General features: G+C 38.8%; 1 protein-coding gene across 6 annotated transcripts; it reads left to right on the forward strand.

Moving 5' to 3' along the window:
- Positions 1 to 8,244: 8,244 nt before the first annotated feature.
- Positions 8,245 to 108,155, forward strand: SMARCA2 (SWI/SNF related, matrix associated, actin dependent regulator of chromatin, subfamily a, member 2). 6 transcript variants are annotated; one of them, XM_032441517.1, is made up of 36 exons: positions 9,812 to 9,955; positions 10,137 to 10,230; positions 10,372 to 10,490; positions 18,176 to 18,436; positions 24,089 to 24,212; positions 32,758 to 33,087; positions 33,788 to 33,889; positions 34,814 to 35,063; positions 39,176 to 39,302; positions 40,473 to 40,646; positions 40,891 to 41,064; positions 43,808 to 43,978; positions 47,911 to 47,964; positions 49,326 to 49,456; positions 49,649 to 49,709; positions 52,500 to 52,600; positions 52,935 to 53,082; positions 55,827 to 55,990; positions 57,718 to 57,784; positions 58,346 to 58,456; positions 58,852 to 59,094; positions 59,414 to 59,527; positions 60,818 to 60,925; positions 62,778 to 62,864; positions 63,740 to 63,786; positions 66,938 to 67,104; positions 68,920 to 69,083; positions 71,140 to 71,367; positions 74,283 to 74,360; positions 77,279 to 77,497; positions 90,956 to 91,173; positions 100,037 to 100,142; positions 101,107 to 101,208; positions 105,028 to 105,160; positions 106,382 to 106,524; positions 107,168 to 108,155. In XM_032441517.1, exons 4-36 carry the CDS (start codon positions 18,212 to 18,214, stop codon positions 107,201 to 107,203), a joined length of 4,707 nt encoding a protein of 1,568 aa, XP_032297408.1. In that variant the 5' UTR covers positions 9,812 to 9,955; positions 10,137 to 10,230; positions 10,372 to 10,490; positions 18,176 to 18,211; the 3' UTR covers positions 107,204 to 108,155. The 6 variants fall into 6 exon arrangements, with proteins under 6 accessions (XP_015704386.1, XP_015704385.1, XP_032297409.1 ...); XM_015848900.1 differs by lacking the exons at positions 10,137 to 10,230; positions 10,372 to 10,490 and adding an exon at positions 8,245 to 8,397; XM_015848899.1 differs by lacking the exons at positions 9,812 to 9,955; positions 10,137 to 10,230; positions 10,372 to 10,490 and adding an exon at positions 8,245 to 8,397.
- The last annotated feature ends 36,024 nt before the right edge of the window (positions 108,156 to 144,179 follow it).

Consider the following 144,179-nt stretch of genomic DNA (forward strand, 5'->3'; position numbering starts at 1 on the left):
TGAGCACTCTTGCTCAGGCCACTTCTATCTACCCACTCATAAACTTGTCCTCTTCCTTGCTAATTATTCATAGATCCAGTCTTAAGAGAGTTTCAGAAACTCAAAGCAAAAGATGGTGTTCTAGGATTTTTTAAATCTTTCTTACTGAGTTCACCATGAGGTGCAATACAATTATGTACCTGCTCTGCTTGGCAGTCTTCATACCACAAATTGTAGCATGTAGCATTAAATACTGCTGACTGGAACTTCAGCATACATTTAGACCTCATCCATACTTATTCATAAAATAAGAGTTGCATCTGTGAGCAGACAAACTTCAGGCTCCTTCTGCTTGATAGTTTGTTCACAGTGCTAAGCCCGGAGAATAGGCTGATGGCAGTAGAGGCAAAAGATGCACAGCCATATCCTTAATGTTATCGTTAGCGTTTATCAGAATGAATGGTGGTAATACTGTGGGGCAGGTATGCATCCCTGATATCCCCACAAAAGTCCATTTATTTTACTAAATAGGATGTAAAACAGAAGGACAGTAAGTAATGCAGATAAATATTAATGAAATCGTTGATGTTGTTGACAACATAATAATAACATATCCATGCAATTTTATACTCTTAGATACAAACAACAGGTTTATGACTAAGGAACTGATCTACAGCTCATCAGCTTCCTTAGAGCAGAATCATGAAAAACTTCTAACCAGAGATGATTTATTCAACCATTTTATATTAACTGGAATTAGCAAGTTCCCTAGATTTAGTTCTCTGTTTGACAGACATGTCTCCAGTACAACTCCACTGTTTCTTGATAGTCTATTTCCATTGATACTTTCATGTTGTAGCTTGAACAACTGCAACGTGAGATTTTATACTTAACTTTTCCTAAGAATCAGCATGTCAAGATTTTGTGGCCTCCTCCTTTGTAGTATCTTGCAGTAATAGTTTTCAAGTGTTTTCACGTCCTTTAAAAGTCTTTATGACCTTGATAACTACTCAGACAACAAACAATAACTGAATCTTTTCCCAAGTATTCCAAGTAAATGGGAATGGCCTCCCATTTACAGACTGTATGCTATTGCTCTTAGGAGATCATTCTGAGTACAATTTAGAGGAAAAAAGTCCTCATTAAAGCCATTTGACAGAGAAGTTCTAGGTATTTTTAGGAAGTGGTTGAATTATGAGAAATTCAGAAGAGCTGACTAACTGCAGTGGCTTCATACAGCCTATAGAAAGTGAAAGAAAGAAAATCCTTTATTTTATTTTGACAGTATTTGACAGAGTATTTGAAAACTACAGGTAACTATCCTGTCAGCAGAACTTAAATCCTAACTATCTTCATCAGAAATGAGTTATTTTCAAGTTACTCAATATGAGTATCCAGTTCTGTTCCTTTATTCACACATGAAAGAACAATTACATAAACAAATAAATAAAGCATTAAAAGATTGAATTTGTATCGTTTTTCTTTTTTTTTTCTCTCTTTTTTTTCTTTTTTCTTTTTTTTTTTTTCACATTAAAGTATACTTTGGATGACTCTCGTAAGAAAGCATGAAGCTATGGTTGAGATGGTTAGAAGAATGGTTAGTCAGACTAGTACAAGCTTTAAAGCCTTCTTATAAACAAAAAGTTTACGTTTTGAATGTGATAATGTTCTCCTGCATTCTACCTGGGGGTTAAAGAGTGCTTGGAAAGAGATGCAGGGTTCTGACTCATAGCCACTGCAGCACACTGCTGCAGCAGTTAAAGACATTACAAACACACAGACTGTTCTGCCTTCTGCCAGCCACTACAATGGAGCGTCCCAGCCACCACGATGTACAGTCTCTTCGTCAGATTTTATTTCCAGTTCAACAAAAGAGCAGGGTGACTTTGTGAAATGGGCAGTGACAGTATCTTTTTGCTTTTCTCAGTTTCTCTTTTTCAGGCAACACTACTCTTCAGTGTTCTCTTAAAGCAATTTTTTTTTTTTTTATTTTTTTTTTGCCATTTCCCTTTGAAACACACGTCTATTCATTTTTAAAACTTCAGTGTACACATTCAGATCCATGCTATACCTCCTCAGCTGGGAAGTTATTTAAGACCATCAGCAGGTGGCCAGGTGCCTAACCAGTCCTCAGATCAAGCTCCTCTTCCACATCTTTGCAAGACCAATGCTAAATCATGTTCCAAATCCTTACAAACCCACAGAGCCCCAAGGTAGAATTCACCACTTTACAGCTTTGGCTCAAAAGCAGTACCATATACACACCTTAGCTATAATGGTTGCCAGTAGAATAGTGGAGTCCAGCCTCTGCCAGTAGCTTATGAACACTTTAAGAACAAAGTAGACAAGCATCTTTTTTCTCCTGACTCCATCACACCAAGGATTGGTAACATGGCTGATGGGAGTGGGAAAGAAAGACTGCCAACAAGTTAGCGTAGTATTAAAACATTTTGTGTGAATCAAACAGAATTTCTGTCTGACTTTGTGCTACACAACAGCTGTCATAAGAAAAGTAGTATTTATACAATCATAAGAGCTTAGTAGTCTCTCATAGGAGGTATCTAGCAAAGTTGTAAGTACAGTCTTCACTACTGAGTCCCATCTATGGCCAGCCTTTTCAATATTCATATGTCATTTCAGGAATTAATAAATGCAGTGTTTTCCAAAGTATGAGGACAATATGTAGGCTACAGCTGTTTTGAGAACTAACTGCATAGCTTAATGTCCTTAGCTATCTCAGTTGCATAACTTAATGTTTGTTGCATAAGACAAACTGGACAGTAAATTACTTTATCTTGAAGCTTCTAAGCACATCATAATGACTTATGCAAGTAAGCAACTCAAGAAGACTGAAGCGTCTTGCAATAAAATAGTCCTCCACAAATTTGAGTCTAGCAAGCTTACAGGCCACTGAAGAGGACTGCTAAGGATGAACAGGCTCTACTTCATGGAGACAGCAAGAAAATGCAGCAACGAACACAAAACCCCAACGTGATAAGTTAGGAGAATTTACCTGCGATACACTGGGAACAAGTCTACAGATAATCAACTCATTAAGGACTCTAGAAACAGCACAGATCTTTATACCATAGAGATATCTCTGACTTTTGTAAAAAATATGGATTTAAAGGTTTAATTGATTTACTAATCACTTCTATGAATTACTATTGTGGATGGATGTCCCATTCTAGATTCAGCTATTTTCACAGAATTGTAGAATATTCTGAGCTGGGAGGGACTCACAAGGATCAACTATAATCTGCCTCTACCCAGGATCACACAAAATTCAAACCGCGTGTCTCATGGTGTTGTCCAAACACTTCCTGAGACCCGGCAGCTTGGATCACTGTTCTGGGGAGCCTGTGCCAGTGCTTGACTGCCTTCTTAGTGAATAACCTCTTCCTAATCACAGAATTACCCAACTGTAGGGGTTGGAAGGAACCTCTGGAAGTCACCTAGACCAAACACTGATAAAGCAGGCTTTCTAGAGAAGGTTGTACAGGGAAGATCTTTAATAACTTTCAGAGAGGGAGATTCTACAATCTGACCCTCCCCTCATGCAGCTCCATGCCATTCTTTCAGGCCCTGTCACTGTCAACACACAGCTGGGTTTCCTGTGAGGAGCTGCAGCTGCCATGAGGCCTCCCCTCAGCCTGCTCAGCTCTGGGCTGAGAACACCCAGGGACCTTGGTTACTCCTCATACATCCTGCCCTCCTATCTTTACATGCCCTTGTAAAGTTCCTCTCCATCTGTTTTGGGCCAACATTTGTTACTGGAAGACTGATGCTCACTGAGTGCTTCTGGAGACCAATGAGTGGATGTTAGTACAGTGAGGCAGTGGGTGGTGTGTTTCAGCAACAGTGGCAACAGTGACAGTAGGTCTCCTCTCCTGGTGCAGATTTTCGTAAGCACAGCATGCAGGCTCTTGATCATTGCTAGTGAAAATACATAGCTAATGGTGAACTATCTAAGCATCTGGATAGGGCGCTAGGAGATATGGTTTAGGGGTTTTCTGTAGGTATGGTAAAGGGAGGACAGTTGGACTAGATGATCTTATAGGTCCTTTCCAATCTTGTGATTCTTTGACTCTATCTTGAAAAATAGTGTTCCATACCTGAGAACTGCAGTATCAAATAGTGTTATTGTGTTCTTTCTGCCTTAGTTTCCATGGCAATAAATAAGTGATATTACTTTTGGAGCAATCAATGTATTTAATGGTGACTGTTCCAGAATTTATGTGCAAGTCAGCCTTTCAAGAGGCCATTGCCTAAACTCATTTATTTCTTACACATATTCATACAGTGAAGTAAAATAGAACCTGTAATAAGTGAAAACTGACATGGTCATCCATATTTTCTTTTTACCTTAATTAAATTGAATCACCAAAATACTTGTAATCACACAGTAAGTTTATTTTTTCCAGTACGATACATTCATAGCCTTTACTGTTTTCACGATAAATATTCTACAGCATTATTTTCCTTATGCGCTCCCCCATTGAACTGTGATTTGCACAATTCTAAAAGTGGGAACACTAGAATAAGCCAATCAGCGTAATTTCACTACTTTATCTAGTACTCAGAAACAAGCACCAGCCTGTCAATTCAATAAAATCAAGTACAAAGTAAAACTCTTGCAAAATCATGAACACAAAACTTGGACTATCTGGGTAGGAAGCAAAATATTAACCTCTAAAAGAGGCAATGAAATAAGCAAGATCAGCACCATGTGCCTCTGCTTTTCCTTGGAATAAGAAAGAAAACGAAACAATGGAATTGGGTAGACCATAAAACAAACACAAATGTAATACTACTCACACACAGACAAAAGAATTGAGTATATTCCAAAACAATAAGCACACTTTAGATAAAGGAAATAATTAATCCCCTCCATTTATTCCCCACTATTTAGTTTTGAGAAGATCTCAGGTGAATCTTGTCTTTTGGACATCACTTTCACATAAACACACGTTGAGCATTTAAAGCGAATGAAGATACTTTGAAAGACACTCTGTCTTTTAAGCCTGTGAAGAAAGTTAAGAAAAATTTATATCTTGAGGGCAAAATAAAATAAAATAAAATAAAATAAAATAGACTAAGGGAAACTGGACAGAAGTACCAAGCACATTCACAGAAGTTAATTTATAATTTCAATTCTGAAATAAACAACTATTACCTCTTTCACAAGAGAAATTCTAGCTGTATCTAATTCATTGCTTTGTTGCCAATTATATCAGGCCAAGATGTGACATTATAATGGAATCTGTCATACTCACCCATACTGCACACCACAGATCAGTACACAGGTAGGTAGAATATCCTTCCTTCTAAGATTCATGTGCTTTGGTAATAAAAGTACTGTCTCCAAAACCCCATGGATGGGACATGAGAAGGCTTTTGCAGAGGGCACAAGTAAAAAAGGCACTTTACAGGGTTTCTTATATCAATGATTTGCTTGATCATCACATGGTTTGTCTTGACTCCTTAGCAGAAAGGACGAGGGGAGTGGAAAGTGAAAGAAAAAAAGGGCTGCTGCTTTTTTCTGGGGTAAGCCAGACACATGAACTATCTTGATGTGTAACACGAGACATTCCCACCTTATTGCAGCAAACCTATGGAGGCCAGTCTGAGGTCCCCAGATGATGATCTAAATGACCTCACCATACAGCAAGAAATATCCCATCTTCACCCCATTTTCACCTTTCAAAACTTATAAAAGTTCAAGCATGCACATAGGTCTTTTTGCTTTTTGAGGTGAATACTCTCTACCAAAACAGCAATCAGAAATCATCAGGCATCTGTTTTCTTAAGGCAAGACTTCACCTTGCTCACTTAAGGCTTCCTTGGGTACATTTTAAAAAATAATAAGTCTTTGTTGTTGTTAATTGCATAGAAACCTGAGCACGAAGCCACCTTCATGGAATGTGGTAGCTTTAACTCATTTTCACTGTCCATCTAACCCTAGCAGCTGGACTTTGCTGAGGACTCAGGTGCCAAAACAAAGAATCAAGAAAGCAAGCCCCTATTTTCTGCCACTTCTGCTGCAATGGCTGTAACTGCTGGCAGAGAACACAAACTGTTGCAGCATGGCTTTCTTTTGAGGTAATGGTAGGTACAGCTACAACTGTAACTGCAGCCTATGACAATGATCTGCCAGTTTAGTTGAATATCTTTAATCCTGACAAAAGAAATAAATCCAACCTGTCAGTCAGTTTACACTCAGATTAATTCATACTTTACCAACGACCAAATGGAAAAAGTTTTACATTAACAATATCTGAGGTTTTGTTGTCCCAAATGGGCAAGAGAATTGGCTACCAGTGACCCCCTAAAATAAAGACAATTATTAATTAAACATAGTTACATTTATCTAAAAGCCTAATGAACAGCTTTTGCCTGTAAGACTAATTTTACTTTCCTTCCTTATTCCCTGTATCCTTTCTTGCAAACAACAAAGCAAAACCAAACAAAAAACAACTAAAAAACAGCCAACCATAAAAAAACAAAACAAAAAAACCCCCAAAAACACAACCCACAGAAACTGGCTCGAGCTGGTTTGTAATGGTTTGAATACTGCCCTGCACAGCACAGAAGCTTCCCCTCCATTGCTTGGGGTTTGCTTTCTCTTTGCAAAAAGTGCAGGGCCTACAGACTGACTCTGGGAATAGATAAAAACAAACATGCAAAGAATCCGCCCACCAAATACCTGTTTATAGTTATGGTATGACAAAAATTAAAAGAAAGAGGGAGAATCCTTTCAGCTGCGTTAGAATCAATTCCTAAAAGCCTGAACTATGTTCTTTCAGTTCAAAGAAGCTGGACTGCTACTTATAAAGTGGGGTTTAAAATTAAGTCCCACATCACTCGTGGATCACAGTTTCAAGCAGCGATAGTGGATACTTGTATACACAGAACTGAAAGCGTTTCCATTTATTTCGTCTGCACCTCGATGCTGCCCACAAAAACAGTGACGAACTGAGTACCTTCCCTAGTCGTTTTATTGGACACTCGGCGTTGCCCGGCGTTACCACTGATTGACAATTATCTATCGGTATTTTGGCAGTCACTCTGAAAAACAATCAAGACGAAGCTAATGATCGAGCGGTGACGCCTCAGAACACACAGCAACAACAGTCATTAACACTGCATCGCTAGGTTATAACCGGATGGTTACCGCTCACATTCCACCAGCAATAAAGGTCCAAAGCAACCACAGAATAACACCCGCCGGTGCTCCGGGTCCTTAAACCCAGTCACCAACTCCAGCACGTTAAACGCAGGCGGCAGAGGGGAGAGGCACGCTTTCCTTCACTTTAAACTTGATCTCTTGCAAAGCCCGCAGTAGGACGGGCACATCACCTGCACAGCGGCAGCCTCGGAGTCAGGACCGCGCGTTCAGCCGCGCTCTGCCTGCCGGCGTGCTTATGTCTGAGCAGCCCGTGACGGCCTGTTCCGAGCGCGGCCCCGCGGCGCCGTTACATAAACAGCGGTACCTTCCGCAAACAGCGCCGGCGACGCGCCGCCTCCTGTGGGTACGTGGCCGGGCACGGATAAAGCCCCTCCGGCCCGGGGAGCGAGCAGCGTGCCGACAGCGGGGGACAAGGAGCGGCACGGCGGCGCCATTTACCCGCCCGCACCGTGCCGACACCGACCCGCCGCCGCTCCTCCCGGCGGCACGGGGCTCCGGCGGGGCTCGGCACCGCAGCTGGACAGGGGGCGACCGCCCTGAACGTTCTCGGCCGCCTCCTGACCGCGCCACGGCTGCGGCCCCGAAGTTTCGGTATCGCGTTTCCGCGAGCCTTTTTGTTTGTGTGTGTGCGTCCCTTCCCGCAGGTGTCCCGCAGCGCACACCGCCAGGTGCGGGAGGCCCCGCCGCCCTCCGCCCGGCTCCTCCCCGCTCCGCCCCGCGGCGGCGGGCCGGCCCAGGCAGGCCGCGGGGCAGCGTCGCGCTTCCAGCACCTTCTCCACCTCTCCCCACGCCGCCCGCCGGCGCCTCCTCACGGAGGTGGCCCCAGCCCCGCGCTCCGCTCCGCGCGGGCGGGCCGGGAGGCGGCGTGGCGGAGCCTCGGCGGCGGCGCGGCTGTCGCGGGCAGAGCCGGGCGCATACCGCACCTCCCCGCCCTACGGCCTCCCGGCTGAGCGACGGGCGGCGGCAGCCAATAGGGGCGCCGGCTCCGCGCTGGGGGGCGGGCAGACCCCGCCGGCGGGCCAGTGGGAACGGCGCTTCCTGAGCAGCGGCGGCGTCGGCGCGGGGAGGCGGCGGAGGGGGCCGTGGGCGGGGCCGGAGTTTGGGAAGCGGAGGGAATGGCTGTCACCGGTGAAGTCATGCTCGGCGCCTAGCCGCTCTCCGTCCCCGCTCCGCTGCTCGCCCAGAGGCAGCGGCGCGACACCCGGCGCGGCGCTCCGCCCGAGCGGAAGGTAAACGCACCTCGCCCCGCGGGGCCCCGCGCCGTCAGCTCCGTACCCGCCAGCTCCGTTCCGCCGCCCCGCGCGTTCACGGAGCGCAGCCCCGGCCGCCCCCCGCCCGGTACGCCCCGGTGTGCGCACCGCCAGCGCGGCGCGGGGAGAACAAAGTTTGGCTGCGGTGTCGGGGGAATAAGCCCCGCGCGCACCGCCAGCCGGGGAATGGGACAGAGACCGCCCGCCAGCGCCGTTCGGCCGCGGGTTTTTGGCTCCGTCCGCAGCGGGGACGGAGTCGGAGTGCGGAGCAGCGGCCGGGGCCGCCCGCCCCTTCCCCACCGCGGCTGCGTGGCTCGGGGAAGTTGTGGCGTCCTGCGGCTGAGCGCGGTGCGGGGCTGTCTCCGCAGCGCTGCTGGCAGCGGGAGGCCGCGGGCTGGGCGCCTGTCACGGCGCGGGAGGGAGGAGGGAGGGCAGGCAGGGAGGGCCGCGGCCCCGCGCGGGGCTTCCGCTGCCTCCGGTCTGCTCCCCGCGGGCACCGCGCCTGCCCGGCCCCCGCCCCGCACAGCGACATACGCACACACACACACACAGACACACACAACGTGCGCTCGCGGTTTGGCGATCGCCTTAACAAGCGAAAAGCGTTTTATTTCCGGTGTGCGCGGAAATTTATTTATTTATTTATTTTTAATTCGGTCGGACCAGCCGCCGGTACGGGACGCGGCGCCGCGCAGCGCCCTGCCGTGCCGGCCGAGCTCGGCACCTGGAAAAGTTCTGTCCTCGCCGGGGCGGCGGCGGACGATCAGGAAGCGGCCCCCTCCGCGCACGGACGCGTTGGGTGGCGGTGACATGGTGGCGGGGGCGCGGGGCGGCGGGGCTCGGGGCCGGGCTCTGCCCTGAGGCGTGCCCCCGGGGGAGCCCGCCCGCCGCCGCACCCCGCCGCGGTACGGAGCCACACGGCCCGGCCGGGCGGAGGGACGGAGCGGGGCCGCGTCTCCTTGCGCTGTGCAGCCTCTGGGCCGTGCCGAAAACTTTCCGAGAAGGCCGGAGGGGCGCGCGGGGCCCGGCGGGGTGCAGCCCGCCGCCTCGCCGAGGCCTACGTTCCTCGGCCGGGCCGGAAGCCGCTTGGCGCTGCCGAGGCGCTGCCCTGCCCCGCGCGGGCGGTGCGTAGCGGTCCCGCGGACGCCGTCCGGGAGCCCGCGAGCGGGGCCGGACCGACGGCGAAGAGCGGAGCGGAGCGGACGGGCTTCGGGTTCTGACTGCTCCCCCTCCCCCCCAAATTTGTCATGGTGGAATGGCAGTCTGTGCACAGCTGGGAAAGTTACGGTCCTTCACGCTGCAGCCGAAGTTACCGTTAAATGCTTTTTTTTTTTTTTNTTTTTTTTTTTTTTTTTTTCTCCTCCCTCTCCTTTCCAATTTGCTTTCTGCGAAGCGCGCATCGTTATTAAGTAATTAGTCTCGTTCCGTGTCGGTTGTTGTGGCCGCGCGATTCGCCTCGGCATCGGCTGTTGACGACACGCAGCCTCGCCGAACTTCGGTGAACACCGCGTTTTTTGTCTTTCCGCGAATACTTTGGGTAAGTAAATAACCGGAGAAAGGGAACGGTAAAACAGCGATCGGTTTTCATCTAATTATTTATTTATTTTTTATTTTTTTTTTACCACTGGAAGTAGTGTGCGCGCTTTCTGCAAAAAAGTGACGTAGGACCTGTGACACCGCCTTGTGCCATTTGCAATCTCTTTTGTTTTTGTTTCCAGTTTGTTCGTGTCGTTTAGCGTTACCCACAGCCTCTGTGGCCCAGGCAAACACACGTTTCGGAGCCGAGTTCCCTCAGTAGTGCACCAGTCCGAGGTGGGGCCGTCGCTGCCGTGTGAGCCGGGCATTGTTATGCAAATCGAGGCACACTTTCTCTTCGGGAGCCTAATTGCCCCCTTACTGTCTTTGACTTCTTTTCTTTTGTCCTTTTGTGATTCTGTGCGAAAAATGATGTAGGAGAGTGGTAGCGGTGAAGACCGGGTTGTGTCAGCAATAGAAGGAAAGATCGAATAATGAACGTTTTAAAATACATCCAGGGTTGGGTGTATCACACAGAATGCGTGGACGTGACAGAGGTGAGGTTAAAGCTTCATTAAATCCAGCGTTTCTCTCATGAGTTGTTATGTCTCAGCTTCAGTATTGGTGTTTCTGTGGTGTTTCATAGAACATATGCGCCAGAAGAGTGTGTTCAAAGTAGTCTCAGATCTTTTCTTTTGTTCATTTCTGAAGTGGTCTGTGAGCATTTCTTGTGAAGTTTGAAAAACGCTTTGACCAACGCCTGAGGCTTGAAGTTGACAAGAGGAAAAAGTGCTCCAGCTAACACTCATATGAAATACGTTCTTGACAAAGGTGTACATGAAATTAACATTTCTAGATATATTTTCTCAGGTTTTGTTGAAGTTAAGGTCACAATACGCGTGGTCTGCACTTCTTCCATCAGTGTTCATGGCCTGAACTATCAGTGTTGCTGTGAACTAGCAATCCTAAACTGAAAAAGACTTTTATTCTTTAAATGAATTTGGACATCTTTGCAGATTGCTTGTTAAAACACCTTTTTTTTTCCTTCTTTTTTTCTTTTTTGGCGTGCGTGTGTGTTCTTTCTGTATGGAGTGTTTCTTGGACATACATCTCTTCTGTATCAGTCTTATTTTTCAGTTGTTCAGTTGATCCTCCAGCGGGATGAGAAGAACAGTGTTACAACATAAAGACCGCTTGTCGTGAAAATGGCAGCAGAGAACAGTTTATGTCTTATTTGCAAGCCATAAAATAAGGAAGGATGATTTTGGAGAAAGAAGCAAGGCTCTTCAGACACAGCTCTGGTAGTCTGCTGGTGTAGCAGGATTAGAAGACTAAGACTGAAAATTGTTTTTATTTTTTCTAACACATTTAAAGTCTACTCTTCTTGTGGATAAACGTTTTGCTCTGAGTGTGTCCCTGCACATTACTGTGGGGTTGCAGCACCTAGGTGAATCATTTAGAGCCAGGATCTCTAGGGCAAATGCTAAGAACATTTCTTGTCATGAAAATGATGCCTTTGCCTCATCTTTGTTGATATTTTATTTTAAACAACTCATAGTAAGAAACAGCTTTCTTCCTTCTTTTCTTCCCCATCTAAATAGAGACCTGTAATTAATTCCTTTCCCTCTGCCTACCTCTAATTGTGGCTTTTGTTTTTCAGAGTCTGACACGAAGATGATGTTCACTAATCATCATTAATACTTGTAGAAAAGGTCACTGTATGGAAACTTAATCTATAATCAATCAGTGCTGTCATGAGACAGTTCGCTGTGCCCTGGATGTACAATAGAACCTACGTGTGCAGCAGACATGGGCTTGATCTTGGGCATTGACAGATTTGTTAGTGGTGACCATGGCTATGGGGTTAAAAGGCAGTTCAGTAAACTTCCAACTGTCGTGCCTGCCCTCCTTTTCTCTTGAAGGCTGTTGGCTTCTGTAGCAAATCCAATGGAAAGGGTCATGGCTGTGCTTTGGCCTCTTCATTGAAGTCTGGTGACATAGCTTAACCTAACTTCTATGAACTCTGACTTAGAATGACTTCTATGGGGCTGGTTAGTATGTTCATCCCCAGCTGGTAGGTGGTCATTTCTTGGTGCTGTTTCAGTGTTCTTGGGGAATTTAGTCTGTGAGTTTAAGTAGTTTGTTTCTTCGTGGAAAACTGAAACAGCTACACAGTGGGAATAGGAATTTCTTCAACAGGATGCAGCCAGCCTCTGGTAGATGGCTAGACAATCAGCTAAGGCAGCGTCTAGGGGTTTTTATCTGACTGAAGTATCTGGATAAGCAATTACATTGCAGTATTTCTGATTCTGTGGTTTGTAGTCCAAGCTACAAGTTACCTTCTAGAAGATTTTCAAGTTACAGTGAAGTTATGTATCTGAGTATACAAAGGCAGAGTCTCTCAGCTTTTCTGTGTTTGTCTTCTCCCATGTGAACAGAATAATTCTGGTTTATTTTAGCTGAAGATGTGACTCTTCCGCTTTACTGATTTTACACTGTTTCACGTAAACGTACTGTTTACTGATTGATTCTTTGATGAAACAACAGTAGTCAAGTGCTCATAAATGTCACTGCATAGTGTCCAGGAGTGTTGTAAAACACATAATGCTGATTTGCTTCTAAAAACTATAGGCTATTTATTTTAATTGTAACAAGCTACTGCTTTTGTGAATCATGTCTTAAACTCTGAACATCTACCTTTGATTACTGTTAGTGGGTGATGCAAATACTGTGAGCCATTAGCGGTATAATTTCTGATTTTGCTTGGTAGTATTTAAGGATAACACCAAGCTGTTATACATTGTATCTCAGCTTTGCAGTGTAAGTTTTTTAAGCCAGCTTTGAAATGTGACTTGTTTTTGGAGATGTCTGAGAAGAAGTGGACTGTAATAGTTTTTCTGTGGAGTTATGGGGAGAGTGCTTTGCAGCATCTGTGTGGCTATTGCTTGGGTCCACATTCCCCTTTAGTTGGATGTAAATGGCACAGTTTTCTTGCTTTTCACTACCTGTCCAAAGCAGGGGATCTGGTTGAAAACAACAACTGAAATTCAGTTTAGGTTGAGTCAATCACAGACAGGCAGAAGTCGAATTGAATGGTAAGGGAAACAACTAGAAGAATTATAAATACTTACTGCTCCATCTGTTCCTAGATGCAGTGTAATCATTCTGTGCCAAAGCAGTCTATAACCTCTGGATCTTTCTGGTTGTCCAGCTGGTCTTGAATTCCTAAGTAGTGCTGGTGGCTTACTGCCCGCTGTGGTTTAGTTTCAGATCCGTGCCCTTGCTCACTTCAGGTTTGTGTCAGGTTTATAGCAAAGTGTGTATAATGTGCTTAGGTGCTCTGTGTTCTGAAAGACTGAGTGAATGTATGATGAAAGAACTATATTTACAGAACTTTCTAGGTGTGAAAACATACACTCTTACCTAACATTCCCTCTTAGCACACTCAAATTCTTTATAATGCAGATACTGTCCTAGATCATTTGTTCTAGAAAGAGTGGAGCAAAGGGCGTGAGTATCCCTCTTAAGTTCTTAATGTTGTGGCTCTTGTATTTCCGTTTTTCTAACACTGCCTTGACAGTGATGGATTTTTTTATCTGTCTGTTTGCTGATTAGTACAGAAAAGGTGTGAGAAATTCTCTGGGACAAGTAAGAAGTAGGATTCACAAACTGAATTAAAACCCCTCTTGTTCTCATAACAGCAGCTAAAGTAGTGAGGGGATTTTGTGTTCAGCTTATATTCTGCCTAGACTTCAGTGTGTGTGTGTGTGTTGGGGGAGAGTGAGATGTCACACTTTGCTGTGCAAATGTGGGAGAAAAGGATCTGTCCTTTTACAAGGGCTGCTCTGAGGGTCATGCCTCCTATTTTGTTATGTTGGCCTAAGACATCAGGAACTGATGTTGGTGGAATGGCAGAACCTTCCCGGCAATATTCCACTGCATTTTTTTCTGCTGCATGACAGATGGAAGTAGGGGGGCAGTCTGACAAATATAGTGTCTAATATGAAAGTGTAGATGAAGTGAAAGTGTCACTGAATTCCTCCATGCAGAAAAAGATGGCAACCATTGACATTCATTGACTCTTGGAGAGCGTTTGTGGGGACCAAACTGTGTGAGCACAGTAAGGTGGTGTGTTTCAGCTGTGGTAACAGAAAAAATTCTGTATGCAAATTTTTCTGGACCTATTGAGCCGGGATGAGGCTGAAAGTGACAGTCTCCTGGATCTCATCATTACTGATGGCAAAACATGGTATCGCCACCATGAGCTGGAGTCAAAACAGCAGGCCATGGAGTGGGGTGTGTGAATTCCTCCTCAAAGAAGAAGTTCAAGATGCAGCTCTCAGTGAGTAAAGTGATGTGCGCTGTCTTTTGGGATAGGAAAGGGATGGTCCTTCTGGATTTCCTGGAACCTAGATGAACTGTCAGCTCTGACTGCTATGTCACAACGCTACCAAAGCTGAAGGCTTGAACTTGCAGAATGAGACTAGAGAAGAGGACACCTTTCTCTTGCAGAATGATAACGCCCATCCCTATACAGGTTTGAAGACTGCGAAGCACATTGTAGTAGTGACAGTGAGTCATCTCTGCTGCTACCAATATTTGCAGGTGTGGCATGCAGGCTCTTGTTTGTCGCTGGACAAAAAATGCATAGCTAATGGTGCTGACTGTGTCAATTTTGTAGCTAATTTTGTTGCAGTTTGCTCTATAAAATACTGTCATTGTGCTATTTGTTGTGATTTCCATGCAAATAAATAGGAGGCATTACTTTCAGAGCAGCATGTGTACTTGCGATGTTCACTAAAGGTAGGATGCAAATAAATCTAAGAAGCAATATGGGATTGCAGCTCTAAAATAGCTGTGTCTTACTGGAAGTCATGTGAATTACTCTGCTTATATTGAAAATCTGAGGAAGTTTAAGGATTGGACACTTGAGAAACTATTAGTGTGTAATACACAGGAGAGTCTGAACCAACAGCTACATCATCTGGGACAGTGAGATTTTTGTTTTGTTTTTCTCTGTAACTAGCAGGAGCTACTCATTAAAAAGGCAGTCAAAACAAATGAGTTAACTCTGGCTTTGCCAGAATGTTGATTTCATTTTGCTTATTTCAGCAAAGGCACCATAATTTACCCAAAGTTATGACAAAGTTTTCTGGATAGAACTTGGCTGTCGTTGGATCTGTTTTCTCTCTCTTTTTTATTTCTTCTTTTTTTTCAAGACTTTAATGAGACTTTCGTGAGGGCCTGGACAGAATAAATATCTGCTTTCTACAGAATTTTAATGAGAATGGTGTTCCTGATTTGTGAATTTTTAATACAATATCAATTTTAATAATACAAACTAAACTATTTTTGAAACGTTTTAGTTCATAGATGTCTTTTTTAGCAGTTCTACTCTGAGTAGAATTGGGCAGGCTATGTATAATGTGTTCATGTTAATGGTAGTGACTGTTATTAAAAAAAAATTGGTTTTATACACCTTTTATTACTTGCGTTCACATTACAGTTTACATTATTGTATGTTCCCATTATACGGATTTTGTAAACAGTTACTTTTTACTTCTGCATAAATATTTGATTTATAAAAATTTCTTTGGACATATTCAAAATGATACAAAATTGAATGACTTTATCTGTTTTTAAGGGGGATGGAGACGGGACTTAATCTGGAGTAAGGAGTGTTAGGATTACCCTCTTGTAGTCATCGTTTTCCACATGTTGGGCACTTGCTATCCCATTCAGAAGTATTCAGAATTTTCCAGATTTGCTGGCTGGAAATGCTCAGTATATATGTAAGTGACCTTCTAATTAGCAGTGCTGAGATCAGGGCCAGTTACTTTTTAGGCAAATGACAAGTTTGCAATAGAGGTGAACAGAAGGGGAGATTTTGATATTTATTCTAATATATAGCTGTAAATGAAGTATTTTATGATACAGATTATTTTGGGATACTGTGAACTAATGGTAGCTTTGTATGAGTTGTAGTTCTGTACCCATTTGTTTGGATAGTGGAGTTGGTACTAGGTTCTGCTTTGTTGAATGTACTGAATTTGGTTATTACTGTACAGAAAGACTCGGCTTTGACAGGATCAGTATTATGTTTCGCAATGGAACCTGGCTTGTATAAAAGCTCTTTGTTTTGCAGAAATATCTGTTTTCCAGCCAAATTCCGGGCAATTCCAGGCATCTTACAAGAAGCTATAGCATAGTGTTTGCAGCTGTGGCTGTTTGATGATGCAATTCCTTCTGTGGCAGTGTTGAATGTGGGGGACTCTAGTGTTTTGTTGCTACATTTTGTTTGAAGAGAGAAGCTTTAGAGGTATCTTTTGCTTTACCTTGTAAGCATATAAGGTCCTAAGGCAGTTTATTTCATGTAAGGCTAGTTTATTTTAAATTAGTTAAGCAGCCATTGTTCTGATATGTTGCCTTGAATCAGAGCAGAGAAGTAGCTAATGAAACACAACAGGAGGGTATTTATAAGTAAAAGCTAGTGAGTTGTTTTGATCCTGGCAGAACATGCAGATAACTAAGGGTAAATAATTGAAAGTAGTCTAGATATGATAGTATTTTATTTTCTCTATTGGACCCAGTAAGTAAAGATTGTTGCTTGTAAAAGAAAATAATAATAATAAAAAAAAGAGTTCTGTAAACTTTGAATTCCCTAATTGCCATAATTAAACACAAATCTACTTTTCTTTCTTATGTGTCATGCAGATAGGTCTCTTTTCTGCTTTGGTAGAAATCTCAGGAGGCTACTTTGCTTGTCTTCAGTGTTTCTTAATTTGACTTCTGTGAGCCAGGGTGTTTACAGTGTTACAACGTGGGTTTATGTAAGCAATGCCATAACAGAGTTACACCACTTCTGTTAGAAAGTAATTACTGCTAACCATGGCTTGTGTATAAACCCTGATGTGGGTGTAGAACAATCTTCTGTAACAACTCCTATAAGGAGAGAATATAGGTCAGGGAGCCCCATAATGTATTATGGAAAAACTGCAAATTAAAATGCTTTTTGCAAAGGCTCATTTTTCACCATACTGGATTTATTACTTCGAGGCAGGTAACTGTGAACTGTGTCTGGAATGAACTGAGAGAGCAAGCTAAGCTTGCACAATGGTCAGCTACTGCTGAAAGTGGTGATCCTGCTTGCTTCTTTCTGCTAATGTTGGGATCCATCTGTTACTTTAGAAAGTCAGTTTGGTAACCTAAAAAATCTGTAATTTGTTTTCTTATGTGGTGCTACTTTTCTGCTGTCTTAGTTACTCAAATAATGAGATAATTCTGTGATCAAACACAAGAAAGTGAGGCTTCTGGGAAAGGGATTCCAAGAAATATGGCAGGTCTTGTTGCCATCAACTGGCTATCAATTTTGTAAAAATATAGCAGATATGTCACTGTGTTACAGTACCCTGACAATAGTAGACTAAAAGTTCTCAATGCTAGCCACTGATAAAAGTTCTCAGGAAGATAAAGGATGTTTCATGCCTGTACCCTGCATTAATTTGTTCTCTTAAGAACATAGAAATAGAAGATAGTAGTAGTTGTTTTTCCAGCTTGTAAAAGCCTGCCATTTGTTCTCTGAGCCCTTACTGTTTTATAAGCCACTTGAGCTGCATTCTCCTGACTTGTGACATCAGCAGAACCCCTTGAGTGAGTTCTAACTGTGTTCAAGCCAAAGTAATTCTCTTTTCTGTTGTGTGCTTTATTTGATACTGATATGGTATATAGCGACTATCAGAAAATTCTTCAATATCTAACTAAAAAAAGTATTCAGAAGATAACGTTAGTAATACTTCTGACACTAGTTTTGCTATATCCCCATGAATTTTATAAGAATTGCCATCACGTGTTGAATGTGGATTTCTGAACACACATATATCGCAGAGTTGCGCAGTTCTACACTGTATTCAGTAGTAGTGTACATGACTTTGTGTTGTGTAATTTGATGACAGCAAGTCTGTTGAACTACAGTTTTCTCTAGTAGTTATTTCACATAGCCTGGTAGCTTCTTTGTTCTTATACTTAGCGTCCAGAAATTGACTGAACTATCAGGAACTTCCTCCTTCTGATGGGCTTTTTGAAGGGCGATCACAGTAATGTTCCATATTAAGAATCACTTAAGCATTTTCTGCTGGTGACCCCTTACATGTGTGTATGTGATAATTGCTAGTAGATCTTCTTGATTACATTTTCTTGAATGCTCTGATGTCATATGGAAAATGTTTTGTTTTTCTGTTAATAGAGCTATTCTGCTCACTGAAAAGGAGACGGAAAATAGATGTCCACGCCCACAGACCCTGGCGCCATGCCTCATCCTGGTCCTTCCCCTGGACCAGGACCTTCACCTGGACCGATTCTAGGACCTAGCCCAGGACCAGGGCCATCTCCTGGCTCAGTTCACAGCATGATGGGGCCAAGTCCTGGTCCACCCAGTGTCCCGCATCAAATGCCAGCAATGGGGCCTACTGATTATCCACAGGAAGGCATGCATCAGATGCATAAGGTAATAATTTATTACAAGTGAACCTTGTATTCTTTGAAGTTCTCCCCAGTGAATAAAAACCCAGCTTCTTCTGCATTTAGGCCTGCATGACTGTTAGTAGAACTCATGTATCACCTGCAGAACTACAACAGCACTATTAGTTCCGTCTTTGTTGCTAAAGATGATGCATACGTGATATTACATACAGCTTCTTTGCTCTTAATATGCTACTTTGAATTATATGCTATGCTTTCCAGTACACTAGACCTTACTAAAGAAAATGTTGGAATTATAAGTATTAAAAACCTGCAGTAAGTGATTCTAATCACCTTTTACTTTTCATCCTCATCTCTTTTGGAGGATGATACTGCTGTAAAATTTTTCTGGGTTCTTCTTTAGTTTTGCACAATTCAATTTGATTTAGTTATGATTTGATTTAATTTTGATATTTGTTTTAATACTTTTAACTCTCCATGGCTTGTGCCTATAAATTTGTTTAATTTTCTGTGTTAATTAAAACTGCGTTTTGAAATACTTTTACATAGACTCCTTCGTAGTAAGGAATTTTAGACTCCATATTGTAGAGTGTGTGAATAATTGTATAGTAGCTGTTGTCGTACACTTAATGTTACACGTGTACTTGGACTGTTCTTAATGTCTTCTGCTTTGAGAAGATTTTTGCAGGAGCAGAATTTTCCGTTTGAGAACAATCTCTTTTGTACTGTCATTTTCATGTGGTTGTGAGCCACGTATTTGGAACTGCTGATCACTTAAACTTTACTGATTTTCTGCTTTCAGAAAAATGAAGTAGCAGCTTTTAGAGCCAAGATGCTGAAGGCATTTTGCTAACTTTTGTTGATGCTGTGTGTTACTTTTACAAGCTGTTGTGGATTGACCCTGGCTGACTGACAGTGCTCACCTAAGCTATTCTCTGACTTCCTCAGCAAGACTGGGCAGGAAGGTGCAGAAGATACAGTGAGAAAGTTAGCAGATTGAGAAAAGGATAGGGAAATCACTCAGCATTGGCTCTTGCAGGCAAAACAGACTAGATTAGTGGAATTGGTATCTGCAGGGCTGTTTCTCTCACATTTTCCTGTTTTTCTTTCTCACTGCTGCTGTGCAGTGTTTTAGCCTTTCTCAAAACAATTATCACAGAGGTGCAACTGGGTCATATCTCAGCTTTGGCCAGCAGTAGGTCCCTTTTGGATCCAGCTGGAAACTGGCTTTCAGCTAGTGTGGGGCAGCTGCTTAGAAGCCACTTCTTCAGCTCCCTGCAACTGAGACCTTGCCATGCAAACTTACGTATTATGTAAGCAGATCAGTAAAGAAATTCAAATCAAAGTAATAATATAATTTTAAAGTAATGTAAACATATCTTAATTTTCCTCATGAATTGACAACTTTGTGTGTCATTTTCACGTATGGATTAATTTTAATCATTAAAGTAGTTAAAATGTCTATTTAGTAGAGACATAACACTGCCAATGCGTGAAGAACTGTATCATTAGAATTTCTAATAACACTGTGACAGCTGAAGTGAAGAAGGCTATGATCCAACTCCATGTTTGTACTAAACTGCTGCAGTTGTAATCTCTGAGAAATGAATACCTTAAATAACTATAAGCTTTGCATGCGGATCTTGAAGTCAGTTAGCAATTAGCCAGGCTAGATTTACTACTTTGAGTTGGTATTTCCTTGTTTTTGAGGTTGTTGGCTACCTAAGGTGCCGTTATTCTGGTGAGTGCTCCAAACATGATAGATGGATGAAGTTTACATTCTTCAGTTTTCTCTGTTCTTTCTTTACTAAGAGATTCTGTACCTGAAGAAAATAAGGCCAACACCAGGAATTTTGTAGTTCAGCAGTTTAATATTCCGTACACTGTCTTCAACTGCTATATGCTATTCTATCTTGTATGTTCATAGAATCATAGAATAACTTGGGTTGAAGGGGACTTAAAATATCAAGATGTTCTTCAGATGTCTGATGTTATATCAGCATTAGAAGTAATCATTAAATTTCTTTCAGAGATTGTGTGTGTGACAGAGAGAGACAGAGAGAAGCTGAGACTTAGCTACAAAAAAAATATTTTGAACTGATGCAGGTGGAAAGGAAACTTTTTTTTCTTTTCAGTCTAGATCATTTTTTTAGCCTGTTTTCATGTACAACTCCAGAAACAGATATAGTGAGACAACTGAGAGAGAAGTTCTAGGAAGGGTCTGTTCAAGAAATTCTGTGAAAATGTGCCTCCAGACTGTTTTGCAAATGCTGCTTGAATGACATTCCATGTAGTTTAAAAAAAAATATCTGGTCAGCCACTTGTAATTTTCAGTTTGACAAAGTACTTTTTTTTCCTGTCTGCTTAGCTTTATTTAAAGCTGTTTGACCTTTATGTTGTGAACTAACATGGTGTTTTGGGTTGGCTTTTTTGTTTGTTTGTTTGTTTGTTTATTTATTTTAAGCTGGACAAGTAGAAGTGTAGTAAAAGTGGGAGAGTAAAAAAAAAACCTGTTCTATTTATGCGATTACATGTTGGCTGTACACTGTGCATATGCAGTGGGATTGTGGTTCTCACTTTCAAAATCCACCAAGAAGGCGGTAAAGTGCCTTGATTCTTTGTTAGATGTTTGACTAGCTTACAGACCATAATACATTAAAACAAAAATATTGCAAAAGTAGATAAGAAACTGGTTAAGTAAGTTTTGATTCCTAAAGTTTGTTTACTTGGAAGCAGTTACTATTGAAGGATGGAGACTGAATATTCACATAATAGTCCCAAAAGACTTCCACGGGAAAATTTACAGTTGATTTACATAATAACGTAGTTTTAATAGAAACAGTAAGTTAATTATCTTTCCTATTACTTGCTCAATAAATGTTTAGACTACCAGTGAAGTTGACAGGGAAATTATTACAATTCCAGTTTTTATTGATGTGCATTTTGGATGCAAGAGAACACAGATTCAAGGAGAGATACTTAGAGGTCTTCTGGGGCACTGTGACATGGATAAACTGTGACAGCCTTGGATTTTAGCATGAGCTGAAAATAATCAGAAGGTGGGAAAATATTAGGGCAAAGTATAGTTGCATGATTGCTTTGATTTTACTCTTCTATGGAATTAACTGTTTTGGGCTTGTTAAACAAGGTTTCAGTAATGGTGCTGCTTTTACATAGGTTCAAGTCATCACCTAAGTTTGTAACTACATAGTGTTTCAAAGAGGTTGTGAAAAATAACAATTTTTCAAGCAGTGTAGTCCTTATCTATTTGGATCTATATATTTTCCCATGGACGGTAGTGGTACTTTTAGATTAAGCGTATTCTTGAAAACACAAGTCTCATTGCATAACTTAGCATCATTGAAACTAATTTTGTCTTGGAAGAAATTTATGCCACCTTCATCTTTCTTTTGGCTTTTTTAGTAAAAACAGATCCATCAGTTCTGCGTTTATAAGTCTGCTTCTAATGAATTTCTCTTTTAGACTTTCACAGCATAGTTTCTACAAACACAGTGAAGCAAATGCAATTTTGGTTAAACTTAGCCTCCCCTCTGTTTGACTTGAAACATTTCAGTTTGTTTCAGGTTTTGTTTTCTTTTCAGTTTTTTTTTTTTTGGAAAAAGATCTCTCTGTTCTTTTGGTCAGCTCTTCTTCCCGCAGAACCATTCTTCCAGCTGGCATTTCTGTTTGTGGTCATGTGCCAATCCTGTTTGTTTTGCCTTAAATTCTTTTTGAAAGGAGGAGTGTGGGGATGTATTTGCTTTCTTCCTCATTGCTGCTTTTCATTAGTGCTCAAATGGTTTGTCCACATCCTCCTGTGTGTTTGTATTTCTGATACTATGGGTATGTATGTTGTGTACTGTCTCAGTCTCTTCAAAGTTTCCAGTATCAACAGAGACTGCACTGTTGCTGTCCATTAATGCAGTGACAGTCATCCCTGCTGTCACACCACAGGTGTGTACAGCCAAAGTCCTCTGTTAAAGAAATCAGGTCTGGTTTCCTGAACAATATTCTTCTCTTCTTGGAGGTCCTAAAGATTGAATTATAGATATGTGCTGTGGCAAAATAGGAATGGTTCTGGCTGTACAAGTATTTCTCTAAGATGTGAAATAAGCATTCTCATCAGGGTTGGTTGCTTTTATAAACAGGGAAAGAAGAGAGAGGAAGACGTATTTTGTGCTTCAGAAAAGGGTGTTAGCTTTACATGGTCAGCACAGTTAAACTATTTTTCATGTGTCAATCTATCTCTACATTTCTGTTCCATATCCCAAATTCATCTTCTCAAAAATAGCGTGTCAGATTTTTTTTTCTCATACAAGTTCTTTTCACAGATGTTTTTGTATTGGCATGATCAAACATTCTATTGAACCAAAACTCCTCTTTGCTTCTCTTTTTTTTTTTTTTTTTGTAACTTTTCTCCTTTTAATCCTTAGTTTCTGGTAAGGAAAAAATGATGGTGATGTGCTTCAAAAATGCTGACTTAAAAAAAAAAAACACTTTTTGTTTAAAGATACTTTAAGTTTAGTAAAAATATTTTGATGGAAAATGTAGAATTTTATGAAGGATTTACAGATAAAATATAGAATTTTATCTTCCCCTCCCCCACCCCCCATTTTCTATATGTATTTTCAATTGGAATAAGTTTTTCTAACTTTTTTTTAAAGAGAGTTAATAGGTGTATGTTTATGATAAACGGACTGCAGGGTGTCTCTGTACAATAGGGCTTGCAATAACAGTATTTAGTTTGCCTGTGTGTATGTTTTAGAGTGGGGCAGTTTCTGTGTAAAGATGAGTGATACCAGCCTTTTCTTTCCTAGTACCAATCCTTGCAAATGCTCTGAAGTTGTTAGTGAGGAAGCAGAATCTTATTTCAGTTTAGTGACCTTGTGTAATTTTTGTTCTCAGGTAGACCTTTTTAGTTTTCTTAAGGCATCTTTTTCTTCTGATAGCATTTTTGGAGTCTTACCGTTTCTATTAAAGAACGGTTTCCAGTGCCCTGCATGCCACCAGCATGTTTTTCTGACCTCAAGCTGTTTTCTCTGCACCGTCTTTGGAAGACATTTGGCCCTGTTCTGCATACCAAGTACCATGGTAAATGTAGTTCTTGAGGAGTGACTATGGTATCAGGAATGATAGGGAGTGCAAGTATTTGAGTAGAATCTTGTCTCCCATTCCTTGATTGCCTTAACCTCTTCTTTGCAGCCAAAACTGGGGAACCTCTAGCAATTACATCCTTGTGTTCAAAGAGAAAAAGTGTTTGGGGCATTCCAGTAGAGCAGAGACAGAAAGGGCAAAGTTTGGGCTAAAAATAGCTCAAGCCAAGCCACAGGCTGTACTTTAACAAGTTGGTGTATGTTACACTGCTTTGTAATGTGAGACCAGTGCCGTTCATGTGCTTGTGTGTGGGCAGTTTGCCTCCCTGGCATTGCCAGACAGGGGAAAAAAAAACCAAAGTAAAAAAAAAAAAGAAACGGAAAAGAAATGAACAAGCAGTCCAGTGGTGCTTTGTGCTTTTCAAAATGTTTGATTTCAAGGGTAAATGTTTCAGTTGAATTTGTTTGAATGACAGTTAAGAAAAGTTTCTGTGTTTTTTATTTATTTAAGTTTTGAGTTAAACTCCTTTGGATTTTTATAATGAACTTATACCTTGTTTCTGTTTAAATACTTGTTTTCACAGTCCATGGATGGTTTGCATGAGAAAGGAATGGTTGAAGATGTTCATTGTGGCTCCATGAAGACTATGCGACCTCCTCACCCTGGGATGGGCCCGCCTCAGAGTCCAATGGACCAGCATAGCCAAGGTTCATACATACTATGCATGCTATATATTTGAGGCCACATTATGCTGCAGAGAGTCAGCAGTTCCATGGAATAGTATTCTAATTATTTTCATTCATCTTTGCTTGGAAAAACTTAGCTCCTATCAGGGAGCAGCACTCCTGGTCTGGAGTGTTTATTGGTCATGTATTGGGAAAAAGGAAAATGACATTTACTTAAGGTTCAACTCTGGCTAGGGCACCTAATTGGAGTAAGTCTGTTAGAAATGTTAGCTTGTGTCTGTAGAATAGGTGTGCCAAAATGGAAGAGCAATAGAATAGTATCTGTTTTGATGAAGGAATGGCAAGAGAGAAGAGTCCAAGCAAACCTGAAGAAATCTTTCATGTCAGACTTCTTGCCAGTTATTTTTTTATGTTGGAAAATAGGAACATCTTTTACCATGTTGCTGCTAATCTCTGTGTCCTTCAGCTTGTAGCGTAAAAGGTCTTGCATTTTGTAAGCAGCTCAGTATGCTGGAGATTTAACTGGTAACACCTGGCATTACTAATTAGTTCAGTACATGAGACTTGGTATATTGTAGAGTTAACTGTGTTATTGTAACACCCGAAGAATCCCACCTGAAGTTAAGATTCTGATTTGATACACATTTGATATGTTTGTTACAGAGAATAAGAAAAATGCTGGAAGGATAAAACAGATGCAGGTTAGCAAAGTGATTTTACCTGGATTAATTTGTGGCTTTGCAGTTTACTGTGACCCTGATCCTAGTGGGTTAATCATTGGAGTCCCTGTCTTGGACCTACCTTCAACACTTTGAAGTCTTGTTTTCCAATTACACTGTTTAGTATCAGTTAACTGCAAAATATATTCTACTGGGACAAATTGTCCATTGATTAATACATTTTCACTGACTTAGTAGCATGAAAGCACGATCACTTGAGAGCAAATTTTACCTCACTTTTCTTCCACATTCATTGTTTTGCTTGTAATGAACTTGTTCCTTAAAATGAACAGAATGTTTAGTTTGAAGGTGAAAAATGTGTCCAAACATAGCCAGTTCAAATATGCAATAATAAAAATTGCAAATGCCACAAATACAGAAAACTAAGTTGTCTTCTGTGTTAGCTGAGATCAGATTTCTGGGTTGTGTTGTTCTGCAACAGTTCATAGTGTTAGTAGCTTCAGTGGCAGCTTACAGATTGCAGATTCTTGTTGTCTTCATGCTGTACTTTAGCAATGGTTGCAAGGTAAATTAAGAACACTGGATTTCTCATCTGAGTAGGCTTTTTCAAGAAACAGCTTTAAAAAAAAACAAACCTCCATAATACTAGTATTAAAAATACTCTATGTTAATGAGGAGCTTTTCAGCTTTCTTTGCCTGTTTGCCATCTTTTTTTCCTCTTACATCATTGTTTTTTCATTCATGAAGTTGGTAGCTGTAGAAGCACTTGCAGGTTATGGATCGATCTCATGTACTGACCTAGTAACTTCTCCCTTAAATGTGTATTTCTGTGATAGAAAACCACACTTCTTGATAGCCCTTCAACACATAGGATACTTTCAGTCTGATGTACCAGGCAGTTAGAGTTGTGTTTCTGCACCCTCTGAGAAAATAGGATATTTAGTAAAAGAGGCTTTAAAAAAAGAGAGAAGTAAGAGACCCTTCTCCCCATGAGTACCAACACTAGGGGGAGTAATGTAAAGTTTTCTGCAGATACAATATGGACAAAATCTGCAGTTATATTTGCTATGTTCTTAGAAACCAAGATCTATGGTATAATATACACTTGGAGATTTTGGAGTAGTAGCTTGAGTTTGCATTAGTTGTACACAGTCTTAACAAGATGCAAATCAAGTACAAATTAGGGTGGTTTTTTTGTTTTTTTGTTTTGTTTTGTTTTTCTTTGATTTTCTTTTTTTCCCATGATTTATTGCTTGTAGGCCTGAAATCAAAGTAGGTGAATACATGTAATGATTACTGATATTTTCAAAAGTTCAGTGGAAAGTATCTGAAAATGTTCAGATCATTAGGGAATGGGTGACTCTGGACTTCTGCGATTAGTTTAAAAACGTAAGCAGAATAATTACATGTAATGGTTAGCCTAGCACTGATTCAAGGTAAAATAAAGAGTTTTGTTTGTCTTTTAATTTCATATGGCTTTCTGTGATGCAGGCCATCAGAGAGCCTAATATAAGAGGTGCTTGGATTGTTACTGTCTGACAGCAATTTAAGAGAAGAATAGCACTGCATAAAATCAGTATAAGCTCTATTAAATATAATAACCTTGTTAAATGATAGATTGTAAAACTCACTAACTTAAAGTTGATCATCCTATTAGGAATATTTCTAGTTCGTTTTGTATGACTGTTTCTGGCTCAGTGCTATTGAGAATATTCAGGCTCTCAATAGTGATGCCTCTTATTTATTTGCGTGGAAACTACAGCAGATACAAGTACGTAATAATTTTATCTGATAGAGCAAACTCTTAGCTACAAAAAACTTTTTTTCAATATAGTCAGCACTATTAGCTGTGCATTTTTTGTCAGCAATGAACAAGAGGATACATGCTGTGCTCATCAAAATCCGTACCAGCAGAGGTGATTCAGTGTTTCACAGCTGCTCTGACAGTTCTGTTGTTAGAAAAATGTTGCCTGTGCACTCCATGTTTCATCAGCCTAAACAGATAGAAGTCAGAAAGCACCAAATCTGGGCTATGGTGTGGGTGTGGTAAGACAGCCTAGTGAAAACTGGTAGTGTGCTCCATGGTATTCAAACTGATATAGGGCCTGCATTACTGTGTTGCTAGAGAAAGGATGTCTTCCCTGGCCTGACTGGAAGTTAGGGCTTTCACATTAGTCAGCATCATGATGCAACCACCAGAGCTAAAGGTTTGTTCAGGTGCCATTAAGTCTGGAAGCACCATCTCTTACCTGTCCCAAAGACAGTGCACATCACTTTACCCACAGAAGACTGCATGCTGAACTTTTATATTTTCGCTAATATACACATTTCTACTCCATGGGCTGCTGTTTTGATTCTAGCTCATAGTAGTGACACTGTGTCTCATCACTGGTAATGATGTGATCCAGGAAATAGTCACCTTCAGCTTCATATTGGTTCAGTAGGTCTTGACAAACTTCCACACAGTGTTCTTTTTTTTTTCTGTCTGAGCATTTGTGGAACCCACCTGGTGCAAACTTTGTGATATTCCAATGCTGCCATCATTGTTTACTGTGCTTTGAAGCCAATATTCATCTCTGTACACAGTCCTGTTTGTAATCTCCAGATTTGCATGGGTAGATTGTTCCAGGTGCTTTTCATTCTGTGGTGTGACAGCTGTGTGTGGTCATCTGAAAAGTAGCTTGTCTTCTGCATCCATTTGGCCACAGCTGGAACATACCATCCACTGCCTCGCTCACATTCACTATTTCTCTACAAGTGTTCAGCAAGTGCTTGTGAGTGTCAGTGGATGCCTTTGCTTTTTTCTGCATGGAGGAATTCAGTGATAGGCTTTTACTTCATCCTTACTTCTGTGTTGGATGTTATTATGTCAGACTGCCCTTCTGCTGCTACCTTTTGCATGGTAACAACATGTAATGGAATACTGGGGGGAAGGTTCTATCTCTTCTGCCATTCCATCATAATCCATCTCTGGTGTTGTGGGCCAACATAATAAAATAGGAGGCATAACTTTTGGAGCACTTATATTTGTCAGCGGTTTAGAAATAAATACAAAATCAGTGCTCATAGCTGTCTTTTTTCTTTTTTTTTTTTTTTAATTAGTGTAGAATTCTGTCATAGAGAGCAACAATGAGTTCTGACTGCTCTGGCAGAATCGAGTGCATGTTACTCTATACAGCATTTGAAACCATGAGGTCGATTATAGTGCTTGCACACAGGAGCAAGAGTAAATTGGATGAAACGCTGTATCACATTACATTCTAATACTTGCAGTTGACATGATGTTGAGAAGTATTTAAGGTAGTATGAAATGTTTGGAGTGTCTGTCATATGAAGAGAGGCTAAGTGAGACCTCAAATGCTGAACAAAAGAAGCAACAATGAGAGGGCCACATTCTTTGCTGTGATGTCCAGTGACAGAACAGGAGGCATAATGCACAAACAGAAATATACAAAGTTCCACTGGAACATGAGAAAACAGTTTTTCACAGTACAGGTGGCTGAACAGCTCCAGTGTTATCTGTAGAGACTGTCTAATACCTGTTCGTGGAGATAATCTCCAAACCCTTCTGGACATGCTGCTGGGCAGTTTAATGCATCTGACCCTGCTTGAGCAGGTGGTTGGGCTACGTAATCTCTTCCGGCCTTAATGATTCCACGTAATGGTATCTTGAGTAGAAAATACATAAAAGAATGATTTTGAAACTTGGAAAAGTTATATTTTTGCTTAGAGAATGGTAAGCTGCATTTTTTCTTAATAGCCTGTGAGAGGGAATTAAAGGATGTCGTGATCAATTTCCTCATTTCCAGATGTGAGAGTGGAATGTAACGGATGTATTGTATACCTTTAAAAGTACAGGCAATTTTGATACCTGCAAATTCACATTTTATGAATTTAGACTGTATTAAAAATCTGCCTCTTACTTCAAAAAGATTATTAACTTTTGGGACAAGGGTTACCCAAATATTTGTGGTAGGTTTTGTGTCACTTGAAATGTAAGTCAGCGAATGCCTTTCTGTTAAATACTGTAACCCAAAGGGAGGGAATTACAGAAGGGCTTTAGGTCTGTTTGATTTGTGTCAGGAGGACTGCAGTAACCACAGTGGTGCCTTACTGTCAGAAATCTGTGAACCTGTAAATAGACTCTAGGATTAACTAGTAGCGCTGTGAAGCTTGAGGAGGAAACAGCGGACCACTAAAGGACCACTGAATTTAGAGCAAGTCAGGACAGAATTTTCAAAGAAATAATTATTACAGTCTTTGGAGAAACAAGAAGTGGATCCTTTTTGAGGTGATGAGGCTTGCCTTGATGAGTGAATCAAAAACATTTCTAAATTAAGTCCGTCATTCTGCTCATAAATACACATTTTCTCTTTCCATGAGGGACACTAGCCAGAAATTTTTGTGTTTATTTATTTACCTTTTGAACTAATAATAATTACTATAACACTCACCTTTGTTATTTAGACTCTGGATTTTTTACTTTCCTGATGTTCATTGGCAAGCTAGTCACGCAGAAAAAATCTCTTGCTAGTTGAGGCAGTCTGTTAGATTTTTCTTGCAATGATACTACAACACCGTTGCTTACAAATGTTGGACATAAATTTATAGGCAGTCTGTGTATCTCCTCAACAGTGCTGGTATCTTTCTTCTCCACAGTTAATGCTTTCCACTGCCAAATTTTAGAAAGGGTAACATTCCTATTTCCAGTGACCAGTTTTCTTTTCTTGTACTCAAGCACAATGATATCCTTGTTTTAGTCTTAAAACCCTTATTTTAATGCTAATAGATTAAATAGAAAGGGAAGTCCATTGCTCTGACTTCATAGTTGGCTGTTTAAATAATAATCTTACAACATTTAACTGAATTTAGGCTGTGTTAATGTTTTCAGCTTCTGTGAATGAACTGTGGCTGGAAGTGCCTGTATTGATACTAGAAGTATGACCTTTACTTTAAATTGTTAAAATGGTAAGCAGAGTTATCCAGAAAATAAAGGTATGTTTAGGTTTATTTTGCAAGGGGAATGGAGAGAAGCTGCAAAAAGAAGTCTGGTATCCATGGGATGGTGGCAATATAAATTGGATCGAAAGTGGAGATATAATAAGCTTCAGTAAGGCCAAATGCAGGGTGCTGCATTTGGGTTGGGGCAGTCACAGGTATTTATACAAACTGGGGGAAGATCTCCTTGAGAGCAGCCCTGCAGAGAAGGACTTGGGGTCTTGGTGGATGAGAAGCTGGACGTGGGCCAGCAGTTTGTGCTTGCAGCCCAGAAGGCCAACTGTGTTCTGGGCTGCGTTAAAAAAGGGCTGGCCAGCAGAGAGAGGGAGGTGATTGTCCCCCTGTACTCAGCTCTAGTGAGGCCCCATCTGGAGTACTGCATCCAGGACTGGGGCACTCAGTACAGAAAGACACAGAGCTGTTGGAATGGGTGCAGAGGAGGGCCACTAAGATGATCAGAGGCTGGAGCACCTCTGCTATGAGGAAAAGTTGAGGGAACCAGGCTTGTTTGGCTTGGAGAAGAGAAGGCTCTGGGGATACCTCATTGTGGCGTTTCAGTACTTTGAAGGGAGCACTTAAGCAGGAGAGAGTTGTGAGGTTGGACAGTGATAAAACAAGGGGGAATGGTTTTAAATCGAGACGGGGAGATTTAGGTTAGATATTAGGAGGAAGTTTTTCACACAGAGGATGGTGATGCACTGGAACAGGTTGCCCAAAGAGACTGTGGATGCCCCATCCTTGGAGGCATTCAAGGCCAGGCTGGATGTGGCTTTGGGCAGTCTAGTCCGGTGGTTGGAGCCCCTGCACATGGCAGGGGGATTGAAACTAGGTCATCTTTGAAGTCCTTTTCAAACTGCCCATTCTGTGATTCTGTGATAATTTCCTGTTTTTTCTCGGTATTGAGAACAAGTGAAATGCAGTTAGTCTGACAAGGAAGTGGCATGCAGACCAATTTTGAAAGTTTGGGTAGTTTCACTTGCTGTTAGTAAGTGCAAGCATAAGAACTGCAGGTGCTCAAGGTTCTGGGACCTAACCTATGTATACTTTAATCACCAATTAGTATTTGTTGACATTTATATTAAGATAGTTTACAGAATTCTTCCAGATTTTACAATTTCACAAACTATATTCATTATTCCTATTGTTTTTAAATTAACTGCATTTTGCTTTCTGATAAGTGTTTAAAATGAAAAAAGATGTGCTGGGTCGCCTTACCACCTGCCTGCCAGCATATGACCTCAGAACAGTTTATTTCTCCAGCCCTAGTTTTAAATAATTTTTGCACAGAGGTCCTCTTTGTCCTTTTCTTGGTTGAGAGTTTCACAAGAACTGATGTTAATACTGACCACTCTGCCAGCAAGGAAAGCTTTATTCATTTCTTAACTTTAAAAAAAAAAAAAAAAAAAAAAAGATGGACTTGATCTGACACAATCACTGCATGTCCTAAAATGTTATACATTCTTGTTATTGTGAGCTTATACTTGATTCTCTATTTAAAAAAATAAAATTAATTGATGGCTGAAATGATCATTAAGGTAATTAATAATTACCTTAATGACAATTAAGGTAAATACCATACTGAACTAAATTTCTATTATTTTTTTTTCTTCTGTATCTTAAATAAAATTCTCTTACATTTGCCTTCTTCTATAAGCATGTAAATCTCCTACTGTGTTTGGCAGAAGGATTTTACATTTATTGTCCTTTAATAATTTGTCTGCTTAATTTTTAGTGAAAGTCAAGATTTCTTTTGAATATTTAATTATTTGAAGTGATAAAAAAGTAGGGTTCAAAGTATCATTTGGTTCGGGATTTTGCTTGCTGTCTTGGAGCTTCATTAGAGTCCTGCCATTTTCAGCATCTTCTTTATAAAATCTTTTTTGTTTTCGCAGATGAGTTTCCATTTCCAAGGTAGGCATCCATAGAAAGAGGCATTTGATGTTCTTTGTCTTATAGAAAGATTTAATCTTTATCAATTAAGAAGCAATTATATATAAACTAAATACGTCCTATTTTCATGTTTGGGGATTTTTGCAAAGAAGGTCTCTGTCAGTGAATAAGTATTCTTTGATGCATGTGCATTAAAAAAACAACAGAAACCTTAAAACATCAAGCTGCAAGATTAGCAGTGAACTAAAATCTTAACTTTTTAACAGTTGGAAAGGATACTAAAAGGTAATCTAGTCTAACTCGCTTGAAACAAACAAGAATTACCACAGGAAGACTCTAGGGCTCAGAGCCCTCAACTGGCCATCCACCACCTCATTGGGCAGCCTGTTCCAGAGCCTTGCCACACTCACTGTAAAATACTTTTCCTTTATATCCAGCCTAAATCTAGTCTCTTTGAGTTTGAAATCATTTCCCCTTGTTCTGTCACTACAGACCCTGCTGAAGAGTCTGTCCTTCTTTCCTGTAACCCCTCTTTATTTACTGAAAAGTTGCTTTCAGGTCAGGTCGGAGCTTTCTGCTCCCAGGTTTCTCAGCCTGTCCTCACAGGAGAAGTGTTTCATCCCTTGGATCATTTTTTGTGGCCCTTCTCTGGATGCACTCCAACAGATTTATGTCTCTGTCTCTCCTGAGTCTAGTCTTGAATTAGTCTGCCATTCTGCTATCTCTTTGTTGTATTTAATGCTAAAATATGTCATTCAAAAAAAAAAAAAAAAAGTAAGATTGTTCTTTTTAGGAATATTTAAACCACAGAACCATAACTGCTCAGACAACAGCTCATTTAGCTAATTTCAGGTGGCACTTTGTTCTTGCTGAAAGTATTACAACCCTCCTGACTTCAAAGGGCTGTTTTTATACTCTGTGTACTGCCAAAGAAACGTGATGGAATTTGGATTTGACTAGTCAGGGTGCTAAATTTGTGATCATCTCATCTGTTTTAGGTTATATGTCTCCACACCCATCTCCACTAGGAGCACCAGAGCATGTGTCCAGCCCGATGTCTGGAGGAGGTCCAACTCCACCCCAGATGACTCCTAGCCAGCCAGGACCTATTATACCTGGGGATCCACAAGTTATGAGTCAACCCAACAGAGGTCCTTCCCCTTTCAGCCCTGTACAGCTGCACCAACTTCGGGCTCAGATTCTAGCATACAAAATGTTAGCTAGAGGTCAGCCTTTGCCAGAAAACCTCCAGCTTGCTGTTCAGGGAAAGCGGACCCTTCCAGGCATTCAACAGCAGCAGCCTCCCAGTGCCTTCAACAGACAGTCTGGTAAGTGCATCTAGGCCTTGTGTCATTGCACAAGTAATGCTCAAAGTTCTACTTGTGAGATGTTACAGGAGCATAGTGTTCACATTATAATTTGGGACAACATTCTGAACTTTTTAATACTGAGAAAGTGCATTGAACCTACCTATTACTAATAGAATATTGTACACAGAAATAGAAGTGTCCTCCTGAATTATACCTGACATTTTTTGAGTTTTAATCATAGTTTATCAATCACAGGTTTACTCTTTTTAGAGTAATTTCCAGTTTCCTGTTATGTGGAAAAAACAGAAAATTTGGAGCAGATTAAAGGAAAACAAACTATGTATAGTATGCTGCTGAGTATGTATAATGAAAAGAAAAATTTCTTTATTAGTCTTTCTCTTCCAATGATAAAAAATGTTACAGTGCAGTAAGCAGAGCACACTTTAGTCTTGAGAAAACTTTGTTAACATTGAACACCATGTACCATTTGTATTTTATTAACATTTCCATTTTTGATTATTAGAAATTGAGTGTTAAGTCTATCTTGTTTTCTTGCTAGTTATGATTTTAATAGTTCATTTCAGTGTATATCACTTAGCTAAAAAGTAGAGGCTTTTGGGTTTTTACCCAGCATCCTATAAAACAGAACAGTTGTTGAATGTTTCTTTCTTAATACAATTCTTTCTTAATACAGTTCTTTCCTCTGCCAAATTGTTAGGTATTGGGATGCATGCAATGAGTGGTGCTGCAACTGGACCAGGGCCTGCTGCAGGAATACCTGGACATACAGCTGCCATTACCCCTAAAACTTGGAATGAAGGTATAGGGAAATATAAATCTCGTATTATTTCATACATGGAGTTATGGTAAGACAGTGTAGGTAGAGAGTGAGAAAAAAATAGGGGGAAAAGAAAAGAAAAAGTTAAAAGTAATACAGACAAAACAGTGTAACCTTTACTGTGCCTAGGACTTAAATATCAAGGAGAATTTAACCATTTGTTCATCACTTGGCCAGATGAAGTTATTGCAGTTAGGCAAAGTAAACTTGAAGCACCTTTTTATAATCAAAGTGAAATACATAAGCTGCCTGAGGGACACCCATAAAATAGGTACTTAAGTTATATTCTCAGCATGCTTAATTGCAGGAAGTTTGTCTTTCAACTGTATTCTTTGTTTCTGTAAAGTCAAGTTTTCAAACCATGTTAGAATTAGGCTTTTTTTTTTTTTTTTTTTTTTAATTGCTTTGAAAGTACATTGTGGTCCTTGAGATTTAAAGAACACTGTAACATTTTTTTCACCAGTTGGTGTGATAATAATTTTTGGAATAAAAATATTTAGATTTGGATTTACAGGCTCATTTTATGATTTGAAAGAAGAAGGTGGGCAGTATTGAAATTCATTAGAAATTATTAAGAATATATTTTGAATTTGTTTTTCAAGAAAAATTTAAAGGTAAATATAGTATTACAGGCTTGTGAATAAAGTGTTTCTCATTCAGCAGAAATCTTATACATTGTTGTTGCTTGTAGGTAAATCTGAGGACAGACAGAGAACTGTGATAGTTGATGGATAGTACTTTTTTTTTTTTTTTTAAATACAGAATGAAGTGTGTGTATGTAAGTGTGTGTTTATCTGGTAATTTTGAATGTTTTTCTGAACTCACATTCTTCTGCAGAAACTGTCTTGAATTTCTTCCTGTGTTCTATATTTCATGTTATGAATAAGTATTTTTTTTATGATTCAGGCCAAACCCCAGATATGAGTGTATCCAGTGCACAGCAGAAACTTCCTGCACCATCTCCGAGTGGGAGGCCTTCTCCTGCCCCTACTGCTGCCCAGCCTGCTGCTGCTATGCCTGGGCCTTCTGTACCACAGCCACCACCTGGACAGCCTTCCCCCATTGTTCAGCTGCAGCAAAAGCAGAATCGCATCAGCCCTATTCAAAAGCCACAAGGATTAGACCCTGTTGAAATTCTTCAAGAACGCGAATATAGGTAAAAGTGAATAATATGATTCAAGTACATTTGCAGGTTGTTATTTTTCACTTTCTGAACAAGGTGTCCTTGCAACGTAATGTAGTAGTAAAAACCAAGTAAACCGAGTTTCCAGAGAAGAATCATGTTAAAGAGAAGTAGAAACATTATACTCAAAAAGGTAATCTAATTGCACCCCATATAAGGAACTAGGAAAGGGTACTGTCATTACAGACCTTCTAGGTTTAATAGGCTCAGGGACTCTGCTTGGTTGCTGTAGTATTGGATGCTTCAAAAGACAAAAGTTAGGAAATCTAAATCCCTGTAATCTAGAGAGAAACAGATTTACTGTGGGAAGTTTTCAAAATTACATACAAGTTATAAAGGGAATAATGGAAGTCAAAAGGCTGATAAAAGTTAGTGGCTAGAGCAAAAACAAGTTTTATTAGTGTGATTGTGAGGTTGTCTGAACTCCAAAGAGTACGGAGGTCATGAGGAAGATTAAAGAAGAGGTTACCAGAAAACATGGTCTTAAAAGTTGCTTCCTGAGTGCCTCAATTCAACGATGATTTATATTCATATATAAAGTATAGAGGATAACATTTCTTTCAGAATTAGATAAGGAGTTCTCATGCTTTTTCACTGTCATCAAGACCATTGAGATAGCAATAGTTAGCCTTGAGAATCTGCAGGGCAAGAAGGGTCTTGACCTGCACCTGAAGTGTTTCTAATCATTATCCATTAGTGAGAAGAGACCACACATTGTGTATTTTCTTGGTTTGAACTGATAAAAGCATCTTCCAATTACTGTAATGATGAGTTTGTAACAGAAAGGTAGCCAGAAGGAGTGATGATCTTGCCAAAAACAGGTTTAATGACTTTAAATTTGTGAAGATAAAGCACCATGGAGTTATATAGTATGTGGTGCTATGCTCAGTATATAGGTTTTGATCACAGAAAAGCTTTCACTTTCTGCATAAAATAATACTAAAGTAATTTTAGGTCATTTCATTGTGGTCTTTTTTTTTTTTCTTTTTTAAACCTTAAGCCGTTGCTGTTTCAGTGTTTTAGTGCAGTTTTCTAGTATGTTTTCTAGTAATCTAGTAGAAGACAGAATGGTGCAGTTCCACAGTTGCTCTGTGAGAGTGACTGTAGCACTGACCCGATCCAAGAATCACGTAATCAATACAGTGTAACCTTTTCTGCATCAGTTATCTCAGTTTTTTTGGTCTTTCCAGCCCTGCTTTGTTGCACTATTTATACCAAACTATTATAACTTAGTACGCATGAGCAAAGAAGTAAGAACTGGCAGAAAATAACTGTTACATTCAATATTTACAAGTGATTATAGGTATAGCATATCCATTAGGTTCTAAATACCTGTATCTTCGAGTTAGTGGAAGTGAGGTGGGAGTTTGGTAGGAATTCTGTAATGGTACAGTTTCATTTTTACCCTTTATGGTAGTTTTTAGATAATGACCCAAGCTTTTTTAATCTTGAGTGTTCTTAGAAATTAGTTTTGCTTTGCATACCAGAATAACTCATAACTTCTAGAATTATTTTCATTGTTTAAAATTGTGTAAGTAACATAAGACAAACTTGTTTTAAAAAGCAATGTAACAATTTTTATGTTTTGGATAATACATGGCTTAGCTTTGGTATAGGACAGTTCAATGCAGAAACATGAACTATTCACTCTTGACAGTATAAACACTTGTATCCTGATAACCCGTGGAGCTAGTGACAGTTTTATGAAAATAAGATCTCTCAGTAGTTAGCTTTTCTGATAAAGCATTATACTGTCCAATACCTAGAAAATGAAATGAGTTTTTAGTGAAAGGACAGAATTACAACATCGATGTTTTAGGGATCTGTATTTGAAAAGACAGACCCAAAAGGTATTCTGATTTGTTGAGGAAGTCTGAGCTTCAAGCTGACTAGGACAGGTATTCTTTACAATTACTGTGTTTTCTCTGCAACCTTGATCATATGTAGCGTGCTGCTGGGAACACAGTTCCACATTCATTTACTGCTAATTCATCAGCATCGTGATATAAGTTAATTACCATTATTTTCAAGGCACGTACTTCTTTCTTTTGGGAGAGGATATATGCAACTGTGTACACATTTCCATGTTTTTATGGATCACTTACATGGTTTATGTATTAAAGTGTGTCTTCCTTGCACACAGTATAACACTGTAAATGTGAAATACTTCAGTTTTTGCTATTATACTGAAGAAATTACACCTAATTGTTTATTTCAGTGACAGTGATTTTGTTTTCACTTCCTCATTACTGGGAAATTATGTAGTTTGACAATTCATCAAGTAGGCACTTAAAAATACAATACAGAGATCCTATCCATTAACTACGTGTTAAATAGACTAACACAGATAGAGAAGCAGTAATGGACCCAGTAACATATCGATGAGTCTGAAAAGGCTTAAAACCTGTTGTAACATCAGCATACCCCTTTTTCTCCCTGAAGACCCTTGATCTTAATTCTAACAAAACAGGTTCTGGCATAAATTAACAAATAGAAGGAAAATGGGGAATTAATGTTGTTAAATTCATGTGACTGGACCAAAAAGCTGTTTGTTGCATATGTTAAAATGGTATTATGTGGTAATTTTTGTTAATGTCTGTATGACTAATGGTGCATGAAAATAAACTTAAATATTTAAAATTCTAATTAATGAAAGAGGTTTATGGTACTGATATGTGGACAACTGTTAATCTTGTGGTCTTCTAAATCTTGCTGAAGTGATAAGCACATACTGTGCTCTTACAAAATCTTTGCCCTCTCTTTAAAATAAGTACTGCTTTTCAGTTTTAGTGAGGATATTTTTTAAATTTACTAGGCAGTGTATTGTAGAGTTATTCTATTATGTGGAAAGGCTTTTTTCCCACTTTTTCAGTGCTAATTAAAAGGGAAAAAAACACTTGCCAGTCCTGTAGACTGTCACTAGCTTCTTTCTGTTACTGGCGAAGTCCTTTTTTTGTACGTCATCTGTGCAAGACAGGCTGGAATGCAGAAAACATAACCTCTGTAGTTGACCTTAGTTAATGAGGAAGACGTGTACATCACTTAATTGCAAAGGGATCTCTATGTAGTTTTGTAAGCCACTTTCTGCATCAATGAAGATAGATTGCTGAGTTGCACAGGGTAATTAAATGTATCATTTAAGTAAAATGAGATTATATTCTTCAAACACTAGTAAAAATCATACGGAAAACTTCTTTCCTTGGTTCCATTGACTTTATAGCCATTAGTATTTTTCAATACAGACAGGAACCATCCAAGGAAATGTAATTGTTCTCTTTAAATACTTGAATGTGGCTGTAATTTTGAAATGCCTCAAGTAATTGGGACATTTGCTTGAGCAGAGGTGGCTACCATGAAATTCTTTTTAAAACCTTACTGACTTACTCAGGAAAATACTATATTGTTAAATATAAAAAAAAAAAAAAAGTGAAAAAATGTTCAGCATTTAACTGTTTTACTTACATCCACAGCTTAGAAGAGGATTTTGGAAAGATTGTGTCTTCTTTACTGATTAATTCATTGAAGTCACTGAAACCAGAATTTGGATGTAGCTGTTTTGTAGGTGAACATTTCAGAAGCATTGCAGCTGTTTGAGCAGTTACCATCCATAATTACATCCACATGCAACTTTTGTGGATAACTCCTGTCGTCACATGACGATCTTGGTTGTCAGTGTGAAAATATAATAAAACAAGCTCCTACTGACTTCTGGTCCATTATTCTCTCTTTTGAATTTGCAAATGAATGCAAAAGAAGAGTAAGGGGATTCACAAAACTGTGTCCATCAAAGAAGCCTAAAGACAATCCCATCTGATAGGAGTAAAATGCATTTTCTAAGTTTCTTTCCACACCTACCCTCCTAGACAAAATTTAAAAAAAGAGCCTAGGATTAAATCCAGTGTTCGGTAATTCTAAGTGAATAAGTTTAATGTCATCTTCATTTTTGCAAAAGCCTTGTGGTTCAGAAACACATACTAGAAGCCAAATAAGTACCTGAGATAAAGTGCCTATTTTTACTGTATTGCTTTATATATATTATAGTACCGATTTCTCTGGGTGTCTTATGCGATGTTCTGTTTACTTAGGCTTCAAGCACGAATTGCTCACAGAATCCAGGAACTGGAGAACTTGCCAGGTTCTCTGCCCCCTGATCTGCGAACTAAAGCGACGGTGGAGTTGAAGGCACTTAGGTTACTGAATTTCCAGCGCCAGGTAATGCCTTTTTCTTAATGAAAATTGTCTGAGTTTATAACCAGACACATTCATGTAATATAGGATGAATTCGCAGGAGAATCTGTAAAAGTACTAAGCCTGAACATGGGATTTTGAGTAAGAGCAAACTTGATTTATGAGCAAGTAATAGAAATGCTTAACTCAGGCTTTGTTTTCTTGTTATAAATGTGCAAATGTTCTTTTTCTCTTGCTATTTCTTATATTTTAAAATGTGACCAAAGAAGTGTACTTTTCATGAGCCAGACAGTGGCACAAAGATGAAATGATGAGAAAAAGTTGCAAGCACATTTTCAACACACATCCTAGCAGATTCTTCTTTCTGGACATTCTTTATACTTGTCATGTGTTCCTTCATTTTGGGAAGAGTTGTTTGGTGATGATGGTGTGTGGTATTTCATTGTGATCTTTTCTACTGTGGCACACAAACTTTGATCTTAATGATTTAATTTTCATACCTGTGAGAGAACTTTGATCTTGAGTGCTTGCATGAGCAAATGAATTTCAGAGAAAGAAACACTGTGCTAGGCTCTTAAAGACATCTTGGTGTTGTTTTTTTCAACTAGTTTGCAGAAGGAGGCATGTAATTTGACAGGTTTGGAAAAAATGCTTCCTGACAGAAGTCTTTGACGGTAGTTGTTTTCTGATGTCTGAGTCTTTCTTGCTGCTCCCCTGATACTCCTTTGTAATGAAGTTTTGTTAGAGGTCAAATGAAAAGCAGCAGGCTCTCCTTGCTGCGGTGCTGGGGCTGTGGCTCTGCTGTTCAGTTCCTTCTTCCTTCTGACCCCTTTGCACCTGACCATGGAAGGAGTAATCAATACTGTTCAGCTCCAGCTCTGGAAAGCATGTTATACATGTTTTATATTTGTGTTTCATGAACCTTGGTAGCCCTTATATTGAAATAGAGCAGTGATTTGTGATATCTTATTAAGAAGGAAGAAATGATGTATGATGAATTATTTTGGTCGTACTTTGGAGGGTAATGAGGGTTTATAGAGACGAATGTATCTATTGCAGCTGAAAAGATGCTGGATGTCTTTAGAACTATAATATAAAGGAAAGAGAAGGCTGGGACGTCTCCTGTTCTTTTTCCATGTATTAAACCCATTTTATTTTTTGTTTACGCGGTTTTTTTTTTCCCCTTACTGGTAGTTGAGACAAGAGGTAGTAGCCTGCATGCGTCGTGATACAACACTGGAGACAGCACTGAACTCCAAGGCCTACAAACGAAGCAAGCGCCAGACTTTGAGGGAGGCCCGTATGACAGAAAAGCTTGAGAAACAGCAGAAGATAGAACAGGAGAGGAAGCGTAGGCAGAAGCATCAGGTATTTTAACTTATTAGCTGTTTCCTTGGTGGCAGAAATTAACCTTTCTTTATTCTGTTGTCTTATTTGTTACTTACTTTATTCACCCTTGGAGTTTTCAAGGAGAAAAAAAAAAAAAAAACCAACAAAAAAACCCACCTCAAAATAGTGCAATTGGAAAATGGTGAGGTTAGACCTCCTATATTCCTGATTTCAGATCCTGTACTTTGTCCAGTTACCTACATTTACTTGTTTCTCCTTCCAGGAATACCTGAATAGCATATTGCAACATGCTAAAGACTTCAAGGAGTACCATCGGTCAGTGGCTGGCAAAATTCAGAAACTTTCTAAAGCTGTGGCAACTTGGCATGCCAACACTGAACGTGAGCAGAAGAAAGAAACTGAGAGAATTGAGAAAGAAAGAATGAGGAGACTCATGGTAAGGAGTGGAAGGAGGGGTATGATTATTTTGGTGTAAACCACTTGTTTTTAATAGGTATCCTTTTCATATCTCATAGTCTCAGACACCTATATCTTTCCTTTGCAGTCTAAAACCTCTGTGACTTAATAAGTCACAGTAAATCTGAAACTGATTTACTTTGATTATTTGTGTTTGTAATTATGGTAATGAGTGTGATGCTGTTCACTTTAACTTGTAACAGATCTTATTTGTTTGTTTATTTTGTTTTTTTCTGACAAGAATAATGATTTTCTACCAGCTTGAAAACTTAGCATAGCCACTGCATCACTTAATCTCATTAACCTAATATACATTAGGTTAATACATATCATTTTTACAGAATTACATGGTTATTGGTCCTCTATACAAATACTAAGGTGTGTTTCTAGTTTTATAGATTTCAAGATTCCATATGATTAATTTGTTTGTGGTATTGCCCACCAACTTTTATATAAAACAGATTTCACATGCAAAAATACATAACCCATAATAATAATGTATCTAGCTTGAGACTGAATAGCAGTCAGCTCTACCCATTAGTGCTCCAGGACCATACTCCCTTGTGTTCTTTCACGTTTTTTTCTTCTCCTACCTATCAGTATACTTTTTAAGACACCATGGAATGATTTTGTGTGCAGTTGTGTATTGCCAGAATGCTGTGAACTGTTGAGTGGGCTGTCTACATTTTTGGAGTTAAAATAATTCTGGAATGTAGAGTGTAGACATATTAATGTGCATGTGTGCAAGCATATTAGCAACTAGGACTGGAAAGATTTCTTCATGACATTTGTTAGCTCTTTTTTTTTAACACTATTAACACTTTGCCAGCAGAACTGAATAGGAATTGACATGTTTTTGAAACGGTGCTAGTAAAAAACAGTGGGTATCAAAAGTGGGTGCAGATGGAAACAGAATTTCTTGTATGTCTTGTCCGAAATCTATTTCTGCCATGAGTTAAGGACTGAACAGTTTGCTTTTAAAAATCACAAAACAATATGTAGAAACTATTAAATATAAACGTGTTAAAAACTTAGAAATAAAAGCATGTGCAAAATGAAAAGAAGGACTCTCTTAAGAGAAAAGAAGAATTGTTTAGACTGCAGAGTATTCTGAAGTTTATGTACTGATCTGCACTGTGGAGCAGTTTTATAATTAGGGATAGCTGTCTGCAATCTGTGTACTTAAGCTATCAAAACGTTAATTTATATAGGAAAAAAAGACTAATTGAAAAACAGAATTGTGATATTTTAAAAATAACTCAGTACATCATTGAGGTTAGGCTTAAGTCAGTATAATGTACAATGCGATAAATAAAAAAGATCTCCAATATGAGAAAAATGAAGTAGATTTGCATATCTAGAAATGACACAGGATACCAATGCTTCCAAACACCAGTTCATTGTCATAAAGCTATTTTGCCAAAGACTGCGCTTGAGCATTTAACATAGGTATAGGACTTGGTAGGTATGTTCAGTTTTGGAATTTTCCCTCACAAGTATTTGCCTCACTACTCAGTTAAGTTCTCCAATAGAAAACTGTTTTGTTAATTGGGGTGCTTTGCCTGTTTAGTTTTAGTCCCATCGTGGTATGCTGCACTTCTCTAAAAAGAACTAAATGCAAGTTCAGCCTCTGATTCCCACACTCTTTGTCTAGGCATGAGGTAAATGCGAGTCATGTCTTTGAAGACTTGCCAGATTGCTTCAGGACAGTTGCTAGTGAGATTCCTTGGGTCTACGTTTGAGGACCTGCTATCTTCAATGCTTGAAGATTCAGGACTTGAATGTATACTAAGTGCATTTGCAGATGATACTCAATTAGGATAACCTGTTAGCTCCTTCCAGGGTAGTGAGGCCTTGCAGAGAGAACTTGCGGGCTGGGCAGTCATCAAATGCATGAAGTTCAGCAAGAGCAAGTGCTGGATTCTGCATCTGGAACAGGACAGTTCTGAGTGTAGGTTCAGAATGGGTGAAGAGGGGCTTGAGAACAGACCACAGAAAAAAAATCAAGGGATTCTGGTTGACAGCAAGTTGATGTAGATTTTCCAGTGGTTACTATATGAGAATTGGATATGTTTAGAATCATACAATTCCTGGACCCCACAGTGACTCAGGAACTTGGGATATTTCTAGTGCAGCCTTCTTCACAAAATAAAGTTAGCATCGAGGTCAAAGTGGGTTGCTCAAGTCTTTTTTCAGTCATGTCTCCTAAAATTCCAATATCCAGAAATTGCACAACTTCTCTGGACCTCTGTTGCGTTACATTTCTGGGGAAAAAAAGTGCCTTCTAAAATCCAGTATCAGCTTCCACTGTTTCAAATTGAATCAATATCTTTCATGCTGAGACTGGGAGATTTCAAGTGTTGTCTACATGTGGTCTGAGAAGGAAAAGCAGGGGGGATTATCATGTGCTGTGATTTTCTGGCAAGATTCCTGCTAATACGGTCCAAAATTCTGTAGACCTCTGCTATTGCACCACATTGCCAGATCAAGGTTAATGTAAATGGACGTGTATATCCTTTATTGTGGAGCTGCTTGCCTGCCTGTGTCATTTGAACTTTACCAGGTTCCTTTCGACCCATTATTTTTCCTCTTCATGTCCTTCTGGGCCTACTCTCTGGTAGAATCTCCGTCCACCTACACAAGTCATAATGATATAACCAAAATAGCACATAATTATTAAGATAGGCATTATCAATTGGTTAATGTGTGTTTCATATTTCTAGGCTGAAGATGAAGAAGGCTACCGTAAGCTGATTGACCAAAAGAAAGATAGACGCCTGGCCTACCTATTGCAGCAGACAGATGAGTATGTTGCTAACTTGACTAATCTGGTATGGGAGCATAAACAGGCACAAGCAGCCAAAGAAAAGAAGAAGAGGAGGAGAAGAAAGAAGGCAAGTAATTACACCTGACCTTTTTCTGCAGTGTTGAATTCAAATCCCATTTTAATAGTGACAAACTTTCTATAGACAAAACTGGGACAGACACGTAAATTAAAATTAACACGCATTCTGAGATGAGATTTATGTAGTTGTTAAATACAGAATAACTTGCTTAGATGCTTGCCTCCTAAACTTTGCTCTGTCCAACTTGTAGGTACACTGAAAATAACTAGGAAGAACTTAGCTAAATTTACAAGTGTTATGTTCTGTCAGTAGCATGTCCATTGTTCATTCCTACAATTCAATCGGAGCTTTTAAAAATTATCTTTCTGTGTCTGGTTCTGGAAACTGAACAGTGTTATTTCTGAAAAAATATTTTTTTGTGTGAAAGGATAATTCAATAATGATTTGTCATTTTGTGACCCCTGAGTATCTTTAATTTCTTGCAGGGTTGTTTAGAGGATTTTTATAATCCATTTCCATGCCTGACTAACTACTAATTACTGATACAAGTATAAACATTGTATCTACATTGTTCACATGCAGCATGCTAAGCTTGCTGATAAATAACACTGACTAAAAAATAATAGTTCTGGAGATTAATTAACTCAAATGTACTCTGTGTTTTCTCTTGTCACCCTCCAGAATGTCTGTACTTTTTTTTGAGAGTAAATTTTTAACATATACACAGTCCCCTACCTCCATAGTCAAGATACAACTTATATGTAGTTCTTGACCTATACAGTGATTTAGTATATTCACAGTAAAAATTCTCCACAGAAACAGAATCGATCATAGACCCATTTCAGTTGGATGGGGCCTTTCAAGGTCATCTAGTCCAGCTTTCTCAGAATGAACAGGGATATCTGCAGCTGGATCAGATTGCTCAGAGGCCCTTTCTCTCCTGATCTTGAGTCTCCAGAGACTCCAGAGATACGGCCATCCACCACCTCTCTGGGCAGCCTGTGCCAGTGCCTCATCACCCTTATTATAAAAAACGTCTTCCTTATATCCAGTCTAAATCTCCCCTCCTTTAGTTTGAAATACTTTCCCCTTGTCCTGTCACAGCAGACCCTGCTAGAGTCTGTCCTCTTCTTTATTATAGCTCCCCTTTAGATACTTAAAGGCAGCTCTCACATCACATCAGAGCCTTCTGTTCTCCAGGCTGACAAACCCCAGCTGTCTCAGCCTGTCCTCACAGAGGAGGAATTCCATCTCTTGGCTCATTTTTTGGTGCTCCAACAGGTTCACATCTCTCCTGTACTGCTGAGACAGTGTAGTGTGTACATTTATGACTATAACAAAACATGTGAATTCCTTTGATAATGTGTTAAGATGTTTATCCCCATGATGCTCAGTTTAGCTATGTATGAGGAATAAAAGATCTTACAGCAATGTCAGTAGGGGTATATTTTTCTTTCACTGTAGTAGAATGATAGTGTGTTCCAGTGCTTGTTAATGTCCAGACCTTTCCTTGCCTAAAACCTAAAGAAGGTCAGGAGTAAAATATCTGAGCTCTGTCTTAATCGTTGTTTTTAATTATCCTCTTTCCATCAAACTTTTGCTCATCTGTTAGGAATACAGGAGAGTGCACTCAAATATTACTCTTTTATTGGCTTATAATTCCACGAATTTGTTATTGCGTGGCTGTGGCATGCGTTGTTGTTTTTCCTAGTTTTTTCATATGTGCTTTTAAGTTCTTCATCATCTTTATAATGTGAAAATTAATCTATGAGCACCCATGGTTATTTGCTTCATCCCTACAGAGAAATGAATGAAAAGAGTTCTTAGAATTTTCTCCTAGAAATCAGAATGAGGTGGTAGGTCATGAAAAAGTACTTGTTGCCTTTTCAGGCTTACATTTTATACAGTCCAAGTGAACCTCGTATTCTTATGAAAACAAATTTTAAATGAGTCAGTATTTTCTCTGGAATACGATTTGGGAAATCTTTATGTTAGATTTTCCTTTGTCTTTTTTGCATTCCTGTAATCACATCTTCCATCACCTTGTACAGCCGTTGTCCCACATCCTCACACTGTCATAGAGGAAAAAAATGCAACAGATGAAATTTTGATCTGTTGGGCCAGCTGAACTTGCATAGCAACTTCTTGCCTTTATCTCTAGGAGCTTTTCCTGTCATCTTACTGAGAAAATATAGCTTCCTACTTCTGTAAAATTGATATTTCCTTGTGCGTTAAAGAAACCTTTGCAGTGCTTAAAGCACAGCATCAAGGAGTCTGTATTTATCACTTTGTAATATATGCTTCTGCTTTCCCAAGTACTTGTTTCTAAGTGTTTACTTTCATGGCAGGATCTGGTCTTTGCACAGTGAACAACACTGATGCTTACTGCTTTTTTTTTTTTTTTTTTTTTTTTTTTTAAAGTTGTGTGCTTGAGTTGTAAGCATTGACTTTAACTAATCTGTAACAATCTTTACGTGTTAGGGACAGTCTCACATGCAAAATAATGGATATTTGTCTACCTTCTTGTTCAACCCAGGAAAAATAATGTTATCCATAAATGAAGCCTTTATAATTGAGGCCAGATATGTGCTATTATAGCTTATCCTACCACCTGGTATGAACTGTTCAGATCTGGCACAGTTTCTTTCTGTTTCAGCAGATGTTCATGCTGCTCTGAAATGCTAAAGCAAGCAGTCTATGAGCTCATGTTGATGTTGATCTTAACTAAGCAACAGCTACTGTTCTACTGAGCAGAACCAATTATATTTGTTTTGTCCAGAGAAATGTATATAAGCCTCTCCTTTCAGTTACTTTTTGTCCATTAAAAATATTATAATGAAGGCTATATAAAATGAGAATCGACTTCTTCAAAATGTAAAATTGGCCCATTTCTACTACTGTGTGTTCACCTGAAGTTTGTGCCTTGGAGATGGATTCTAAGGGCAAACAGTTCAGTTTTGATTGGGAGCAGGTATTCAGGATCATTTCAGTATTCAGAAGTGCAGTTTGAGTATGCTTCTTAAAAAAAAAAAAAAAACAAACCACAAAGCAAAGCAAAAAAAAAAAAAAAAACAAAACCAAAAACCACACCCAAAGAGAATTGTGTAAATTTATAGCATGCATTAACAATACTTGAATGTTGTTTAAAACATGGTTTGAAAGATCCGTTCTTGTTTTCAGTCTTATCTTTTTGCATTGATAGCCCAAGTAAAACTGTGCTGTAGTGTATCAAAGCCTGCACTGTTATGGCACAGAAGCTGCATCTGTCCTTTCTTAGCCATTTTTATATAGGGAAGTGCCACTTCAAAAGCTGTCTGTCTTCCATTTTTCTCATGCCATCTCAACATTTTTAAATAGGGTGAGGACAGACTTTGTTGAATAAACACCTTATTTCTCAGAGTAGTGTTTTGAAAGAAAAACATTCAACTTACTCCAGCTATTACCCTCAAACTTCTTTTTATTTGTAAATTGAGCAACTGTGGTCTGGGCTTAAGATACAGTGCAAAGAATTCCCAAAGGGCTGTGGTAGTTAGTTGTCAGACCAAAGATTAATTACGTACATACCCAAAATAAAAGTACGTGCATAAATACATTATCTGTGATGCTTGGTGACACCTCTGAAACTGAGTTTAAATCAATTTAGAAGAAACCAACAGTAAATCACATAAAAACTGTTTGCTGTTGTATAGCAAATGTGTATATTGGCACACTCTATAAACATTGAGCTCTGATCATGATGAGAAATTCAGTAGGCTAGCCATTTTTCAGATTCGTTGCAATGACTAGAGGTGTTGTATGTACCATGTGGTAAGTGGGCTGTGTGTGCAAATCTGTCTGTATCCATCTTCTCTAAACTACGTGCATTCCAGACTATGCAGACACGGATTGAGACCTATTTATGGTGCAGAATGTTTACATAATATCAAGTATTCACTATGTTCTTGTGATCTGACCATGATGCTCTTCTTCATTTTTTGTAGAAGGCTGAAGAAAACGCAGAAGGCATGGCATCTGGTCTTGGTCCTGATGGAGAGGTAATGTTTTACAATTTTACAACTTTTCTTATGATTGTTTTGTGATATGTACCATTGAGATAGCTTCACCAAAAATCATGCCCTCAAGTGCTCTAAGACCTGTTTTTTCTGAGCAGAAAAAAATGCTTTCCAGGTTAACACTTATGCTGAAGCTGTCTGTAATAAAAAAATTAAAGATTGAAACAAAATGTGTTGAATGTACCACTGGGTATAGTGACTGATCCCTCTCAGTTTTCTTTATGTGCTTAAAAGTAAACAATTTTCTTGCAGCGCATGAGTAGATATAATTTACTTTTTAAAATGTGGTTGTAGCCCCTATGTATTCTAATTAATTCTATTAAAAAGTACATTATTGCCAGTGTCAGTTACCTTTGCTAGAATCATAGAATGGCTTGGGATGGAAGAGATCTTAAAAGTCATCTAGTTGCACCCCTCCCCACCGTGGGCAGGCTTCTAGACGTAGGATAGATTGTAGTAGAATAATGACTTAATGTATTGGTATGTTTTTGCTTACTCAAGCAGATAGAAATGATTAATTTTTTCTGAGTCTTTCTTTAATATTTTTTTTTAATAACAACATAATGAAGCAGAACATATTCTGTTTCATTATAAGCTATCCTGTTAGTGTTGCTTTTCTATTCTGTTTTCACATAAATATTTCATGTTGTATGTATGTATTATTCTATTTCTCATCTTTTTAATATTCAAATTAAAACTCAAAAAAATAGACTTTTTTTCTGACATAGTTAAAGATTTATTGTAAAGTCCATTAATATAGTTCCACACTTCTTATTGCAGATGCCTTATGGACATAATTGAAGTAGTTAGTGAAAAAAACACATAAAGACAGTGAATCTTTAGAATAAGTCTCTATGGGAAAGATGCCATGTCTGGTGGCTCAACCATTGGTTTGGGCTGTAACCTGGCAATTCTACTGCAGGATTTCCTTACTTATAAAGTTTGTGAAATTGTTATGTCCTTATCTCTCTGTATAAGAGATAAAGTCATAAAGTTGATGTATATTTCTTGCTGTAGATGTTTATTGGCATAAACAACTGGAATTAAATGACCACAAGCATACTTAACTTATATTTTCATTCATAAAAGTCAACAGTTTCCTCTGCTCACTTTTTGCTCTTTTTAGTCCATTTGAAATCCTGCGATATATTTGTGTATGTCACATAAAGATGTGTTACACACAGAAATACTGTGATTCAGAGTTTGCTTGTGGGAAGCTGTGTCTACTAATAAAACTTCGCTCCTTGTTCAGATCTGTAATTCTGAAGTTGCTGTTTTTCATTGCGCATGGCAAGAATGAAATTCAGTTACCTTATGGTGAGAAGTTTTGTTTGAATTTTTAGCCCATAGATGAGAGCAGCCAGATGAGTGACCTTCCAGTCAAAGTGACTCACACTGAAACCGGCAAAGTTCTTCTTGGTCCAGAGGCACCAAAAGCAAGTCAGCTAGATGCTTGGCTGGAAATGAATCCTGGGTAAGTACTTAGCATATGCATGAACTTTTCTTTTAATTTGCTTTTAATTGGTTTATCTTAATTATTCTTTTTTCTTTTTCACTTATTCCTTCTCCTTTCAATTTACTATGTGTAAGCTGAGTTTGACATTTGTTGAACCTAATCCCTCCTTCTTTTGTTATCTATAATTCATATGCTGTCTTCTCTGTGTAGCTATGAAGTTGCTCCCAGGTCAGACAGTGAAGATGAAAGTGGTTCTGAATATGAGGAGGAGGTATGTGCCTTTAAAAAAATAATAATAACTGTAGTAATGTGACAAGTGCTGCAGTAAAAAACAAACTCTTATCCCATTTGATATTCTCGTCTTTTTAGTAAGGTAAGAAAACCAATACCAGATGTCCAGTTGTTATAAGAGTGAAAACATGGGCAGTTGTGTTGGAGATTTAGGTGCAGGCTGTTGAAACCAAGTTTATTTGATGCAGTATTTCAGCGGTGACTTAATGTCATGGTTTTGTAATTTTTGCTATTGGTATTCCACATCATAATGTCATGTAGAGCACAGAGAAGGAGAACTACACGTCCCAGAGGACCTCATGGTCAGAGGGGGAAATACGTCACGAAAGTGACGCTCACTCTCTCTCACCGGGTGGCAGCGGGTGTAGGTGTGCTTCTAAGCCGTGCACTTTCAATTACAAAGTAGGCTTCTTGGTCTTCAGAAAACTCTTTCTCTCTTATTTTACTTGATTTATTAGCCTCTGTTTTAATTAGATTGTATTATATTGTGTTATCTTGCATTCCGATATCACAGTTAGTAAAATAAGTTTTCCTCCTTACATCATCACCACTGCTCTGTTTGTTTCCTTGAGCCCAGCTCCCATCTCACTACCACTTTCCTTTTTCCCTCCCCATTTTTGGGGTCAGGGAGCTCATGAGCCTACTTGCCCCCCTGTCACAGACATGGATTGATCTAAATAACTCTGTGATACTTAAATACAGCTGTTCCGAAAGTTCGAAAAAGGAAGAATCTTAAGATTCTTAATGCACATGAATATTCTGACCCTGAAGCATCTGTCACAGTCCAGAAGGTGTGGGGAATTGTGCTAGCTTATGTGCAGTTGTGTAGTGATCAAAATAGTGATCTCATGGGATTCCATACTACAGGGACACAGAGCCTTTTTTATTAAACATTTTTGTTTTTTAAAGATTTTCTGTCAATACATGTAACTACTAGCAAGAATACTGTGATTAATAAGGTTAATAACTGTATGTTTGGAAAAAAGCTGCTATATGTATCAGACAGAAAGGTGTATACGCAGTATGGTGAGCTACTTAGAGAGAAAAGCTCTGCCTTGGATAGAAGTTATGCCATTTTTATGTTGAGACATAAGAGGGCGTAGGAATCCACTACTTAGGTGCTGTTAATTTCTGTCTTCTTCCTGAGAAAGACAAAGATGATGTTTCTAGTTTTCCTTTATTATCTCTAAACAAAAATTTATTTCTCTTGTTGATTCTCATTTTCTCAGGAGATAAGTTGTTCTGTTTCTGGTTTCTGTTTTTGTCAATGTTATTTTCAGGATGCCTCTGATGTTTGGTATTCAGCCACATTTAAAAATGCCCTTAGTTCCCAGGCAGAGTTCCTACGTTTGAAGGCCATGTTCTCAGGCTTGGTTTCTTCACATTGCTGACAGCTGTGTCACTGGTGCCTACTGGCAACAGCAGCAGGGGGTAGCAGTCTGTGAGATGTACAAGGTCTGGCAGCCTTTCTGTCATGTATATTTTGCAGGTCCCTGGCAAGCAGCAGACCTTTCTAGACAGCAGGTTAGGGTGACAAGTGGGTGCCTCTGTACCCCTCAGAAGAGAATCTCCCACTGCTGTCACCTGTCGCTTTTTCTTAGTTGCAGTAGTTGTTATGCAATGGGAAACATGTCTGGCTGCCTACCTCACTTTAGACAACTTATGTCGGTCATCTGTCACAGGAGGTCCTCCACCTGGGCACATCTTACACAGTCGAGTTTGCCACACGCCTCTTCTCCAGGAGAAAGGTCCAGACACTTCCCACAGACCACAGCATGCACAGATGCCTCTTCCTTTAAAAGCTCTGGCTGAGTGGAAGTTTCCAGATTGAGTTTCAGGCTGGCGTACATTTTTGCTCCTGTTTGTGTAGTGCAGTCATTTTATGTCAGAATTTTTCTCATTATAATCAGGTTACCTCTCTAACTGCTCCCTCAAGACCATGGTATTAGATAATGTGAATGATCAATGCCAGTAGTTCCATAGCATTTTTCAGACAAGTACTTTCTAAAGGAGGGAAAAGCTTATGAGTAGAGAAGTACTAATGTTGTTTTAGAAGACTGCAAGTATTAAGATGGGAAGTCAGGGACCAGTATATGTCAGATTTGGGCCACAAATGAGATGTGCCCACATTTCTAGTACAGGCTCTTTAGCAGCTGTTGTTCTGAGCTGGGGAGATGACTCACAAAAGTCAGAGTACTCTTTTCTCATTTCTGAGAATTCAAGTTGCTGATGATCCATTGCCACTGCAGGCAGAGAGAAATTAAATGATTTTTAAAAGAAAAAAAAAACCATGATTTTTTAAAAATAAGAAATGAAAACCCTGAAAAAACCTAAAACTTAAAAGGTAGTACTTGCAATTTTTTTAAACTACATTAAATTGCCACAGATCTGGAATACAATACAAAAGTGTTCATGATTGTGGTATCTTCTCCCTGTACTGAGTATAGTAGACATAGTAAGGCTTCTTAAAATAAGATGGGGAAATATTATTTTAAAATATTAAAAAAATATTTCCCCTTAAGAGGGGAAAATATTTCATATTTCAGAGATTTGTGACCTCGTGCTGAAGAATGTATGTCAAATATTAATACTTCTGCTTTGCTGCAGTGCAGTTCTGTATGATCATAAGTGTAGGCTGGACTTCTGGATTCAAGTTCCTGTCGTAAAACGCTGACCAGGGAAAACTACCAGTTTGTGAATGCCCACTGAAAGTATGATTTAGAAAGTAGTTGCACTTTCTAACAACCCCTTCTTCTTCTGTTTTATGTAGGATGATGAGGAAGAATCAAGCAGGTTAGAAGCAGAGGAGAAGATACTCCTGGATCCTAACAGTGAGGAAGTTTCTGAGAAAGATGCTAAGCAAATCATTGAGTGAGTGTTCTGCACGTGCTAATTTTCTTAGGTGCTGCTTTTTGTTAGCAGTTGTGGTTTCTTAATAGTGGTGTTCCCCAAGACAGGCTTGCTGTAGTTTACAGTGAGTTATAGCTGCTTCTTTGACAAGATAATCTACAGAAGGCAGCATGTAATAATTTGGTGTTTGTTATGTACTGCTAGAAGACTAGCTCCATCAAGAACACTTGCCAGAGTTTGTGGTTAGCGCTTTTTCTGTACAAACAAATGTGAGCTATGGTCAAAACATACTGTTTACTTTTTTCATTGTTAATTTGTTTGTTTCTGGAAATTTAATTATTTCTCTGCTTTGCAGGACAGCCAAACAAGATGTGGATGATGAATACAGTATGCAATATAGTGCTAGAGGGTCCCAGTCCTACTACACAGTTGCACATGCAATCACAGAAAGGGTGGAAAAGCAGTCTTCTCTTCTGATTAATGGCACACTAAAACACTATCAGGTGAGAAATAATTGAAACATAATATTTAAAATTTGTATGATGTCAGACATTTCAGTGTGGTATTTCAAGGGACAAACTCAAAGTTTTTTTTCAGGTGGCACAATAATTTAATTAGGCTAGAAATAAGGAATCATATGAGCAAACAAATCTCAGTTAACTATCACAGATAATGATTAATGCTTAGTGCTTGAATAATAATACAACTTTATCCTTGTACTTGTAACATTTTTTTCATTACAGTCCAATATTGTTTTGGTTTTACTGTCCTTCTTACTGACCCATGGTTTCAGTTTTGCTTAAAATTTTCATTTGTGGTGTTTAATAATAACCTTTTCTTCTAATATTTGAAAGTCAAGAATTTAATATTTTAATTAAAATCCCAACATTTCAGTGTACTGATGTGTTACAGTTTGGAGAGAATGGAAAAATTTACTGTGGAGGATGATGTCTCATGTTCCTTACAGGCATTCAGTGGATTTAGTAACTTAAGAATTTCTGTGTTCTGAACTGAGCAGAATACACTGACAATGTCGTTAACAGGTATTTTTGACACTTTGAACATTGTATTGTTTTCCAGAGGGCTCTGTGGACCTGCAGCCCTTTTGCAAACTGACCACCACATTTTTTAAGAGCTCAGTGTGTCAAAATTACAGTTTCTGCTTTGCATGGCTCTCAGCACTATTATCTATTACAGTAGTTTAAGTTACTTAAAATTCAACCGTTAAGCTAATTTTGTCCTTTCGAAGCATTTCATTGTTTTTTTTTTTAATTGGGCTCCTCTACATGGTGGGAGAACAAGAGAATGAACAAAAGGTGAAACAAGAGTGTTCAGACTGGTTATATTCTCAAACTTTTTATCTGCAGGAACAATGGAGCAAGGCCTCAGAGTGGTTTTACTATCTCCATCCTAGGAGGGTTTCAGTCTCTGATCAGACCAAGCCCTGAGCAATATGGCTTGATCTGTTATGATCATGGATTTGGGCTAGAGATCTCCTGAAACCTGTTTCAGAATGAATTATTGCATGGTCCTGTGTTTGTCCAAGCAAAACTCCATCTGAATTTGAATTATTTTGTCAGTTTTTTGGAAGAGTGTTTCACACAGAGCCCTCAGCAAAAAGAGAAAGTTGCTATTTATTAATTGATTTTTGAAAGTGTTAACATTTCTAGCACCACTGAGGAACTATTACTAAGATAAGATAGAATCTCACTCACTCTTCGGAGAAAAAAGTGACTGTCTTGGCTCTGAGGTCCTCCTTATTTTAGCAGCCTCATTGTCAATATGTTGTCCAGGCTGTACACCAAATGAAACATGGATTCATCAGCAGACTTGTTTACTGTGTAATGCTTATTCATTGTCTGGGAAGGTTAATTTGATGCAATAAATAAAGTCATTGTGTAACAGTATAAATTTGATGTCCATATTGGCTTAACATGCTCATGAATGGGAGTGTGACAATTCTTCTACTTCCTGAATATTAATTATTTTTTGAAGCATGCAGATATTGTTAACTCATGCCAATCTGTGTTTTGCAGTGCAATTGCCCTGTGAACTGCAGAGTAAAATGATTCAGTCTGTGGAGTTAGACAAATACTGGCAGTAATTACCTATTAGAGCAGATCCTTGAGCTATTTAATGTAATATCGAGCAAGTGAACTGGGAATTTTGTTCTTCATTATGTCTTTTCTGTGTAATGATGACTACTACAAGAAATAAGAGAGGCGTTTGGTGGAGGAGTTTATGGCAAGGGCATTAAGGCTGGTTTTCGGTTCTAGCAGAAGTGCTCTGAAGGACACTTCAGTGTTTTGCAGCTGTCCCTTTGAACCTCTGTACTTTCCTGTCCTCTGTATTTTCTATCCTTTTTCCTTCTTAACTTTTTTTTCTGCTTTTCCATATTTCTTACTGCCAAGTTTGGTCAGGATGTCTTTTCTTGACATAGTAGTACTTGTATATGTCAGGGGAGGAAGTTGAATGATGCAGAAAGGACTGGGTCCCTGTTCTCAATTCTGAAGCTACTTGTAAGTGAAACACACAGTTGCAGAATACAGAAACTTAGATTGCAGTTGTATTAGTAATGGGATACATACACACATGGAAGACCATGTGCCAAGTCAATAATCTGAATCCTAAAATGTGATTGTGCTTATGGCTGTGCTTTCTAGCAGTATTCCCTGAAGTGTAAAGGTCTCCTTTTATACAGATATTTCTTACCTACAGTACTCTGGATTCTTTCCAGTGCTGGGATTTTTATATACAAGGCGTAACTGTAGAAAGCGAGTGTTCTCTGACATGGGAGTACTGACAGCCAAGTACTGATGTATGCTACAAGAGGTTTAGAACATCAGTGACGCAGTTGAGAAGTGTGAGGGTTTACCGAACACAAGACTTACAAGTGTTGCACAGTATCAACAGGTTTGGTTTTAGAAGATTTTTGATGAGGCAGACAAATTGCATTAAAAATGTGCAAAGAACTTCTAATTTCATCAGTGCTAAAACTGATTTTTTTTTGTTGTTGTTGTTTGTTTGTGTCTGCTTATTTTTGTTTAGGTAGGTTGGGGAGTGAGTAGTGGGTGATTAGGGTTAGAGGAGGAAGACAGAGAAGGAGACAGAGATTCTCACATTCACAGTGTTATTGAGGGAAATCCAGCATTTAAGTAGGCAAGTCATGAGAACCTTCAGATTTTTACTGTTGATGTTAATTACTTGTGCATGTTTTAAATAACAGAAAATTTTACTTTCATTTCAGCTTCAGGGACTGGAATGGATGGTTTCACTCTATAATAACAATCTGAACGGCATTTTAGCTGATGAAATGGGTCTGGGAAAGACAATACAGACTATTGCACTTATCACTTACCTGATGGAGCACAAAAGGCTCAATGGCCCCTATCTCATCATTGTTCCCCTTTCGTAAGTAGAGAACCTCACTTTTATTATAATTCTAAAATCGGTTTGTTAGGAATACATGCTTGTTTTTCATGTTGCACCAAAATGTGGATGCACACTGACATACACTGAACTATTCTGTACTTTCATTCATAGTTTCTTCCCAAGTAATTGTCTGGAATTGGGCTGTTAACCACGTGTCTCATCAAAGAACTTGTTTCCACTGGTTTCATGTCTTATTCTTTTGATGAAATATGTAGTGAATTTACCATTATTTACTCCTAAGCCACAAGAGGAGAATGGTGTTTTCTTTTATATTACATGCCTGCAGATTCCCCTTCTTCTTTAGCTGTGATACTTAAAATCTACTTTTTAGTTCTTCAAACAACTGCTACCCCATCAAATAGTACATAATGATACTTTTTTGAGACAGTATAGTCTTTTAATTACTGTATAACTAGCCCTTGCCGTAGCTTTGGTGTGTGAATTCACAACTTCGTCAGTTGTGCAGTAGTATGACTGTTATAATTTGTCTTGTTGCCTCCAATTCGTTTTTCAAGATTCTAATTGTTTTATAGATTTTTTTTTTTTTTTTTTTTGCAATGAATTTTTCTTTCACCAATGGCAAGGTGTGACTTGAAATCTGTATTTAAAAGAACAGCCATTAGGTATTGTAAAACCAATGTAGTATCTTGAGGATTTGTTTTCTTATCTTTGTGTTTACATGGTAAATGTCTTGATTTATATACAGAAGTACCTCATCCTTACTGTCAGATAATTCATACACTGATTGTGTAGAGAATGCAAGTGCTGTAGGATTGGGATATATTTTATTCATGGCCATCTTTATGATTTCCTTTGAAGTATCCTGTCTTCTCACTGTGCTGCATTAGTAGTTAAGTGGCAAAAACACCACAGCTACACCTTATTCTATGAGTTCATAAGACATGCTCTAGTGTGAGCAGAAATGACAAGGATAAACCCTAGAAAGTAAAACAAAGTCAAAAATAAAGGAAGAATGTTATTAATACGTTTTCTTACAGGCACAGTAAAGTTGTCAGATTCCTTTTGAGTACTCACTGATACTTTTTTCCTATTTTCTTGTTACCAAAAGAGAAGAGCTGAAGTTTATTCCCATAGGCATAACAAAGGCTTCTTTCCCTACCTTTTTCCATACTCTAAAAGCCATTGCTTCGGCCATTGCAGGTCTAGTTAATGAAAAAGACAAAAATATAAATCTATTTTTGCTGCACTTAAAAAGCTGTTAGTTGTGACCCTGTGGTAGAAATAAAGTGCAGATGTGAACCTGCATAGTTGCACTCAATCACATTTGTGTAATTAGAGTGGAAAATAGATAAATTCTGCTGTCAACATCATGAGGCTATATTGTACAAGTTAAAAACTCAGTTTGTGGATCCTAAGTGGTGTAAAATAAGCCACAAATGTATTTTCTATTCTAGTTTATCTTTCCTGTTCATAATATGCTCCAGAATATCAATATTACCATAAGATATAATTCTGAATTGATTCTGAAGTGGTTTCTGAATGTGAGCTGAAAGGTATTTTTCCGATTTTAGTCCTGTTACCATTTCTCTGAAATGCATGCATTTTATTGCAGTATATGATTTTTATTTTCTTTAATTTACCTTTAATTATGGGGGTTGATAATTTGGAATGTGTTGAAAATTAAGCATCCACTGGGAATTAGAATTTGAACTAAAAGTAATGAAGTATTTCTTCTTCTATGTTAGAACGTTATCCAACTGGACATACGAATTTGACAAATGGGCTCCTTCTGTGGTGAAGATATCTTACAAGGTTTGATTCATTTTTTGTATGATTATAAATGTGAATGAATGAGAATAGAGATTGTTTTTCCCTTACTTCTGCTTGCAATAAATTTGTCACATCTATATCATGTACTGAGCAGTGAGAGTTAATCATCCTAAGAAGATGACTGTAATGAACTATAATTGCTTTCAGATAGTGAAATGCAGAAGAAAATTGTTACTTACCACATTGCAAAGCTTCTAATGAGAGCAATACAAATGAGCAATACTTCACATTTTGTACATAGCTGACTACTTTTTTTTGACTACTGTAGTAGTGATGAGTACAGGCAATTAGTAATAAGACTAGACTAGCGTGTCTTCATTCCCTGGTATTTAAGAAAAAAAGAAAAAAAGAAGATTGTATATTCCAGCAACAAATTAGGGGAAGGACTCTGAGTAAGTCTGGAATAACATAGATTCTTTGAAATACTATAGGATTACATACAGTTCATGTGCTTGCTCTGTGTCTACTTATTCCTAAAAAGATGGACCTAATTACTTCCTAGAAGAATGAAAAAAAAATTACTCATTTCTCTCTCTTTTTTAGGGTACACCTGCAATGCGCCGCTCACTTGTTCCTCAGCTTCGAAGTGGAAAATTTAATGTTCTTTTGACTACTTACGAATACATAATAAAAGACAAACATATCCTTGCTAAGGTAATAATGACCACTGTCTCTTTGCCACCACTAGAACAAGCTGCCCAAGGCCACATCCAACCTGTTTTTGGGCACCTCCTGGGATGGGGCAGTCACAGCTTCTTTGAGTAACCTGTTCCAATGTCTTACCACCCCGTGAGAAAAAAATTTATCCCTCACATCTAATCTAAATCTCTGCTTTTTTAGTTTAAAACCATTATTTTTTGAAGCACGCAGATATTGTTAACACATACTAATCTGTGTTTTGCAGTGCAATTTCCCATCTTTTTTAATTCCCTTGATTGATGTTTCACGCTTGAAATACTTTTGATCTACACCTCTTGGGAAGAATTTCTGTCTGGCTTAGCTTTATCAACTTTCCTTTTTTTTTTTGTTTTTCTTTTTTTTTTTTCCAGATTCGATGGAAGTACATGATAGTAGATGAAGGTCATCGAATGAAGAATCATCACTGCAAACTGACTCAGGTCTTGAACACTCACTATGTGGCCCCTAGGCGAATACTACTGACTGGGACACCATTGCAGAATAAATTGCCCGAACTGTGGGCTCTTCTCAATTTCCTTCTCCCAACCATTTTCAAGAGCTGTAGCACCTTTGAACAGTGGTTCAACGCTCCATTTGCCATGACAGGAGAAAGGGTACTGTAGCATGACTTTTGTTTTATTTATTTATTTACTGTTTGTTTGATTTTTAAGCATCAAAAACAAAACACTTCCTATGAGCTCCATTTTGTTTTCAAAAGCACAGTAGTACTTTAACTCTCTTTGGTACTTAAGGAGTTAATGTAATTAAAAGTCACCTTTAGTAATTCCAGAAAATTTCAGTGTGTCTTTTTTTTTTTTAATCTGAATCTATTAGATTAACATACAGTTAAGGCACATACTTAGATTTCATGTGAGATAAGACATGACCTAGTATACTAAGTAGTCTTGTAGTGACTTCTGTAAACTTTTGTAGGTGGACTTAAATGAAGAAGAAACTATTCTGATTATCCGCCGTCTCCACAAAGTACTCCGACCCTTCTTGCTAAGAAGACTGAAGAAAGAAGTAGAGTCTCAACTACCAGAAAAGGTTTGCAGTGAAAGATTTGTAGAAGGGGTCTAATACATTTTTTAAAGTATTATTTTATTATTTATTTTACAGTAGAGTGCTTCTCTAACAACTGCGGGGTGTTTATTTTTCATAACTCCTTGCAAAGAAAGCTGTCAGCTGAGGAATCCTGAAGATGTGAAGTTTCTGTATTCCCAGGCTTCATCCTCAGTCTTGTAGCTTTAATTCTATTTGTAGTCATCCATGATTTGTGTAAAGCCTTCAGCTTAGTTCTCTTGGAATTGATTTCAAGTGATAAATGAATTGCCCACACGTTGGGCATTAGATCCTATCCTGTCCCACCTTCCCCACACTAGACAGAACCTTTTAACCATTTCACAGAAAATCACAGTTATTATTATTGATGTTACAAAGTGGATAGAATTCAATTCTAAATTAATATTCCAGGAGTTTTGAGTTACGTGAAGTGTCAAAAGTTTATTTGTTTGTTTGGAATGTAGATTTGTAATCAGAATGTAAAATTATGTTCTGATTTGAGATATCATTGTCCTTATGCATCTCATTTGGCCCCATCCTGTCTTCCTCTGCAGTCCTGTATCACATTTCACTTCTATTCTTCTCAAAATAGTGACAGCAAAAAATATGATATAATGAAATATGAATAGGTCTAAAGGCTATGAACAGTCAAAACTTGCCTTCATAAATGCAGTTATACAAAGGGGAATAAGAACTTAAACTGATTGCAGGGTTCACATATTGCGTCATAATTTCCCTGTATTTTTAGTAGTTACTAAGAAAATGCTTGCTTTCTAGTTTAGGTATGCATAATGCTTGATTGGCAAATACTTATGCTTATTTGCTAGATATAGCACAGAGATTTTTATTGTGCTTTGCAGATGTTATAATGTCCACAGGTATGGACATGTTCGGTTGTTGTTTTTTAGTTGTTGTCTGTTTATTTGTTTTGTTTTTATTTGATTTGATTTAAGCTTCATGTTATGCATTATGTTAGACATTACTTAAATATATTTTTAAATTGTTAAAAGATGAGAAAAAAGTGTTCAGAAGTTTTGCAGTTATATTCTCAGAATCCAGCTGTTTAATGGTTATTCTGACTCATAGATAATGCTTTGAAGTACCTGTTGCTATGCTTGCATTTGGATTGCTGCTTTCTGAAATCAAAGGTGCTGTTAGGTTATGGATAAAAGAGTAAGTTCTTTGGTCTGTGTTTAAGGATGACAAGAACCTGCTGTTAGATTCTGCTAAAATTATATCATTGTGTTGTGTTTTTTGTTTTTTTTTAAACTCTAGGTGGAATATGTGATCAAATGTGATATGTCTGCTCTCCAGAAGATCCTATACCGACACATGCAAGCCAAGGGAATCCTTCTTACAGATGGTTCTGAGAAAGACAAGAAGGTACAAGGCAAAGGCTAGAACACACAGGAAACAATGCATTAAAATTACTTCTTGAACATATGGTTTCTGTTTCAGAAAGTTAGTATGTAGACTGTTCCTGCAGGTATCTTTCATAAGAAATGAAATCTCTATCAGAGATTGCTTTAAATGACTGCAACTTTTCTTCACTATTCACAAGGAAAAAAAAAAGAAAAAAAAAAAAGAAACAATAAGCATACATTTTTCAAATGGACAATATTTTGAAGAAAAAAAAAGTACAGTACTTCTCTTGGCTGACTTTAAGAAGTTATCTGAGTAATTGCACCAGCTCTGGCTGTGAGAGGCTATTCTTGTGATCTTCCATAGCTCTTGGCATAAATCTGGTTTTGGCCAGCTAGGGCTATAGGCCTGCATTCATACTTAATCTATTAATGAAAAGCTTCTTAAGAGAACAGTAGTATTCAGATTCATAGAATTGGATGTTAGACTGCATATTAATAAATGCTGATTATGGCATTGTGGGACTTAATTCAGCTAATATCGGGAAAAGAGATTTCCATTTATCAGCTTAATTATGTGTATAGTATACGTTATGATAAATGTGAAATATGTTGAATGCATTGTGAGAGTTCTTGTCTCAAGTGCTCTTCCTATAGAGCACTTGAACACTGCAGAGCAGCTTGCATACAAGTTTTGTTTGTGCCAGGCCCCTAACAGGCCTTACTGTGTGCATTTTACTCATATAATGCAAACACATACTGTCTTTCTACCATCCTTATGCAGGTTCTGGCTCAGAATATTTTGTTGATTCTCCCATAGTTGCTTCTCCAGTGAGCTTTTTTTTTTTTTTTAATTACTTCATACTGCCTTTTTTGTCTTAACACCTGTCTCTGTTTCCAGTCTCCAAGGGTCTCATTTTTTACTGTCTTCCCAACCCTCTCTTCATTCACTTTCTTTTCTGACTGCTTCATAAGGCTCTTTTATCCAGTGCTACTCATTGCCAGCAGAGGGAGGTGATGGTTGTTGAGTACGTTTAGGTTCATTCAGCAAAAAAGCTGCTGTGAAGAAAAAAGTTGTGTCTTTCTGCCAAGTCCAGCCAGTGACCAGCTCACACTAGAGAGAATGCTTTAAACAGCAAAGCTTCAGGAAACAGTGTGAATTTGAATACCTTTTAGAGAAAAATTGAGGTGATTTTGAAAAGAAAAACACAAGTTTTAGATGAATGGAATACCCACTCCAGATATAAAATTCCTATTCTTTTGTTGTGTTTTTAGTTTTAGATGTTATGAAGTTCTTAGTGCACTTTACAGTAAAGACTAGAAGATTACAAGTATATAATATGACTAAATAGCGTAGTATTTGCAGTATTACCTGGCTGTATTTTGCTTTTGTTAGTCCACTAGGTGCAATCATGCTGTAAATGTACAGCTTAGCCTAGCACCTAGGGATTCTTCAGTGTTTGCCATGTCTTAGCTGAACTGAACGTTGTCTGAATTCAGTCCTGCTTCTGAGAAGGGTTCACTACAAATTAGGTTTTGAAAATACAGTTTGTTAAATATTAGAATGTCTAGTACATTGTACTTACCTAAACTAGTGCTGTCTGTTGCCTTGTGTTTTGCTTGACCTGGAAAGAGGGAGTAGATACTGTAGAGCTTAAAGCATCCAGGTAGCACTGTTCTGAGTACAGCTTATGATCTTCTTTGTTTTCTGTATGTTTTTTTCTTCTATTGTTATTTGTTTCTTTTGTTTATTTTTTGTGTTAATGATAATTTGGTGTTTGGATTACCTGCACTTAAAAAATGTCCTTCAGAAGCTTCTTTAATTAGCTAGGAAATGAAAGTAAGCATTTGATTTGCATTGTTTATTCCCATAGGGAAAAGGTGGCGCGAAAACTCTTATGAACACCATCATGCAACTGAGAAAGATATGCAATCATCCATATATGTTTCAGCACATTGAGGTAAGGTTGCTATGTTTGATTTTGAGTTGCTTTTATTCAGAATGGCTCACATAGTAGAAAACTGCTGTCGAAGCTTGAGTGTGTGATAGAGAACAACTACACACATAATTTGTGCTGGAAAAGAAACATTCGGAAAGTGCAGTAATCCCAGTCCTTTATATTTAGAAAGAAATGGAGCACCTTTTATTGGCAGTCTAAAGTCTAGTTTTAAAGCATTTAGTCTTGTTTAGATACCATCTCTAAAAAATGTAGTGTGGGTTTTTTGGTTTTTTTTGGGGGTTTTTTTTTTTGTTTGTTTGTTTGTTTTTTAATTCAAGACATTCCAGAGTAACAACACCTGCCTAGAGCTAGTTTATAGGTCTTAGTCCAAAGTGCCAGGTGGTAGAATAAATAGCGGGCTGCTAATCTTTTACTGTATCCAGAATTTTCCTATTCTATCTACCTTGTTTGTCAGCAAAAATATACTGTTGATCTCTTGGGAAGACCCAAAGTGTATAAATAAGCTAGTACATATAGAAAGTATCATAAATATCTGAAATGAAACTATACTTGTGAATAAGCAAGTTCCTACCGTGATGCACTATTGTAGTTCTTCACTGTTCATTCTTTTGAATGTTAATTGAGTAGTTATCAAATAGTTCTTCTGGTAGTTAGTGTAATTTAATTAGACTCTACTGTATTTATAATCTGAGTTTCAAATAATAACAGCAGAGAAAAATATTAAACAGAGCACTGATGCATCAAGGTGAATACCAACAGTATAAGCGTAATATAATTCAAACTCTTAACATTCATGTATTTAATGTAGTTGAAATAAAGTTGCATAATTTTGTTTCCTGTTTGTAATAATCTCTTCATTGCTTGCAAATCTGCAGGAATCCTTTGCTGAACATTTAGGATACTCAAATGGTGTCATCAACGGGTAACTCATTTTTTTCTTACTTTTTGTATAAGCTGTGTTAGAACTACTGCATCATATCAGTTTTCTAGAAGATAAAAGCTAACAAACGTAATCAGTTTCTAAATTAAATCAGGGTAATGTTATAAAGAAGACTCCTAATAACCATAAGGCAAGGCTATCTCTGTAGTCACCCTCACATCCAAGACACTACTCTTAACTTGAAGTATTATTTCATCTCTGGATTAGCAGTTGACCATCTTTAATGTTCTTTATTGGTAATAACAAATCTTTGACTAATGTTCTATCTGTGCTCCATCACTAATTCCTGAATGAGAAGGTTGTTTCTCTGACTAATATGTTTTATATCACGAAGAGAAGCACTCACCTTAACCAGATAGTGGTTACAGGAGTCTGAAGATGGATTCTGAGGCTTTCCTTAGCATCAGACCAGCAGTTTGTTCACAGGATCCTTCTGTTCACTGAAATTTCAGTTCTCATGGTTGGAATACGTGTGATAGAAGTATTTCTCTTTCTACAGAAAGTGTATTTCCTGTTGTTTAAAGGGCGTTTAATTCTTTTTTATTTTTACTTTTTGTAATGCTAAGTTGTAATATGTAGTATCCTTTCATTTATTTATTTATTTATTTATTTAAATATTACCTTATGTATCAAAGGTGATCCATCTAAAAGTTCTTACATGCCTGATTGGATATCTCAATAGCTGACTGTACAGCTATGTTTGTGCCTTTTCTCTTCTCCTGTACAAGGCTAGGGATAACTCAAACATTGTTATTCTAATCCAAGCCAACAAAATAGAACATGATAGATGAGTGTCTTCTTGTTTACTGCGTGCCTCACAGTGAAACGGAAACCCTTCCAAAGTCTTCTTGCCACTTCTGAACTACCATGTTTCATATGCCTGCTGATGACTGCTAACTGCATGACCGAGACCTGACTTGGGCAACATGCTCTTGTGATGGATTTCACACAGACAGACTTTTATCATTTTCTCAGTCTGAAATGAGACAAAGTTTAGTCATCAAACAACATTAATTCATACAATTCCCATTATATTGTACTAAACAGGAAATTTGAAATCCAAGGTCTCAGTCTTTGAGAGATGGATGGATAGAACAGATGTTTCTTTTCCTTTTTGCTGGAGGGGACATACTCACTATGCTAGTCTTTTCCAGGATACACTCTACCAGACGCATGTAAGAATTCTAGCTCAGAAGCAATTCTGCAAAGAAAAAAGGAAAGAACAATATGACTACTGGAAACCATGTGTCAATCATTGTCCTTCTCACAGACTGAAGATTGCTGTGTTAAGATAGCTAAGTAGATGGCTGTTTCAGAGGGTTGTTTCCATCACTGTTTTATACACATCCACAGTGTTCTGTATCTACCTTGCACATTTTATTTCTGAATATCACTAGTCCCCCTGCACATGGAAATGTAGTGCATTTGAAATTTCAGAAAATGTTTTACAGTATTTCAGATGAACAGAATGATGTGCTATTTGCTCATTCTGAGGAAAACTGCAGATTTCTTAAACTGACTCCTTAGTTCATGTATTATTCTAAATTGTTCAGTACATTTGCCTTCAGCATTCCAACTCTCCAAGCTCAAGTGTTCTTAACTCTTGACCTGCACAAAAATAGGAAATTTCCTTCTGTTAATTAGATTCCCAGTTGAAATTATTTTATATCAGGAAGCTTTATATACAAGAGGATTCTCCCGTCTATTACTAGTTCTCAGTGTGATATGGTGTAATGGTCAAGGATTTATTATACTGAAGAGTGCCTATGGCTAGATGACTTACTGATCAGAGGCAAATAGTAGCCCTGTGATGTATGCATATGGCTTAGTGTTTTCTTAGCAGCATGGACTTGTGCTTGTGAAGGAACTTTGGGAGTATTCCTATCATGCTGTATTTTATGTCTGTTTTATAGAAAGGCAGAGGAGATACAGGACACATGTATTTTAGGTGAAGTAACCAGTACTAGATCTCTTATGTGAGGCTTTTGTGACTTTCCATTCGTTTCGGGGAAACAGGCAGAGAAGGTGATAAAACGATGTCTTCCCTTCCCTTTTCTACAAAAAATTTCACCTGAAATTTATTGCAATGACTCTTCAGAGATTTCATGAGGAATTTTCTTTTTGTTGCTCTCTTGTTCTTTAACTTCTCTACCATCTTTATTCCAAATTATAGTCGCACTTCTTGCACTAGTTGTTTGAGATGAAATGGAGTTGTTTTTTGGTTTTTTTTCTTGGCAGTTCTTCATCCAGCTGTCTATAAATGGATGCTTTTAAAGGAAAGATGTGTGTCTTGTACCTGACACCTGCTGCTTTCTTTAAAAAATAACTTGGTTTTTTTTAGTCACACCACTTGGCTCCTGAACAATTTAGTCTTTTGCTCAGTGCTTATGTATACATACATATACACATCAAAAGATTATGTACCCTTTTATTTAATTACATAGTCGATAAATCATATTTTAACGGTATAGTCAAGGTTAAAAATAAAGTGAAATTTATTTCTGTGATGCGCATGTTATATTGATTCAGTCATCCTTTTTGCTTTTATTCATTTTCTTAGTTATGGCTTGGATTTCAGCATTAGTAGTCTTTGCAGTTCATTGCATAGAAGGAAGAAAAGCAGTTAAGCAAAGCAATTAAACGTTGTGCAATACTGTTAAGGGTACATGTTGAAACTGTTTATCCCCTTTAAAGTCCAGTTTGAAATTCATCTCTTGCTTGAGCATAGCAATCCACTAAGAAGGGAGTTTTTTCGTGTAGTTGTATAGAAAGATTTCTAACATATAGCTGTCTAGAACAATTTGTGGCCTCAAAATCAACAGGTGAATGCCTCAATAGATAAATGTCTTATTACTTAGCTAAGAAATAATGTTTGTTTTGATACCTTATGAGACAGAATTCAATTTTGTAAAGGTGGGTGTGGCTGTAAGTCCATACTGAAGAAAAATCTGTTCTGAGTAGGAATTCACCTGGGTGTTTATTTTTTATTTTAATCAACATAAAGCAATTCAAAATGTATTGGTCTTGCTTATCTCAAACAAATCTTTATGCTTTACTGTGATGCGACAATGACTAAAAACATTTCTATTTGTAGGCTTATTACAGAATTTACTGTTTTTCTTCTCTTAAACAGAGCTGAGCTTTATCGGGCCTCAGGGAAGTTTGAGCTACTTGATCGTATTCTACCAAAGTTACGAGCTACAAACCATCGTGTGCTTCTTTTCTGTCAAATGACATCACTCATGACTATTATGGAAGACTACTTTGCCTTTCGAAATTTCCTCTACTTGCGTCTTGATGGTAAGCTGAATGAGAACAGAATAAATAAGTTAGGGACTGGCATGCTTTGCTAGTTTGGATCATGGGACACCTAAATTCTCTTCATAGTACGCCAGTGCTGTGATTTGACTCTATAAAAGTGTGAACATGTTCAACAGTTCCATGAAGGAAAAACCTGCAAGGATATTTGTTATGAAAGTATAGCTACAGACCCACAATCTGCGCTACACTGGAATTTTCCCTGTCCTTACATATGAGGCACTGAGCAGGGTGTACTACTGCTTGTTTTAGTAGAGCTGATCTGAGATATATCTGTCTCCCAGTTTCTTTACCAGTTGTTTTGCAGGTAATTCATAAATCAGTAAGATGAACTCTTCTTTCAACTTTTCCTATTCTCTGATTATGTTCCACTATGGAACATAATATATACAAATAAATTTTACCTACTGTTTGCCTTCGTACATAATGTATTTCTTACTCAAGTCATGTACTGCCATCATTTTGACTGTGTGACTGTAGTGGATCTGTCTAGAATGTAGTTAACTTTCCTAACAGCAGCCCATATAGTGCTGTGTTTTGCATTTGTAGCCAGACAGCATTGATAACACACCAGCGTTTTGGCTCTTACTGAGCAGTTCTTCGCAGTATTGAGGCTTTCTCTCCAAGCTCCGCCTCCCCCTTCTTCCCCATTCCCAAGGCCAATAGGTTGAAAGTGAACAGCAAGACCTGGGGAGCAGACGCAGCCAAGATCCAAAATGTACATAGGGATATTGCATGCCACTGTGCTCAGTTATATGTGTTGAAGGAAAGGAGGAGGATGAAGGAACATTTGTGGTTATGATGTTTGTCTTTCCAAGCAACTGCTATGCACACTGAATTCTGCTATCCTGGAAGTGGCTGGACATCTGCCTGGTGATGGGAAGTAGTGAATAACTTCTCTTTTCACTTTGCTTCTGCACATAGCTTTTGCTTTTAGTAAACTGCATTCACTTCAATGCAGAGCCGTTTCCATCTTATTTTCTTTCTTGACATGTTGAGGAAAAGGAATTGAGAGCATCTAGGTGGAATTTTGGAAACCAGCCAAGGTCACCCACTTCAGTAATAGTGGGTTATCTTCTGTGTTTTATAAATAAATATATATAAAAATAAATTTTCTTTGGCTTTCTACTATAGACAGAAATGTAAAATATATCAGGATATCAGTGGACCAGGCTGAGATTATCCATGTAGAGTTTGGATGAAGTGTGTAATAGTTAATGTGAGTGCCAGGTTGTACAATACTTGTATTTTGTTTAGAAATTTCTCTCTCTTTTTTTTTGTTTGTTTTTCTTAACCACTTCTTCCCTTGCACAGACACAGCTACAGTTAAGATAAGAGATATTAAGAATTTTCAGTCTTTCTTATTATTATGACCCCTGAGATAAATTCTGACATTTTGATAAATTGATATACGAATGATTTCTAAAAATATTTAGATACTGTTGTGGCCAGAGCACGTTAATCAAAGCTTCAGCTCTGTGCTCTTTGCATATAGTAACTTCAGTTGAAATTCATGTGAATTATAAAAAAGTATAGCAATGCTAGCTGACATTTTAAAGTCTACATTTGAAATGTCAGAAATAAACCCTTAAATATTTAACAGTCTTTCTCTCAAATGTAGTAAAAAACAGCTGACAGAAACATCCATGGGCTTTATTTTTTTTATTATTATGGAAAATACGACAAAGATCACAAAGAGCAAGTGAGCCAAAATTTCACTGCCATCTATACATTTAGGAACTGCCACTGTGTTTGGAGTATTTTGGTTCATGTCGTTGTTATACTTCTACTTTTCAGGCACAACAAAATCAGAAGACAGAGCTGCTCTCTTGAAGAAGTTCAATGAGCCTGGGTCGCAATACTTTATCTTCTTGCTGAGTACAAGGGCTGGAGGGTTAGGCTTGAATCTCCAGGCTGCTGATACTGTTATAATCTTCGATAGTGACTGGAATCCTCACCAGGTGATTATTATTTGCTAATCTGCTAGCAAATTGAAAAGAATTCATTTTTTTTTGGTGGGGTTTCTTCATTAGTTTGAGATTACATTCTGAAGTAAATGGTATTGATACAACATTCTGGTTTTAAAGCAGTTAGTAAGGCCAACTGCTGCAGTTAAGAAGTATGTTAGTTTGAATCAGTGAAGTAATTCTGAGTTTCTGTATTTATTTTGTCTGTGTCTCAGCTAGGGATTCTCAGCTAGGGGTCTTCTAGCCTTGTACCAGTACCGTAGCTATACTCATTCTTTACTCCTATTATCAAGTAGTACTCACACTAACAAGTCTTCCCCATTTTGATTCTTCAGTAGTTTGTAGTATTTTAGAGAAGGTTGTGCAGATCAGTGCTTTGTCTCAAGAAGTTAGTGGCTGTATTAGTGCAGCAGTCTATTCCTGAGGCACTGATGGTGGTATATTACTTCTGTTCAGTTTAAAATTAAACAAACATAAAAAGAGGAAGCTGATCTTTGCCACTTAATGCATTTTTTAACTGTCAGAACAGAAATTAGGTATCTGTGGGAAGCACCTGATCATGGTGATTATGCATGTCTTTTCAACTATCTTAAAGTTGTAAGCTAATCAGATAATTGTCGCCACATGTAAGAGTAAGGATTGAGACATGGAAGAATTTTACACAGAACTTTAAGAGCAGCAGTCACATAGATGCTCTGGTAATCAGTTTAAAGCAGAGCTTGAGAAATTTGAAGCAATTACTTTTAAAGGCTTAAAACCCACCTCATAAGGCACTTAATTCTTTACATTCCTGGTTATCTCTATTTCACCTTTACAGACATTTTTAATGCAGGCATATTTTAACAGTTGGATAGCAGTAAATCTCATGTTAGAGAAAGTTTACTGGGGAATCTAGTGAATAAATCAATAAATCACAAAATGTATGCAGTTTTCATTTTGCTTGTGGTTGAGAGTCACTTGTTGCTTCTAATAAGCAACATGTTAAAGGAGATGCTTTTATTTGTTTGCTTGTTTTAGCACTTGAGCAACGTATTTCAAAAACTTTTATTTTTTCACTTTACTGTTCTGTTCTTCTGAAAATGATTATATAAGCAAATTAATATTAAACATTTATTTTGGCTGTTCTGTGAACTTCAAATTCGCTTTTAAATTCCAGCAACCTTACCTTTCTGCTTGGAAAGGAAATTGTGTGAAGCAGGAGCTAACAATAGTATCAAAAGTAGGGTGCTGGACTAAAATGATTGCCTTTCTGAAATGTCAAACTCACTGCCTGGTTTATTATTTTCTTATTTTGAGAAACTTGTTTTGTGAGATATTAGAAAACCGTAACAGCATTTTGCTGAAATAGGAGCAGATTGTATAGATGAATTTCTTTTTTCCCCTCAAAGAAAATAGTTAAGATTTTGAATTAATAAAAATAATAATTTCCCAGTAATCTACAGCATGCTTTTTTACTTTTAGCAATTTTTGGTGCAATTGCTTGACAAGAAGTAATTATTCACAGTGCTCTAAAAGTAATATCATATTTAAACTGTTATAACAGAGCTATTCAAAGGTAAAAAGGCCTATTTTACAGATCAAATAATTTTTAGTTAACATATTTATTAATTAGCGAATACCCTTATTTAGAAAAGATCTTGTATTAATTTTATGCTACTAGTCTGTTATTTTTTTTTTCCTTGAAGTGAGAATTTTTTTCTTTAGGTTTTATTCTAGCTTGGAACAGTGTGAACTTTTTTGCAGAAAATTAAAAATAGATACATAAGCCCTTTTCAGTCACTGTGTGTGATTTCAGGAAGTGTTTAGCTTACGGCATTTATAGTATATGCACTATGTACGTGGTTTTTTTTCTGTGTTTTCTCCCTATCTGGATCTGGTGAAATTTTAAAGAAGAAAACAACTGGGGTGAGCCACATGGATTATAGTGGACTGTAGCTTGGGTATTTCCTTTTTATGACCGAAAGTATTCTGCATTATTACACACTGTAAGCAGAAAGTGATTTGAGTAGCACACTTACATAAATCCCTCCATGTGTTCTTTGCTTAATAGGACTTGCAGGCACAAGATAGAGCTCACCGAATTGGTCAGCAGAATGAAGTTCGAGTTTTGCGACTGTGCACTGTGAACAGTGTGGAAGAGAAGATTCTTGCTGCTGCAAAGTATAAGTTGAATGTAGATCAAAAAGTTATTCAGGCTGGAATGTTTGATCAGAAGTCTTCAAGTCATGAAAGGAGGGCTTTTCTACAGGCTATACTGGAGCATGAGGAAGAAAATGAGGTAAGGTTGTTAGAAATAATTAGGAAGAGCATGTTTCAGGGACAGCTTAATTTTTCCCTAAGTTTCAAAGACTGATTTCTTCAATATTAGGCCTGTAATAATTATCTTTCCACCTGGTCAAAGAAATAATTTCATTTTTCTCTCTTTTTTGGTCATAGTAATAGGTTGTTACCTAATGGTGAAGATAAAATCTTAGTACAGATTTGGACATTAAACCTGTTTTGCTCCTATGGTTTTGGCAAAAACCTTTTGAACAAGTTTTTGGTTTTTTTTTTTTTTCCCTTTATTTTTTTCCTTCAGTGGAATATAAAACAGTTCCTAAAATCAGTTCATATTTTAACATAGTGTGATTTTCAGATATACTGAGAAAACTAGGGCTTTCTACATTTAAGCATATTAAACCCTGCTTTTTCTTTTGTGTTCTTTGTAAGATTTAAGATGTGGTTTGGGCAAGGCAACAAAAATGACTTTTCTTCTTTGTTCTGTATCCAACATGAATTTGTGATCAACAGTTTCTATTCAGAAAAAAAATTAGTTGTTTCAAGACAGCTGCCACGTCTTTTCTTTATAATAGTGGGGAGTGAGATTACAGTATCACTGACAATTTGTCCCAGAGTTTGAAGTTGTGGTTGTAGAATGCTGAGCCCCTTCTTTCACCTGGCCCTGTAGATTATTCTTTTACTGTGAACAGTGTTCATCATTTGGATAAGCACCACACTTAGGAAAGACTGTATTAATGTATTAATTGCACTGAAGGCACACACTAGAAGTCCCATTTTGTAGTGTTTTTTTCCTACCTCAAAAAATGAAAGGTAAAAAGACTTGGGTTGAAGAGACCGTAAGATATCTAGCTCCATCTCTGCTACCATGACAGAGTTAGCAGCTGCTAGATTGGGTGTTACATCAGGAAGGATGTTCAGGGCCCCATCCAGCCTGGCCTTGATGGCTTCTGGGATGGGATATACACAGCTTCTCTGGGCAGCCTGTGCCAGTGTCTGATCTAAATCTCCCTTTTAGTTTAAAGCTGTTCCTCCTTGTCCTAGGACTATGAGACTGTGTAAGAGGACTGCTTCCCTATTTATAACCTTTTTTTAAGTACTAGAAGGCTGCAGTGAGGTCTCCCTTGACCTTTCTCTTCTCCATGCTGAACAAGCCCAACTCTCCCAGCCTTTCTCCATAAGAGAAAGTGCTCCAGCCCTTTGTCAACTTTCATGGCCCTCCTCTGCACCTGCTCCAGCAGCTCTATGTCTTTCTTGTGCTGCAGGCTCCAGATTTGAATGCAGTACTCCAGATGGGGCCTGACAGTGGCCAGTTAGGGGGAGTCAACTCCTCCTCTCTGCTGGCCGCCTGCTCTTTTGATGCAGCCCAGGATGCAGTTATTCTTCCAGGCTGGAAATGTACACTGCTGGCTTACATCACGTTTCTGGACCACCAGAACCTGAACATCCTTCTCTAGGAGTTCTCCTCCCAGTCAGTATACATACCAGGGTTTACCATAACCCAGGTGCAGCACCTTGCACTTTGCATTGTAGAAGGTGTGTTCATGTGGGCCCACTTCCCATTCTCGGCCAGGTCCCTTTGGATGGCATCCCTTCCTTCTGTTGTGTCAGCTGCATCACTCAGCTTTGTATTGTCTGCATTGAATCCCTCTATCTGTGTCACTGATAAAGATGTTGAAGAACACTGGTTCCAGAATGGACCGCTGGGGGGACCTCTTGTCACTGGCTGCCGCCTGGACATGGAGTCACTGACCACAGTGTTTTGGCTGAAGCTCTGCAGCTATTTATCCCCTGAATAGTACACCCTTCAAACCCGTATCTCTCCTGTTTAGAGATAAGGATGCAGTGTGGGACCGTTTCAGAAGCCTTGCAGAAATCCAGAAAGAGAACAACCTAATTTTAGTTTTCAGTGTGGCTTGTACACTCTGAATATGGTACACGCTGAAATAAAAGAAAATTGTTTCACAGTCATCCTTTTATTATTCAGTGTAAATTTTAAAAGATCAAGGTGTTGATTTCTTCAATAATTAAACCCTTTATGTGATCTCTTTGTTATGTTGTATGCTTAAGAAAAGCCAGTACATCATTAAGAAAGGACTTACCTATTTTTTACTTATATTTTAGTGTTTTTCTTAAGAATTTAATCACAGATTTTTTGTTTTATAAGTAATGATGATTTATTTGTGAATGCAGAAAGGGTATAGCATAATATGTGCTTTATGTACCTTCAGAATATCTTACAGAAAGAAATTTAACATTGTGGAGCTTGATTGTATTGAAATGGTTATAAAAAGCAGTATAACTTTTTAGTTATATTCTAGGATTCTGTTTTTTTTTTTCCAAAGAAGGTTTCTATTTCTATGAAATTATTATTTTTATCTGAGGACAGAGGTTTACATCTCTGTTTGTATGGATGGACAAGAGAAATAGGAATGTTCCCAATGTAGTGACATGTTGTTTTTGTTTTGTTGGTGATGCTTTTGAAATTTTTTTTTTTTCTTCAGGTAGGACCATTTTCAGTCTTCTTTCTATGAGAGGAAAGACCATATAGTGCAGAATTATATTTCTAAAGGAGTACTGTAGAACATCAGAACAGAAATGTGTGTATTTTAGCTGAAGCCCTAGCTGTGCTTCTGACCCAGGAAAACCACAAACCAAAATTTCCTGGTTGCATGTTTGCTCATTTCCTCATTCTCAATTTATGGAGGTGGTAATAAGTCCCAATTGTCTCTAATTTTGTCAACTTTGTATTACTTCTGAATTGCTGATTGTGTTAGAAATTTTAGTTTTGGTTTGAATTTTTTACATGTGTCCTCACGGAAGGAGGCTCAGTGCAGTGCTGACCTGATGCAGGCTGTTACTTTACACTGAACATAAAAGCTTCTTTCTGATACCTTTATCCATCTTTGTGACCAGGAGGAAGATGAAGTTCCTGATGATGAGACTCTGAATCAGATGATTGCTCGACGTGAGGAGGAATTTGATCTCTTTATGGTGAGGATGATACGATCAAATGCAATGTATTTTTCCTAGTGTTTTTAGCGAAGACTTTAATCTTTTTTGTCATTTAAATGTTGGAAAACTTTGTTGTGGGAATGGCTTTATTTGCTTGCATTCTTTATGTGGGGAAAGGAGAGCAGACTGCTTAAACACAGAGTTCCTCACAAGACATAAAGTCTACAGAGATCCATGCAGTCAGTAGTGGAGTAGTGCCAGTCTGGAGGAAGATTGTGGCATGACCTAAGAAATTTAGACTGTCTAAAACTGGTAGTTACTGTTTGGCTTACTAGTTGTACAGCATTTTTTATTTTTAGGAGTTTTTCACTTTTGCACTGTGATACTGATAAAGACAACTACAGAAATTGAACAAGATAGTAAATAAGTAGACTGATAGTAGACACTCATGAGCTCAAAATTGTATCAGGATGTGCTATCTAGGGAAATGACATTTATAGGATCACACATTATTAATTTCTTGCTATCTGTCCAGATAGTCATTAGTAGAACATTACTTGCACAAATGTGCAAGGGCTATTCTTACCCAACTAACAATTGTTCAAATGCATTATTGACAAAGGCCAAATTCCCCACATGGTGGTGCATTTAGTCATTGCAGAATCACCCGTCTTATCCTTTTCTGCTAAGTTTTGTTCAGTGTTATTTTAGAAGAGCTGATATCTCTGAGGAGTGCAAGGGGAGTGCTTACAGACATTTGTTTTTCTAAGCTTTCTGTCAAGGACTAAGGAGATGACAGAAACCAAACACAGACAATTAATCTAAAACTTGAAAGAAGTAATTTCAGATGCATTACTGGCTGATGTCTTTTGTGTTCTCCATCACAGCCTGTTTTGCACACATATTCTACGATTTCTGCTGCAACTGTAGCTGTCCACGCTGAGTGTACGAAGCGCATAGAGATCAGTATAAGCACTGTTGCATGAGAAATCAAGTCAAAAAGAAGTAGCCTGAGTTCTATCAAAGTAGATTTGCTGCTGGAAACTGTAATGTGGTACTCTTCCACCAGATCCAGAAGGAAAGAACTAATCCATGGATTGTAGTAGATGACAATTATTTATGGTTGTTTGCAGGGAAATTCTGCAAATCTATCTCTTTTGGTTAAGTCTGAAGGTGAATAGCAATTCAGTGAAACAGTTGAGCTGCCTAGAGTGGAGTTAGTTTTAACACTGTATGCTGTGTGTTTTCATGTTACTATCCAAAAGTTTTTAGGGGACAATAATAAGCTGTTAGTAGGTAATAGAAATTTGAAGATGCAGAGGTGAAGAGCTTTGACAGCCAGGGATTTGAAAACATTTACGGTGGAAACACTAAAGTTAAATGTTAATCTCTAAGAAAGATTTTCATTTATTATTAAACTGTTCAGTTATAAGACAAAAATCTGAAAACCAAGTTTGGTGGTCAGGTTTGTTTGTGTTCTTTTTATTTATCTCTTAGGTCTTAGGTAGTTATATAAAGAGTGTGAAGTTTGATTTATATTTTCCTTACCTAAGTGATACCCAGGTAGCCTTATTCCTTCTGTGCAGATGAGATAAGAATTCAGTGAACTGTAATATCCAAGAAAAAACATGTTTTGGTTTGTTCATTTAACTAGGCTTAAAGGTGCAAACCCATGTATTTTGCTTATATAAATAAGTGAGTCCCAAAACAACAGATGAGAGAGCAAACTGACTGGTTTCTCAAGAAACTATTCTTTTGTCACTTTTTGGATTAGAAGTGTTCTTTGGCATTAAACCTATAGTATTCATGGGATATTTAGCTATGCATGCAGAGGGGATGCATGCAAGTAGATTGTGTTCCCTTGGGTTTTGGTGGCTTCACATTTGTAGGTAAAATCTCCAGATAGCCTCAGTGTATCCTACTTTTGCATGCAGTGCAAATTATGACAGTTCTGATTTTTCATCATGTAATAAAAAATGTATACAAAATTCAGAGTGTTTCAAAGTAATCTCTGCAACCACTGTCATCTCTTCATAGTGTGCTTTAAACAAGGGTTACTTTTCCTGGCAAAATGATATGGCAGCAGTTGACTGTATGAATCAGTGTTTTTAAACTGAGTAGGTTTGGGTTTTATTTATGGTGTATTTGAGAAGGCTATATGTATTGGAGCTAGTTAAATAACCTAAATGAGATTCATGGGAGCATAGGAACCTGGGTCAGCATATAGTCAATACAGAGAAATGGATGCATTCCTGGGAGTACTATAAACCACCTCCTTTCACGTAAGAATGTATCCTGAGTAACCTTATCTAGTTTGTGAGGTTATTGGTCACCACACTTGAAATTAATTTATGTGATTAATTATTAAAGTCCACCTTAAAGTCTTAATACTTCATTACCCTTTTAATATTCTTAACACTTCAGTTAATCTTGCCTGATTTTTATTGTATGTGTTTTCATTTTTCCTTAATACAGCAGTAGTAAAAATCTTCTGTTGAAGCTGTTTGGAATTCTGGCATTGAGTCATCTTTTCTTTGAATTCTTAATTATCTCTCTTGATTCATTTTCTCTTACATCAGATTTTAAATTTATTTTATCTGATATTTGGAATCACAAAAGTAGTATGTTTTCAATTATTTTTTTTAGTTCTATAGTAATAACATCTTATGAGGATGTTGTAGTGGAATTACTAGTATTTGCAAATTACATTTATGAATGTATAGAAACTGCAAAAAAGTAGATCTTCATAATGGATAGCTTCCTTTGTTTTGTAATCTACATTGCCTTACCTGGATTCTGTGCAGTTGCTTTCAGTATCAACTAGCTACGGAGTAGTGAATGTGGCAGTAAATCAACTGTAAAATGTAACTACTTTGTGTGGTTGCATTTCACAAGTATTGGGCTAAAGGAATGTAGGTACTTGTGAAGAACTTATCCTTTCCAATCTACCATTTCAGCGGATGGACATGGACCGTCGTAGAGAAGATGCCAGAAACCCCAAGCGCAAACCCCGCTTAATGGAGGAAGATGAATTGCCATCCTGGATTATTAAGGACGATGCTGAAGTTGAAAGGCTCACATGTGAAGAAGAGGAAGAAAAGATATTTGGAAGAGGATCCCGTCAACGCAGGGATGTGGACTACAGTGATGCTCTCACAGAGAAACAGTGGCTGCGGGTAGGGTAACTCTTTCTTTGTTTTAAAGATGAAATTTATTTGTTTGTTCATTTATTTATTCATTTTTTCATTGAAAACTACAAAGTTGCACAACAAAAATAGGTAATGTCTACTTATCGCTGCTATTCAGCATTTGTAGGTGTGCTCTATCTAGCTATTTATTAAGTGGTTTAATTTAATGTTTCTAATAACTTGGAAGCATTCACAGAAGTCTTCTTTCCCACATGCTTTTCCTTTCGCAAGTCTTGGCTCTGTTGCGGTAAAAAAAAAATCTTGATAAGTGGTGTTACTACAATTCAAGACTTTAAGGAGGGGAATCTTGCGATTTTTGGCAAAATACACATACAATGAATTCTAATCCATATGTCTTTTCAGAATGGTAGTAGTCTGTTTGCTAAGAAGGATAAGAAATTATTTTCAGAACCAGCAAATTTGGTATCGTTAGGATTTCTAAAACATATTAACCAGCAAATTTGGATCTAAATTTCTAAAACATATTAATAAAGTACTGTGCACAAAATTAGTCTATATTATTTAAGAGATTTTTTTTATGCCAGTATGAATATAGTTTTTGTGTATAAAACTGGTTAGAAATCTTATGTACTTGAGTTATGGAAGTGATTGTGAGAGTGCACTCTGAGAGATGCTGCTAAGAGCTGATCCAGATTCATTTGCTGGATGTAAAGATTAGGGGAGCAAAATTTTGAATTACAAATCAAGAGCATGTTGACAAAACTAGAGAAGTCTGATAATTTGCATTTTCAAGTAGTATAGGAGAGAGACCTAGAAACATAAATTCCCATTTGGATTCTTCAACATTTAACTTTTCCTATACTGGATATGCATATGGTATAGCACTCCAGATCATTTTAAGCTGGTTATTTTTAGTGACTTAGATTTGCGTACTTCATGTCTTTGTTCCTCAAGTTTGTGAATTAAATTCTTTACTGTCAAAAATGTCAGCTCTTAAAAAGGTTGTTTGATCCATCTTCCTACTCAGGGCAGACTCAGCCAATCCTTTGTCACTTGCAGTAGATGTTCACCTGATCTGTTCTTAAAAGCTTTCCTGACAGTTTAAAACTGTACATGAAATATCTCTTAACTGTTTAGTTTCCCCTAATATTTTCTTCTAAATTTTCTTTTTGGACATCAAACTGGTTAGTTTTAGTTTTAATGACTTTGGTCATGTAGAACTGGGAGCTGTCCTTCCTTTTTGCAACAATTCCTTGTTGTAAAAGGTTGTTCTGTTTCTCTTTTAAGTCAGTTCTTAAAGTTAACAACTATTACTTACTTCCTTGTACATCCTGTTTTCACTGACTTTTCCCTTTCAGCTTTCCATGTGAATGCTGTTTTTCTATAAGTTTGGTTCAAAAGCTAGTTTTCAGAAATTTTTGAATAAGGAGGAAGATAAATTATTTTACATAACTTGTAGTATATTTATTCCTCAAAGTACAGTGTTTCATATTTTTAACAGAAAAGACACTGACTTCATTACATTTTTGATCTGTTGTATGTGCTTAATCATCCTCTGTGGATCTTGCCACTTTTTTAGAACCATGTATAGTAAAGTCGAGCCTTCATTCCTGCTGAAAGAATAATGCCCATGCATCCTTGTTGACAAATGTCCCATATATTATCACCAAAATCTTTCTGAATTATAAGCTTGTCCTCAGGTGAGTTTTGGACCCTGTCAGTTTAGTGTTCTTTAGTATTTCTAATGACACTGAAAAAACTGAAGAGCACTGGATTGACTGTGTGCTTCCATAGTTTTCTATGTGATAATGTACTATTAGGTATGCAGTTTCTGATTGTTACTGTATTTACTTCATAGTAATTGTTTCCATTATTTGCTTCTGAGACTCTTGTGTGAGACCACGTCAGAAGCATTGCTAAAGACTGAATTTAGACTGTTTTTCAGTGTGGCTTTTTATTCTTTTTTTAAAAAAAATTACCCCTTCTCCTCCTCTACTGAGTTGTTAAGTGTGCTCTCAAATCAGCTAAGTTAAAGCTGTGGTATATGTGGCATTACTTAAATGGTTGCTTAAATATTTTGAGTTCAGTCATTTTCTGGTGATGTCTCCATCCTTGAGAATGTGTTGAAATAAATGCAATTGTAGGTAGCAACTGTGACTGTTTTTCAGACTGTATTCACAGGAATCAGATATATATGCACTTCTATACTTGTTCAGAATAAAAAGTCTTTTCTGTTGAGTGGATACTGAAAATATAAATGAATATTTTTCTAAGGTTTTCCATCTTGTATGTGAGAAAAACTGTTCTTTATTACACCCATTTTCTTCTACCATCATTTGTCTTCTTCAAGAATTTTTTCAGTTTTTCTGAATTGACTGAACAAGAAGGTTGTAAAAAAAGAGACGATAATCCTGTACAACATTTTCAGAGTAATTTTTAAATAAATAAAATTGCTGTAGGTAGCAGATTTGTACCCCATGGTTTTGCCACTGTAACTTGTAGGAAAAAAAATGCACGAGATCTCTGCATACTGCAAAGAGATAGAATAGCTTGGATTGAAAGGGACCTTAAAGATCCATGAGCTCCAATCCCCTGCTGTGGGCACAACTGCCTCCCACTAGATCAGACTGCTCAGGGCCCTGTCCAGTCTGGCTTTACATAGCTACAGAGATGGGGCATCCACAGCTTCTCTGAGGAATCTATTTACTAGGAGCAAGGGGTGCCCTTGATTTTTGCTCTCTTGTAGCTGCTATTATAGCTTTATATCTGTCCTCTTCATTGGCCTTTGCAGAAGGCATCAGTCAGCAGGTACACTTTATAGTGTGGAGTTCATCTACCTGCTGCTTTTCAGCTAGAGTCTGATCCCTCTGCTGCTGTACCATATGCTGAATATTCCAGTTAAGATCCCACCTTCATAAATATACACATCATAGCAGATCCCTAAAGGAAGGATAACAACTCAAGGCCTGTGTGCATGCATGTATACTGTCAAATTATGTCAGCTCTGTCCTTATCAAGAGGTCAAGTACCTGAGTTTGGAAGCAAGAGACAAGATAATAACAAAAGCAGTAAGCGTGGACTTAAACAGTGTTGAGTGAGATTATGCTGCTGCCCTGAACTACCTGTAATTCAGTAACAGTTCAGAGAAACTGTAAAATTCAAACAGGCTTCATCACTAGCTGTCGCTGCAGCTTGCTGTTCTTTAACTGTTGGCATGACAACCACATTCCTTAATAACAGGAAGGAGGAGTTTGCCACCTGGTCTTAGGAGGCATGTATATTGTGGAAGTGTATTATGCTCTGGAAGATTCCATCACTGCACCGTTTCTATCAGGCCTGCAAAATATTGGATTTGTGGGCAGATTTACTAGAGTGCTCCTTTAAGGTTGGCCTTGCTTAGAATGAGCTTCCAGAATCAGAGGATTTTTTTCAGAGACCATGAAGTAGTGCATTTGACCTGCTGATCAAGGGGCACTTTCCTGTAAAGCTTATTCTTTGCCATCTGGAATAGTTATTCTGTATTGACCTTCATTCTAATAGCATTGACTTAGGCAGAGGCTTCAAGACAGCTCTTGTCTGACCATTACAGGTTATCTAGTAGTCATGTTTTTAGTCAGTCATTTCTCACTCTTGCTCTGTGGCTAAGTATTTGCATTCTTCTTGTTGTTCAGTTTAATTTCTGGCTAGGTGACATAATAAAGTTCTGTCCTTTGTTGTGCAATTGATTTGAAATAGCTTGCTTTGTTGGCCAGATCAGCATGTCTGAGTTCAAAATGAGCATTGTCTTTTCTGAGTCCAAAATAAGCATTGTTTACCTTCTGCAGATAGGCAGAATCCAAAAGGGCCAACTGTATCCTGGGGTTCATTCTGCGCAGCATAATTGTCTGCACAGAAAAAGTGATTGTCAAGTGACTGTCCAACTGTAGTTCGTATTGGTGCAGCCCTCTCTTTTGAGAACTGCTAAAAGCAGCTCTTAACTAATAAATGAAGCGTTTTAACAAATTACTGAAGAGGGAAGAAAAAAAAAATCTCAGAGATGATGATACGTTTCACCAGTAAAAGATTTATTTTAGGCAACAGAATGAGGGATTTGGAAGTGAAACACACATTACAGCCAAGGTATAAATACCTGCTTTATTTATTTTTCTAAAAACCTGAGATGCCAAGGAAAGCAGAACATCTCATAGTGTAGGACATAGAAGTGTTACACACTTTACTTATTTCAGTGTTTGTTGTGTTAACAGAATTTAGGAAAAGAGAGAGAAGTAATCTCCCCCACCTGCTCTTGTCACCCACCTGAAAGACTAAGTTTCTAAAGCAGATAACTTTCTTTGCCTCCCCTCCCCCCTCCTATGAAACATGATACTTGGTCAAATTAAACAAAACATAACAAACCTCTAAAAGCCATAGTAATGATGGTTGCATGATTCCTTTGTAATTGTCTGTCATCTGTACTGCTAAAAATAAGTTGTCCTGATTCAGAATTCTGAGTAAGTTAGAGGGGATACCAGTACAATTTTAAAAAAGGAAGAAAACTCTTCTCCTTCCAGTATTCCTCAGTAAAATGAACAGTCCTGAAAAGCTCCAGGGTTTTGTCTGTGCAGCAAATGTATGCATCTCTGTCATATGAACAAGATAAATGGGAAAAAATGACATATCTCAGTCTTGTTCGATTTTTCTTGAAAATGAATTACCTGTGAATCAGAAACCAGGAAACATGTATTTTTCTTTAACTGTTTCTCTCTGCTGGTGAAAACTGTCCGTAATTCATCACACATGAGTGGAGACGGTAGCAGGTAGCAAGGGAGACTTGTTTGCAGCCAGAACTCTTTTTCCATCTTTCACCTTTTTGTAAATAGTGTGGAAAAGGATGCTTCCTGTGCAAATTCCTATCTGAAGTTTTCTTGCATTTCTTGCTCACGCGTTGTGTTTCATAAACTTTCCTTTCATTAACAGGCTTGTTGAGAGATTCTTAAAATTCTTCAGTTGGGGTTTAGACATTGTTATGTTTTGGCAAGGCAAACTTCAAGGAATTGGGACCATTTCAATTAAAGAAGAATAAGCGTAATAACAACTTCATAGTGTGATTTTTTTTGTTTTGTTTGTTTGTTTTCTGGACAATTTAAGAAAATAATTATATTTAGAAAAATTGATTTTTTCCAGCCTAAATAGTTCTAAAGTAATATACTGAGTAATATAATATTATACAATAATATAGTTATAGAACACATACTGCCTCTTGATCACAGTCAGTTCCTGGTTTGTTTTTCTTTTCTATTTGAAATTACTTGTAGCGCTTCAATTAAATCAGTCTTGATAGATAGCTTCAATCATATTATATTTATTTATTTATTACCGTTGGTCTGTAAACAATCTTTTTCTCCTTATAAATTTTCCTACAATATTTTCATAGATAACTTTGCAGTGTATTTCTTAAACTACTTGCATCTTGTTCCATTCGTACATTTTGCTTCTGATTTCTTTATCAATATACTAAACAATCTGAAATTCACAGATTACCACACAGTTCAGAACAGCTACTAAGAACCCTTTCAGAATTACATTTTCTGTGTAACCATGTTCACATGCGAGGACAGCTGCGAAAGCAATGGCTCCTGTTATATTATGCCAGCCGACAGTGTCAGAAGCAGATGTTGGTGTTATGGCAGAAGAAGTTGAACTTTCACACCAGTAGTCTGTTACATGCTGTTACTGTGTGACAGATGGCAGCAGAGGGCCACTGTGACAGCCTGGCGTCTGGCATGGAAGTGCACACTAAGCAAAGGTGTGTCACTGAATTCCTCCATCTGGAAAAGGTTGCACCCATTGACATTTGTCGACACTTGCTGAACATTTATGGAGACCAGCCAGTGGATACAAGCACAGTGAGGCAGTGGTGGTGCATTTCAGCAGTGATAACAGTGGGTCATCTCCACTGGTGCAGATTGTTACATGCATGGCATACAGCCTCTGCTTCATTGCTGTTGAAAATATATAGCTAATGGTGGTGACTGTGTTGAAAAATAGTGTTTTTGTAACTAAGAATTTGCTCTATCAAATAGTGTTACTATGTGCTTTGTATTTGTTGTATTTTCCTTGAAAACAGGAAGCATTGCTTTTGGAGTGACCTATGTGCAGCATTTTGTAAGTCTATTATGTGCTGGCTTACAATCATCTAGTTTTGAATTGGAAAGCCAGACAGTGCCAAAGTGAACAAGAGTTGTTTGGTAGGTGATTTAGACTTTCAGAAGGACAGAGAGAAGATTTAAAAAAGAAACAAAAAATGACAACAAACCAAACCAAAGTAAGTCTTTCAGTAATAGACTAAGAGGTTGGTAACAGTAATTCCTGCCATATAATTTTTTTCTAATTTCTTTATTTCTTTCTTTCTTTGGATGAAGTTGGCTTGAACACCAGGCTGTTTCTTGAAATTAAATGTACTTAATAAGACATAAAGTACACATGTGTTTTAAATGGAAGCAGTAAGTCTTGCTTATTTTTGAAAGCCTGCAGAAGTCCACAAGAGTCTGTGATTGAATAGATATAGACCACAGTGTATAGATGATATTGTTTTGCCATGTAGTGTCTTAATGCAGGGAAATGTTTTTATTCTTAGCACTCCACCCAAAGGAGGCATATTCACAGTCAGTACAATATAACTAATTTAGCCCTTGCTTTTTGTCACTCAGTTCCTCCCAGCAGTGGAACTTACATTTGTGTCAATATAGTTTGCTATAACATGGAGGGACCTTATCAGTGCTGTCTTGGTGTGTTACTTTACTTAGTAATTGTCATATTAGAGGCAATGATTATACAGTAAGATACAAGTATTTATACTAGACCAAAAACAAAATACAGGTGAAATGAACAAATGAAAGCATTGCTTGTACAAAATTTTAAATAGATACTTTTTAAAAATTTTGGATGAGGCTATTTTAATAAAGGTGAGTATGTACTTGAATTATCATGTCAGGCTTCTTTTTCACATCAGTCTTTGAAATCAAACGCAAGGAATTTTTTCTATAATTTGCATTAATGTTACCCTTAATTTCCAATTAAAAGCATACACTTGGAGTTTCTGTGCTAATGATTAAGCAACTGTTTACAATTTTTAAGTGCAAAACAAAAAAAAGCTTTCTCTACTTCTCAAAAAGAAGCAGTTTTTAGTACAGTGAACATGGAGACATATAAACATTGGAGGAAAAATCAGAGTTCCTTATTTGTGTAACTCCAGCGTATCTGAGAAGACTTTTTATTGCAAGTTTGTGTTTTTGTAATAACAACATTTTGTTCTTCAATTTCTCACTTGTGTTGGATGAAGAATTTTTGGAATCTTCCTTATCTGTAGTAGAATGATTCATCAGTGAAAATAAATAAATGCTAGAAGCATTTACTAATTCTTTGCCTTGGGCAGATTTGAATTTATATGGTACTATGGTTCAGACTAAAAGTCAGAGTGGAAATTCGCTGCTCAGTGTTATCCAAAATTCAGTTAAAATAACTTTTCAAATCCTGTTTTTACCCCCAGATATTTAGTCTTTGCACATTTGATCTTACTGTATATCTATGCCCTTTTATTCAATTGAGAAATGTGGTGTAATTTTTCTTCTTCATAATCATTATCATTAATATACTGATCTCTGTGCTGTAATATAGTGAGAGCAATCTAGTTATGGAGAAGGAGGACTTCCTCTGAAGGGCTAGCAAATTATTCTGATGTGTGGAAGCTATAAAGTAGCCAGGTATCTGGAATGTCAGCATTGAGAAACTAAGCAGAACTGGATTTTGAAGTGATCTTCCTGGAGGACAAGTTCTAGGTTTGAAAGTTGAAGTCTTCATCAGCTGTCAGCCACATACTGAGAAACAGTATAAAATTAAGACAGGATATCAAGTAGAGCATAGAAGGGAAAAAATGGAGTTTGTATTGGAATATCACTGCAGGATTCAGATTATTTTGAAGAGAGAAAATGGTAGGTACCAGCAGAGAAGTGATGTTTTAGTGCTTTTGACACCTTAACGTATTGTAGGGTTCTTTCACTTCTTTCTGCTCTTCAAAATTGTTAAATGGGAACTTCATTTTGTAAAGCAGTATCCTCTTGTTAGTAAGTGCATCACTGATGGGCTTTTTGTTGTTAAGTTCTTAGCAGCTTTTACGTTTAGTTTCTCATGGTCAGTTGTCAGAACAGTGCCTTCCTGATTTCAGCAGGGACACAGTTGATTGTCTTCGGTGTGTGATACGATGCTGTGTTTTGGCTCCATGAGAAGAACATTGCTGATAACTCACCAATGTTTCAGCTGTTGCTGAGCAGTGCTGCACAGAGCCAAGGATGTTTCAGTTTTTCAGCTTCTCATACTGTCCTGCCAGTGAGGGTCTGGGGGGGGCACAGGTAGGAAGGGACTCAACCAGGGCAGCTGACTTAAATGGACCAAAGAGATACTACGTACTATGTGGTGTCGTGTAAAAAAAGGTATAACTGGGGAGAGTGGACTGGTGAGAGGCCTCTGCTGCTCGGGGACTGGCTGGGCATGGTCATGGATGAGCATGAGGTGAGCAGGTGCACTGTACATTAACTTTTTATATAGGTATACATTTATATTGTTGTCATTATAGTCATTTCTCTCTTTTTTTCTTCTTTTTTTCTGTTTTAGTAAATAATTTCTATTTTAATATGTGAGTGCTACTTTCTTTTTTTTCTTTTTTTTTTTTCTTTTCTTTTTTTCTGACTCCCTCCCCCATTCCACTGTGAGCTGGAGTAGTGTAAGCAAATAGCTGTTTGTTGCTGAGCTGCTGCTGGGTTAAACCACAAATGCATGTTATTTGCTGTCCCTGGAAAAGCTTGTACTTCAGAAAAGTTTGCATAGCTGAGCTGGTATTTGTGCATAGGGAATTTAAAAGTGAACATACTTCTGTTTGGTTATGTATTCAGGATTTTTAACACGTGTTTATCATCAATCAAGTATATTTATCATGTCTCCCTACCTCATTTTTATTACGTTTTCTGTGTTTAGTGTCTTTGACTGTTGGTAGTACCAGTGGCTTTCTGTATGCTTTAGTGTAGTCATACAGTAGTTATATCAAAGGAAACATAACTTTCTTGCAATGTTGTTTAGTATGAACATTAGAGACATACAGATCTGATACTATTCTCAGAACCTCCACTGACTGCATTCAAGTTGTTTGATTCCTGTAAAATGAGTTCAGAACTGTTCTAAGACCTATATGGTGCTTGACTTGTGGAAGATAGTCACAAAAAACCACAACACTGTAGCTCTTCATGTTTGCTCGGGTCTGTAGGTATTAGTTTAAAATGAGTTCAATAGTAGTGCTCAATAATGTGTTACATTTTCAAGAATCTGATTGGATAGCTTACACTGCTTATTTAATAACCTATTCTTCTAGTGGGGTTACAGATTGGTTTCCATTTTTATGTTTTCTGTGGGACTCTTTTAGCATAGTATCAGATTTCCTAAGTGCTTCCACCTCAAAACAGCTAAGATAGTTTCATTTAGAAAGAAGAAAGTGTAATTGCAAGCAACAATAGGAATGTTGACTGTCTAAGAAGCAACTTCTGCTTGGCCTCTAAAAAATCAACATTGTCTCTGTGTGGGTTCCTTTTTCAGATAAAGGAGGCTTGACTTCTTAATTTATGGCCAATATGTTCTTTCTTACAATTTTGATGCCCCAAGAAACTTAAGTGATTTTAGCTATTGAGAAAGGAAGTAGTTTTGTCCACTGTTTTGTGGACTGGGATACAGCACTAAGATTCAGAAAAGCTCAGAAGTTTTCTTACTAGTGGACTTAAAATGAGTCATGACATTTCCAGTGGCTGCTTCTTTGATGAGGTGTCCAGTCCTTTGCAAAACTGGACTCTATTAAATTATCACAGTACCACAGCTTTCTTTCAAAATAAAGGACTTGGGCTCATGTACTGTTTTGTCTCATTTCCTTAATAGAAGAAAGTTGTTAAAGTTCTATTTGTGTACTGTTTTCCTTGATTCTCTCACTGTTCACCTCACCAATCCAGAGGCACAGAGTATGCAGATGTGTGTGCCCTCTTGCACAATGCATCATCTGCCAAGAACTGGAGATTTGCATCTGAGATCTGTACTGTTAACATGAAATTAAAGGTTTGAAAGGGCATTCTCTTTGGCATGGAGCCTCTGTCCTAGAATAACAGTCTTTTATAGATAAGAGTTTTGATGGACTGTTTTAATAGATATTTTGTTGTATATGCATATGAGTAAGTGCATACATAGATCATAACACCTTTGCTCATATTAGATTATTGTGGGTTTTAAGCCACATCTAGGGCAGAAGAACTAGTAAGTTTTAAGTTTTATTTTAAATACTATAGTTTATATCCAAAATGTAGATTTACTGTTTAGGAATCGAGACAAATTAGTTGTCCCATTAACAACATTCTTGAGCTGCGTGTGTTTCTACTTTAGTTTGCAAGTTCTGTCAAAAGAAATTGCAATTTAAGCTGTGAGTTAAGAAAAATTGTCCAAATGTACATAGATGCACATACATTTTGAAAGCTGAGTATAATAATGAATTGGTTTAAGTACAGGAATTTTAGTATTCATTTGCAGGTCTGTGGTATGCTAGCAATCAGTTTACTACCTGCTTGTCACTAATTTTAAAAATAGAAGTGTAAGAGTTATTTTCCTGGGGTTTTATTTTTATTGTGAATTTTTACTTCATTGCTGAATGTATGGTGTTTTTTAAAAAATTATCTTTTTTCCTTCTCTCTTTTTCATTATTATCATTTTTTTTTTCAAAATCTCATGTAGTCTAAGCGAGAACTATATGTACAATTATAAAATAACATGGCTGTACTGTACTCACTCTGAGGTGATGGCAACACTTATTTTTTGGGAGCAGAACATTTAACAAGGAAACAAAAACATAGATTATTGTAATTGAGCAAATGCCAATTTTCTGGAAGACAACAAAATTATACCAAAGTTAACAAAATGATATCTTGTTTGTTTTTAACTTCTTGTCAATTATAGTAGCATTTCATCAGTTTCAGCATCCAAAACCTGATCTGCTCACTGCAGAGCAGAAGGAATACATTTACTGTGATAAATACCTCTTTAAAATGCATGCAACTGAATGTCGATTTAGTATCGTATGTGAAATTGTTTAATTTTGCCATTGCAGTTGAAATAGTCACAAGAATAAATAACTGCTCAACTAAAAATCTAATTTGGATGGCTAGAATAATGAAGGGAAAAATACGATAAGTAGTTGTCAATATTAAAGCAGGCTGAAGGAGGAAGGCTTCAGGCCTTGTGGTAGGTAGAATGAAACAGCAGATTTGAGTATCCACAATCCTTTCAGTATTAAATTTTCAGTAAAATAAAATTACTTGTATATGAAAACATAGCCTTTCCCCAGCTCTCTTTTTTTTCCTGATCAGCTGATGAAGAGACTAGCAGCTCGCTGCTTTGCTGGCTTGTTAATTTTATCCCCACTAACTGTGATTTCCGATAGCCGGCCTGCTGATAGTGGTAAGGTAAATATCCTTTTTCATTGCTGTCTTGAAGATTCAGTAGAACTACATCACAGGCATGTGTAGGTGTTTAACACATCAAAAGTCGGTGCTCTCTGTAATTCTATGTACAACTGAGTGCTTAAGGAGAGCAGTGACATTAACTGTTGACAGCCTTGCATGCTGTATTTATTATTAGCATTTCTAGCTTCCAAGATATGCAGAGAAATTTCTTTATCTTTGTTAGCTGCAGTGGTTTGTAGTGGGTGTCCTGCTTTAGCCAAATGAATATTAATGAATTTGTGTGTAGATTTTTTTTCATTCTTTTTTCTTCCTAACTCATCAGATCTCAAGCCTCCTTCATAATGGTTATCTGAGTGCTGTGGAAGCATGATGTAAATTGTCTTTTCATTATTAAGGCCTACTTTCAGGCTGTCCCTCAGGATTCTGTGTTCGTGTTTGTTCTGTGGATTTGCACATTGGAGAATGCATAGGAAACAGATACTGAAATCCCACTGGTGTTTTTAACATGCCAGGTTGTTCTGTGTTGCGCACCAGGTTTTGTTCACAAAACGTTTTTCAGGAGACATTGTACACAATTGAATGAAATTATGTCTGGGCTGTAATGACTCTTTTCATATAGATTGTTATGCTCACATGATCATAAATATTAGCCATGTTTGGTGCTGTGGAAAAATGAAGGTAATTGCCTTATGATTAGAGCTCTTTCAGCTTCGAGAAAGGATTGATTAGCATTTGCATGTTCTCCAGGCGATATTGAGAGGCAAAAGGGACAAATATCAACAGCAGTTATGTTCTGAGAAAGCATTAATCAGAAAGACTAGTTTTAGGGTTCTTTTCTTTTTTTCTTTTTTCTTTTTTTTCCCCCTTCTTTTCTTAATAACAGTTCCTTTATGACCTAGGGTTTTTTTCTTCCTTTTTTTTCTTCCTTTTTTTTTTTTTTTTTTTTTTTTTTTTTTTTTTTTTTTTTTGGAGCGGGAAGGGGGGTCTTTCCCAAGGCAAGAAAAGTTCAGCTTCTTTATCACATGGAACTGTTAGTCATTGTGTGAGCAGATTCCTTTTTTTTCCCTTGTTTTTTTTTGTTTTGTTTTGTGGGGGTTGTTTTTTTTGTTTTTGTTGTTTTTGGTGGGGTTTTTTTTGTAGCAGTTTGGATTTTTTTTTTTTTTTGTTTTTGTTTTTAATCTCTCTGTATGGTGTTGCTGGGTCTGATTAAAAGCATACATCCAGGTAAAGGAAACTGTTTTTTTTTTTTTTTTTCTGTGTGGTGTTCTTTTTTTTTTTTTTTTTTTTGCATCCCATGCTATGAGTGCTTTTTACTGCAGAGCACTGTATTGTCAGTTCTTCTGGCTCTTTTCTTAGATACTATTGTAGAAGAAAATTATATACTTAATAGTTGGCTTTAATGCTTAGATGATTTGTAAGTCACTTAAACTATTTGGAAGAGAATCTGATTCTTATTGTTACTGCGTAAGTTAGCTGTGCATTGTTTGTGTGAACAAAGAGCTGTGTGTGATCTGGTTTTGGGAGCAGAGTGTAGTGTAGATTGTCCTGGTTGAAATCAAGCAACATAAAATTCTGTTCTGTGTGCAACTAAATAATCAAGAACTGCCACTGATGTAACAAACAACTGTTTCCTGTATATTTACTGACACAGTACCACAGGCCCTCATTTTCTGTGAAACTGTGACATGGTGTGAAATTTAAGGTTCAGATAAATATTTATTTTTTTAGAGAACTGAGGGATTTTTAGAATGAATTAGAGTGTAGTGTGTCTTTGCCAGCAACTCAGTTTTTCGTTGAAGTCTTTTTATACGAGGAAACTTTTCATATAAGTAAACTGAATACTTAGAGTCGCATTATCTGCATCCTTTGGGGTTGCACTTATGCTTTTAAATATAGTCTCTTATTTCTTTTTGCAATACATCCTTTGTTTTAAAGTTGTACTTTTTGAATCCATGACTTTCAGGCAATCGAAGACGGCAATTTGGAAGAAATGGAAGAGGAAGTCCGGCTTAAAAAGCGGAAGAGACGAAGAAATGTGGATAAGGATTCTGGGAAGGATGATGGAGAGAAAGCAAAGAAAAGAAGAGGCAGACCTCCTGCAGAGAAGTTATCACCTAACCCACCCAAACTGACAAAACAAATGAATGCCATCATTGATACGGTGATAAACTACAAAGACAGGTGAGCACTCTGTCTCTCTTTTCCCTCCACCTTCCTGTCCTGCTTCAGTTTTATTTTCAGTCTTCAGAATGGTTTACTTACATTGTGTTTCTGAAAAGTAATTCCTTGTAGGGCTTGGTCCTGGAAGGCTTGATCCTCCTTAATCATGGAATTGCATAGCATCATAGAATCATAGAATGGCCTGGGATGAAAAAGGAACTACGATGATCATCTAGTTTCAACCCCCCCACTAGACCAGGCTGCCCAGAGCCACATCCAGCCTGGCCTTGAATGCCTCCAGGGATGGAGCATCCACAACATCTCTGGGCAACCTGTTCTGTTGTAAATGGAATGTAGAGAGTTCAATGTAGAGAGTTTAAATTTTGAAGACCCACCTGATAGGAAGTTGTGGAAATAAAAAAGATATTTTAAAAAAGCAAAAAATCTGGTCATCAAACCATTTCAGTATCATAAAATAATAAATAGCTTAGCCTAAGGAATAAACGTAGGTTCTAAACCAAAATATGACTTGAAGAATTTTTTACTTGGCAGGTTTCTGAATTGAAAATCATCTTTGCTTCAGGAGGAGGAAATTGAGTTGTTAGTTAATAGCACCTTTGAATCAGATTTGTTTCAGGAAGTTGTGGTTTTGAACTCTGCTTTTTATCTCACAAAACTTAGTATAGCCTTCTTGTTTATATATCTTCTTAGCAATACGTTGAATTACATGCATCATAGAAAGGCTGATCTTAGTTAAATTAGTATGTAATGCATTCAGAAACAATTGTGAAGTATTTGCATGACACACAACAGTGTAACAGTACAATTTTTGCATGTAGGGAAACATGCACTGACTTCAAATGGCACATTGCACTTCTTCCTTTTTGCAGCTTCTGTTCTAGATATGGCTGCAGAAATTTAACTTAGGTAGTATTCGGTGAAAGATACAGAGCCTGACTTCTTTGGCACAGTAAATGTTGAAGTGAATCATTCTGTTATCTGTGGACTCTCTGGTTGTCAAAGGTTGTTGTATTAGAAGAGGACACACAGCAGTGAACAGGATGAGCAGGAAGCTGACTACAAAGTCAGTATATTCATATATAGTATACTCATCTCATGACAGGATCAAAATGAGCAGTTGATGTGCGCTTGCAGCCCAGAAGGCTAGCTGTTTTCTGGGTTGCATCAAGAGAAGTGTGACTGGCTTCTTGTGAGTCCGCACTTGGAGTACTGCTTCCAGTTCTAGGGCCTCCAACACAAGAAGGACATGGAGCTGTTGGAGTGGGTCTGGAGAAGGGCCATGAAGGTGATCTGAGGCGTGGAGCACCTCTTCTATTCAGTGGTAGATATCCAACTAGTTGTAAAACACTGTTAAAGAGCTCTATGCAAGCCAGTGAAGTTAGCATTGAGGTCACATCCTCATGGAGGCATTTCCCATTTAATAAAGCAAATAGTAGAAAAATAGGGAAAAAATCAGTTCTTATGCACTGTTAAAATCTCCAGCTCTGTTTGGACACTTTGTAGTGAGAACTGTTGAGGACTTATCAGACTCATGCTACTACCTCCTTTCAGGCTGCTTTGCTTTGGATTCCACTCTTGGATTATGTCCTTTAGGCTCTTCTTTGTGTTGATAAGTGTTTATCTTATGTACTGCTAAAACAAATAGTCATACCTGAATTAGTGTAGTAAGTGCTGTGGAGAAGTAAAAATGTGTGTTGAAATCAGTGTTGCATTCTTAATTTTTACCTCTGCTCTTTACTCAGCTTTGAGTATCAAAGGATAAAATATGTTACCAGCTGTAACAGTGCAGAACTACAGATACAGAGCATTTTTCTCTTCTCTATTATAAGTGAAGCCTACTTATAGTATAAATTTCATCTGTAATACTTTAGACTGAAGAATAAATCCTCAGTGAAGGAAAAACAACATAGATGGTCAGAATCCTCTGACCTCAAGGAAGAATGTCCTAAGTAAGGCTAAGACAGAGAAACAGTCTTAAAAGATTTTGCATTATGCTTTTTTGCTTTTTTTCTTACTTCAGCTTTTCCAAATTTTTGCAGCATCTACTTGGATGGAATACAGCTGTGGATAAAAACTTTGGATTAAGTAATCTGGTTCCTTCATTGTAAATTAGATGGACAGATGGAGAAAAGAGTACAGTTTGATAAATTAAGGAAAACAGCTCAGTAATTGAAGTTTTAATGTGGTTGAGATCTGAATTTGCTAGGATAGAAGTATTATGAAATGTTAATATTAAAGTGAAGGATAGTCTTCTGGGAAAAGGCTGATTCTTGACCTGGATGAAAGAGAAAGAATAAAGGCTGTTTCTAGAAAAAAAAATGGTGAAGAAGTCTGAAACTGTTTCAGAATTGTCTTTTTGAGAAAAAGAAGTGAGAATTCCCAGAAGTGAGTTTAAAGCTTGCAGGAAATACTGAACATTCTGGAAAATATTTCTTGATTTATATTAATAAAAAAGGAACAGGGAAAGATGTAGTGTGCACTGAGGGTGACACAGTAAATAAGTCATAGAATTGTGGACTGACTTAGGCTGGAAGGTACCTCAAAGCCCTTCTGGTTGCAGTCCTATGCCATGGACAGCATTTCCACCCACTAGGTCAGGCTGCCCAGGGCCCCATCCAACCTGACCTTGGACACCTCCAGGGACAGGACATCCACAGCATCTCTGGTACAGTGCCTCACCATTCTCCAAGTGAAGAATTTCCCTCTAACATCTAAACTAAATCCCCCTGTTTTAGTTTAAAGCCATTTCCTCCTGACCTATCATTGTCTGCCTGTGCAAACTGTTAGTCACCCTTTTGCTCATACACTTAGTTCAAATACTGAAAGGCTGCAGTGTGGTCTCCCTGGAGCCTTCTCTTCTCCAAGCTAAACAACCCCAGATCCCTCAGCCTTTCTTCATAGGGCAGATGCTCTGTGGCCTGCAGAATTAAATGAATGCTAATTTAGCTCTCAATAAGAATAATGATATTGGCTGTGAAGATAAAGGGATAGTAAGAATATAGGTAGGACAATTGCAGGGCAATGAAGTATTAAAAGAACTATACCATTTAGCACGGAGAACACTACTGCCAGTATGGACAAGGAAATATATGTCATTACTTGTGATGAACTTGTTGTTTCTTATGAAATATGAAATAGGAAGATTAGTCTGTACTTAAACTAGTATAAATAGCTACTTTAGTGTTAACGAGGTTGAGAGAGTCTTGCAAGAGGAAACAGGGTTTTTTATTTATTCTCATACAGCCCAGTCTGAGAGAGGAAGATGATTGCTTTCAGTAAATTCACCTGAGAAACAAAGAAAGCATGAACACCAGGAGAATGTAGAAATAAACGGAATACACGAGGTTATGTGAATGTAAACAGTCAAGAATGCATTCAAGTTAGTAACTAAAAAGAATTCTGGAACATCCTTCTGTAGGGAATAATGGAGCAAAAATACCTATCTAGATTTAGATTCCTTGATTTAAAAAATTGATATGATTGTTTATTAGGATATGATATGATCCTAAGATCTAGGATCTTAGATACAATGACCTGGAAGCACATTGATCCCGATCCTCCAGTGTAAAATTTATACATTGCCTTTACAGGCTCTGTGTGAAATAAATTTTAGTGTATTTTAATTTGATATTGTGTTGAAGTTACTTCTTGACTTCCAGTAGTGTTTTGTTGCCTTTACAACTCCGGTACCTCATTTTAATATTGCTGTATAAATCACCTGTTTAGAAGAGAGTGCATCAACCCAGATTACTGTCATTCATTTCTAGTTCTGATGATTGTAATTTTTCTTCTTTTCCCTCTAAAATTAGAAATGCCCATAAGATTGCTTAGTTATCTTAGTGGAATCTTAGTATGGAGAATAACATGTAATATGTATGTTGTATCTTTGGAAAGTGCAGTTAGTCTGGTCATCCAGTTGAAATGCTTTAGCCTTTTAAAGAGAAGAACAGTTTTACTGGAAAGAGAAGTTAATTTTCTGACTAAGGAATTTGCATACCAAATGCTTGAGGTGACTGACTTTGTATCATGCACATGAATGCTTACTTTCAAAACCCATCGTTTTCATTCTTTGAAGGTTTTTTTGTTGTTCTAAATTATTACAGAGGAAGACAAGCTGTGAGAATTGCTTTACTTTCTTGATTGTTGCAATTAAGCAAAGAATGATAATTCATTCCTCATAATCCTTCAGCATCCATACAAATCTGCTGTTCACTTCTGCCTTGCATCAGAGTTTACAGTTTAGGCGCCTGTTTGGTGCACCTGCTGTTTTGCATTACCTTTGTTTAGATAGAAACATTATACTTAAAAGCCCCATGACCTTATCAGGTCAATTACAGGCAGTGATTTGCATTTGTGATCCAACTCCTCAGCTCATCTGCCTTGGCTAGACTAAGGACTTAAGTGCTGTGCACACTAGCTTCACAAGGCCTCCACCTTGTATTGGTGTAGCTGTTGACCACATTTAATAAAACTGGTAAGAAAATTGGAGTTGTTGTTCCCTACCCGTGTTTCCTGCTTATGCAAGAGCCTTCACCTGTCTATGATTCCTTATATTATAATCACTGCCTCTTTAAAAGTAAAATATTCAAATAGTATTCTAGTTCTGATAGAGCATAGCTCTAGGAGAGAATATTTTCCTCTGTATGTGAAATGAATTTTTTTTTTCAAACTTTTTCTAGTGGTTTTCTCACGTTGGCAGTTTTTAACTACTGTAATACAGTGAGTAATGTAATTAGCCATTGCTGATCTAACTGTTAATTAATTATGCCAACTGGTACTCTTTAAGTATTCAAACATGCAGAGGAAATAATTCTTATTTATAGTCAAGCCAAAGCTATGGAGTATATAGCCATATTTCAGAAATAGGAGTATATGTACTTGTTTCAGTTTCAGTGATAGGGACAGGTCTGCCATTTATTACTGTAGTCAGTTTCAAAAAAGATGAATCACTAAAAACTTATAACAAAAGTGAATAATTTCCCTGCCTACGTGGATTACTCTTTGAAATTGTACATAGTGAGGTGGTTGTTCTAATGTTTTCTTTAAATTCTTCACACACACAATTGTTTTGTTTTGATTGTACAGCAAACGTCATTTTGAGTTTCACTCACATAGGAGCTGTAAATTTGTATACTGTGTTTCTGGGTGTCAGCATTCATTCTAACCACTCTATACTGGATTTCAGTGTTAACAAAGAAGTGTGAGATTTTGCTAGAAATACAAGAGCATCATACATCTTCATCCTTGTAATTGTCTTTCTCTTTTGAATCCTAGACAGAAAGTGGTTTGATAGGTGGGTCGCAGCTTGCTTCTGGCTTCATGCTGCCAGGGAAAAGGGGAACGAAACCAGATATGCATGAATTAAGCCTAATTGTTTCTGCATTTATTTCTGCTAACAATAATACTTACCAAATGAGTGGAAATATGTACTTAGGCACACATTATAAGCAATTCCAGGGTAAAACTGGAAGCACTGAACACAAATAGTTTCTAAGCAAAAATCTTTAAAAAAAAAAGAGTAGTAATTTCTCTTAATGAGTTTTAGCTTGCTTACCATTTAGGTATTTGCATGTGAGCAAATAGGACTGATGCAGTAAGCTGTCAGCCTTGGTTGTTTCGCAGTCAGCTCTCATAATTTATTCTGATCCTTCTTCCCTTCAGCATGTATCCTGCTAGTTGCCAGGCAACCGTAAGTGATTTTTTACTGCGCATGCAGTAGTTCTGCTAGTTGTTGTTATTTTTTTCTAATTATAAAAGTGAGGATGGGAACTGAAATCTGAATATTGCTTTAATAATGCTTAATTATTAATAATTTGCTCCATTTGTAGCAGTGACACAGCCCATGACTGTCAGAAAGCATCATATGATTTTACAATATAGGCAAAGAGCAGAAGATAACAGTCCTTGTGAGAGGAGGTTCTATAAAAATGGTACAACAGAATAAGCTGTTATTGATCTTCGTAGACAAAATCAGGCATTCCTTTTCTGTCTGTTGCATATTTCATGCTCTTAGTGCTTTGTTGTTCCTTTTTTTTTTTTTTTTTTCATGACCTTAAGTGATTCTCAGTAATTAATTACATCAAACAAAAGCTTGAAGGTTTTCTGTGGCATTCTTAGTTTAATAGACTGTGTGAGCAAGCTGCAGTTGGCTAGATTTATACCTTGAAAATAAAATATTGCTATTGTAATAGTTTACTACTGCTTTATTTTTCAAATAATACAATATAAGGGTTTGTGCAGCTATGTAGAAAGGAGGGGAAGGGGGAAGAATTATGGAGCTATTGAATAAAAGGCTGTGTAATTATAGGAAGCTTTTTTAATAGTGCAAATATGCATAATGTATTTCAGAATCTGCTGAAAATCAGGTTATGAGAAGCTGTTCATTCTTAAATAATACTTAATATACTGCTAGACTCTGAAATGTACTTGAAGCAGCACCTGCATTAGTGATTTTCTATTTCTTCTCAAATAGATGTCTTTGTTAGAAGAAAGCTGCTAAAGTTTAAAATACAGTAGTGATAACTCAGTGCTTGCATGCCATGTCCAAGTCCACACTGTATAAAGTTTTGAGAGCAACTTTGTATTTTGTAAATTGTGTAGTGTGTTCTTAATACATTGTCGTTAGTAGTCTGAGAGGAAGACGGGTTCTGTTATTTGACATGACACTGTGACTTACAGACATCATTAACAGGATCAGCAACTTCAAATCCATAGTATAAACAACTGCCACTTTGGCAGGAGAAGTATTAAATTAATGAATTTCACTCTTTAGTGTAATTCATTACTGAAGGAGATGTGAAGATAGAGTGGCCTGAGAGCATCAAAGTTATTTTCTATCAGGACAGAAATGATGGAATCTGGGATGACACTTTTGTTGTCATTTATTCATTTTGTTTATTTTGGTAACAGTGAGATACCCAAGTGAACTAGATTTATTTGGGAAGGTTGGACAGTGTGATCTCCAGAGGTCAATCCTACACCCTATAATTCTGTGAGATCTGTTGGCTGAGGTTGCTAGTGAACTGCCTGGAGTATGAGGAGCAAATGGTCTGAAAGGTTGACCATTCCAGTATTTGTGTAGTGTATATAGGCTTAACTCTTACCTTCCCTGATGGAGTGGCACAGTACACCTTCTTATCTCACCGTGCATCCACGGCACCAAGAAATGTGGTTTTGTATTTGCCATAATCTTTTCTAAACAGCCAGGAGACAGTCTGGCAGTTACTGTAAGAAGACAAGGGGAACAGGGTCTGCTGCTGCAAATCAGAAAAAATTACGATGAGGTAGGGGCATTTACAGTGTTAACACTGGATAGAAAAATACTCTAGATGCAAGTTGTCCCTAGGAATATCAGTTGGATGACACTGATTAGGAAGCTATGATTGAACTTCAGTATTACTGTCCTCTTTGGTGCAGAGTATATAATGAGCAAAAGTGTCCTAAGAACAGTAATAAATCTTGGATTAGGTGAGCAACAGCTGCTTAAGAAATGGCAAAGTTCTGTTCGTTCATTCTTCTTTGTTCATTGATCTCTTAAGATTCCCAAAGCAAGTTTGTACCTCTAAAAATGCTTGTAATAGATCAAACATTAAGAGATGTCTAAGATATGATAGGCATTCATGAATTTCATGAAGGACAAAGCTGTTCTGTACTTCTCACTATCCTTATCTTCTGTAGCAGAATTGCCTCAATTAACCTTTGATCCAACATCAATTTAACATGTCTGTTAAGATCCCACACTGTTATGGAGGGTAGCTGTGAGATTGAAGCTGAGGTAAAGGCTGAGACTAGGTGGCAACCTTCTCTTTGCTCAATTTCTGTGAAGATTTTGCATGTTAAGTTACCATCCAAAGGTGGAAATTAGAAAAAAGGGCTATGAGAGAGGGGAGTATGAGAACAAGAGCCAGGAAATGGCATATGAATGCTCTGTACAATGAGTTACAGTTCTTCTCAACAGAGATTTTTTTCCACTGTTTTGTTGTGAGATTCAAAAACAAAAAAACCAACAACAACCCACAGCCTTAAGCTTGTAAGGGCCATCAGTACATTTCATCTCCAAATATCTCGCAGTCTTCTATTAGCTGGAGAGCTACATGTGGGAAAAATAAATAAATAAATAAATATAACTTAATAGAGGGTTAACGATGGTAAGTCTGGAAACATTAGGAGTTCCAAACACCTTCAAATAATGTGACGTTCCTAGAGAATGAGAGGATTTTTGGTAATCCATCACATTATTTCAGATGATTGAAGAAGTACAAATCACAGTAGAGAATTTCAGTGCAGTTAGTATGATCTTCCCAGGATCCTAACACTCATTGAAGGGAGTTAATAATGTTTTTCCTTGTAAAATCTAGTTGTTCTGATAGCAGTCAGAATCTGCTATAACCAAAGTCAATATGAACAAATGGTGTGATGTGACCAGGAGATACAAAAAGAACTACAAAACGACTGAAGAATATAAACTTAGACTGACAGGAGGGAGGGATGCTTTGATTTTTAAAAAAAAAAGTTTATAAAAGGGTAAAACTGCAGTTGTCAAAGCACTACAGTATTTCAATTCAAGTCCTTTTCCTGCTTTCATAGAGTTCCAGAACACTTCTGATCCTGTAATGGTGGTGATATTTTAGGACAGTGCAGGAAGATTTGTATTAAATTGTAAACCAATTATCTGTATCAGTTTATTAAAATAATAATATGAGATTAAAATAATTGAAAGATCAATTTCTAGTTTTTTCAAAGAAGAGGGGTTGGGGTTGTATTTTTGCTGTTGTTGTTTGTTAATCTGTTTTTTAATGATTTGATTGTATGACTTGTAAACTTGTAGTAATTCTTGACTTTGTGGGTTTGTTTTTTTCAACAGTTCTGGACGGCAGCTGAGTGAAGTATTCATTCAGCTCCCATCGAGGAAAGAACTGCCAGAGTATTATGAATTGATAAGAAAACCAGTGGATTTCAAAAAAATAAAGGTAAGAGCATTTTTGAAAGTGGAGATACCTACATTTCTTTTTCTTAGACACAGGTGAGTTTAAAGTCAGTATTTGAATGACCACAGTATACACATTGAATCTATTTCTGTGTCTTGGATTTTAAACATTATCGTATCCTTTGTGATACTGTATGATGAAGTTCATTTAGTTTGTATTGTAGTATGTTACCATAATTTCAAAGTTAAATAAAAGTTCAGCAGTTACATGAATGGTACTTTTAGAGATGACATAGAACCATAGAATGGCCTGGGTTGAAAAAAGGACAACAGTGATCATCTAGTTTCAATCCCCCTGCTGTGGGCAGGGTGGTTAGCCACTAGACCAGGCTGCCCAGAGCCATATCCAGCCTGGCCTTGAAGGCCTCCAGGGATGGGGCATCGATAACCTCTCTGGTCAGCCTGTTCTAGTGGACATCTCAATGTGTGTTTTTTGTAAGGGACCAATAAAGAACCATATAAATAAATCTTTAGCAAGATAATACCTGTGGGAGAATATATCAGTCCCTGAACTAATCTGCAAACACAGTTTGGCAGATGTTTTTTTGGCAACTTCTTGAGCATTAGATGATGTAACTCTGTAATGCTGTCCATATCATAGCATATTGTATGCCTGTGCAGGGAAAAAGAAATAGAAATTCCTTTTAGCAGAAAAGCTCAATTTTGTATTTTTTGTCCCTTCCACTCCACACAGCAATTGCATGTTGTTTTTTGTTTAATTTTTTAACCTATTGCCCTATTGTGATACTTTTTTTAGTATTACATTATTTATATGTTTTATTGTTCCTTAGTTTCTTTTAAACAGGCACTTGTTTTGATGCATTTTTAAAGACAATGTATTTTCAAAAACTAATTCTATGTCTTGTCTGCTGTTTTTTGTTTTGTTTTGTTTTTTTCCTGCACCACTGCCTCTCTGAACTTCTCATTTTCTTCAACAAATGCAACAGGAAAGAATTCGCAACCATAAATATCGGAGTCTTGGGGATCTGGAGAAGGATGTCATGTTGCTGTGTCATAATGCTCAGACATTCAATCTGGAGGGATCACAGGTCTGACCGAACTAATAATTGCACATACAGGTTTTCCCTTCCTAATGCTTTCAGTTCTTAATTGGTGATTATATTGTGCCTATAAATGCTGTGTTTTAATTCGTATTTTAAATAGAGGAAATTGACAGATTCTTGGAATTATCCAAAGTTCTCTGGTCACGGCTGAAGTGGGAGCATGCAGACAATTTGGTTTTGAGTCCAGTTCTAAGATCAGCTTGTTTTGATCTGTGTGTAGTTCCCAGCTGTTGTAAGACCATTTGAATCTCTGCTGGGTGCCTGTTCATGTAGAGTGATACATGGGTTTAGGCTACCAGATTGGATGGCAGAAGGAGCAGGTATAATAGTACAACTTTATTCCAGAGGCAGAGGAAGTGCTTAGTAGTGAACTCTTCAGGTCTTCTAGTACAAGATAGAAATTCAAGGTCCAGATGTGCAGTTTGTGTATGAGTTTATATAATATTCTCTTAACCTTTGGGCTGATCTTTCTTTCTATATCCATCTTGAAAGTTAGTAATTCCAGTTGAGCCTCAGAGGTTTGCAAAGCAAAATTCTAACCTCAAATGTTTTAAAGATACGATTGTGTTCAGTCCTGTAAATTAGGAACAGAGGATACTGATGCAAAATGAGAGACTACAAAATCTGGATAACAGATGAGAAAATTGTCACGTGATGTAGTGAAATGTAGCATAAGATGCATATTTTTACAGTGGAGCCTAAATTGTGGGATACGAATACAGTATGAAATTGAAGTAAAGGACATGAAAACCACATCAATAATGTGAAAAAGAAAAATAAAAATTCCCTTCAAGAAGCCTAGGTAAATTTAGCTGGAGGTTTCATGTTGCCAGGATTAATGCATCATCTGAATAACTATACGTTATTGATAACGCTTTGCTAAACAGGTGAGTTTATATGAAAAATTGAGACATAAGAATGAAATTGAGCATGCAATTAGATAAAGGATTGATGAATACAATTGTTTGTTTTGTGTTTATTTTTCTTATATAGAGACAGAAAATGCTTTCTGTTATACGTATGTGTGATATTTTTACTGTGTTATGTGGAAGCAGCCTATAAAAATATCTGTTAAAATTATTTTAATAAAAATAATGACAAATCGAATTGTGAAACAGAACCTTTACTAAATGTCCAGAAGTAAATTACCAGTTTACTGCTAAGTCAAGTAGCTGTGAATTAAATAAAAAACAAACTAAAAAACAACAACAAACACAAGAAAAACCCACCCAGAAAGTACCATTAAAATTGTTTAAGGGAGAGAATGACAGTAGTTTAAAAGGGATAAGTAAAAAGTAGTAGATATGTGAAAAAAACAGTTATGCTGATGGGAATGAGTTGCTAATCCAGACTGGAGGTGATAGATAATCCACTGGAGGTGATAGATTTGATAGGAACACTCTTGGATGGGTATAAACATTCAAGATTTTGTTACCCTGTTTGGAAATAGGTTAACCAGCTTCAGAGTTCTTTTCCGTGCTAGCAGACAAATTTAACTACCAGAGTTGGTATTGCCTTTTATTGTATAAAGGCCAAAAAACCAGTATCTAGGTTTTGTTTGTTGTTGTTTATTCGTTTTGTTTGTTCAAGTTTTTATGTTGTATTCTCCTAACTTTTTGTTTCCAGTGAATTGTGGGACATTTTTCCACTTGTCCTCCAGTTTTCAAGCTTCCCTTACATTTGTGATAGTTCAGTTCTATCCTTGCTGTGACGTACCAGTTTACTTGAATAAACCGGATTATTGTGTGCACACCCAAAACAAAACGGCTACTTTGAGCAGAGCTGTTCAGATACAAAGCAGCATCAAGTGAAATTCTGCATGTTCTTTTTATTAGTGTTGATACATTTTTCTTGTGGCCAAGGAATTCCATTCGAGCCAGAACCTGATGAGNGACAGACAGACTTCTTTTTGAGACTTCTGTGCTCAGTTTCACAAAGTTTTTAATGTTGTAATGGTCAAATGAAAAACAGACATGTAAGAAGTGCATGTCTTTTGGAAGAGAACATTTTTTTTGTTTAAGAGTTTGCAGAATTTTAAGTTTCTTTGTTACTGTTTTTTTCCTGTTTTGAAGGAAATTTTGCTGCTATTGCTGGTTTTTTTTTTGTTTGTTTGTTTTTTTTAATGATTCTTGTTGGAATCAAATTATTTATTAAAGTAAGAAAACTTTTTATTTGCCTCGCTTTTCTGAATGCAGCCGTAAGTCTTTTCTGAGTCATAATAACCAGTGAGTATCTACAAAGAACTCCGTATTTAGAAAGATGCCATTTTTAAAAATCCCTTTATTTCTCTACGAAATTCTGTTAAAAGGTCCAGATCACAGTGAGATCTTAAGTATGTATTGACTGGAGTTCAAAATACAATGTTGTACTCTTCTTTAATTATTGTTATCTTAAAAATGTGTTTTCTCTGAGGAAAGACTGGCAGGTTATTGAGGGGCAACCCTAAGAATAATGTGATATGCTAGGCCTATGGGAACAAAAAAGAAAAACTAGGGGTCTTCTAGGGATAGGAAGCTTTAAAAATGTTAGGTGTAAAAGAATATTGGTGATGATTACCCTTCAAGGAAAAAAAAACAAAACAAAACTCTGGGATCTAAAATCCCATTAGAGGCACAATACAAAAGGGAAAAAAGCCACTTCAAAACAGTTGTAATGGTTATGTATCTTGGGTGTTGAGAAACACTTGTACCCTATTTATGAGCCATCTTGACATCTCTTAACAAAAGCCACTGGAGTACATATGGAGTTGGGAACAGGGAACTAGCTGCATTGAAAGGCACTTTTTCTGAAAGGTACTTGAAAATAAACTGAAAGAAAAGTTTGTGTATTTCATATGAAGTGTTCTGAACCAAGTTTTTCTAATTCTTTTTACTGAACCTGCGAAGTGTGAGAGTGGTTTTATCAGTTTTTTGTGTATAGCTTGTGTAATGACAGCCAAAAATCTTCCCATTATTTTTCTCACATATGGACAGTGTTACTTTACACAAGAAAATATTTTGTTTAACTGAAGGAGTAAGTGAGGATGGTGAGGAAATCACATACAGTTCATGAGCCTTTACTGTTACATATATAATTGTTCTTAATTATCCAGTGCTTTGTCTTCTTACCAAGAGAAGCAGACCGTCTCCTTTGTTAAGATGTTTGTGAAGTCTCAGTTGGGGAGACTATGATATCTCTGTTACGTTAATCTGAGAAGTGCATTAAAAGCCAGATGTGGTCTCATATATGGATGCTTGACGTTGAAAATCTGATGTGACAAAAGCTCTCAGCAAGTTAGCCCATGTTCAAGATAAGGTGTTAAGCTTTGGATAGGCACTGATTTTTCAGTCCTTTTAGATCTGCAGGGAAGGATGGGATGCTTGGGATAAATTAATTTTCAAGCAGCTGTTTTGGGCTTCTGGAAAAACAAATGATAATTAACATAATCCACTTTTGTAATTGAAGAGCTTACTGCTGAAGGTTGTCATGTTGGGAGGTTTTCAACACATAAAATGTAATGAAGACATGGAAGAGCCCTTGTGCTATTAGAAAGGGTAAAGAAAAACATTCTTGATTGGACTTTTAAACATATTTTAAGACTTCTATTTTTGTGAAAAATTTATTTATCTTTATTGACAATTTCTTTTTTTTATTCAGGACATTAATATTTTATGTTTATATTTCTTGTAAAGCATGCAGTGTTACTTGTAATTTGAAAAGGCTGTATATTCTGTAGGCTTCCAGCAGAAATGAAGGTCTGCAGTATGAATTTTTTCATGTTGCTTGATTTTACAGCTCTAACATAGGTTTGTATTTGCATTGTAGATCTATGAGGATTCTATCGTTCTTCAGTCCGTGTTCAAAAGTGCACGACAGAAGATTGCCAAAGAAGAGGAAAGTGAGGATGAGAGCAATGATGATGAAGATGATGATGAAGAAGAGGAGTCAGAGTCAGAATGTGAGTCCCCTCTAAATAAAGAAAATGTGGGGAGTAATTAAATGTTCTGGTTTCTGCTGTTAGATTGAGTTTTCCATAAAGGTATGTAACTTTTCACAAAGTTTACTGCATTCACCTTACGTCTTTGTTTTCTATTTCTTCTGGCTGTATTTCTTCATAGTAAGCTATTTTCAAACAATAGAAACAAACAACAGAAGAGCTACATGAAAACAGGTTTGACTGGCCATGACTGTTGATAAACCCTTTTTGTTCTATTCATATAATTTGTAAATAAAAGTAGTAGAAGGTTTAAATACAGTTTTGATCCACGAGTGATCAGCCTTTCAGGCATGATGCAGCATGAAAATCATCACCTGGTAAAGACAATGGTGCAAGTATTCTTCAGAGGGACAAGGACAATGTGAAACTTGGATTGTTTCAGAAGCAGGAGGTGACACCCATTCTTCAGAGGGCCAAGTTATGGGATAGGACAAGGCTGGACATAATGTCCTGCAGGTATTCAGGGTGTGATGTAGGAAAAGCTGGAGCATGTATTCTAAGAAGGAGAATGTTGAAACATTGTACTAGTATGTTCTCTCCCTTGGTGAAATTATTTGTCTTTTCCAGTTTGAAATTTAATGTGGTGCCTATATACTGTTCCACCGATTAATTAATGTATTAAAAGTGTCCTAGTATATTGACAGTCACAGGTGGAGCAAGGATTTCCCATACAAAAGATCTATCTCCATACAGCCTTTCAGTTCTCCTTGCTGATTTGTATTTCTTTGGTAGAAAAAGAAAAAGGTGATTTTTATTCCAGATCTGCCAGTCATCTCCTTTATTGTTTCTCATCTCATTTATTGTTTCTGTAATTTAAAATGACACAGTTGTTTGCTTGTACAAAGGATAAACTTGTCTATATACAAGTAAGAAAGTATTTTTATGTTTGCATCTTCCCACAAAACCAGATACTACCTGCTGAACATGAAAAAGAAGAGGTGTAACAGTCAAGTTATACTCCATAGCTTAATACAAGTTATTGCTACAGTAGTCAAGAAGTAGAGAAGTAAAAGCAAGTATCTCTGGTTAATTGTTCAATGGTCCGGGAAAAAAACAGGGAGAGCATCTTCTTCTGCTACCAGGCGAAAATTTCTAAAAACAGAGACAGCACTTAAAAGTTGATAGGTGATTTTCAGTAGTTTATTTTATTCACAGTCATGTATACTTTTACACTTTCTGCAGCAAAATCTGTGAAAGTCAAAATCAAGCTGAATAAGAAGGATGAAAAAACTCGGGAGAAAGGAAAAGGCAAGAAGAGGCAAAGCCGAGCAAAAGCCAAACCTGTTGTGAGTGATGATGATAGTGATGAGGATCAAGATGAAAATGTAAGTTTTGTTGACTGAGACTGTGGAAGTGGTTACAGTGATTGCGTCTCTGCCCTGTCCTACTCGCTGTCAGAATTCTCACCTATTCATGCTTAAGCACATATTTAATCTGTATTCATCATCTTGAGAGAATTTGGCAAGGGTGTTAACTGTGTCTGGGTTTGTTTAGGAGATCTGGTCCCAGTGCTGAAAGACAAGAAGTCTTAATAGTTTGGGAAGTTTAGAGCTTATTTCTTAAAGCTGTCCCTACCTTCCTAGAACCTTTAAGTCTTGTGGTTTGTTTGCTTTCATCCCCAAACGAAAAATTCTTAGCTTGATTTTTTTTTTTTTTTTTTTTTGGTAGTTGCTTCTATAAATGTAGCAAATGAAAAAAGAACCCTTCCCAGTTGTTTTTAAACACCTGGATAGATAGAAATACTTGATGTTTCCTTACTTGGTGTCTTTTCTTCTCTAAAGAAGCCTGCAGCAACTGCATTAAATGTCTTGAAAGAGAAATACTAGATAACTACATTTCTTAAGGCTACTTTGATTTGTCGATTTAATTGTCATCTTCCTTCCCTTTTCTTACTTTTTTCTTCTTTAACAAATTCCACAGAATAGCTGGCAAAGAATTTCTCACTTGTCTTGTGTCTCTTACCTCTAGGACCAGTCGGAAGCAAGCGGAAGTGATGATGAGTGATCCATAGGGTTTATTTTCTTGGCAGAACTGACCCCTTCCCCTTCTCTTCTCCCTTCTCCTGTTTTACACCCAGTGAATTCATTTTGTCAAATAGACATTGGGTTGTTTCTGTATTCTCATTCTCTATAAATTAGCTTTAGGATAGTGCCAGACAAACGTATGATATCATGGTGTAAAAAAAAAAAAAAATTAAAAAAAAAATTAAAAAATAAAAAAATTTAAAAAAAGTAATGTTGTGACCAAATGGGCCTCGAAGATTTAAAAAACACAAGAAAATGACAAAAAAAAAAAAAAAAAAAAGCTTTTGATGGAAAATGTGGGTTAGTAGTATATTTCTATGGGATGGGTTTAGCTTGGTAATGGTTTGGTTTTGCCTGGTTTTGTCATTTGATAAGAACTTTTTAAGTGGCATCAGAAAGATGGGGGAAAAAAAAAAAAAAAAAAGGAAGTCTTTTGTAGCATTGATAACCAGGAGAAGCCATTAAAAGTCACTGGTTATTTTATTGTTCATCAGGCAATTTTGAGGTTTCTTTTCTTCTGTATTGGCTTTTTTTTTTTTTTTTTTTACACTGTGGTACATATATGCAACTTTGTTTAATAGCTTCTATTTGTACAGTAGTTAGCCTTCATCCATTTTGTCCCATTTATGTTTTTCCACTTATGCTTGATGATCTTCAGAAAAATGCTTTTTGAATTGTATCAAATTTATGTCTACTGTAAACTTTGCTTAACTTTTTTCTCCTTGATTAAAAAAAGTTGGGTTGAAAAATGCTATTGAATATTGCAATCTATATAGTGTAATGGATGGCTTCTTTCATCAGACTGATCTTCTATGTTACCAATGTGGATTATCACCTTTTCCCTAAAGTGTACTTAATCTTTGCTTTCTTTGCACAATGTCTTTGGTTGCAAGTCATAAGCCTGAGGCAAATAAAATTCCAGTAATTTTGAAGAGTGTGGTGTTGGTGCTTTCTTAATAAAGAGATAATGTTGCTCAATAGATGCAGTCTTGTGTTAATGAGTTCCACAAAAAACTTCTTGTAGTAGGGATGAGAGGCCAGGAATGTTTCCTGTAGAGAGGTCCACTGTGGTCTGTCCTGAGCATATTAAATTAAGAACTCATTCTAATGTCATGGAATTTTCCACAGAGACAAAGCATTTGATGCATACTAAAATAAAAATAAAGCTGAAGTAGTAGGATAATAATATGAATTGTAATTCATTACCTAATTACAATTCAAGTGATTAAGCAGCAAATTGAATGGTTTCTTTTTGCTTCAGAACGTGTATGACCACAGACATCAGTAGGCGTGAAAGCAGTCAGTTACACAGGCAGACATTTATGCAGTCAGTCCATCTATATATGAATGAGTTTATTTAAGTATTCCCCTGAGGTATAAAGGTTGTGATGTACTAAGATGTGGTAGTGTAAGTAAGTGCTTGAACTAAGTAGTATCTACAGTTAATTATCTACTCTGTGGAAATCAAAACTTCTTGAATTTGACATACATGCAATAAAAAATATGCAAACCTGCAACTTTGTATGTAAACAGAACCTTTCTTTGTTGCCTGAACAGTTTTTCAGGGAGAGTCTACATCTGATTAATTTATGCTGCTCTGCTATGTATTGATTACTTCCAGTATTTCCTCTAGCTCAGTTGAACACTGATTTTTTAAGTTTGCTCGGTACTTATTTGTGTGTATTAGCCCCACTATGAGAGAATTTGTTACCTTCAGAGAGCCTTAGCAATTTCAAGCATTTCTTTTGTTGTAGGGGAGACATAATGGTCTTCAATAGTAACAGTGTATACTGTTGGAGGTAAAGATTGTTTTTCTTGGTCATAAATTCACCTTGAGTGATAGGAATAGAAACGGAAGCTTTCTGTCACGCTTATTTTTCTTTCAGTACAGAGGCAGGTACTGTGATTTACATGATGTGTACTTGGAAACAAGATTTGTATTAAGTCTTCTGGAGCATACACTTAGTGTACACTTTCATGACCTGTGAACCTGGAGGTTTCTGTGCAGTGTCTTAACACAAGGCAGCTGTTAGTTAACAGTTTGGTCACACTGAAAAACAAATCCTTCCCAAAATAGCTTTTTGCCAAACACAGTCTCTGCTTATGCCCTATTTCAGTGGGCGATACTGTCTTACACAGAGAAATACCTTGATCTCAGAGGGATGTGTTGATTTCATCAGTGGGTAGAGCTGGACACAGCTCTGGAGCAGCTTGAAGAAAAAGTCCTGGGATTCTTGAAGGATACCAAGCTGAACATTTCTAGTCAGCAGTGTGCCCTTGTGGCAAAAAGTTTAACTGTGTCCTAGGATGCAATAGAAGTGTTGCCAGCAGGTCAACAGAGGTTATCTACCCTTTTCTCAGGACTGGTGAGACTACAGATAGATTTCTGCATCCAGTTCTACTCTCCTTACTCTGGGGAGAGCTGGACATACTGGAGTAAATCTAGAAAAGAGCGAATAAGAGAGTTAAGGGACTGGTGGATCTGATGTGGAGGAGGCTGAGAGAGCTGAGGGTGGAGAAAGAAAAGGCTATTGAGTAGCCTTATCAGTGTGAATCAGTGCATGAAAGAAGAGTGCAGTGCAGATGGATCCGGGCTCATTTCAGCAGGGCTCAGTGTGAGGACAAGAGGCAGTGGGCGCCAACTGGAACATGGGCAGTTCTATCCGAACATCAGAAAACACTTTTTACTGTGCAAGTGACAGAGCACTGGCATAGACTGCCCAGAGGGGTTGTGGAGATCTTCAAAAGCCACCTGGACACGGTCCTGGGCAAGTGATTGTGCATGGCCCCTGGATAAGGGATGTGGGCATCCAGAGAGTGTTTCCAGTTTAGACTTTCTGTGACTCTGGGTTAGTTTGGTTTGCAGAGACCATTCCATTTTCAGTGATAGCTTACTAAAATAATACATAAATGCATATTAATTTCTCACTGTAAAACGAACTGATTTTACCAACCCACTATACCTAACAAGAAACAGCTGGTTGTGGGCTTCAGTTTCTGATGACTTAGACTGTATTTTAACAAGCAACAGAGATGCAACAGGCATGGTATCACATCCCCAGAACGCCTGATGACTTTATAGTGACCCAGCTTGACTTATTTTTAACAGTTATTTACAGATGGGGATGTTCAGCTGGAGAATAACCGCAGCATTTTGTTAAAAATAGAAGTAACTCAATTTCATTCCGTTATTATACCACCTACTGTTGATCTTGTTATTTTGTTTATGAATTATGTTGCTAAACAGACTAATTTTTAATCATTATCTTGTTTTGTTTTCTTTCTGTGCAGATTTACTGTATTTTTCAAGATAAGCTTTTTGCTAGTAATTACAGCACAGCAGTTTATGAAGAGAGGTGCTCAGACTAAGTTAGAAATTCTCATACATAATTCTCATAAACCCTTTCCAAAAAATAGGGGAGTAATTACTTTTTAAAGTACAAATATATGAGTATATATATACATATATGTACACACAGAATTTCTTTCCACATGTAAAATGAAGACATATAAAGTACTTGGAATACTTTGGGGATGATACATATGCAAAAGGACAACACTCAAGTCCAAATTAAGGGGAAATAACTCATTTTCTACCTTAATTTCAACAACTGTCTTAAAACCATCTAGTAAAATTGGTTAAAGTGTAACTTATGCTCTGGGGAACATAAGCAAAATAAAGTAGGTAGTGGGAGATTTGCTTGTTACTTCTGGTTCTCCTGGGAAGTAGGCAGCAGCATTAAGTGGGACGGATGAGTAACGTTTAACAGCTTAATTTTAAATGCTATTAATATTCATTCTTTCTTCTCCTCTCACACCTTTTGAGACAATAAAAATGTGAAATTACTGTAAAATAAATGGCTTCTTGCTTAAATGTGGTTGGTTGTCATTATTAAGTATTACAGAATTACAGAATGACCTGGGTTGGAAGGGACCTCAAGGATCATGTAGTTCCAACCCCCCTGCCTAGCAGGGCCACCAAACATACACCTTTACTAGATCAGGTTGCCCAGGGCCCCGTCCAACCTGGTCTTGAACACCTCCAAGGACGGGGCATCCACAACCTCCCTGGGCAGCCTGTTCCAGGGCCTAACCACTCTCCTAGTGAAGAACTTTCCCCTAACATCCAACCTAAATCTTCCCTCTTTCAACTTAAAACCATTTCCCCGTGTCCTGCTATTGTCAACCCTTTAGAAGAGTTTAATCCCCTCCTGGGAGTAAGTTCCCTTCAGGTATTGAAAGGCTGCAATGAGGTCACCCCACAGCCTTCTCTTCTCCAGGCTGAACAAGCCCAGCTCCCTCAGCCTGTCCTCATAGTGGAGGTGCTCCAGCCCCCTGATCATCTTCGTGGCCCTACTCTGGACCCTTTCCAAAATCTCCATGTCTTTTTTGTACTGTGGGCTCCACACCTGGACACAGTACTCCGGATGGGGGCTCACAAGAGCAGAGCAGAGAGGGACAATCACCTCCCTATCCCTGCTGACCACCCCTCTCCTGATGGAGCCCAGGATCCCATTTGCCTTCCAAATTGCCAGAGCGCACTGCTGGCTCATGTTGAGTCTTTAGTCCATCAGGACCCCCAGGTCCTTCTCTGCCGGGCTGCTCTCAAGGACAACTCCTCCCAGCCTGTACAGGTGCCTGGGGTTCTTCCGGCCCAAGTGCAAAACCTTGCACTTTGCTGTGTTGAACCTCATTGGGTTCACCCGAGCCCAGCTTTCCAGCCTGTCGAGGTCCCTCTGAATGGCATCCGTTCCCTCCACCGTATCAACCGCACCACTCAGCCTGAAAACATTGCACTGTCATACTTTTTAAGATCTACGTGTATTTTTGTTTTCCTTGTTGTGTATATTGCTTTCAGAAGAAAAAACAAAGCAGGCTTTTCTCTCTCCCTTGCTACTCTGGCTCTGCCACCTGAATAAAAGTGGCAGTTCACTGGTGGTTGAAGCAGTGAGATGAACCAAAGGCAAATACTTGGCAAATGCAACCGCAGTTTGTGTGTACTAGAAGTCAAAGCAAGGCTGTTGTAATATTAAGTCTCAAAGTAGCCTGAGATCGGTAAGCTATTGGTCATGCTTAATACTGTTGACAACCCCAAGAAGTACAGTAATGGCTTTATTAATAATTTTCAAACCATTTTCACTCCCTCGTTAAAAAAGCTTAGAGAATAAGATTTACTGAACACATTGTCTAGTCAATAATGCAGTTCACAACAGGTTAAAACAAAGTTGTTACAAAGGGATTTTTGGAATGGTCTCATTTCTCTCTAGTCCATCCTCTTAAAATCTCTTAAAATCAATGCAAAAAAAAAAAAAAAAACAACCAAAAAACAAAACAAAACAAAACAAAAAGACAAACAAACAAAAACCCAACCAGATCAATGTTCTGTGTTTTATAGGGACTTACATGTGACCTGTAAGCTGAGATGTGAATGCAGTGAAGTTCTGTAGGTTCAGGAAAGGGGTAAGCAGAAGTAGCATACATATGTGTATTTTGATCGTAACAAAAAAGGAAAGGTAGGTTAAGGGCAGCCAAAGAGATAAATGATACATAATTTTGACTCAATTGCATTATAACTCTGTTTTATTTTAAAAGGAGACCTTCTCTAATCAACATTGCACTGAGCAAGATATAGAAAGCAGTTAAAGACAGAAAGTTATCAGATAATATAAGACACTTTACAGTGTCTACCTAGTTCTGTTTTATTGAGGGTGGATGCTCCATTCAGAATCATAGAATCACAAGGTTGGAAAGGACCTATAAGATCATCTAGTCCAACCATCCTCCCTTTACCATACCTACAGAAATCCCCTAAACCATATCTCCTAGCTCCCTATCCAGATGCTTCTTGAACACCATCAGTGATGGTGACTCCACCACCTCCCTGGGCAGCCATTCCAGTGCCTGACCACTCTCTGAGATGTTCTTTCGTATATTCAGTCTAAACCTCATCTGATACAACTTGTGGCCATTACCTCAGGTCCTGTTTGCTGCCTGGCAGAAGAGGCCAAGCTCCTCCTCATCACAACGTCCCTTCAGGAAGTTGTAAAGTGCAATGAGGTCTCCACTGAGCCTCCTCTTTTCCAGGCTAAACAATCTCAGCTCCCTGAGCCACTCCTCATAAGACTTGTGCTCCTGACCCCTCACAAGTTTTGTTGCCTTTCTCTGGACACGTTCCAGGGCCTCAGTGTCTTTCTTGTAGTGAGGAGCCCAAAACTGAACACAGTACTCAAGATGCAGCCTCACCAGAGCTGAGTATAGAGGGATGGTCACCTCTTTGCTCCTGCTGGCCACACTATTTCTTATACAGGCCATGATGCTGTTGGCCTTCTTGGCCACTTGGGCACAATGTTGGCTCATGTTCAGCCGAGCATCAACCAATAACTCCAGGTCTCTTTCCTCTTCACAGTCATCCAGCCACTCTGCCCCAAGCCTATAGCTCTGCATGGGGTTATTGTGGCCAAAGTTCAGGACCCGGTTTTCGGCCTTGTTGAACCTCATCCCATTAACCTCAGCCCAGTGATTCAGCCTATCCAGATCCCTTTGGAGGGCCTCCTTACCCTCGGGCAGATCAACACCGCCTCCCAGCTTGGTGTCATCTGCAAACTTACTTAGCTTGCACTCAGTTCCCTCATCTAGGTTGTCAGTGAAGATGTTAAACAAGATGGGCCCTAGAACCAACCCCTGGGGGACACCGCCGGACTTAACTCCATTAACCACTACCTTCTGGGCACGACTCTCCAGCCAGTTCCTTACCCAAAGAAGGGTATACCTCTTCAGGCCATGGGCAGCCAGTTTCCTCAGGAGAATACTGTGAGAAACCGTGTCAAAGGCCTTGCTGAAGTCCAGGTAGACTACATCAACTGCCTTACCCTCATCTACCAGCCTGGTCACCCAATCGTAGAAGGAGATGAGGTTGGTTAAGCACGACCTGCCTTTCATGAATCCATGCTGGCTGGGCCTGATCCCCTGGGTGCCACGCACGTGCTGTGTGATCTCACCCAAGATGATTTGCTCCGTAACTTTACCTGGTACCAAGATCAGGCTGACAGGCCTGTAGTTCCCCAGATCCTCCTTACTACCCTTCTTGTAGATGGGAATCACATCAGCAAGCCTCCAATGCTCTGGGACCTCTCCAGTTAACCAGGAGCACTGGTAGATGGCGGAGAGCGGCTCAGCAATCACCCCCGCCAGTTCCCTCAGCACCCGAGGGTGGAGCACATCTGGTCCCACAGACTTGTGGCAGTCCAGGTGGAGGAGGAGCTCTTTAACTGCCTCCACCTGAATCACTGGGGGTGTATTCTGCATTCCATCCCAGACTTTCAGATCAGGGCATGAAGTGCCCTGAGGACAACTGTTCTGCCCATTAAAGGCAGATGTAAAGAATTGAGGACCTCAGCCTTCCCCTTATCCTCAGTGGTCACATTCCCCACTGCATCAAGTATGGAGTGGACACTTCCCTTGGTTCTTCTCTTACCATTGATATATTTGTAAAAAGATTTCTTATTCTCTTTTACTGTTGTGGCCAATATGAATTCGAGCTGGGCTTTAGCCTTCCTAACTTCCTCTCTGCATTCCTTAGCAACCTCCTTGTAGTCTCCCCAAGTAGCTTGTCCCTGCTTCCAGAGGACATAGACTCTCTTTTTCTTTTGGAGCCTCAACAATAGATCCTGGTTCATCCACACTAGTCTTCTTCCCCTGCAGCTCACTTGTGGCATTCAGGAACTGCCTGTTCTTGTGCCTTGTGTGAAGGGACAGAACATGGTACTTTGAGATTGTACAGACCTACATTTTACATGTTTAAACACCAAGAACTGTGTTTGTGCTTGGGGTGACTTTGTTAATTAAAATGAAAACCGAAAATGCCTTGAAGGACTGTCCAGACGCACTTTGCTCATTCTTTGTGATGAAAGTTAAAAAGGTTGTATTTAACAATTATTTAAACATGACATGAAAGTTAATTGGAAGTTGCTGTACATTTCTATTTCCCCTTAACAAGGAGCTCACTCTTTAGATGAGACAGAAAGATCTTGCAGATATAACCTCTTTCATGCCTTGTCACACCTTCTATTCAGGCGTTTATGGGTCTTGCCAATATCTTCTGTACCTGTTAGGGCTGGGACTCTACTGTCACGTGGAGGGATGGGTGTGCTGAAGAACATACTGAAATCTCTGCCTCAATCTGGCTCTTCTGTGAGGTTAAATATTTTTATTCCCCTGCCTCTACTAAAAGGACCTTGTGTTTCATGCCTTGTGGTATTATTACTTACCCATTTTCACATCCACAGAAGACACAGTAAGGACAAAATTAATCTCTAATTGGAGAATAACAATAATAATTGTGTTTTTTCCCCTATATATACCAAGTTGCAGTTGAAGCCTGAATGACAAGAAATATTGCATCATGAAGTTCTGCTTTCTAAGTGACCAGAAGATGTGTTGGAAATGGTATCTGAGATTTGCTGGCTAAGGCACAGGGAAGAGAGAACTGTGATATTAGAGAACCAGCATGGTCAGGTCTTGCCTGACCAACCTTGTTGCTTTTTATAGTGGTGTAACTGGGTCAGTGGACAAAGGAGGTGGCACTGATGTCATCGATCCAGACTTCAGTATGGTCTTTCACATGGTTCTCCATAACATCTTTCTCTCCAAACTGGAAAGGTATGGATTAGATGCATGGACTGTTGGATAGATGAGGAACTAGCTGCAATATTGCACCCACAGAGGGGTGGTCAGTGGCTCAAAGTCCACATGGAGACTGGTGAAAAATGATATCCCTGAGAAGTCAGTACTGGTGCTCTTTAACATTTTCATCAAGATGACATTGACAGCAGGATTGAATATGCCCTCAGCAAGTTTGTGGATGACACCAAGCTTTGTGGTGTGGTTGGTATGCCCAAGGGACCAGACTGAGAAGGGGACCCAGGAGGTTGTTCTGAGTTCCAGCAAAGCCATGTGCAAGATCTTGTGCGTGGGTCCTGGCAACCCCCCACAATGAGTACAAGCTGAGGGATGTAAGGATGGAGAACACCCCTGATCAAAAGGGTTTGGGGTACTGGTGGATGGCAGGGTTGGAAAGGATATCACTGTCTCTTCCTCCTTCTTCATTCCCAAAACATAATTACAAGTTCAGCCCAATTGAGACTCAGTCATTGAGCAGCAAATGAAAGGGAGAAGTTCTAGTTTATTCTTCAGTGCTTAATGCAAGTGACACATTTTTTTCATGCAGTTTCAACATGCAGTTGTTCTGTTATTCCAAGTACACCTGGGGATGCTTTTCAAACTGTGCCAGATCCAAATGCAAGTTAACACAAGATACATGACCATTCTGGTCTCTGGAGTTGTAGTAACTTGTTCAGCTCTTCCAGGTGAACATGTTTGTCCGGATGGTGCACAGACTGACATTTATAGGGGAGGTAAACTTCTGGTTGGCCTGGCTGAGTGAGGGGGCAGCTCTCCCCTCTCTGGGAGCTCAGGGGAGAACAATCCAGTCCAATCTCACCTCAGCCTGCAAAATCCCTGCTGAACTCAGCAGCAGTCTGGCCATGTTCTGTGTGCATCACAGTTCCTCTAACCACAACACACTGCTTGCTTCCTTGAGACTCCTTGTTCTTAACAGCTTGACATCTGTCTGATGGGAGATGTATGGCCTTGGCAAACAATCCTACCTGTCTTGGCTTTCTTGCCAATTCGTGAGTGTTCTTAGCATTCACCCTGGAGACACCCATGTTGTAATTTAACCTGATGGGATGAACCAGAGTAACATTAGGTAGGTAAATTAAATCACAGACACTAATCCTACAAAATACCAGCCACCTGCATGAGGCCTGTTGAAGCTCTTTTGCTGTTTGCAGTCATTGAGCAAAAGTGATCTCTTGTTATTTTACAACTGAATGAGTTTGCACAAGTAAATGTTTTCTTACTTATCCCAGAACGGCTTCTGTGTTTGAGTATGGGCCACCTTTATTTAGTTGCTCGGTGTTAGACATGGTGCAAGAAATACGATCTTCAGTGAGCACAGGACTCTGCAGTATACCATGTGATGTCAATGACTGGATCAGAACATTCAGACCTGGAAACCACTGGAAAAAGAAACATTACATTTATGCACACATTGTTTCACTTCAGCAATACAAACAACTATGGAAATACATTTCTAGGAAGCCTAAAAGTACCTGCAGATGTAAACGTTTTCAGAAGAGCCATGTATGTGTCCCCCTTTTGCATACCCAGTGGAGGGGACAATTGGCCTCTCTAATTTTGGCAGAAAATAATCTCCCATGTATAAACATGTCAGTGGTCTTCTGATAGCTTTTACACTCACTGTAAGCTTTGCAATAGAAAAGACCATGTCAAGAGCAGTAACCCATCAGTTGTGTACTAAGCTGTCATACAGCAGCTTTGAAAGGCAGCTGTCTGTTCTGATTACAGAGAATGTGTTGTACCAAGACAAGCTTGCACTCTAATCAGTCTGATGCTGATTTTGCAGCAGAATCATAGAATCATAGAATTGCTTAGGTTGGAAAAGACCTTAAAGGTCATTGAGTCCAACCACAACCTAACCATACTACCCTAATTAACAGCACTCCACTAAATCATGTCTCTGAGCACCACGTCCAAATGGTTTTTAAACACCTCCAGGGATGGTGACTCAACCACCTCCCTGGGGAGCCTATTCCAGAGCTTAACAACCCTTTCTGCAAAGTGTTTCCTGACATCCAGTCTAAACTTACCCTGGTGCAACTTGAGGCCATTTCCCCTCGTCCTGTCACTTGTCACCAGTGAGAATATACCTACCCTGCCCTCACTGTAAGCACCTTTCAGGTGCTGGAAGAGAGCAATAGTCTCCCCTCAGCCTCCTTTTCCCCAGACTAAGCAGCCACAGTTCCTTCAGTCTCTCCTCATAGGGCATATTCTCCAAGCCCTTCACAAGCCTTGCTGCCCTTCTTTGGACCTGATCCAGTCACCTCAGTATCCTTTCCGTACTGAGGTGCCCAAAACTGAACACAGCACTCAAAGTGAGTCCTCACCAGTGCTGAGAACAGGGGCAGGATGACTTTCCTAGTCCTGCTCACCACACCATTCTTCGAGTACTGTGTCCAGCTTTGGGCCCCTCACTGCAAGAAAGACATTGAGGCCCTTGAACGTGTTCAGAGAAGGGTAACAAATCTGGTGAGGGGTCTGGAGCACAGGCCTTATGAAGAGAGGCTGAAGGAGCTGGGAATGTTCAGCCTGGAGAAGAGGAGGCTCAGGGGAGACATCATTGCCCTCTATAACTTCATGAAGGGAGGATGTAGTGAGCTGGGTGTTGGCCTCTTCTCCTGTCATTAGTGATAGGACCAGAGGGAATGGTCTCAAGCTACTGCAGGAGAGATTCAAGCTGGACATTAGGAGGTATTACTTCTCAGAAAGGGTGATCAGGCACTGGAATGGACTGCCCAGGGAGATGGTGGAGTCACCGACCCTGGGGGTGTTCAAGGACAGACTGGATGTTGTGTTGAGGGACATGGTATAGTGGGAGCTATTGGTAATAGGTGAACGGTTGGACTGGATGATCTTTTAGGTCTTTTCCAGCCTTGGTGATTCTATGATTCCTAATACAAGCCAGGATGCCATTGGCCTTCTTGTCCACCTGGGCACACTGCTGGCTCATATTCAGTCAGCTGTCCATCAGTACACCACGGTCCCTTTCCATCAGGCAGCTTTCCAGCCACTCCTCCCCAAATCTGTAGGGTTGTGTGGGGTTGTTGTGACCAAAATGCAGGACCTGACACTTGGCCCTGTTGAAACTCATTCAGTTTGCCTTGGTCCATCAATTCAGTCTATCTTGTTCCCTCTGTAGTGCCTGTCTCCCCTAAGGCAGATCAACACTCCCTCCCAGCTAGTCAGCGTTCAGTCGGGTTAGAGAGCTCTCTTAGTTTCTTGTAGAATCAAAATAGTGTGTCTTTGCTGTGTTCAACATACAGCTTATATACCATTCACTTACAAGCAAGACATTCCTGTTCCTCTAACAGTTCCTCTAATCAGTTAATTGGTCCCAGCTTCTCCCAGACAGCAATGATAAAGGATGAAAAGTTTCTTAAGAGTAACAGTACTAACAATGCATATCAATGGAACCTCCTGTCTACCCTTAGAAGCAAATAGACACTGCTTGCTCTTTGTCTCACACTCTGGTCTTCAAGGGTTTCACAGTGATAAGGTCTACCAAAGAATCTGCTAAGCTCATTGGTGACTTGCTCACAGTTACATCTGCAAACTTACTGAGGGTGCACTCAATCCCCTCATCAAGATCATTGATAAAGATGTTAAATAGAAACAACCCCAGTACTGAGCCCTGGGGGACACTGCTCATGACCAGCCTCCAGCTGGATTTAACTCCACTGACCACATCTCTTTGGGCCCAGCCATCCAGACAGGGGTCCATGGGATCCTAAGGAACCTGTCCTAACTCCATTCCAAGGTCTGAAAATGAGTTTGTCACAGGCAAAGGAGAAAAGAGAAGAAATGTGTTAGTTAGTTAGTTAGTTAACTAATAATTTTTGTTGGGGGGGGGGGGGGGGAAGGTGGGAAAGAGACCATTTAAAAGATAACTAGAAAAGGCAGTCTCTTTAAATTTCTACAGAATTATATTAAAAATGAATGTTGCCCCAGTTGGAAATGGTGCTGCACTTCAGAATACATGAACTCCACTACAGAACCTTGGATATTAGATTGATACCCTTTTCTCTGCTTTCATGATTCGCTGTGTGACATGGGATTTAATTGCCTTTCTCAGGCTCCTGTGAACTTTCACTGATCTCAAAATCTCAACAGATCCTCCTTATTGATCCACTTTTCTCCCAGAGCATCACAAGGCAGTTATAGCATGGTGCTGGCTGAATATGTTGGGCTTTCCCAGAAGATGAGGAATCTCTTGCTTCTCCAGCTGAACTCAAGATAATCTGCCACTGAGGCTCTGACAACTGACTGTTGTGTTCTTCATTTAAAAAGAAGTAATATTTTTAATTAAATAAGGCAGAATTTCCAGAAAAATGAAGACAGTAATCATGCAAACCAAGAAATCTTGCCTTTTAGATTTGAAGCACTTCTCTGTCAGAGGGTTGGAACTACATCTTTAAGGTTCCTTCTGACCCAAACATTTCTGTGAGTCTATGAAAGTTTTAAAAAGCAGCAGAAAAGTGTGTTTGTTCTGATTTTAATTCTGTGGCAGTAGATGTAATCTTTCTGGATTATGATATGGCATTTGACATCATCCTTCACATTTCCTTCTGAACAAATTGCCCGACTGTGAGATGAACAGGTTCTCACTATGCTGAGTGATGAACTGGCTGAATGGTGGAGCGCCAAGTATCATATTGAATGGGGCTACATCTTCCTGGTGGCCATTCAGTAGTGGTGTTCCCTACAATTTGGTTCTAGGGCCAGTACTGTTCAACATTTTTATCAGTGATGTGGATGCAGAAATTGAATCCATCCTTAGCAATTCTGCTGACAAATTAAGTTACTAGTTTCTGTTGATGAGAAGCCTTGAAGAGGCACTGGAGCAGTCAACCATCAGGAATGGCAATAAGCCCAATAAAGGAAAATGCTGGGATAGAGCAATGGCAAAGTCACAGACTGAGAGACAAGTGGCTGGAAAGCAGCTCAGCGGGAACAGATCTGGGGATGTTGGTCAACAGAAAGAGTAATGTGAGCCAGCAATGCCCTGGCAGCCAAGGGGCAAACCAGGTTTTGGGATTCATTAAACAGAGAACAATCAATCAAAGGTAATGTTCTCATTGTGTCTGGCATTGGTGTGGCTTCATCTTAAATATTATGTACAGTTCTGGGGTCCACAACATAAACAGGTCCTTGAAAACATCTAGAAGGGTAAGGCAGCTGGTAAGAGGGTAAGAAGGCAACTCCTGTAAGGAGAGGCTGAGTGCACTTGTGTTGCCCAGCCTGGAGAAGAGGAGGCCAAGAGGACCTCAGTGCTCCCTGCAGCTCCCTGAGGAGGGGATGCACTGTGGTGTTGAGCTCTGCTCCTGGGAACTGATGGCAGAATGGGAATGGCACAGAACTGCCAAGGGAGAGTCAGGCTGGGCACTGGGAAACATTTATATGATGTGAGGGTGGTCCACCACTGGAATAGACTTTGTAGAGAGATGCCTGATGCCCTGTGCCTGTCAGTGCTCTAGAGGCATTTGGACAATGACCTCAGTAATATGCCGTAACTTTGAGTTTGCACTGAGGTGGACAGGCAGCTGAAGTAGATGGTCTTTGTAGATCCTTTCCCTTTCCTTTTGCTTTCTGCTTCTCCTCTCCCACTCCTGGGGCCATGCAGTGGAATGGAGATATCAGATCAACAGTATCCATCTTACTTTTGAGGTTGTCTTCTCTGCCCTCATCTTAAAGGCTTTTTCACTGTTAAAAAGCTTTGATAGTTTCTCCTATGCAACTTCCTCTGCCACAGAACTGTAGCAATCTGCTGTGATAATTAGAATTCTGAAGTGTTGGAAAACAACTGAGTCTAATAAATTACAGTCATTACTGAATTTGGAGGAGTTAACCTGAGTTTCCGAAGATCTCTGTCCTGAGAACTCACACACTGAACTGTCTGTGTCAATACATCATATATAAATATTAAACAATGAAGTAAGACACCATCATACATTTTCTTCACAAATCCACTCTATCTGCTCGCACTTTGAGGAAGCACAATATCCTTAACAACCAAATGAGTGCAGCTGCTCTGAAACAAAGTGTTCTGTGGTTAGCACATGTGTGGAAAACCAGACTGGTTGCTGTAGTCTGAAGTTTTATATCTCTGTAGGTAGACGGACTGTGTGGATGCAATTTGCTGTTCAGTGATTACCTTTATGTATGAAGCATCCCACCATACTTGTGTGAAGTATCCAAACAGCATCCAAAACACACACACACACACACACAAATAGCCATAGAAGTGCATTTCACTCTTATCCAAGACAGGAAAGTTCTGCAGCTTTTCAATGAAGCATAATTTTAGCCCTTGTTTCATAGAATATAGAATGTAAATTTCAACTTTATTTCCAAGTAAATCAAAGCCACTTCACAATATCAACTCAGAGAAATAAAATGTCTTTTGTTTTTTTCCTCCACATTTCCAACTCAACACAAGCTGAAGCATGCTTTTCTCTACAGAACTGCATATGGTTGCTGATTGAGAACTAGAACAGCAAAGCTGACCATCATAACCTGCGGATCTTTTGAAAATCTTTAACTATAAAGAAAGATGTTATCTTAAAGGAGAAAGTGAAAAGGAGACCTTTTTGTTCTTGCTACTCTAACGTATGTAAAATCCTGCAGCCTGAAGGCGGATGAGGGTCACCACCAGCCCTAGAGTCTCACTTGGTGCAGTCTGTTGGATCCTGTGCTCTGCTCTCTCTGCTTTAGGAAAGCTTCACTTTGCCTGTGTCTTAATTAGTTGTCATAACAATGTTAGCTTACATTCAGATCTTGGAAGAGTATGCTCAAGCTGAAAGAATTTCCTTCCTGTCTAATTGACCTTGAGACTGGAAAGAAGATTTGCTGTTTTATTTTTCTTTCCTGGCTGCAGCAAGTCACTGAAATAAAGTGCTTTATTTTATTTTATTTTTTTTTCATGGCAGTTTTTTCCCTTATTTCCAATGAACACTTTTCTGGAAGGCACAGTTTTTTTTCATGTATAAAATCGATTTCCTTGAATATTTGCATCTACTGTTATGTACATAAACTAATGAGAAATGAAGCCCGTATCTGAAAGGAGCCAAAGTAGCCTTGAATTCACCATGCATTTCTGCCCAACTGTCATTAGTGAGTTTGGTTTTCCCTTTTCACAAGAGCTTACCTTGTTTGTTCAATCAGGTGTTACAAGCAGCTGTCTGCATCTCTCTTTTCCCCCCCCATTTCCTTTAGTTTACCGTGTTTCCTTCTCTGGCCTCTCCTCACAGTTTCCCACAACATGGCCTTAGGAATTTAATCTTTTAGTTTGGCATCTTTGGTCATCCTCACAGTCTGGGGCCAAGTAGGCTTAGTGCTGAGTCCCTTGAGCATATGCTAAACATCACTACTAGACTGTGACCCATTGAAAGGCACTGTTGTGTACCCACCCCCTGTTGGTCCTGCAACAGGGAATTAGACCTTTAGTGCTGCAAACTCCAAGACAGCTTCTGCCGTACCTCTGTGTTCAGGCATTTTCATTTCCAAGCACAGAACTCACCGTTTTCTTTCTTTCTTATAGGAGAATTGGCAGTGCCTGAACGAGTGCTTTTTAGCAGTTAAAGAATGAAACAGCAGGAGTGTCCAGCCCACATTTCCTTCCTGGCACTTCACCCTTCTTTCCCTTACCTATTTAATACAGTTTAATAAAGAACTGCATTCCCACTGGAATTGTATTTGATGGTTCAGTAACCTCCCGCATCCTGCTGGGTTTCTGGCTTCATACACTCTGCATCCAGTAATGCTTTCTCTGGTGAAACAGCAGCTTTCTTCCCTGATGAATGTATGCAAACTAGAGGAATTCTAACTGTTCAAGAAATATAATCTCTATATTATATACCATTTATGGTCATCTGAAATAAGTGAAACTATTAATTAGCCTTCAGACTGAACAGGTTTCATGTTGGTAGGCACCCTCTGACTACTGGTGTACACTAATAGTTATCATTTCCACTGCTTCTGACATTGTCTTCTGGAATTTTGTGCCTTCACTGGTTGCTTGACAAAATTATCTTTTTTTTTTTTTCTTTTTTTCTTTTTTTTTTTTGTGACTGACAGACAACTTGGATCATAATGAATGCAGATAAGAGTGGGGGACAACAAATGCAGCAGATTGCATGGAGGAGCATGTGAGGTAGTCCAAAAGCTTTTGTTTTAGTGCATATTTGCTCAGCAGTGCTGGTGACGTGTCATGGGCCAGTGTCACCAGCAGCTGCTGGAGCAACTCCACAGCACCTCAGAGGCATCAGGCAGGTCAGGCCCTGTGGGAGGATGTCATTCTGCAGCTCAGCACCTACAGAGCAAATTCAAATTCAGGCAGCTTTGTTGTACCTTGAAACCTCTGAGCCAGTTTGAAACCTGAGCCCCCTAGCAGCATTGAGAGACAAGGTAAGGATGGTGAAATAGTCCCTGCTGCAGAGACAATGCCTACTGCCTACTGTTGTTTATGGTCACACTCAGAGAGCTGCAGTCAGTGGCTCAGTGCCCAGTTGGAGACTGGTGACAAGTAGTGTTCCTCAGGGACTGGTGCTGGAATTGGCGTTATTTAACATCTTTGTTGGTGCCACGGACAGTGGGATCAAGCACACCCCCACTCAGTTTGAAGATGGCACCAAGCTGAGTGGTATAGTTGACATGCTAGAGGGAAGGGATGACATCCAGAGGGACCTGAACAGGCTTGAGAAGTGGGCCAATGCCAACCTTGTGAAGTTCAACAAGACCAAATGCAAGGTTCTACATCTGGGTGGGGGCAATCCCGAGAACAGATATAGGTTAGGTGGAGATTAGGTTGAGAGAAGCCCTGAGTAGAAAGATTTGGGGGTGTTTGTTGAAAAAATGTTCAATATGGGCCAGTAATGTGTGTTTGCAGCCCAAAAGGCCCTCTGTATCCTGGTTTGCTGTGACTTTTTATAAAGGCAAGTAGTAACAGGACAAGGGGAAATGGTTTTAAACTGGAAGAGTGTAGATTTAGGCTGGATAGTAGGGGGGAATTCTTTACCAAGAAGATGGAGAGACACTGAAACAGGTTGCCCAGTGAGGCTGTGGATCTTCCCTCCATGGAAGCTTTGAAGGCCAGGCTGTATGTGGCCTTGAGCAACCTGGTGTAGAGGGAGGTGTCCCTGCCTATAGCAAGGAGATCAGAACTAGGTGATCTTCCAGGTCCTTCCCAACACGAACCATTCTATGATTCTATGAAATGTTTTGCTGTATAAGAAATTTCCAATGCACAAGTGAACAACAGCTACCTAATCAAGGAACCGAGGAGCACAGGTGCTCAGATGGACCTGAAATATTCTTGTACCAGCTTGTCAGAGAACAGTCTTGGCTGCAGTGACCATGAGATGAAGCAAGTCAGGATCCTGAGAAGAGGGAATGGGTCAAAAACAAGACCATAGCACTGGACTTCAGAAAGGATTTAGGCCTGTTCAGAGACCTAGTCAGAAGAATGTCATGGAACACAGCTATGGAAAGAAGAGGGACAACAGAGAGCTTTTTAATTTTCAAGGATAAACTTCTTCAAGCTCAAGAATGGTCTATAAGCAGGCAGAAATAAACAAAGGGGAATGAGTAAGGAGTTCCCAGCTAAGCTCAAATGCAGAAAAGTTGCATTTAAGAGATGTTAGCAGGAACAGGAGAACCAAAAGAAGCACAGAGATGCTCTCTAATCATGGAGGGATTGGGTTAGGAAAGATAAAGCCCATAGGGATTTGAATTTGGCAAGAGGTACCACACTGTAATAGAATTACAGGGGCTGGAAGGGACCTGTAGAGACCAACGAGTCAAGCTTCCCTGCCAAAGCTGGTTCTCTGCAGCAGGTTGCACAGGTAGGTGACTTGGCAGGTCTTGAATATCTCTATAGAACAAGACTCCACAACTGCCCTGAGCAGCCTGTTGCAGTGCTCTGTCACCCTCATTGTGAAGAATTCTTCACAAATGTGCATAACTTCCTACACTTCAATTTGTGGCCATTTCCCCTTATCTTATTGCCACATACTGCTGAAGAGTCTGGTCTTCTCCCTTGTCTCCTGCACCTGAGATATTTATAGACATTGAACAGATCCCCTGTGAGTCTTCTCAAGGCTGAACAGACCCAAGTCATTCAGCCTTTCCTCACTGGGGAGATGCTCTAGGCCCTTTATCATCTTCCTGGCCCTTTTCTGGACTCTTTCCAGGAGATCCCTGTCTTTTTTATACTGGGGATCCCAGAATGGAGCTTAGTACTCCAGGTGAGGCCTCACCAGGGCAGAGTAGAGGGTAAGGATCATTTCCCTTGACTTGCTGGTCAAACTCTTGCAGGGAACTGCAAACTGGTCAACCTCACTCAGTCCTTAGGATGGTGATGGAGCAAATGATGCTGCAGTCCATTTCCAGATGTTACACAGGACAGGAAGATGACCAGGAGTACTCAGCATGAATTTAAAATGAGGTATTATGGCTGACCAGCCTGATGGTCTTCTACAATGAAATGACTGGCTATGTGTGTGTGTGTGCATGCACAACAGGAAAGACAGATTGGGAAATAATTACTCAGAGCAATGACCAAATAAAAACTAGGTTTCTACTATGGGTAATAGATTCAAGAAATGTTTACTTAGCATAAATTTGGATGCCTGTCTTTTGGGTAATTTTTATACTAGTGTTGACAGCAGTGATCATCAGTGACAGATGAAAGTACAGCACTGCTGCCCTCTTTGCATTTTTATTTATTTATTTTTTTCTTATTCTGGTGCTGAGTTTCCATTAGCATTTCTGGAGGAGTAAATATGTTGATTGGATGAGATGGCTTTATTTAAAATATTTGACACTGGGGTGTTGCCTAGACATCAAGAGGAAAATAAGAAGATAAAGGAGATGCTGCTTTGTCAGTGTCAGCATCTTCAAATACTCACCACTATAAGCAAATGTACTTTATTTTTAGAAAGACACTCAATGGAGCTGACATCTCTGCTTTGAGTGGACTGGTTTTAGGGATGCAGGTGATTTCTGCTCTAAGATCTAAGAAAATGTTCATCACCCCTGACAGCTTCCTTTTTCTCTTTGGTCACTGTCCCCTCTTAACAAAGAAATATTGAAACATGTAGAAAATACTTGCCACAGAATTAGAGAGTGGGTAGAACCTGTCCTGCTTCTGCCTCTGTTTCTGATAGAGGTTAGTTCAGGTGTTTAGAACAACATGTAAGAAAAGCAGTCACTCAGTCTAAAGAGGAAACCCTTCATTATTCTCCTAGTGATGGCACAATGGTTTTTTTAGGGTAGTCATTATTTTCTCCCATCTTCTGTTGCAGTATGCCATGCTGTTAATTTATACAGTTTTTCCATAATCCTCCTAAATTATCTGTATTAATATTTGACAATGAGTTCCACATAAACGTTTTACCTATATAAAATCATTTACTGATATTAACTTGAATTTTTTTTTCTTTCATTTTCTCTCAGTTCTGGTATTGCAAATGCCAAGTAAATATGAAGATTTCCTTAGGCTTAACATTAATATTTTATCCCTATGTGGATTCCCTTTTTTCATCACTGATGAAATTGTGCCTTGGGAAAATGACTGCACTGACTTCACTGGGTTAAATGCACTCATATCCTCTTCCTTCCATTCTTCTGCTGTTGAGTTTCTGCTTGAAAGGAAATTTTGCTAACCATCCCATTTTTCCTTTGCACTTTTTTTCCCCTATTACTTCTATATCTGTCATGAGCTCCATTGAGCGAAATTAAATATGCTGTTATAGACTGTATCAGCACTGTGTTTAATAGTACTATTTCTTTTGAATAGAAGTGGCGATGGAAAAACAAACAAAACTAAACACTAGACTGTTAGATATATTAGCAAGAATCTAAAAAGACTCATATTTTCAGATTGCAGCCTTTGATTTACTGTGAGTTTCTGAGGTTTAAACTTTGTGTGCACCTCATGTTCAATCCGGGTCATTCTATGATTCTGTAATTCTAGTGAAGCAAAGAGGAACTTCTGTGATTTTTCATTTATTTATTTATTTTAGTTAGTGAGAAACAAAGGCCAAGTAAGTCAGATTATTCTGTAAAATCTCAGTAGATATGTGACATTATTTCAGATGTCCAGGCAGCCTGGGGTGCTTCTGGCTTTCCAGAGAGCAACTCCAAAGGCACAAATGCTTGGTTGTGCCTTGAGTGCTGCAGATGTCTCATATAGCATGAAGTCCCACCACAACTCCTCCAAATCAGGCCACAAGAAAGAGAGGAACTAGAAAACTAGTCCTTGGAAATGTCCCATTAGATACTATTCTGTAGGACTGTTTTTCTTTGCAAGATGTTGCCTTCATGGAATGATTGAAACATGATCCTTGTTCGTACCAAACTCCCTGAAAAGAATCATAGAATTCCCAATAAAATTGGGAACAAAGGACACATGTTACTGGAAAATAATGTTAACATGAAATATTTTGTCTTTGCGGGTGGTCTCAGTTCAGTTAATACAGTAAGTTAATTCAGATTCTAGTGAATGTATTTTTCTTTGTAATAAGTCCAAGCACCCTAAACATGGCAGGGAAAATAACATACTGTATTTCTTTCTCTTGGTCCTGTGGTGACTCCATAGTCATTGCCTGCTTACCTATCAAAATGTGTTCAAGTAATGACAATGTGGTTGACCTTACCTGAACACCAATAAAGCATTTCTGCTCTGACTAACAAAAGCTGTTTAAATCAGACATTGATAAAATTTACAGAATGACCTAGGAAAACTTTCCTAGGGTATTTCTATATGACACTTTCTTTCCTTTTACCTACTGCTGTGGTAGAAAAAGACATTTAGAAGACAGGGGACTGTGGCTACAAACAAAGACAATTTTGGTAAACTTATGTGGGCCTGATAATTTGCACAGTGTAGAGGACAATCTTTTTTTACGACTCATGCTATTTTAATGAGTATGCAACATGGTCCTCCTGAAACAAGTGGAAAAAGGGGTTCTATTGGGAAGGACCATTTTTATGTCCACTGCTTGAGAAGCCCATTCCAGTCTGACATGAGGATGCTCAGCTTACTCTTACAGTGGTAACCTAATGAGGAGAGGAAGCAAACTGTCATAGCTGAGACACTGGTAGACTCTTGTATGATTGTCTCAGTAAATGGAAGAAAGGGGCAGAAAAGCAGCAACAGCACAAACAGGCAGGTAGCGCAGTTTAGTTAAGCAGTGTCCTGATAAAAATAAAGTTAACTTACAGTTGTAGTACTGTCAAGTGAGCAGTGGTGTAAAGATCTGAATGGAACTAAATGAAAGTCATTACCAATTAAGTATTTTTCTTTAACACTTAGTCTCCTAGACTACTTTCTTTCTTGGCAGTTTATCTGATGTGCTGTGTTTGAGTCACAGTCATGACATACATATCTATGTTTCATTTTCACCTTTATTGATCATCATGTATCACAAAACACTATTTAAAATTGCTTGCTTAGCTTTTGGGTTTTTTTAGGGATAATGTGTGATATAGTTGTTTCTGGTTATCTAAATTTAACAGATCTAAAGCTCAGCAGGTATAACTAGGTTTCTTTCAATGAATTCTGGCTTGAGGCACACCACAGAGTTTTGCCAACTGCTCTGTGCTGAGTCTAATATATGTGTAAATAGCAAGAAATAGAGAATACAGAATTCCTTGACAATTGATTCTGGTAGTTAACCTTTGTGCTGATTACACTAAATCTATCTTCATAAACCATGCAATGAACTGAACAGGAGCCCCATGCCAATGACATGAATCTTAAAGCATTGTGGTTCCAAGGCAAATATAGAGGATCTGAAAGTTTTAGCCGTATTTACTCTAGAAGTACAGATCTTCTCAACCCAGCTGGGCAATCATGGTGCTGTGACAGCCTCACAAATAGCATGCTGCCTCATCTCAAGTCAGAGCAAGCCATACCTAAGACTTTAATTCACACTAACCCATTTTGTTTGACACAGCTGTGCAGTAGCCCTTAGCTGTTGCCCTGCCAATCCAGCTGTAATGTACTCGGTTTCTGCAGCAACCTTGTTGATTAAATCACTTTTTCAGAGGGTTTTAATCCACATATCCAGTGTAAACAACTAGGGATTTTGCCTTTACAAAAATGGCCTGCTTAATAGCTGATGCAGCCTCAGAGGTTGAAAACTTAGGTCTTTCTGTTCTAATGCTTAGAAGGAAGGAGGATAAGAAAAGGGGACAGCCATAACATTCCACAGAAAAATGGTAACATCTACAAAAACAGTTATGAGGAAACAAGGTCAAACAAAAGACAGCATTATCATAGTCCCCATATCTTGTACTTTGAAGATAAACATTATACCTTTTCTTCTGCCCTAATGCTAACAAGGAGCCATTGAGCTGTGATAACAACCTGTTATGCCAGCACTCCACAGAATCTCAGAACAACATGCTGAATCCAGAAAAGGGCTGAGCATTGTTTTGGCTTCTTTTCATGATGTTTAGCATCAGAGTTTCTTTTAAAATTAAGGCAGGCAGGCCAGTCCTGCTCTCCGTAGGCTTAATCAGAATTTAAACACTGATTGAAAGGAAGCAGTGCTGGATTTTTGTGCAGCACATCTAAGACACAGAATGCTGATAAATGTAAGAAAGGCTCTTCAGCTCTCCTACCAGTAGTGGCAGTGCAAACATGAGTAGAAGGTACAGTATCATATGTTTGTCACTATGGAAAGTAAACGATGAAAAAAGTAAAAGTTTCTGATTTCAGTTCATGCAAACATTTTATAACATGAAAAAATTAATGGGCCACATCCTCTGCTTATGTAATGGGCATAAAACGTGATTTGAAAAGTACAGCCCTATTACCCTGGTGAGGATACCCCACACTGTGGGGTGTGATGCGTTGTAAGTGGGAAAGCACTGCTATCCTTACAAGAAACAGAATGCACCTTTTCCCACAGGATTGCTTTTGTTGGAAGCTGTCTATCTCTTCATGGAATTGCAGAATGGGTGATGGACCCCTGGAGGTCATTTGGACCCACCCCTTCTTAGAGGGGCTGCTTGTCCAGGACCATGTCCAGATGGCTTTGCACTCTCAGGTGTTTACAAATACAGATAAGATGCTTCCCTTAGGAGTGTCTGCTTCACTGAAATGTTTCCTGTGCAGATGATTTACGATGCCTTTGTTGTTTTGTTGTTTCCTGGCAAGCTCATCTTAGTACCTACTATACTGACAAAATAATTAAATTAGAGGAAAATTAAATAGCCTCTGGGCTATAATTTCAAACATCCTATGTGCAGATGTTTCAACATTGCAATCTGAGTAAAAAGTCTGATTTACAGTACGGCTTCCACAGGCAAATTCTTAAGTACTACTGTCTTTTGGGAAGAATTCACTCTGATTTGTCCATCTTGTTTTAAGCCAAAAATCAGAAGAAAAGACCCAGTTTCTTGCTTCTCTTACAGCAGTTATGTTCAAGATTCCAAATGCTTTCCTACAAATGGCAATATTCTTATTAAAGCCAAACCTTTATTACTGCAGTAGCTGTTGCTATAATAGAGTGATACACTGCTCAAGGGTACTCTCCTGCCTTCCACATAAGGAATGACATCTTTGCCTGAAGTCAAGACACTGCTTTTCAGAGGTCCTTTTATGAGCAGGCTCATAGCCACTGCCCTTTCCAGATTATACAGAAGTCTACAAATGACGTGCGGATACCTAACACTGACCCCTGCAGCTTCATCTGACACCTTGAGCACACACACTGTGCCTGAGTTCTGCCAGCACAGAGAATCAAGGCCAAGTGGTGTAAAGTATTCCTAGGATTTCTTTCCCAGCCTCATTCTCTGCTGTCGGTTCCATTAGACTGGGTTGTCTGTAAACACTGAGGTGATGCAGGCTTGGCAGCCCCCCTCCTCTTGGCAAACAACCTATCCAGTTACTGTTTGAGCTCTCAGAGGCCCCTTTACAGGCACAAGTGTTCAGTTAATTAATTTGAGAGATTTAAATACACAATTGGACTGCCTGCAAGGAAAAGTCCACAGAAGCCAGGGGTACAGATGGCAGTAGAACCCTGGTAATTCTGTTCAGCATGTCAACCTGTGGGGCACCCAGTGTGCTGGTTCACCCCCTGCCTGCTATGGGTGGACTAAAAATGCTGCTAAAGACTGGAAGCAGAAGTTGTTGACACAAGGCAACCCTGGAACTGGCAGAGATGGCCCCAGGGCTTGTCCCAGGGAACACCAAGTGTAATAGGAATGAATGGAGCAAGTTTTTCCCTGAAGCAATAATGGGGCAGGAGACTTACAGAAGTGTACTTGCTATGTTTTAAGTAAGAGTAAAAGCCCATTCTGCAATCACCACTTCCAGCATGTTTTCATCATTTGGCAGTCCATTTTGCTATTTTCTTGGTGTTAGTAAATTACAGAATGTTATCTGAAATTTCCCTTCAGTCCTTGCCCAGAAATAAGGTATATTTCTGTCACCTGCTGTCCACATAGGTTAGTCAGTTGGTTGGTTGGATGGTTTTCTTTCTAGCTTGCTAGCTTGCTTGCTTGCTTCTTTCTTGAGGTGATGGTGTTTTGTTGTGTGTTAGGAAACTAAGACCTATTGCTTACCATAACTTTCTCAATGATATTATTACTACCTGCTAACCAGAGCTGATATTTAGTGAATGTACTTTAGCACAGTGAAGTGCTTTGATATCTCTGCCAAAAGTGGTCAGGACGTCTTATTATGTTATAATTCCTGTGGAACTTACAGTAAGCACTGTACATAATAAAGCATGATTGCTTTATTCTTAAATTACAAGATATGAAGAGAATGAATTTAAAATGTTGATGAGTATCTCAGGTAAGCATCTAATATTATTTTGATATCTGCTGTTTCCTGAGATACTTTCTACGCAACTTTATTGACCTACTTCCATTTGCAGTATAAGACCCTGTGTTTGTCACTGAGTTTGTCACTGGTATTTTTGTGATAGCAAGAAAGAAATTACATCAAACTATAGAGAATATTGAAAATATTACAGACTAGCAATTAAAGGCAAAATCTAATTAATTTGGGTATGTCCATAATTCTGTTACAATAAACACACTAAATTTTCTTCAGAATAATTTACATCAAAGGCCAGAAGAATTCCTGAATGTAGGTACAAAAATCCCTTAATGCCAATGTGGAAAAAAGTTCTTTTTTTTCTTACTGAACATCACCTGCATTCCACTTGTACTATAGTCCCATACTGCTGTGAATCAGCTCATTTCTCTTTAAATCAAATGAAAAATAAATGATGTGGCCTCTAATAAATGCTTTAGGAAGAAACAGCATTGCTTCAGTGGATCTTTGCAGATGGAGCCAGCTTCAAGAATGTACTTAGCTGGGCCTAGTTCTCTGCCCAGAGAAACTCTCTGCTCTCTCATTCCACGAGCCCCATAGGCTGCACCCTGCACTGTGTACAGTTTTGGGCCCCTTACTACAAGAAAGACATCAAGGCCCTGGGGCATCTCCAGAGAAGGGCAATGAAGTTGGTGAGGGGTCTGGAGCACGGGTCTTATGAGGAATAGGACAGGACTACAGGGAATGGCCTCAAGTTGAGCCAGGGGAGGTTCAGGCTGAATATTAGGGAAGATTTCTTCTCTGAGTGAGTGGTCAGGTGCTGTAACAGGCTGTCCAGGGAGATGATGGAATTGTTATCTCTGGGGGTGTTCAAGAATCGTGTAGATGTGGTACTGAGGGACGTGGTTTAGTGGGGAAATGGTGGTAGGTAGACCACTGGACTGGATGGTTCCATTTTCTGTGGAAGGTGATGTTTCTACAGAGATTATGAGAATGCTTTACATTCAGTGCTTCCCTGCCCACAGAAATCCTCCAGCATGATGAGCATTATAACACATTTGCTGCATACACTTAATGTATGGTGGTTCAGTCCATGTTTAAACACAATGGGCACATTATATCTCTGTGGCATACCTGTGCTGGCTGCTATAGCCAGCGACCTGAGGTGCCAGCTGCCTGTAGGGAGCAGGGGGCTGTTCCTGATGCACGTTCAAATTCATATTGTTTTGCTAATTCCTCTCCCAGACTGGCTCTGTGCTGGCCGTGGTTTCCCGGTGGAAGCTGCAGCACGGCAGAACCTGACCTAGCTGTCTCTGCATCAAGCTACGACTGACCTAATTATTCCAGGCATTTGTGCATCTCAAAGCTCTGCTGGTCACAAGTGGTTTGTAATGTAAAAAGCAGATGAAACTGGCTCTCCACAGCCACATAGATATTGCAAGCGGCTCTTATTGCAGTATTTGCTCTCTCTCATATTCTTCTTCACAATACATTCTGGTCTGAGGTTGCCCTACTCCCTCATGTTCTGTAGTTTACTGCTTTTTTCCACGACTCCTTTCAAAAAGCTCAGAAAGATAGAGCAGTGTCCCCTCCCCTCTAGTTTCACAGCCTTTTCATTGTCTGCTGCTACAGCTGTTAACTGTGCTGAGAAAGTCCCTCCCAAGCTGTGGGATTTGAGCAAATGGTTTCTTCATTAAATAATGCATTTTTGCACATCCCATAGCTGTTTGCATGAAGGGGTTGTACAGGGGATGGCAGACAGCAGGCACATCACCAATGGAACAGCTCCTTTATTAGGGGTGTGTACAGCTGAGGTGCAGCATCTCTCTCTGCTCCAGGAAGCTGTTGCAGAAATACTGGGGGAAAAATCACTGAGGAATTGGTTGGAGCAGGGAGGGGAACCCCATGTTCTATCTCTCTGGTTAGAGTCCAACCCACCTGCACGCTGCCATCTGGTACATAAATGAATGCTTCAGATAAAATAAAGCGCCATCATCCATGGAAGAACCTCAAAACCAAAAATCATCTGCTGTTGCATGGAGGTGTTGAACACAGGTCCATCATTCCTGCAGAGTGTGCAAAGTGTTGAGAGAGGTGAGAAGCCTTGCTTCCCCCTGCCATGTTCATTTTATGTTGTTGCTTCCTCTGCCTTTCTTACACTGACAGCAAAATAAAATGTTTTGTTTCAGTAGAATCCTTTTTATTAAGAATCTAAGATCTGTATTTGGGTCCACCAGTGTTATACAGGTCATTTTTTCTTTCTCAGTTACCATAATATCCTTTTCTGTGCTTAAACATTTTGAACTGAAACTGAGCTGAAGTAATCTGAGGACCCTGACATGAAGAATAAGGTGAACCTCTTAGGATAAGATTGATAAAAGTCACGGAGCAACAAAAGCAAACCTGAGGAATTCCTGTGTTCATTCTTCCCTTCTCTCTCTTTCTTTCCTTGTGTCTCAGAGGCAGAGAACTGCAAACAGGTTTTCAGAGTGGTGTAAAGGATTGATTTTAGTGGCAGGTGCATGGCTGATCCTGTGCAGTACCCTCAGATCTCAGCACCCTCCTTATAATCCAGCTGGGGGAGGAAACAGTGCTGAGCTAGGAACTGATGTGTTCAGCTGAGTGTTCCTTCTCCCGGTGTCCCAGGGATGCTGGGACTTGATAGACACTGGGCTTCTGCAGGATTACTGCAACATCATTGCAGCCCCCTACCAAGCGAGCACCAGTCCTCTCCTGGTTGCTGATCCTGCCACAGCATAGGAGCAACATGGCCCCAGACCCCGACAGCTTCTCTCTGCTCCTCTGAGTAGGAGCAAATAGTGGCTATGATCTCCTTTGAGGTTGCTCATGGGCCAGCAGGGAGTGCTGCTATCAGGAGGAGCGCTGAGTCTTCTCAGCTCAGTGTGCTCTGTGATAGTGATTTGATGCTGCAGACGAAAGCCGCTGTTAGCAGCAGAGAAGCAGGAGGGCAGTCTTGCAATGAAATGGGAGTTTACGTTGTCTGCTCCCAAGTACGACATTCAGCTGTCACTATTAATGCTGTGAATCATAATTATGCCTGTTGTGGAGAGCTTTACCTTTGATGAAAGAAAGCAACAAATGGTGGTTCCTGCAAGGATACGACAGCACACATCAATCCTGTACTTGCAGTGGTGCGCAGAGCAAGGAGGAGGCAGTGCTCTGGGGAGCATGGCAGTGACCTGCAGGAGTGCACAGGGCTTGGGGGCACTGCAGGCAAAGGGGAACTGGGCAGCTCTGCCCTTGTCTCCAGTGCTCAGCTTTGGTGCCTCTGGAGGTGTGTGATCTCTGCTGAGAGCTGAGCAGTGCTACAGGAAGGGGGCTGCTCAAGGCAGGAGCAGCTGGATCCCTCACAGTACCCGTCCCCTTAGGAACCAGCCTTAAATAAGCTGTTTTCAGCATCTGCCATTTTTTTTTTCCCTTTTTTTTTTTTTTTCTTTTTTTTTTTTTTTTTTTTTTTTTTTTTTTTTTTTTTTTTTTTTTTCTTGTCTTCCCCACAAATCAAAGGAAACAGCTACAAAGTCGTGATGGGTAAAGCACAGCTGACTGCCTCAGCACTGTTTCCCTGCATAGTGAAGCACCAGAAGTGACCCTGCAGCAGCACATTGGCTTTCCCTGCCTATTTTGTACATTTTTCACCACTGAGGGGCCACAAGTGACGCATGCTGTGGTGCAAGGACAAGCTTGACTGCTACCACATAGCTTTATTTTCTTTCACTGCAGTCTCTTTTGAGTTGCATGAATATATGAGAGATATTTCTCTTCTTTCACATACCCAGGTGATGGGGTTTTTTACAAGGACAGAGCACAAGATACAGGATATACTATGGCCAGAATTGCACAGGGTGATTATCTAAAGAAAAGATAACTTGCAGATGGCCTCTACCCCCTAAAAATATGTTCAAGAACTGGGAAGAGGCAGTACGAGTGATTCCCAAACTGCACAACAAAAGCCTCACTATAATCTTCAAATGTTTGTTCCTCACAGCTGGTAGATGCTAACGGGGAGGCAAATGGGCAGCCAGCAAAGATGTCTGTATTTATTTCAGACTTTATTATGCTAACCTTGAAACAGGGATGGACAATCTCACAGCAGCTGCTCCTTGGCTGGGTGTTCAGCAGATAACCATGCAGAACTGAATTATCTGGGATATAAGGATTCAACACAATCAAGCTGGGCTTTCTTTCCAATATATTTTTTTCCCTCTTTATGGAGAGATTCTACTTCAGAGTTCAGAGGAGGCATGTAATCACTCACTGCAAGACAAGAAATTATTTTACAAGAACAAATGCTGGTTGCCATGGTTTCTGAGAGGCAGACACTCCAAGGTCATTCCCTGAAAATCCTTCACAACTACTGCCAGCGGCGAGGATGCTGCCTCCCCTCACGGAGCCACCCTCCTCGCCTATAAGCACAATCTTCCCATCCCCGCGGGTATCCAGCTTGCTGTTTAAGCCTCAATAACACTGATAAGAACACGATGTGAAAAGTCTGCAGTTAGCCTAAAAACAACCAAAGTCAAGCCCCAGGTTACAAGCCTGTGGCCTGCCCAGGGAGGCTCTTTTTTGGCCCCTCTCTCCACCTGTGGGGATAACCCAACCAACCCCACCCATTTACCTTCAGCAGCATTGGGATGTAACTATGTTTTCACCTGAGGGAAGTGACAGTCAGCCAGACTGGCAAGCGGACAAGCAAACACAAAATTGCACCAAAGATAGGAAAATTTATTCACACTTTTGTCTGGGAAAAAAAAAGAAAAAATGTCCAAAGCTTCATTTTACAGGTTTCTCCTGCAGGGCTGAAGTATGAGAGTGAGATTTTTTTTCTCTTCACTCAGGTATATGGTCCTACACTAAAGTGTATGTTGTTACTTCTCCTGAAATCTTCAGTAGTGACCTATGTGCTACTGACCATCACATACACAACACCAAACTCATGTGCAAAACCTATCTCTGTGTCCTTTCACATCTCACCAAAACACCAGCAAGGTTTACACTGCTCAGATTCCAGTCTGGCACCACAGAGATCAGAGAGAAGCATCCCTCACCTTTGAACTTGCCAGGGTAAGTCAATTAACAGATTGTACTAATCAGTTCTCTATTTAAAATCATAGATTTCCCACCTAGCACGAATTCATGGAGAAATGCACGACTCTTGCCTTTCACCCACATTTGTACACACTTACAAAATCATGTTCTTGTAGCAAAGTGTGGTTTACCAAGCTTGCCCCACGTGCATGCTACCTCTATAGCACAGCAGCTTTGCCATGAACTTGCTTGAATGCATGCAGTTCTGTTTCTGTGTATAAGAGCTGTTGCCTCAGCATAAACAGCTGTCAATCACTAACACTTAACTCCACCGGGTGCCTAAGCCTGGCTCTGGGTCTTTTATGCAGATAGAAATTCTGCAGAATGTAAATAATTGGAAATGTTCATCGTCACATACTAGCATGAGAGCTGGTGCAGGCCACAGCTGTGACCCTGGTCCAAAAATCTGAACAACAACAATCTGAGTTGGTCTACCTCTGTCTTGTTATCTGTCCTTGGAGGATCTGTGTTGACTTCTCTAAGCTCTGATTTTCCCAGCTCTGAAATAACGATATATTCCCACAGTGAAGCTATGTGGTTGGAAAGTGATAACAGTGATTTCTCAGTGACCCCTTAGTCAGAGAGACTGCTCCTGTGAGAGTTCAGATGCTGACCCATCTTAATTTCCTCACAGAAATGCTTCCTGATCTATCTGATCTTCATTCTTGAGCTCAGGTTGAATTTGCTGAGAGTATCAGATGAATGAGTTTTAGCCTGTCATTTTCGCCCAAATGATTTTTGATGGGGAATATTGCTTTGTATAGGTATAAATATACACCAGGCATATACACTTCAACTGAATAACTGCATTCACAGCATTCGCATAATTTCCAAATCCTAAGAAAAAGAGAAAATCACAATCTTAGCCTGTTCATATAATAAACTGACAGATTACTCTGATCTATGTATAAGGAAATAGCTACATCAGCACAAACTTTCCCTTCCAAACTTTAAAATAAACAAGTTTGATTTCCTTAATGAGTCTACAGGGAGTCTGTATTAGGGACTGTAATCCCACTGCTACACCAGCAGAGTGGATGGTTTCCCATGTTCTCACAGTACATATGCCTAAGATGAAATTCCTACTGCTTTTTTCTTTCTACAGTTAAAACTTGTATCAGTTTTCTGCTCAGTAATTCATATCTCTTTACTTATAAGGCTCCTAGGGCCTGGCAAAAGGTGAACTCAGAAGAGCAGGGGGAATTGTGTCTGTATATAGTAGTAAAAATATATGCATATGTACACAGAAATAACTAAATTTTGCACAGATACATGTATGTATACACATACTTTTAATATTTTCAGTTTTATCTCTTCCCAGCCTTCATTTGATCACTGTTTGTATACAAGCAGTTTTATTCTACAGGCTACAGCCATTTGGTCTTTACCATTAGTTCAAGCAAACACCAGCATGGCAGTTATGGGAGTAGAACAAACATCCCCCACAGTTTATATAGTTAAATAGCAGAGTACATCCCAGGACAAGTTATGGACAGGAAACAGGATTCTTTTTTGTCCATCCCAGCATGAAGTACAGAAACAAATGCACTTTTTTCCTTTCCACTAATTTACTCTTTTTCTCTATCAAGAACAGAATCAGACATTTCCAGACAAGAATTTCCTGAGCTTAACTTCAGGAGGATTTTATGGTGTTGTCATTTGCACCTTTCAGCATACGGGGTTTTGATAGTGATGATGTTAAGATAACTTGTGCCTTCTCTGACCCTCTTTCTCCTGCCCTGTCGATGGTTTTGAAGATTAAGTGCTTATATACAGAGTTCACGTGCAGATGTGGGAAGGTGGTTCTGTGAACTAACCCATGTAGTATTCAAAGGAAAACTGAAGGGCTTGAGGTACAAATGGGGTCTACCTGTTCTACTACATGGATTCTTCTCCCCTTCTTGTTGGGTACAGCTGGCAAGATGTCTTGAAACTTCCTTGTGCTAATAAACATTTTCTGATGTGATAAATAGGGTTGTGTGTTTTCAGTTCCTGCTTCCTACGTCAAAAAGATGCATTGTGGACCAAATCAGATTATATGTAAAAACAAGGTAATAGGAAATAGATAAGCTTATCTGTTTTATGGTGACATACAACAGAGGAGAAATTCCCCAATTTCTGGTCAGTAAACATTAATTCGGATGGGTATATCATATTAATAAAATCATAAATCTCCACAGCAATTAGATGAATTTTTAATCTTTTTTCCCAGCTGCAGTTTTGTTCAGCCAAATTTCAGCTGTCTGTAATGACTCACACAAAGCTCATACTAGTAAATAAGGGCTTCTTCTCTGATCCAGGTTCTGTAAAAGCATGGAAACCTGTTGTCTTGACTTGACCAGATGACATCATGAAACAAGACAACCTCTGAAACTTATGTGCTCATTTTGTCCCATGAGGTGACTTTCTAAGCTATCACCAAGATTCACTCCTTCACATCTTTTTAGACAAATGCTGTTGCTTTTTTTCTGGCAGCTGGACTTCAAAAATTTTTCCTTCCTACTCTTGGCATGAATCTCGAGCTGGAAGTCTCAGGAAGACAGCAGTCACAAGGGAAGAAGCAAATCTACATCTCTGTTGTGCTAATCCAGCTGCCTATGCAGATCTGGGGGGGATATGGACCTCTGAAGGAGAACTTGGCCAGGCCCACACGTGTCGAATTAATTACTGTCTGTAAAGTGAAAAAGCAGCTGTAAAAGGCTAGAGGGCCCAGATACCGTTGTGGGAGTGCTGGCAGGAGCAATGGGATGTATCTGTGGGGGGAATTAGGAGCTTCTGGAATCTCAAGGAGGACAAGAGAAAGACTGAGCTTAAAACATGTTGGTGGGGGAGTATCTGAGGCCTTCTACTGTTTTTGCAGCTGTGCTGAGCACACGGGGAAATCTCCAGGTTCTCCCAGGCAGGGAGGGGGGCACACAGGTTTGGAAGGCTCCTGCACTGTGGGAGAAAGAAAGGGACAGGAGTCAGGGTGGGGCCTGTTTTGAAGAGGCTGGGGTGATGCTAAGGTTTGGTTCAAATTTTGTTCAGGGCTTTAGTGTTCTACAGATAGAGGAGGTGAAGGTAGAAAGTGGTGCTACTCATCTTACTTACCCCTTGAATATGGGTGTTATGTGAGTGGCAATGCATTTCCTGAGGCTGCCTGGGCTATTTCTCTGAGCTGGACAGCCGTGGGTGGCAGAAGCTAGGTGAAAAGGTCTGCTGGTGAGTTCTCTTCTTTCCAGACATGCCCTTTATGCTGAGCTTGCAAAGAAAGGCTCCTAAGAAAGTGCTGCCCTTTGGGTGCCTCCAGGGAAGCCCACCCCAGTGCCATGCTTCACTATTCTGTGGCCTGTTGCTTAGTGGTACAAAGCAGAGCTCAAGGTTCAGACAATCTCCTCTTGTTTGCCCTTCTATAGGCAGCTGGTCTCTTCTTGGCTTCCAGAGTTCTTATGCTGGCATTTATTCTCCATAACAAAACAAGAAATGTGTCCACCTTGGCCTCCATCCAGCTTTTTGTCCAGTAGCACTGAAGGAATCCACGTCGGGTACAGCTGGAGGTCAGGCGGTGATGATGGGGAGAAAGGACATATTTAAAACACAAATAATACTGCTTGCAACTCCCTCAGAGCCACTGACTTTCATGTCTGAATTTCTGAAAGGCCATAGCTGTCTTATTGTTTCCATCTCCACAGCAATTACATTCCTCCTCTTGCTCTTTCTTTAGCACTTCAGTAATCTACAATCTAGAAGAAATTTGTCCTTTAGTGCTCTCTTGGGGATTTGATTTGGTTAATGCTTCATAAGAGTTACAGACAGCTTGCTTGATTTTATAGGGTCTTTTACTTTTTTCACCACTTTACATGTTTTTTTTTCCAGAACAGAAGCCACAACCTGAAATGCCAGAACTGGGAGGCACAGACACCAGGAGTGAACTGAAATAATGTCAGCTGCATAAGGCTAAAACAATATTAAACTCTGGTCCTGATGGCTACTCCTTCTTTCTTCACTCAAATAAAGAGTTTTCTTCCTGTAACTTTTTTTGCTTTTCAGCTGTCTTTACTTTTTCCAGGTAAAGAGACTGTAATTGTGGGGAATGATGTTCTGAAGTCTTTACTGGAGACATACCCCTCACTGCCACTCTGTCAAAATCTTTGTTTTAGACAGAAATCAATGAGTGAGTTTCTATCTTACCTTTGCCTTTCTGATGTGTGCATGTCCTCTGCCTTCTGTCTGCAGCCTGAGCTGGCTGGGCAGCCCCTATGGCAGCTTAGCAACATGGTTATGTGCAGTTCTCCAAGGGTTTTGCTGAACTGGCTAAATGACTGTTAGATGTTCAGATGAAGATTTGAAATGTCTGGAGGATTTGTTAGGAAGATACAGAATTCTTCAAATTACTCCATCTTGGCTTGCAACTAAAAGTGAAGTGAGACAAATAACTAATGTTCATCTTTAGGTCTGTGTAAGGCTAGAGAGGCATGGCTAGATATGGAAAATATTGTCACACTTTGCAAACTTTGACAGCTCTTTCATCTCTGTTGGAACAAGTTCGCCAAGGTCGAGAATTGTCTCACAAGGTTTCTCCATTCTATAACAAATTTTCGTTTAACCACACTGTATGTGTTCATGTGTGTATTTGCAGGCCAAAATATACATAAAGTCAAGAAATTAGAAACCTGAGAAATGAAAGCCTTTGTTCTTGGATTTTTCTTAAAGCGTCAAAGACATAATTCCTTCTACCTTAATTTGCCAGAACTTCTTGTGAGAACTTGACTCATCTACAGAACAGCACTTCCTATAAATCTTCTTTGTCTCATGGAGGTCTAGAAGGTGAGCCCAGTTTTCAGGACAGTGATGTACCATGAATGTTTTTTGGCAGCTGATCCAGAAATGGAGTCTCCTCTGGCTAACATTTGATCTTTGGCTAAATGCAAACAGTACTCCTGTGCTTTATTAATGGGTTGTGTGAACAAGGTTGGCACTTGCATCCATATTGCCTTTCCAAGTTGGCCTTCAACTAATATGGATGCCTTTCGCCATTAAATTCCCAAAGGCAATTCTTCAGGAAAAGAGTATGTTCCTACATTCAGGCTCCCTTCCAGTCTCTGTAATGACTCTGGATTAAGACGTTAGAAATCCAAAATGTCAGAGGAGTTGGCGAGAAGCCAATCTGGGATACACAAGTGAATTTGTGTATGAATAAAACTGTTTAACTTAAAAACCCCGCATGCTGAGAAGAAAATAAACAGCAAGTCTGCTGTGCAAGGAATCCACCCTACTGTATTACTGTGCAAAGAGAACTGTGTGTGTTTATCAGTTTCCCTCTAAGTATTAGGTCTCTTAAATTTCAATTTTTATTTTTTATTTTATTTCCAATGGCCTAATCTCTTCCAGAAGCCAGCTCTTGGTTCTGCTTTATTACTATTCATGAAGTATGAATGTTGCAGCAGAAAGGCGTGAAACTAGCAACGTGCCTGGAGGGAGAGACAGGGTGCCACTGCCTGGGATGAATGACCAGTTCACAAAGAGAACCTGAAAAAGAGGAGTTTTGTTCCTGCCAGAAATAGAGGAGAGTGGGACTGGCTCCCTTGCGAGCTAATTGCTTTGCCTCTGGCTGAGCAACTGCACCAGGAGGCAATGCCGGTCATGCATGAGTGTAGCATCAGCATCAGACTAAATGCCTCTGGTGAGGGCTGGGGCTCTGTTACGTCAAAGGGGCTTATAACAAAGTGTTATGCAAATAGTCACTGGCTTCTGAAAGGTATCTTAACTATAGATACAGCATTGAAGTGAAATGTGGTTAGAGGCCTCCATGGTGAGCAGGAAGGTGAGAAGGACAGTACCGTCCTGTGGTTCTGCATAGAGCTTGGCTTCCCAAGCCGAAATTCCTTTGCTCCAGTGCTGGGAGGAATTTGGTCCTGTGAACTGAGGAGTCTAAAATTTGGTATTTGTTTGAAAAGAGCAGCCCAGCAATGTAACCATTCTGTGACACAGTAGAGCCTGCTGTGCTGCTCCTGGGGCTCTACTGGTCTGTAGGAAAGTGAGAAGCTCTGTGATGCACTTCAGCCATTGCTTCAAGCAAGGTGAGGTGTGTGTGTGTTTTTCTGACATACATTTCTAATGTATACCTTTTGCATATATTTTTTGTATAGTAAAACTGAACCTCTGGATTAGACGGTGTAAATGTCCACACAGACTTCTGCACCAAGTACATCACTCCCAAAAGTTTGATCTTGGTGCTCTCAGTGGTTTCATCATGCTGACAGTTTGGTGTATGGTTAGGCTTGTGCCTGGCTCCACAAAGAGAAGCCCCAGACTCCTTGGCTTTCTGTGTGGACTGGCTTTATTTTAGTAAGCATGTGCAGTTTTTTGTGTGTGCCTT

This window comes from Coturnix japonica, chromosome Z (assembly GCF_001577835.2).
Source record: "Coturnix japonica isolate 7356 chromosome Z, Coturnix japonica 2.1, whole genome shotgun sequence".
NCBI lineage: Eukaryota > Metazoa > Chordata > Aves > Galliformes > Phasianidae > Coturnix > Coturnix japonica.

Excerpts from the sequence above, each read along its gene's own strand:
- SMARCA2 (XM_015848900.1), top strand. The coding sequence starts at position 18,212 with ATGTCCACGCCCACAGACCCTGGCGCCATGCCTCATCCTGGTCCTTCC. Across the intron at positions 60,926-62,777 it reads GTTCTGAGAAAGACAAGAAG|GGAAAAGGTGGCGCGAAAAC; the intron begins GTACAAGGCAAA and ends TTATTCCCATAG. Across the intron at positions 63,787-66,937 it reads TCAAATGGTGTCATCAACGG|AGCTGAGCTTTATCGGGCCT; the intron begins GTAACTCATTTT and ends TCTCTTAAACAG.